The 127728-nt window shown below is 40.8% G+C and overlaps 7 protein-coding genes and 1 pseudogene across 12 annotated transcripts; all 8 read right to left on the bottom strand.

The window, feature by feature from the left end:
* Nucleotides 1–37124: 37124 nt before the first annotated feature.
* LOC109897795 (troponin I, fast skeletal muscle-like) lies at nt 37125–42968 on the bottom strand. Its single transcript, XM_020492368.2, has 7 exons — nt 42844–42968; nt 40903–40935; nt 40713–40749; nt 40386–40511; nt 38366–38455; nt 37709–37882; nt 37125–37563 (listed from the first exon to the last, which is right to left on the bottom strand). Exons 2-7 carry the CDS (start codon nt 40908–40910, stop codon nt 37480–37482), a joined length of 519 nt encoding a protein of 172 aa, XP_020347957.1. The 5' UTR covers nt 40911–40935; nt 42844–42968; the 3' UTR covers nt 37125–37479.
* A 1243-nt stretch (nt 42969–44211) lies between these two features.
* Nucleotides 44212–50478, bottom strand: LOC109897793 (troponin I, fast skeletal muscle-like). Of its 2 annotated transcripts, XM_020492366.2 has the most exons (7): nt 48741–50478; nt 45827–45863; nt 45476–45601; nt 45302–45362; nt 45083–45174; nt 44823–44996; nt 44212–44654 (listed from the first exon to the last, which is right to left on the bottom strand). In XM_020492366.2, the coding sequence occupies exons 4-7, from the start codon at nt 45306–45308 to the stop codon at nt 44526–44528; spliced, it is 402 nt and encodes a 133-aa protein (XP_020347955.1). In that variant the 5' UTR covers nt 45309–45362; nt 45476–45601; nt 45827–45863; nt 48741–50478; the 3' UTR covers nt 44212–44525. The 2 variants fall into 2 exon arrangements, with proteins under 2 accessions (XP_020347955.1, XP_020347953.1); XM_020492364.2 differs by lacking the exons at nt 45302–45362; nt 48741–50478 and having other exon boundaries at nt 45827–47214.
* Nucleotides 50479–52592: 2114 nt separating this feature from the next.
* LOC109897794 (troponin I, fast skeletal muscle) lies at nt 52593–57807 on the bottom strand. Its single transcript, XM_020492367.1, has 7 exons — nt 57689–57807; nt 55996–56026; nt 55860–55896; nt 53678–53806; nt 53296–53385; nt 53036–53209; nt 52593–52867 (listed from the first exon to the last, which is right to left on the bottom strand). Exons 2-7 carry the CDS (start codon nt 56001–56003, stop codon nt 52787–52789), a joined length of 519 nt encoding a protein of 172 aa, XP_020347956.1. The 5' UTR covers nt 56004–56026; nt 57689–57807; the 3' UTR covers nt 52593–52786.
* A 2273-nt stretch (nt 57808–60080) lies between these two features.
* Nucleotides 60081–71234, bottom strand: LOC109897792 (troponin I, fast skeletal muscle-like; annotated as a pseudogene).
* A 5491-nt stretch (nt 71235–76725) lies between these two features.
* On the bottom strand, nt 76726–83383 carry LOC109897790 (troponin I, fast skeletal muscle). 2 transcript variants are annotated; one of them, XM_020492361.2, is made up of 7 exons: nt 83281–83383; nt 79252–79284; nt 79119–79161; nt 78835–78963; nt 78573–78662; nt 77221–77397; nt 76726–77110 (listed from the first exon to the last, which is right to left on the bottom strand). In XM_020492361.2, exons 2-7 carry the CDS (start codon nt 79257–79259, stop codon nt 77015–77017), a joined length of 543 nt encoding a protein of 180 aa, XP_020347950.1. In that variant the 5' UTR covers nt 79260–79284; nt 83281–83383; the 3' UTR covers nt 76726–77014. The 2 variants fall into 2 exon arrangements, with proteins under 2 accessions (XP_020347950.1, XP_020347951.1); XM_020492362.2 differs by having other exon boundaries at nt 76728–77110; nt 83262–83351.
* Nucleotides 83384–86766: 3383 nt separating this feature from the next.
* LOC109897791 (troponin I, fast skeletal muscle-like) lies at nt 86767–93603 on the bottom strand. 2 transcript variants are annotated; one of them, XM_020492363.2, is made up of 7 exons: nt 93513–93603; nt 89223–89253; nt 89077–89113; nt 88772–88944; nt 88059–88148; nt 87768–87944; nt 86767–87033 (listed from the first exon to the last, which is right to left on the bottom strand). In XM_020492363.2, the coding sequence occupies exons 1-7, from the start codon at nt 93599–93601 to the stop codon at nt 86938–86940; spliced, it is 693 nt and encodes a 230-aa protein (XP_020347952.2). In that variant the 5' UTR covers nt 93602–93603; the 3' UTR covers nt 86767–86937. The 2 variants fall into 2 exon arrangements, with proteins under 2 accessions (XP_020347952.2, XP_031689031.1); XM_031833171.1 differs by having other exon boundaries at nt 88772–88900; nt 93513–93590.
* A 1996-nt stretch (nt 93604–95599) lies between these two features.
* Nucleotides 95600–104760, bottom strand: LOC109897459 (uncharacterized). Of its 2 annotated transcripts, XM_020491949.2 has the most exons (5): nt 104575–104760; nt 103827–103924; nt 103609–103695; nt 102652–102836; nt 95600–99483 (listed from the first exon to the last, which is right to left on the bottom strand). In XM_020491949.2, the coding sequence occupies exons 2-5, from the start codon at nt 103912–103914 to the stop codon at nt 98578–98580; spliced, it is 1266 nt and encodes a 421-aa protein (XP_020347538.1). In that variant the 5' UTR covers nt 103915–103924; nt 104575–104760; the 3' UTR covers nt 95600–98577. The 2 variants fall into 2 exon arrangements, with proteins under 2 accessions (XP_020347538.1, XP_031689030.1); XM_031833170.1 differs by having other exon boundaries at nt 103827–104758.
* A 4636-nt stretch (nt 104761–109396) lies between these two features.
* Nucleotides 109397–116734, bottom strand: LOC109897458 (synaptotagmin-1). Of its 2 annotated transcripts, none has more exons than XM_031833169.1 (9): nt 116047–116406; nt 114525–114647; nt 113861–114030; nt 113535–113621; nt 113095–113262; nt 112774–112941; nt 112498–112615; nt 112036–112169; nt 109397–111828 (listed from the first exon to the last, which is right to left on the bottom strand). In XM_031833169.1, exons 2-9 carry the CDS (start codon nt 114631–114633, stop codon nt 111589–111591), a joined length of 1194 nt encoding a protein of 397 aa, XP_031689029.1. In that variant the 5' UTR covers nt 114634–114647; nt 116047–116406; the 3' UTR covers nt 109397–111588. The 2 variants fall into 2 exon arrangements, with proteins under 2 accessions (XP_031689029.1, XP_020347536.1); XM_020491947.2 differs by lacking the exon at nt 116047–116406 and adding an exon at nt 116550–116734 and having other exon boundaries at nt 111339–111828.
* Nucleotides 116735–127728: the final 10994 nt, after the last annotated feature.

Genomic DNA, 127728 nt, shown 5'->3' with positions numbered 1-127728 from the left:
TCAGCAGACAAGTGGTAGCATAGCGTCAGCAGACAAGTGGTAGCATAGCGTCAGCAGACAAGTGGTAGCATAGCGTCAGCAGACAAGTGGTAGCATAGCGTCAGCAGACAAGTGGTAGCATAGCGTCAGCAGACAAGTGGTAGCATAGCGTCAGCAGACAAGTGGTAGCATAGCGTCAGCAGACAAGTGGTAGCATAGCGTCAGCAGACAAGTGGTAGCATAGCGTCAGCAGACAAGTGGTAGCATAGCGTCAGCAGACAAGTGGTAGCATAGCGTCAGTCTTACACTATTCAAACTTTATAATATGATTTATAGTTCCTATATGGACTTTCTGTTTTATGAGAACGTGGACTATTTTCAGGCCCCAATGGAAGAACCATCACAACCCACTCAACACACACAGACAAACACACTTTCCTTTTCTGTTCAGCCTCTCATGTACCCCCCCCCCCCCCCCCCCCCCACCCGCCAAAGTACACTGTCACCAGGGCGACGGCATAGTCACTGCCGTTACCATGGCGAAGCTGCCCACCACTCACGCCTCCTGTGCTGCTGAGACTCTCTCTGTGACACGTCGGACAAAGGGAGTACTCAGCCTGTCAGAGCCCGACTTAGATTGGCCCTCCCACCGTCCCACCCCCCTCATCAGGAGAAGCTGCTCACAGCAGCAGGGGAACAGCGGTGGACATGTAGAAACAACCCAAACCAAATAAAATACTTTATGGCACCCTCACTGACCTGAACACTGGTTGTATCTAAACCTGGGTTTAAATACTATTTGAAATAATAATAATTGTAAGTAATTTATCTCTGCTTGATTAAGTTTCCCTGGCTTAATCAACCAATAGAATAGTCCCAAAATGTGAAACACAGCCCATCTGGCATTGTGGGCCCGCTATAGCAAATGTTCAAAGTATCTGAAAGATTTCTGATAATGTTTGAATACAGCTCTGGGCGTATCCCACTGTTCTTATCCCGCTGGCCGTATCCCGCTGGTCGTATCTCACTGGTCGTATACTGGTCATATCCCACTGGTCTTATCCCACTGATCGTATCCCACTGGTCTTATCCCACTGGTCGTATCCCACTGGTCGTATCCCACTGGTCGTATCCGACTGGTCTTATCCCACTGGTCGTATCCCACTGGTCGTATTCCACTAGTCGTATCCCACTGGTCGTATCCCACTGGTCGTATCCCACTGGTCGTATCCCACTGGTCTTATCCCACTGGTCGTATCCCGCTGGTCGTATCCCACTGGTCTTATCCCACTGGTCTTATCCCACTGGTCTTATCCCACTGGTCGTATCCCACTGGTCGTATTCCACTGGTCTTATCCCACTGGTCGTATCCCACTGGTCGTATCCCACTGGTCGTATCCCACTGGTCTTATCCCACTGGTCATATCCCACTGGTCGTATCCCACTGGTCGTATCCCACTGGTCTTATCCCACTGGTCTTATCCCACTGGTCGTATCCCACTGGTCTTATCCCACTGGTCGTATCCCACTGGTCGTATCCCACTGGTCTTATCCCACTGGTCGTATCCCACTGGTCGTATCCCACTGGTCTTATCCCACTGGTCATATCCCACTGGTCGTATCCCACTGGTCTTATCCCACTGGTCGTATCCCACTGGTCGTATCCCACTGGTCTTATCCCACTGGTCATATCCCACTGGTCGTATCCCACTGGTCGTATCCCACTGGTCTTATCCCACTGGTCTTATCCCACTGGTCGTATCCCACTGGTCTTATCCCACTGGTCGTATCCCACTGGTCGTATCCCACTGGTCGTATCCCACTGGTCGAATCCCACAGGTCGTATCCCACTGGTCGTATCCCACTGGTCTTATCCCACTGGTCGTATCCCACTGGCCGTATCCCACTGGTCTTATCCCACTGGTCGTATCCCACTGATCGTATCCCACTGGTCTTATCCCACTGGTCATATCCCACTGGTCTTATCTCACTGGTCGTATCCCACTGGTCTTATCCCACTGGTCTTATCCACTGGCCGTATCCCACTGGTCGTATCCCACTGGTCGTATCCCACTGGTCTTATCCCACTGGTCGTATCCCACTGGCTGTATCCCACTGGTCTTATCCCACTGGTCGTATCCCACTGGTCGTATCCCACTGGTCTTATCCCACTCGTCGTATCCCACTGGTCGTATCCCACTGGTCGTATCCCACTGGTGTTATCCCACTGGTCGTATCCCACTGGTCGTATCCCACTGGTCTTATCCCACTGGTCGTATCCCACTGGTCGTATTCCACTAGTCGTATCCCACTGGTCTTATCCCACTGGTCGTATCCCACTGGTCGTATCCCACTGGTCGTATCCCACTGGTCGTATCCCGCTGGTCGTATCCCACTGGTCGTATCCCACTGGTCTTATCCCACTGGTCGTATCCCACTGGTCGTATCCCACTGGTCGTATCCCACTGGTCGTATCCCACTGGTCGTATCCCACTGGTCTTATCCCACTGGTCTTATCCCACTGGTCTTATCCCACTGGTCGTATCCCACTGGTCGTATCCCACTGGTCTTATCCCACTGGTCGTATCCCACTGGTCATATCCCACTGGTCTTATCCCACTGGTCGTATCCCACTGGTCGTATCCCACTGGTCTTATCCCACTGGTCGTATCCCACTGGTCGTATTCCACTAGTCGTATCCCACTGGTCTTATCCCACTGGTCGTATCCCACTGGTCGTATCCCACTGGTCGTATCCCACTGGTCTTATCCCGCTGGTCGTATCCCGCTGGTCGTATCCCACTGGTCGTATCCCACTGGTCGTATCCCACTGGTCTTATCCCACTGGTTGTATTCCACTGGTCGTATCCCACTGGTCTTATCCCACTGGTCGTATCCCACTGGTCGTATCCCACTGGTCTTATCCCACTGGTCGTATCCCACTGGTCTTATCCCACTGGTCATATTCCACTGGTCATATACCACTGGTCTTATCCCACTGGTCATATACCACTGGTCTTATCCCACTGGTCGTATCCCACTGGTCTTATCCCACTGGTCGTATCCCAGACACACAGAATAAACAGTCCCATAAGTGTAAGACACTACCTGGCCATGACACTGGGACATCTAGATCTGACCAGCTTTCCCCCCTCATTTTTAAAAAGGCTTTTGTGTTATTAGTTTCCGTTACAACACCATAATTGAAGAATAATTATACAGTAGTGTAACTAAGTCACTACTCCGTCTCTACTGTTAACTTTCTACACGGTCAAGTACTGGCGCCCGAAGTGAGTAGTGACTGAGAAAAGATGACATTACATTCTACTGTAGTGTTCCTTTATAATGGAATAATATTATCCATTGTTCTTTTCAAAAGGTTATATTTAACACATTCTCAAGTCTCAGCAAGTTGTGTACCGTATTTGACCCACCGTACAGTGGATCACTTATCAGAGAGAAGGCCAAATGCCAGCCAACTCCACAGTATGATACCACCGGTGTGGTTGATCTACAGCTGCAGGGCCAGGGATTGACACACACACACACACACACACACACACACACACACACACACACACACACACACACACACACACACACACACACACACACACACACACACACACACACACACACACACACACACACAGGATCTGATCCACACACAGAACAGAACCCTGTCATTGTGCATTCCTCCCCTGACATTTAATCCAGGCCATGGCAGCCACCCCATCTGAGGCCATTATGAAGACATGAAGGAGGAGGTGGATCATCATCAGACACTGCTTTGTGCCTGTGTGTCTGTGTCTGCATGTCTACGTGTTTACGTGTCTTTGTGTCTTTGTGTCTACGTGTCTTTGTGTCTTTGTCTACGTGTCTTTGTGTCTACGTGTCTTTGTGTCTATGTGTCTTTGTGTCTACGTGTTTACGTGTCTTTGTGTCTTTGTGTCTACGTGTCTTTGTGTCTTTGTCTACGTGTCTTTGTGTCTACGTGTCTTTGTGTCTACGTGTCTTTGTGTCTAAGTGTGTTTGTGTCTACGTGTCTACGTGTCTACGTGTCTACGTGTCTTTGTGTCTACGTGTGTTTGTGTCTACGTGTCTACGTGTCTGTGTCTACGTGTCTTTGTGTCTACGTGTCTTTGTGTCTAAGTGTCTTTGTGTCTACGTGTCTTTGTGTCTACGTGTCTTTGTGTCTTTGTCTACGTGTCTTTGTAACTTTGTGTCTTTGTGTCTACGTGTCTTTGTGTCTACGTGTCTTTGTGTCTACGTGTCTTGTGTCTTTGTGTCTACGTGTCTTTGTGTCTTTGTGTCTACGTGTCTTTGTGTCTACGTGTCTTTGTGTCTACGTGTCTTTGTGTCTACGTGTCTTTGTGTCTACGTGTCTTTGTGTCTTTGTGTCTACGTGTTTTTGTGTCTACGTGTCTTTGTGTCTACGTGTCTTTGTGTCTACGTGTCTTTGTGTCTACGTGTCTACGTGTCTTTGTGTCTACGTGTCTTTGTGTCTACGTGTCTTTGTGTCTACGTGTCTTTGTGTCTACGTGTCTTTGTGTCTTTGTGTCTACGTGTTTTTGTGTCTACGTGTCTTTGTGTCTACGTGTCTTTGTGTCTACGTGTCTTTGTGTCTACGTGTCTACGTGTCTTTGTGTCTACGTGTCTTTGTGTCTACGTGTCTTTGTGTCTACGTGTCTTTGTGTCTTTGTGTCTTTGTGTCTACGTGTCTTTGTGTCTACGTGTCTTTGTGTCTACGTGTCTACGTGTCTACGTGTCTTTGTGTCTTTGTGTCTTGTGTCTACGTGTCTACGTGTCTTTGTGTCTACGTGTCTTTGTGTCTACGTGTCTTTGTGTCTACGTGTCTTTGTGTCTTTGTGTCTACGTGTCTTTGTGTCTTTGTGTCTTTGTGTCTACGTGTCTTTGTGTCTACGTGTCTTTGTGTCTACGTGTCTACGTGTCTACGTGTCTTTGTGTCTTTGTGTCTACGTGTCTACGTGTCTACGTGTCTTTGTGTCTTTGTGTCTTTGTGTCTTTGTGTCTACGTGTCTACGTGTCTACGTGTCTTTGTGTCTACGTGTCCTTTGTGTCTACGTGTCTTTGTGTCTACGTGTCCTTTGTGTCTACGTGTGTTTGTGTCTACGTGTCTTTGTGTCTTTGTGTCTTTGTGTCTACGTGTCTTTGTGTCTACGTGTCTTTGTGTCTACGTGTCTACGTGTCTTTGTGTCTTTGTGTCTTTGTGTCTTTGTGTCTTTGTGTCTACGTGTCTTTGTGTCTACGTGTCTACGTGTCTTGTGTCTACGTGTCTTTGTGTCTACGTGTCTTTGTGTCTTTCTGTCTTTGTGTCTTTGTGTCTACGTGTCTTTGTGTCTTTGTGTCTACGTGTCTTTGTGTCTACGTGTCTTTGTGTCTTTGTGTCTACGTGTCTTTGTGTCTACATGTCTACGTGTCTTTGTGTCTTTGTGTCTACGTGTCTACGTGTCTACGTGTCTTTGTGTCTACGTGTCTTTGTCTACGTGTCTACGTGCCTTTGTGTCTTTGTGTCTTTGTGTCTTTGTGTCTTTGTGTCTACGTGTCTTTGTGTCTTTGTGTCTTTGTGTCTTTGTGTCTACGTGTCTACGTGTCTTTGTGTCTACGTGTCTTTGTGTCTACGTGTTTTTGTGTCTACGTGTCTACGTGTCTTTGTGTCTACGTGTCTACGTGTCTTTGTGTCTACGTGTGTTTGTGTCTACGTGTCTTTGTGTCTACGTGTCTTTGTGTCTACGTGTCTTTGTGTCTTTGTGTCTACGTGTCTTTGTCTACGTGTCTTTGTGTCTACGTGTCTTTGTCTACGTGTCTACGTGTCTTTGTGTCTTTGTGTCTTTGTGTCTTTGTGTCTACGTGTCTACGTGTCTACGTGTCTTTGTCTACGTGTCTTTGTGTCTACGTGTCTTTGTGTCTACGAGTCTTTGTGTCTACGTGTCTACGTGTCTTTGTGTCTACGTGTCTTTGTGTCTACGTGTCTACGTGTCTTTGTGTCTACGTGTCTTTGTGTCTACGTGTCTTTGTGTCTTTGTGTCTTTGTGTCTTTGTGTCTACGTGTCTTTGTGTCTACGTGTCTTTGTGTCTACGTGTCTACGTGTCTTTGTGTCTACGTGTCTTTGTGTCTACGTGTCTTTGTGTCTACGTGTCTTTGTGTCTACGTGTCTACGTGTCTACTTGTCTACATGTCTACGTGTCTTTGTGTCTACATGTCTTTGTGTCTTTGTGTCTACGTGTCTACTTGTCTACGTGTCTAAGTGTCTTTGTGTCTATGTGTCTTTGTGTCTTTGTGTCTACGTGTCTACTTGTCTACGTGTCTACGTGTCTTTGTGTCTACGTGTTTACTTGTCTGCATGTCTTTGTGTCTACGTGTCTAAGTGTCTTTGTGTCTATGTGTCTATGTGTCTTTGTGTCTTTGTGTCTACGTGTCTACTTGTCTACGTGTCTACGCGTCTTTGTGTCTACGTGTTTACTTGTCTGCATGTCTTTGTGTCTACGTGTCTGCATATCTGTGTGTCTGTGTGCGTTTGCTTGTGTGTATGAACTGATTGACCATACTGTGCAGAGGGAAACAAACAGATCTATAATATGGAGAAAATTTTATTGCTAATAACAGATAACTAATCTAATTCCTGGACAGCATGATATGTTGCTCACCTGCATATACTAAACAGGAGATTTACGATAACTTCTATTCAATCCTGAGACATACAATACAAACTTAGCTGAAATCTCTATTTATTGGGCAATAGGAGGGGGAGACAAAATAGGTGGCCAGAGCCAAAACACATCAATGGACAATGATCCATGTCTTACTGCAGCTTGAGGTTGTCTGCAGCTGCTGTGTGCCACAGTGACCTGCCAGCAGTGGTGTAAAGTACTTAAGTAAAAATACTTTAAAGTACTACTTAAGTTTTTTTTTTTTGTATCTGTCCTTTACTATTATATTTCTGACTACTTTTACTTTACTACATTCCTAAAGAAAATATTATACTTTTTACTCCATACATTTTCCCTGGCAACCAAAAGTACTCATTACATTTTGAATGCTTAACAGGGCAGGAAAATGGTCAAATTCACAAACTTATCAAGAGAACACGTGGTCATCCCTACTGCCTCTGGCCTGGTGGACTCACTAAACACAAACACATATATTGTATATAATGTCTTTATTTAGTGTTGAAATGTGCCCCTGTCTATCCATACATCTTAAAACCAAGAAAATGGTGCCATCTGCTTTGCTTAATATGAGGAATTTTAAATTATTTATACTTTTTTTGGACACTTAAATATATTTTAGCAATTACATTTACTTTTGATACTTAATTATATTTGAACCTATTGAACCGACATCTGCAGCTGTTTACCTTGAATGCAATCTCTTTAAAATCCCTTTAAAAGCCGCATTGTCATCAACCCAGGATCAGATTGAAGCCCGGTATAAATCACTCTCTCTACTCTGATAGGGCTCAGACCGTGATTTATCACAGGTCTGTCATACTGAAAACAGTGCCTTCACAAAATAGTTACAGCCATGAACTTTTTCCATATTTTGTTGTGTTGCAGCCTGAATTTCAAATGGATAAAAAAAAAATTAATTGTCACTGACCTACACACAGTACCCCATAATGTCAACGTGGAATATTTTTTTTAGACATTTTTACAATTTAATTCAAAGGAAAAGCTGAAATGTCTGAAGTCAATAAGTATTCAACCCCTTTTTTATGGCAAGCCTACATAAATTCAGAAGCAAAAATTAAAGTAAAATAATAAGTTGCATGAACTCACTCTGTGTGCAATAATGGCGTTTAAAATTATTTTTTGAATGACTACCTAATCTCTCTACCCCACACATACAATTATCTGCAAGGTCCCCGAGTCGAGCAGGGAATTTCAAACACAGATTCAACCACAAAGACCAGGGAGGTTTTCCAATGCCTCGCAAAGAACCCTTCCCATAACCCTTACCTAACCCTTACCATAACCCTTACCATAACCCTTACCTAACCCTTACCTAACCCTTACCATAACCCTTACCTAACCCTTACCATAACCCTTACCTAACCCTTACCATAACCCTTACCATAACCCTTACCTAACCCTTACCTAACCCTTACCATAACCCTTACCTAACCCTTACCATAACCCTTACCATAACCCTTACCTAACCCTTACCTAACCCTTACCATAACCCTTACCATAACCCTTACCTAACCCTTACCTAACCCTTACCATAACCCTTACCTAACCCTTACCATAACCCTTACCATAACCCTTACCTAACCCTTACCATAACCCTTACCTAACCCTTACCATAACCCTATCAAATATCAACTTCAATGGGGTTACGTCAGAGTCAGTCCCAAAGATGCTGAATTCCAAGGACCTAATAGAAACTAAGGCTGTGCACATGTCATGAAGGAGTTTAACTTTTCCATATCAATCATGAAATATTTTTCTGAAAGTGAAAGATCCATGGAAGAAAAGTATAACCCCGTGTGTGTGACGGGATAAGGCCCACACACACACACACACAGCCCTTGGTAACGACTCTTCTGAAGAACTGGATTCTCCCCAGACACTCACAAAACTAAGTGAGGAATACTTTTCATACAAATGGGGAAATGCCATAAGTATCACGCCTTGGTCGTAGTATATTATGTTTGTCTTCATTTATTTGGTCAGGCCAGGGTGTGACATGGGTTTTTGTGGTGCGTTTTTGTCTTAGGGTTTTGTGGGGTGTCTAGCATAGTCTATGGCTGCCTGAGGCGGTTCTCAATCAGAGTCAGGTGATTCTCGTTGTCTCTGATTGGGAACCATATTTAGGTAGCCTGGGTTTCACTGTGTGTTTGTGGGTGATTGTTCCTGTCTCTGTGTTAGTTGTCACAAGATAGCCTGTATGTTACGGCTTTCTTCCGTTGAAGGAGAGTCGGACCAAAATATCAGCGTGGTTAGTTCGATACATGTTTAATGAAAGAAAAATACGAACAAATACAAAAACAACAAACGGAAATGTGAAAACCTATTACAGCCTGTCTGGTGAATACAAACACACTGAGACAGGAACAATCACCCACAAACACGTTGTTGCCTGTGATGTCTGGTGAGGACCTGCCTTACAACAGGCCTACAAGCCCTCAGTCCATCCTCTCTCGGCCTATTGCAGACAGTCTGAGCACTGATGGAGGGATTGTGCGTTCCTGGTGTAACTTGGGCAGTTGGTGTTGCCATCATGTACCTGTCCTGCAGGTGTGATGTTCGGATGTACCGATCCTGGTGTTGTTACACGTGTTGTGCCATTGCGAGGACGATCAGCTGTCCGTCCTGTCTCCCTGTAGCGCTGTCTTAGGCGTCTCACAGTACGGACATTGCAATTTATTGCCCTGGCCACATCTGCAGTCCTCATGCCTCCTTGCAGCATGCATAAGTCACGTTCACGCAGATGAGCAGGGACCCTGGGCATCTTTCTTTTGGCGTTTTTCAGAGTCAGTAGAAAGGCCTCTTTAGTGTCCTGCTCATAACTGTGACCTTAATTGCCTACCGTCTGTAAGCTGTTAGTGTCTTAACGACCGTTCCACAGGTGCATGTTCCTTATTTGTTTATGGTTCATTGAACAAGCATGGGAAACAGTGTTTAAACCCTTTACAATGAAGATCTGTGAAGTTACTTCGATTTTTATGAATAATCTTTGAAAGACAGGGTCCTGAAAAAGGGCTGTTTATTTTTTTGCTGAGTTTATCAGTACTGTCCACCGCCACATAAAGCTAAATAACAATATAGCATGTAAAATGACCAACGTTTGCCCCCCTTGGCATATGTATGATGAATTGCATTACCTGTGTTTTGAATATTCTCTTCATCAGCATATTGGAGTACAAAACAACATACTAACCTCACATTCTTTATTGAGCTGTTCTGCACTTTGCAGACTTTCTAACATGGATTATTGTTCTTGTTTGAAACTGATGTTGCTCTGTCAATGGAAATAAATAAATATGTTGCTTTCGTAAATCATGTTATTATACAGGAATAAAGCAGTTAGGATGCAGCTACCATGCTCAAAGTTCACTTTCAGAATAATGCATGAAATGGATGTAAAAGTTCACTAAGGCCTATCCGGACGGGATTAGATTTACCGGGGGATTTCGGGTAATGTAATTATGTGCACATCCATAATTCTAGTCCCGTGCGAATCTGCCATGGCAGTAATTTTCACATGGCAGGAGAGTAACAATTGCAGCCAGAATAACCCACCTGTGCGTATTGACATCCCTGTGTTTTCCCTGACAGTACAGAGTTTGACAGTATTGCTCACAGTTTAAATAAGAAAACATAGAACTGGTTTGATCAATTGATGCTTAAAACAATGTGCTGCCCACACTGTCAAGGGGTGCGTAACTGGTGGCATGGAAGTCAAACGCAGTAGAGCAGAACTTGGTAAATGGCCGGAGCCATTTTAATGCACATAACTCACGGCTTACAAAATATATACAAAAAAACCCACGGCTTACAAAAAATAACAAAAAAACACATGGGCACATGTCTCGCACCAGTCACAAAAGGCACACGTACTTACAATGAACAATTCCCGACAAGGACATGGGGGAAACAGAGGGAACATATACAACATGTAATTAGGGAATTGAAACCAGGTGAGTGTGACAATCAGACAAAACAAATGGAACATGAAAAATGGATTGGCGATGGCTAGAAGACCGGTGACGTCGACCGCCGAACTCCGCCCGAACAAGGAGAGGAATCGACTTCGCCAGAAGTCATGACAGTATATTTCACATGAAAGACCCTCATACATTTTTACAGATGCACCATTGAGAGCATCCTGTCGGGCTGTATCACAACCTGGTATGGCAACAGCACCATCTGCAACCACAGAGCTCTACAGAGGGTGCTGCGCAATGCATCACCGGGGGCAAACTACAGAACCCGGTGTTACAGGAAGGCCAAAAAAAAAGATCATTAAGGACCTCAACCGCCCGAGCCACTGCCTGTTCACCCCGCAACCATCCAGAGGGTGAGGTCAGTACAGATGCATCAAAGCTGGGACCGAGAGACTGAAAAACAGCTTCTATCTCAAGGCCATCAGACTGTTAAAAAGTCACCACTAGCTGACCTCCGCCCAGTACCCTACCCTGAACTTTAGTCACTGTCACTAGCCGGCTACCAACCGTTAGACATGGAACACTGATCACTTAAATAATGTAACACTGGTCACTTTAATAATGTTTACATACTGTTCTACCCATTTCAGATGCATATACTGTATTCTAGTCAAGGCTCTTTGGGATCAGTGTCCCTTCCACAGGACGATTGAGCTAACATAGGCTAATGCGATTAGCATTAGGTTGTAAGTAACATTTCCCAGGACATAGACATATCTGATATAGGCAGAAAGCTTAAATTCTTGTTAATATAACTGCATTGTCCAATTTACAGTAGCTATTACAGTGAAATAATACCAGGAGAGTGCACAATTTTGTCCAGAAATGCAGTGGTTCATTGGATCAGTCTAAAACTTTGCACATACATTGCTGCCATCTAGTGGCCAAAATCTTAATTGCACCTGGGCTGGAATAATACATTATGGCCTTTCTCTTGCGTTTCAAAAATGATGGTACAAAAAAATACAAAAGAACGGTTGTTTTTTTCTTTGTATTATCTTTTACCAGATCTATTATGTTATATTCTCCTACATTCCTGTCACATTTCCACAAACGTCAAAGTGTTTCCTTTCAAATGGTACCAAGAATATGCATATCCTTGCTTCCAGGGCTTGAGCTACAGGCAGTTAGTTTTGGGTATGTCATTTTAGGCGAAAATTGGAAAACAGGGGAAGATCCTTAAACTATTGCTGTATATATACTGTACTATTCTTTCCAATGTATTCTTCTGATATACTACATATTCTATCCATATACTATCCACAATTCTTGGGCTACAATACCTCTTTTGCCAATTGGCTTGGACCCTTTACTGCCGACACGGAGCCCCGCCGATCCATCACTACTGGTCTGCCGACATAACCGACCGAGGTGGTCTCAACAGGCTCTTCTGTTGCAACGTCACCGGAGGCCCATCTGCTAGCCCTGGCCCTCTAGCTGTCTGAATCGCTATGTGTCCAGCTCGCCAGGCATAGCAGCGACTACGGACTGACTCATCTAGTGCTACTCATTGGACCCTATGATCACTCGGCTACACATGTCTCTCCCTAATGTCAATATGTCTATTGCTGTTTTGGTTAATGATTATTGTCTTATTTCACTGTAGAGCCCCTAGCCCTGCCCAATATGCCTTATATAGCCCTTTTGTTACACTCCCCACACATGCCGTGACCTCACCTGGCTTAACTGGTGCCTCTAGAGACAAAACCTCTCTCCTCATCACTCAATGCCTAGGTTTTACTTCACTGTACTCACATCCTACCATACCCTTGTCTGTACATTATGCCTTGAATCTATTCTTCCACGCCCAGAAATCTGCACCTTTTACACTCTGTTCTGAAATACACTAGACAACCTGTTCTTATAGTCTTTAGCCGTACCCTTATCCTACTCCTCCTCTTTTCCTCTGGTGATGTAGAGGTTAACCCAGGCCCTGTACCCCCAGCACCACTCTCATTCCCTAGTTTTTTTTTACTTCTGTAACCGTAAAAGCCTTGGTTTCATGCATGTTAACATTAGAAGCCTCCTCCCTAAGTTTGTTTTATTCACTGATTTAGCACACTCTGCCAAGCCTGATGTCCTAGCCATGTCTGAATCATTGCTTAGGAAGGCCACCAAAAATCCTGAAATTTCCATCCCTAACTATAACATCTTCCGATAAGATAGAACTGCCAAAGGGGGCGGAGATAGCCTGCAGAGTTCTGTATTACTATCAAAGTCTGTACCCAAACAATTAGAGCTTCTACTTCTAAAAATTCACCTTTCCAGAAACAAGTCTCTCACTGTTGCCGCTTGACCTCCCTCTGCCCCCAGCCGTGCCCTCGATACCATATGTGAATTGATTGACCCCCATCTATCTTCAGAGTTCGTACTGTTAGGTGACCTAAACTGGGATATGCTTAATACCCCGGCCGTCCTACAATCTAAGCTAGAAGCCCTCAATCTCACACAAATTATTAAGGAACCTACCAGGTCAAATCAAATCCAATCAAATCAAATTTTATTTGTCACATACACATGGTTAGCAGATGTTAATGCGAGTGTAGCGAAATACTTGTGCTTCTAGTTCCGACAATGCAGTAATAACCAACGAGTAATCTAACCTAATGATTACACAACAACTACCTTTTACACACAAGTGTAAAGGGATGAAGAATATGTACATAAAGATATAAGAATGAGTGATGGTACAGAACGGCATAGGCAAGATGCAGTAGATGGTATCGAGTACAGTATATACATATGAGATGAGTAATGTAGGGTATGTAAACATTATATTAAGTGGCATTGTTTAAAGTGGCTATTGATACATTTTTTACATCAATTTTTCCATTATTAAAGTGGCTGGAGTTGAGCCAGTATGTTGGCAGCAGCCACTTAATGTTAGTGGTGGCTGTTTAACAGTCTGATGGCCTTGAGCTGTTTTTCAGTCTCTCGGTCCCTGCTTTGATGCACCTGTACTGACCTCGCCTTCTGGATGATAGCGGGGTAAACAGGCAGTGGCTCGGGTGGTTGTTGTCCTTGATGATCTTTATGGCCTTCCTGTGACATCGGGTGGTGTAGGTGTCCTGGAGGGCAGGTAGTTTGCCCCCGGTGATGCGTTGTGCAGACCTCACTACCCTCTGGAGAGCCTTACGGTTGTGGGCGGAGCAGTTGCCGTACCAGGCGGTGATACAGCCTGACAGGATGCTCTCGATTGTGCATCTGTAAAAGTTTGAGTGCTTTCGGTGACAAGCCGAATTTCTTCAGCCTCCTGAGGTTGAAGAGGTGCAGATGCACCTTCTTCACCACGCTGTCTGTGTGGGTGGACCAATTCAGTTTGTCCGTGATGTGTACGCCGAGGAACTTAAAACTTACTACCCTCTCCACTACTGTCCCATCGATGTGGATAGGGGGGTGCACCCTCTGCTGTTTCTTGAAGTCCACAATCTTCTCCTTTGTTTTGTTGACGTTGAGTGTGAGGTTATTTTCCTGACACCACACTCCGAGGGCCCTCACCTCCTCCCTGTAGGAAGTCTTGTCTTTGTTGGTAATCAAGCCTACCACTGTAGTATGGTCTGCAAACTTGATGATTGAGTTGGAGGCGTGCATGGCCATGCAGTCGTGGGTGAAAAGGGAGTACAGGAGAGGGCTCAGAACGCACCCTTGTGGGGCCCCAGTGTTGAGGATCAGCGGGGTGGAGATGTTGTTACCTACCCTCATCACCTGGGGGCGGCCCGTCAGGAAGTCCAGTACCCAGTTGCACTGGGCAGGGTCGAGACCCAGGGTCTCGAGCTTGATGACGAGTTTGGAGGGTACTATGGTGTTAAATGCTGAGCTGTAGTCGATGAACAGCATTCTCATATAGGTATTCCTCTTGTCCAGATGGGTTAGGGCAGTGTGCAGTGTGGTTGTGATCGCGTCATCTGTGGACCTGTTGGGGCGGTAAGCAAATTGGAGTGGGTCTAGGGTGTAAGGTAGGGTGGAGGTGATAAGGTCCTTGACTAGTCTCTCAAAGCACTTCATGATGACGGAAGTGAGTGCTACGAGGCAGTAGTCGTTTAGCTCAGTTACCATGGGCAACCTCTTAGATATCATCCTGACCAACTTGCCCTCTTAATACACTTCTGATGTCTTCAACCAAGATCTCAGAGATCACTGCCTGGTTGCCTGCGTGCGTGAAGGGTCCACGGTCAAACAACCACCCCTCATCACTGTCAAACGCTCCCTAAAACAATTCAGTGAGCGGGCCTTTCTAATCGACCTGGCCCTGGTATCCTGGAAGGATATTGACCTCATCCCTTCAGTAGAGGATGCCTGGTTGCTCTTTAAAAGGGCTTTCCTTGCCATTGTAAATAAGCATGCCCCGTTCAAAAAATGCAGAACTAAGAACAGATATAGCCCTTGGTTCACCCCAGACTTGACTGCCCATGACCAGCACAAACACACCCTGTGGCGTTCTGCATTAGCATCAAATATCCCCCGCGATATTCAACTTTTCAGGGAAGTCAGGAACCAATATACTCAGTCGGTTAGGAAAGTTAAGGCTAGCTTTTTCAAGCAGAAATTTGCATCCTGTAGCACTAACTCCAAAACGTTTTGGGACACTGTAAAGTCCATGGAGAATGAGAGCACCTCCTCCCAGCTGCCCACTGCACTGAGGCTAGGAAACACTGTCACCACCGATAAATCAACGATAATCGATCATTTCAAAAAGCATTTTTCTATGGCTGGCTATACTTTCCACCTGTCTACCCCTACCCTGGCCAACAGCTCAGCACCCCCTGCAGCAACTTGCCCAAGCCCCCCCACTTCTCCTTCACCAAATCCAGACAGCTGATGTTCTGAAAGAGTTGCAAAATCTGGATCCCTACAAATCATCTGGGCTAGACAATCTGGACCCTCTCTTTCTAAATGATCCGCCAAAATTGTTGCAACCCCTTTCACTGGCATGTTCAACCTCTCTTTCGTATCGTCTTAGATCCCAAAAGTTTGGAAAGCTGCCGCGGTCATCCCCCTCTTCAAAGGGGTAGACACTCTAGACCCAAACTGTAATATACCTATATCCATCCTGCCCTTCCTTCCTAAAACTTTCGAAAGCCAAGTTAATTAACAAACAGATCACCGACCATTTTGAATACCATCAAACATTTTTAATTTTTTTATTTTACCTTTATTTAACTAGGCAAGTCAGTTAAGAACAAATTCTTATTTTCAATGTCGTCCTAGGAACAGTGGGTTAACTGCCTGTTCAGGGGCAGATCGACAGATTTGTACCTTGTCAGCTCGGGGATTTGAACTTGCAACCTTCCAGTTACTAGCCCAATACTCTAACCACTAGGCTACCCTGCAATCTGATTTCCGAGCTGGTCGTAGGTGCACCTCAGCAATGCTCAAGGTCCTAAACGATATCATAACCGCCACAAATAAAAGATAAAAGATAGTACTGTGCAGCAGTCTTCATCGACCTGGCCAAGGCTTTCGACTCTGTCAATCACCATATTCTTATCGGAGGACTCAATAGCCTTGGTTTCTCAAATGACTGCCTCGCCTGGTTCACCAACTATTTCTCAGATAAAGTTCAGTGTGTCAAATCGGAGGACCTGTTGGCCTGACCTCTGGCAGTCTCTTTGGGGGAGCCACAGGGTTCAATTCTCGGGCCGACTCTCTTCTCTGTATATATCAAGGATGTCCCTCTTGCTGCTGGTGATTCTCTGATCCACCTCTACTCAGACAACACCATTCTTTATACATCTGGCCCTTCTGTGGACACTGTGTTCACAAACCTCATAACGAGCTTTAATGGCATACAACACTCCTTCCGTGGCCTCCAAATCCTTTTAAATGCTAGTTAAACTAAATGCATGCTCCTCAACTGATTGTTGCCCGCACCTGACCAGCATCCCTACTCTGGACGGTTCTGACTTAGAATATGTGGACAACTACAAATACCTAGGTGTCTGTTTAGACTGTAAACTCTCCTTCCAGACTCACATTAAGCATCTCCAATCCAAAATTAAGTATAGAATCAGATTCCTATTTTGCAACAAAGCATCCTTCACTCATGCTGCCAAACATACCCTCGTAAAATGTACTATCCTACTGACCCTTGACTTCGGTGATGTCATTTACAAAATAGCCTCCAACACTCTACTCAGCAAATTGGATGCAGTCTATCACAGTGCCATCCGTTTTGTCACCAAAGCCCCATATTGTACCCACCACTGCGACCTGTATGCTCTTGTTAGCTGGCCCGCACTACATCTTCGTCGCCAGACCCAGTGGCTCCAGGTCATCAATAAGCCTTTGCTAGGTAAAGACCTGCCGTATCCCAGCTCACTGGTCACCATAGCAGCACCCACCAGTAGCACGCTATCCAGCAGGTATATTTCACTGGTTATCCCCAAAGCCAACACCTCCTTTGGCCGCCTTTCCTTCCAGTTCTCTGCTGCCAATGAGTGGAACGAATTCCAAAATCTCTTACAGTATCTCCCTTTCAAACTTTAAGCATCAGCTGTCAGAGCAGCTCACCGATCACTGTACCTGTACACAGCCAATCTGTAAATAGCACAGCCAACTACCTCATCCCCATATTGTTATTTATCCTCTTGCTCTTTTGCACCCCAGTATCTCTACTTGCACATCTATCACTCCAGTGTTACTGCTAAATTGTAATTTTTCGCCTCTATGGCCAATTTATTGCCTTACCTCCCTACTCTTCTACATTTGCAAATACTGTACACAGATTTTTCGATTCTGATATTGACTGTACGTTTGTTTATGTGTAACTCTGTGTTGTTGTTTTTGTCGCACTGCGTTGCTTTATCTTGGCCAGGTCACAGTTGTAAATGAGAACTTGTTCTCAACCAGCCTACCTGGTTAAATAAAAGTGAAATAAATAAAAAATAATGTCCATACATCCCATCATATATATATATATATATATATATATATATATATATATATATACAGTTGAATTCGGAAGTTTACATACATCTTAGCCAAATACATTTAAACTCAGTTTTTCACAATTCCTGACCTTTAATCGTAGTAAAATATCCCTGTTTTAGGTCAGTGAGGATCACCACTTGATTTTAAGAATGAGAAATGTCAGGATAATAGTAGAGATCATTATTTATTTCAGCTTTAATTTCTTTCATCACATTCCCAGTAGGTCAAAAGTTTAGATACACTCAATTAGTATTTGGTAGCATTGCCTTGAAATTGTTTAACTTGGGTCAGGTAGCCTTCCACAAGCTTCCCACAATAAGTTGGGTGAATTTCGGCCCATTCCTCCTGACAGAGCTGGTATAACTGAGTCAAGTTTGTAGGCCTTCTTGCTCGCACATGCTTTTTCAGTTCTGCCCACAAATTTTCTATAGGATTGAGGTAAAGGCTTTGTGATGGCCACTCCAATACCTTGATTTTGTTGTCTTTGAGCCATTTTGCCACAACTTTGGAAGTATGCTTGGGGTCATTGTCCATTTGGAAGACCCATTTGCAACCAAGCTTTAACTTCCTGACTGATGTCTTGAGATGTTGCTTCAGTATATCCACATAATTGTCCTACCTCATGATGCCATCTATTTTGTGAAGTGCACCAGTCCCTCCTGCAGCAAAATACCCCCACAATATGATGCTGCCACACCTGTGCTTCACGGTTGGGATGGTGTTCTTCAGCTTGCAAGCCTCCCCCTTTTTCCTCCAAAAATAATGATGGTCATTATGGCCAAAAAGTTATATTTTTGTTTCATGAGACCAGAGGACATTTCTCCAAAAAGTACGATCTTTCTCCCCATGTGTAGTTGTGAACAGTAGTCTGGCTTTTTTATGTTGGTTTTGGAGAAGTGTCTTCTTCCTTGCCGAGCGGCCTTTCAGGTTAGGACTCATTTTACTGTGGATATAGATACTTATCTAACTGTTTCCTCCAGCATTTTCACAAGGTCCTTTGCTGTTGTTCTGGGATTGATTTGCACTTTTCACACCAAAGTATGTTCATCTCTAGGAGACAGAACGTGTCTCCTTCCTGAGCAGTATGACGGCTGCCCGGTCCCACGGTGTTTATACTTGCATACTGCCATGACGCTGGCCTGGGGGTAGGTTTATGACAGTCATAAATACCTTGCCCCCCTTTTTTCCTCTCTCTACCCTACTGATGTGACTATTGAAAATCACTTGGTTAACATAGAGATTCTGGGAACATCAGAAGGTGGGGGAAAATTAACCATATTTTGGTAATCCAACCAGTTGAACATATGTGTTGGTACTTAATGAATATGATGTCAGTTCGGTTGTCATCTGAAACATTCTCATCAATGATAGGATGACATAAACTGTACAGTGGAAAGTCTACACATTTAAATGTTTGAATCTGAAATTATTTGTGAGGGGATGAAATGTGATTTTAGCTTCTAAAATGTGAGAATTGGGTTTTCATGAGTGAATTTGGCCCGACTCAGTGGCCCGCCCACGTGAAGAGACATTGGTTATAAACTATGAAACACTCCCTCCTCTCCCTTCCTATATAAAGCCTTGACGACAATATAACTTCCTGTTCCGGGGACATTAAGGCGACAGCCTTGACGTTAGAAGGGCAGGTGACACCTACAGAGCAAAGACAATCTCAGCTACCTAACAAAATTAGCATTGAATTCCCACGTGAAGAGGACGATCGACACGATGAATATGATGAATTTCGACAATACCATCCAGAATATAGCATGAGCATATAAGCATGGCAACGGGGTATGAACTTTGAACATGGATTTACTCCAGCCGCCAAGCTTGGACTGGGAAAAGACAGACAACGTATACCGTCTACCACACAATGACGTTACTAAAACAGGTACAGTTTACCACCAGAGACGCTCTTCAAAGGATGGAAGAACTCTTGGGCAACTCGGCCTTCCATCTACCACCAACCTATTGAAGCGCAGCACAGAGTAAATATTCATTGCATTTTCCTTTTCCAATGGGCTGTAATTTAGAATGCACAAGATCCTGTATTTACCATTGAGACATCGCTTCTCCCTTTGTTCTTCAGTCTTCCCGCTCTTTCACTCAAACCCAACCCCCTTTTCTTTGGGTAACCAGCTGTCATATCTGTTCCGTCCACTAGGGACGTTTTCCTTTATGACATAATTTGTAATCAATGTATATGGTTCATTCTGTGTGTATGTAATTCTGTGTGTTTAGTTAGGTATTTAGTAAATAAATAATTAAACCCAATTTTGTATTGCTGATTCAACTTGTTAGCCAGGGTTCGTGAAGATAACCAAGAATTTACAACTTTCAGATGAGACTGAATTAAGGTGCCGATTAATATTGACTGCTATTGATGTAAAATATTACTAGGTCTTTAAGAGTTTATTCGGAAGATAACTGCTCTATAAATATTATTTCGTGGTGCCCTGACTTTCTAGTTAATTACATTCACATGATTAGCTCAATCAGGTAATATTGATTACAGAGAAAGGATTTTATAGAATAGCATGTCATATCACTTAATCTGGCATAGCCAAAGACACAACATTACTATTGTTTGTACAGATGAATGTGGTACCTTCAGGCATTTGGAAATTGCTCCCAAGGATGAGCCAGACTTGTGGTGGTCTACAATTGTTTTTCTGAGGTCTTGGCTGATTTATTTTGATTTTCCGATGATGTCAAGCAAAGAGGCGCTGAGTTGGAAGGTAGGCCTTGAAATACATCCACAGATACATCTCCAATTGACTCAAGTGATGTCAATTAGCCTATAAGAAGCTTCTGAAGCCATTACATCACTTTCAAGCTGTTTAAAGGCACAGTCAACTTAGTGTATGTAAACTTCTGACCCACTGTTATTGTGATACAGTAAATTATAAGGGAAATAATCTGTCTGTAAACAATTGTTGGAAAAATGACTGGTGTGATGCACAAAATAGATGTCCTAAATGACTTGTCAAAACTATAGTTTGTTAACAAGAAATTTGTGGATTGGTTGAAATATGAGTTTTAATGACTCCAACCTAAACTTCCAACTTCAACTTTATATATATTAATTCGGAAAGTACTTAGACCTCTTGACTTTTCCACATTTTGTTATGTTACAGCCTTATTCTAAAATGGATTGAATTATTTTTTAACCATCATGATGTATACGTAAATAAAAACTGAAATATCACCTTTACATTAGTATTCAGACCCTTCTCTCAGTACTTTGTTTAAACACCTTTGGCAGCGATTACAGCCTTGAGTCTTCTTTGGTAGTGTCAAGTTCTGCCCTTAGTTCCTTTATTTTGTCTTTGTGTTAGTTTGGTCAGGGCGTGAGTTGGGGTGGGTAGTCTATGTTCTTTTTTCTATGTTGTATTTCTGTGTTTGGCCTGGTATGGTTCTCAATCAGAGGCAGCTGTCGGTAGCCTGTTTTCCCCATTTTAGTTGTGGGTGATTATTTTCTGTTTAGTGTGTTTCGTCACCTTATAGGACAGTTCGTTTGTCGTTTTGTTGTTTTGTTCAGTGTTCAGTTGTTTTATTAAAATAATGGACACTTACCACGCTGCGCATTGGTCCTCCTCTCTTTCTCCAGACCACGACCGTTACAGGTAGGACGCTACAAGCTTGGCACACCTGTATTTGGGGATTTTCTCCCATTTTTCTCTGCAGATCCTCTCAAGCTCTGTCAGGTTGGATGGGGAGCATAGCTGCACAGCTATTTTCAGGTCTCTTCAGAGATGTTAAATTCCGGGCTCTGGCTGGGCCTCTCAAGGACATTCAGAGACATGTCCCAAGCCACTCCTGTGTTGTCTTGGCAGTGTGCTTCGGGTCGTTGTCCTGTTGGAAGGTGAACCTTCGCCCCAGTCTGAACGGTCTGGAGCATGTTGTCATCAAGGATCTCTCTGTACTTTGCTCCGTTCATCTTTCCCTCTATACTGACATCCCCACAGCATGATGCTGCCACCACCATGCTTCACTGTACACTGATGGTGCAAGGTTTCCTCCAGACGTGACACTTGGCATTCAGCCGAAATAATATAATCTTGGTTTCATCCGACCAGAGAGTCTTGTTTCTCATGGTCTGAGAGTCCTTTGGTGCCTTTTGGCAAACACTAAGCAAAATGTAATGTGCCTTTTACTGAGGAGTGGCTTCTGTCTTGCCACTCTACAATAAAGGCCTGATTGGTGGAGTGCTGCAAAGATAGTTGTCCTTCTTGAAGATTTTCCCATCTCCACAGAAGAACTCTGGTACTCTGTAAGAGTGACCATCGGGTTCTTGGTCACCTCCCTGATCAAGGCCCTTCTCCCCCAATTGCTCAGTTTGGCCGGAAGAGTCTTGGTGGTTCCAAACTTCTTCCATTTAAGAATGATAGAGGCCACTGTGTTCTTGGGGACCTTCAATGATGCAGGAATTTTTTGGGACCCTTCCCCAGATCTGTGCCTGGACACAATACTGTCTCTGAGATCTACGGCAATCCCTATGACGTCGTATCTTTTTTGCTCTGAAATGCACTGTCAACTGTGGGACCTTATATAAACAGGTGTGTGTCTTTCCAAATCATGTTCAATCAATTGAATTTACCACAGGTTGACTCCAATCAAGTTTTAGAAACATCTCGAGGATCATCAATGGAAACAGGATGCACTTGAGCTCAATTTCAAGTTTCATAGCGAAGGGTCTGAATACTTACGTATATAAGGTATTTGTATATATTTAAAAAAAATATGCTAACATTTCTGAAGACGTTACAGCCTTATTCTAGAATGGATCAAAATGAAACAGCTTTCGCTTTGTCATTATGGGGTATTGTGTGTAGATTGATTAAATTTAAAAAAAAATCCATTTTAGAATAAGTCTCTGAACTAAAGTACAAATTCAACATGCAACAATTTAAAAGATTTTATTGAGTTAAAGTTTATATAAGGAAATGTGTCCGATGAAATAAATAAATTAGGCCCAAGTCTATGGATTTCACATGACTGGGAATACAGATATGCATCTGTTGGTCACAGATACCTTTAAATTAAAGGGAGCGGCGTAGATACAAAATAAATAAAACATATTTATTATTTTTAATACATTTCTATACATTTATAAAAACCCGTTTTCGCTTTGTCGTTATGGGGTATTGTGTGTAGATTGCCAAGGATTTTTTTTCATCCATTTTAGATTAAGGCTGTAACGTAACAAAATATGGAAAAAGTCAAGGGGTCTGAATACTTTCCGAAGGCACTGTATACTAATCAATGTAACCATTGTAACCTAGGTTTGCCAATTCATTCAAACAGTCCAACGCTGTGTCAGGATATTTTATTTTATACTTAAGTAAATAGCTACAGACCTGATCAAAAAAGACTGCTTATGTTCAGTCGTTTTATTTGTTTGTCATTGCATTTATTTCCTCTTGAATATGTCTTTGTAATGAACACGAGGGAGACAGTGAGCTGGTTTCAAGCGCGGAGTGCAGCAGGTGTTTAACGAAAGGGACCATAGGAGGAGGCAGGTAGCTGGGTCCAGGGGCAGGCAGAAGGTCATACACGGTAGGACCTTAAAGGGCAATAGTACAGGCAGGGAATAGGCAAAAGGCGTTGTGAGTGAGACAGGCAAAAACTATCATACACGGGAGGAGAGAAGGACAGGAAAAAACAGAGCTCCGAAAAGTGTCTCAAAACGAACAATATCTCACAGAGATAGGGTGCAAGGAACTGAACTAGATAGTGTGGAATAATGACATGCAGGTGTGTGAACAGGTGATTAGAATTCCGGTGATTGGGATCTGGAGCGTGAGCTGGAAAGTGGGCTGCTTTTCCCGGGGATCTAAGTGTTTGGGAGTGTGAGTTGGACGCAGACGTCTTTAATTACATCATAATATCTCTCCTTGCTATATGAACACAATATCTCATACCTGTTTTCTTTTTTGTGGAAAGAATAAAAATATATTCATAAAAGTGTCAGAACAGCCATAATAATAGTGCTATAACAGTAAGTAACTCCAACCATCTGCTCTGTAATTAATGGCCTCCAGTAGACCCATAGAGATACATCACATTACTATTTCATTATGTGGATCAAACATGTGTGATGGCACATCTGGAAGTTGGAACCTTCAAGACTCCTTCATCGGGGTCTGGGCCCAGAGACAAATCAAACCAACAGTAACACATGATCTGTAAGCTCATGTCCCCACTGATTTAATCATTACAATGATCTGTGATCAAAATGTCTCTCTCCAGTGAAAAGCAAGCTTGTCTTACAGCACTTTTCTTCTTCCTAAGGACTGCATATAGGTAGTTAGAGAATCAGCTAGAGAATGAAGGTACATAAACAGTGTAGAGACCTGAGGGTACTGTACTAATACTGCCCACATGGTCCTAAGCCCCCTCATGTTTTATGAGGTGCTGGGGGAGTAGTTTTTACAGCAGTGTAGGGTTTTATTACCCCCTCCTAGAGGTTTACAACATTGTAGGCAATGTGCGTACTGACAGAGTAATGCCTCACTAATTCCACCTCAGCTGCAAAAATGCACATTCTACAGAGGAGGGTCATTAACCTCACCTTAGTCAAATATTTGTATAACTAAGATAGACCATAGCCTGTCATTGCCAATGGGAACAAATGAGTCATAGTGGGCAGAACAAGCAACGAGGTGGGTAGAGCCAAACTTGAGCTAGCAAGATCCTATTGGTGGGTTCTAGCATGAATTTGCATATTTCCGTTAGGGAACGCCTACTCTGTGAAATGTGCGTGTGCAATAATGCAATATAATGAAACTTTGGCAAAGGGTAAAGTCTACAAAACTTTGCCTACTCTGTTTGTAAAATATTCTAGTTTTGGGAACAGAAATCTCTATTGAGATCAAATGTTTCATTGTGTTTCAGAGGAACAGGAAGAGAGTGTTCCTGGGTGCATTCCAATTGAGTTGGATAACAGGAGAAGAGGTGACACTGATTGCTGATAGGATAAACACCTGTCATGTCACCTGACCTCCCACCTCCACATTGGTGGGATATGAAGTAATGATTTGTTATGTCACAGTAGGTTTAGATTAAGCTACTGTTTGTTAATTAATGTGTTACGTCAGGCTTGAGAAACTGTAGGAAAGGGAGAGAGGCTACATCGCAGAGTATCAATGAGGCCTGATTGAGACATCCATGGGGGTTTTGAGATTAAAATCTTGCTCAATGATATAAGTACTAAATCCTCAATTTAGCTCAAAACTTTGACATCAACAGAAGATCAGACATGAAAAGAGGAAGAATATGTATAGAAAGTGGAGCCTGAGTAAGAATGAACTTCCAGAATACGAGTGTGTATCAAATCATGTGCCGAATACAACAGTGAAGCCTTAACCAACAATGCAGTTTTAAGAAAAATAAGAGCTAAGGATAATATTTACTTAATAAACTAAAGTAAAAAATAAAATAACAATAAAATAACAATAGCGAGGCTACATACAGGGGGTACCGGTACCGAGTCAATGTACAGGGGTACAGGTTAGTCGAGGTAATTGAGGTAATATGTACATGTACAGTAGGTAGGGGTAAAATGACTATGCATAGACAGACAGTGTGACTCAGCGTGTAGACAGACAGTGTGACTCAGATCATGATTACAGGTTCTGTAGTAGAGTTGAATAATAGGGCGTACCTATATATCCCAGCACTTTTACCCAATAGCAAGGCTCTATTATTCATCTAAACTCTACTACTGCAGACTGTAACCCTGGAAGGTGCGTCATCTAAAATTGATCATGAAAAACAAAACAGAGTACAAAAGTCACTAGGGTCCAGCAATATTAAGGCAGTTCATAGAATTGTAAAAGCATTACAATACAGTCACAGATTTCACAACACACGGTGTGCCCTCAGGCCCCTACTCCATCACTACCACAAATCTACAGTAGAATATCCATGTGTACGTGTGTGTATAGTGTGTATGTTATCATGTGTGTGTATGCATGTGTCTAAGCCTATGTTTGTGTTGCTTCACAGTCCGTGCTGTTCTGTAAGTTGTATTTCTATCTGGTTTGTAAATCTAATTTTACTTCTTGCATCAGTTACTTGATGTGGAACAGAGTTCCATTTAGTCATGGCTCTATGTAGTACTGTGCGCCTTCCATGGACTGTTCTGGACTTGGGGACTGTGAAGAGACCTCTTGTGGCATGTCTTGTGGGGTATGCATGGGTGTCCAAACTGTGCGCCTGTAGTTCAAACAGACAGCTGGGTGCATTCAGCCTCTCATAAATACAAGTAGTGATGAAGTCAATCTCTCCTCCACTTTGAGCCAGGAGAGATTGACATGTATATTATTAATATTAGCTCTCTGTGTACATCCAAGGGCCAGCCGTGCTGCCCTGTTCTGAACCAATTGCAATTTTCCTAAGTCCCTGTTTGTGGCTTCACTCAAAGCCAGTGGCATATCATTAGTGAAGATAAGGGACCTAGACAGCTGCCCTGGGGAATTCCTTATTCTACCTGGATTATGTTGGAGAGGCTTCCATTAAAGAACACCCTCTGTTTTCTATTAGACGGGTAACTATGTATCCACAATATAGCAGGGGTCTAAAGCCATAACACACACGTTTTTCCAGCAGCAGACTATGATAATGTTAAAAGCCGCACTGAAGTCTAACAAACCAGCCCCTTTCAATCTTTTTATCATCAATTTCTCTCAGCCAATCATCTGTCATTTATGTAAGTGCTGTGCTTGGTGAATGTCCTTCCCTATAAGCATGTTGAAAGTTTGTTGTCAATTTGTTTACTGTAAAATAGCATTGAATCTGGTAAAATACTATATTTTCCAAACGTTGGTAACAGGCTGATTAGTCAGTTATTTGAGCTAAGAAAGGTTTTTTTAACTACTCTTATGTAGTGGAATGATTTTCGCTTCGCTTCAAGTCTGGGGACACACACTTTCTAGTAGGCTTAAATTGAAAATATGGCAAATAGGAGTGGCAATATCGTCTGCTATTATCCTCAGTAAATTTCCATTTAAGTTGTCAGACCCCGGTGACTTGTCATTGTTGATGGACAACAATACATTTGTTCATAATTTGTTCAGATATACTCGGATGTGTAGTGTCAGCATTTGTTGCTGGCATGTCATGCCTAAATTTGCTAATCTTGCCAATAAAAAAATTATTGAAGTAGTTGGAAAAATCAGTTGATTTTGATTCAATGAATGATGGAGCTGAGTTTGCCTTTTTTCCAAAGCTTTTTACTATCATTCTCTATGTCATTTATCTTTGTTTCATATTGTAGTTTCTTCTTCTTTTTATTTAGCTTTGTCACATGTTTTCTCAATTTGCAATACTTTGCCAATCGGTTGTGCAGCCAGACTTATTTGCCTTTCGTTTTGCCTTATCCCTCTCAAACATACAATTGATCAATTCTGTTTTTACAGTAATTTTCTTAATGGGTGCATGCTTATTAGTAACTGGAATAAGCTATTTCAAGTGCAGCATCTGTTTGTTCCTCATTACACACCATGGACCAAGAAATATTCTTTACATCTACAACTTAGGAATCAATACAAAACGTATTGTATGACCTCTTATACGCTATATTAGGCCCAGCCATTGGAACATTAGTTTTCCTTGATATGGCTACTACATTGTGATCAATACATCCGAAGAATCTGGATACTGCTTTCAAGCTAATTTCTGCAGCATTAGTAAAAATGTGATCAATACATGTTGATGATGTCATTCCTGTACAGTTTGTAACTATCCTGGTAGGTTGACTGACAACCTGAACCAGGTTGCAGGCACTGGTGTCAGTTTTTTCTTAAGTGGGGAGCTTGATGAAAGACAGTCAATATTTAAATCACCCAGAAAAGATACCTTTCTGTTGATTTCACATTCATTACATACATTCACCATTGTGACTGAGAGGCAAAGAATGAATAAAAGTGTGGTGTTCAAAAGAGATCTTGCAAAAGTGAGATGAGAGTTCTGTACTCTACAATATGGCACAGGCAGATAAATTATGGTTTTCCTTTCTCGAGTATGGACTGTGTGTCCACGTAGCAGTGGCAGCAGTCCACTTTACATACAGTACCAGTCAAAAGTTTGGACACACCTACTCATTAAAGGGTTTTTCTTAATTTTATACTATTTTCCATATTGTAGAATAATTGTGAAGTCATCAAAACTATGAAATAACACATGGAATCATATACTGTAATAACCAAAAAAAGTGTTAAACAAATCTAAATATATTTTATATTTGATATTCTCAAAGTACCCAACCTTTGCCTTGATGACAGCTTTGCACACACTTGGCATTCTCTCAACCAGCTTCATGAGGTAGTCACCTGGAATGCATATCAATTAACAGGTGTGCCTTGTTAAAAGTTCATTTGTGGAATTTCTTTCCTTCTTAATGCGTTATAGCCAATCAGTTGTGTTGTGACAAGGTAGGGGTGGTATACAGAAGATTGTCCTTTTTGGTAACAAGTCAAGTCCATACTATGGCAAGAACAGCGCAAATAAGCAAAGAGAAACAATAGTCCATCATTACTTTAGGACATGATCAGGAACATTTCCTTATGAGAGCAAATCAGGAACATTTCAAGAACTTTGAAAGTGGCTCTCATAAGGTCCGCCACAGGAAAGAAAGACCCAAAGTTACCTCTGCTGCAGAGGATAAGTTCATTAGAGTTACCAGCCTCAGAAATCTGCAATTAACTGCACCTCAGATTGTACCTTGCAGAGTTCAAGTAACAGACACATCTCAACATCAACTGTTCAGAGGAGACTGCATGAATCAGGCGTTCATGGTCAATTTGCTGCAAAGAAACTACTACTAAAGGACACCAATAATAAGAAGAGACTTGCTTTTGCCAAGAAACACAAGCAATGGACATTAGACTGGTGGAAATCTGTCCTTTGGTCTGATGAGTCCAAAGTTGCGATTTTTGGTTCAAACAGCCATGTCTTTGTGAGACGCAGAGTAGGTGAACGGATTAACTCTGCATGTGAGGTTCTCACCGTGAAGCATGGAGGAGGAGGTGTGATGGTATTGGAATTTAAATGTACTTTCTGAATGGAATTGACACCAACACCGCAGCACTCCCCCAGAACAACATCACTGTCATAATCTATCACCAGGTGGCATTCTTGCTGAAAAAAATAACTCGTAAAAAATGTGCATTGTAGTTTCGCCTTCTTTATCACAGATATGTCCTCCTCTAAGTCCATGAATTTAGATGAATTTATTGCAAGGGTATATTTTGCGCAAGATTTTAAACGTAATTTATTTTACTTTATTTGATATACAAAATTTGTGAGGAAACAACCAAACTTTCTTCTGTTCAATTTCAGTAATATATGCATTCCAGAATAATTTCCCTCTAAGAGAGATATTTTTCTTGGAGTTAAAAAGTTATCTAAAGGGGCCTCCTGAGTGGCGCAGCGGTCAGCATAATAAAATAATACAATAATCACATCATTTTACTTTATTTGATATACAACATTTGTGAGGGAGCAGTTCTTGAGGGAGCAGTTCTTGAAATGTTCCTTATTGGCTGACCTTCATGTCCGAATGTAATAATGGACTATTGTTTCTCTTTGCTTATTTGCGCTGTTCTTGCCATAATATGGACTTGGCTTGTTACCAAATAGGGCAATCTTCTGTATACCACCACTCCACTCACTTTTTTCCAGAATAGATTTACTGTCCTTCCCCCTTATTATTTGTGAATAAACTGGGAAAAAGTGTGTGGAAGGGACAGTATAGACAATAAAATGTCTCATTATTCCATTATCAGGTATCCTCATCTCTCCATTGCAGCAGTGGCCTGGCTAACTAAGACCTGCTTATTGATTCTTTGAGTTCCCACAACTCTATTATTGACCCCTGGAGATGATGATGAATGCATTCCTCTCCAAACCTCCAATGCCTCGGCCTCCTGCAATCCACTCAAACATTTATTTGCCTTTTGTGGCCCCCTGAATAATCGCGGCCAACATATTTATAGACTTGAATATTTGTTTTGTGGCGCCAGATGTTTCTTTTCTTTTTTAATCTCCATTTATTGAAATTTTTTGTTTGAGACATTTGACATCCAGATACCTGACTGTACTTACTCAAACAGGGGTAGAGTAGAGGGCCAGAGGACAGGACCGTTTTGAAACAGAGATAACTTAAATCTCTCCCCTACTGAATGACAAAAAAACACACTAAGTAACATTTTAGCGGACACTCTTATCCAGAGCATTTAGGATTAAGTGCCTTGTTCAAGGGCACATCGACAAATGTTTTACCTAGTCAGGTCAAAGATTCAAACCAGCAACCTTTCAGTTACTTGCCTAACACACTTAACCGCTAAACTACCAGGTGTGTTGTTCACTTCTCTGGCCATGGAAACACAGATTACAGTATATCAGATGCAGGATGGAATTGAATGAGAAATAAATCTTCATCAATCCAGGTCTGACGTGTGTCTGTGCGTGCGTACGTACAGAGTTACACTGATATTCAAGCAGCTATTATCCTGCCAAGTCAAGGGAAGCAGAAGCTATACCTTGCATGTACAGTAGGTTACAGTCTGCACAAAATGAAAACATATGGGGACTTGGACGCAACACAAATATAGAAAAAACGTAATGAGATTTTGAGCAGGCATTAAATCTAAAAGCACACTGAACCTTTACGATGACCTGAGCGGGGTGGACACATAATGACCTTAAAATACTTTACAACCTGGGTCACTTATGCGGCTCAGCTTGTGTTACGTTTATGAGACTAATGGGGAGCAATATTTAAGGACGTTGTGCCATTAATGTAAAAAAGGTTGGCTGGTATTCCCTCACCCGTCTGAGCGGTCGGCTGTGAATGCCCTCACCTGTCTGAGCGGTCGGCTGTGAATGCCCTCACCTGTCTGAGCGGTAGGCTGTGAATGCCCTCACCTGTCTGAGCGGTCAGCTGTGAATGCCCTCACCTGTCTGAGCGGTCAGCTGTGAATGCCCTCACCTGTCTGAGCGGTCAGCTGTGAATGCCCTCACCTGTCTGAGCGGTCAGCTGTGAATGCCCTCACCTGTCTGAGCGGTCAGCTGTGAATGCCCTCACCTGTCTAAGCGGTCGGCTGTGAATGCCCTCACCTGTCTGAGCGGTCAGCTGTGAATGCCCTCACCTGTCTGAGCGGTAGGCTGTGAATGCCCTCACCCACTAGTAACTTATGCTGATTCAATAAAATCAATTCAGTGTCGTCCTGTCAGAACGTAATGTTGAGGCCCATTTACTAGACAATTGTCTGTTACCACCATACACACGGACACATCTGCTTCTATTAGAAAGTGATTTTTGTGTGATACATAGGAATGGACGCACAATTTTCCTAGTAAACACAATGACAACTTGATCGGCAGCTGAATTTGCGTCTTCATCTGCCAACAATGATAGCTAGTCTCTGACCTGGAGTGGGAGGGGTCAGAGTCTAAATGTGCATTCGGCCATGGGATTGATGGAAACCAGGAGCATGTGATGGATAGTTGAGTAGGGGCAAAATATTTTGTTTATTTTAATGTAAACATTTTGAACTGATTATTGTATTATTTTATTATGCTGACCGCTGCGCCACTCAGGAGGCCCCTTTAGATAACTTTTTAAGAACAAGAACAAGATCTCTCTTAGAGGGAAATTATTCTGGAATGCATATATTACTGAAAATTAATGGAATAAAGTTTGGTTGCTCCCTCACAAATTTGGTATATTAAATAAAGTAAAATAAATTCAGTTTAAAATCTTGCACAAAATATACCCTTGCAATAAATTCATGGACTTAGAGGACATATCTGTGATAAAGAAGGTGAAACTATAATGCACATTTTTTAGGAGTTATTTTGGACCAAGTTAAGTATTTACATTTTTTATTTAATAAATAAGACCTATGTACTTTCAATGAAATATGTCAAATGTTATTATTCAAATGAAAACAAAACTACTGAATTTGTCTTTAATTTCAGAATTCTCTCTGGTAAATGTATATACACAAAAACAAATATTTGAAATCTGTCCCCAAATGCAATATATTTTTACTTGAAATCCAATATTTAATAAAATCTCTAGCAGTAGTTAATAACAAAAAAACACTGTATTCTTATAACCCTATCATAGGGTTGTACAACTGTAACCCCTGACCTTATTATATTTATTTTTTTCGAGGTACTTTTGAAACTCAATTAATGTGTAATGATTTTTATTTCTTTAACTTAAATGTTATTTTATGTTTCTTCAGAGAAAATATACATGTAGTGATGTCCTATGTTTTTTTTGATATTATACTGTAATTTGAAATGTAATAATACATTTTTTTAAAAGAACGGAACTGTGGGGAAAGTCACGTGCACAGGCATGGCCTTTTTTACAATGAGACTAACCAGGGAGGGTAAGGATGGCATGGCTGATTATTCTACCGACCATAGGGAAAGACAAAGAAAATACCAGAAAACACCAGCAGTTCATCCAAAGTCAAATGTATTTCTTCACTATTGACTGAATACTTTTGATTAACCTCTTTCAAAAGGTGGATTGCTCTTTGATCCGTGAGATATTTTGTGCCTTGTTTATTTATATAAGTAATGTGGGTTCATGTACCTCAGAATTAAAGCCTATGGTCAAACGGCAATTTTTTGCATGATCAGCTGTTTAATAACAGCACAGCTTCAGTCAATAGTACTAGCTAACATAGCAGCTAGATACCCAAACAAGTTGAAGTTAAACAGAGCAAACATGCCCTCTACTGACCATTCTTGGGACTGGTGAAGTGAGGTAAATTACTGTACTAAAACTATAGGCAAAACTCGGAAACGTATGGAGTGATTGGGGCAAATTAAGCACAGCAAACCAAATGACTGTAATTGACACATCTCTTGTTTTTAAATTCATGTTAATAATGTGTGTCTGAAGGCCTGTATTTGGGGCCTAGTTTGGTAATACAAGTACATATTCCTTATCGTATCCAGTTGTGCTGTTACATGTATGGTCATTCGTCATCAGGGGAAAGAACTGTGATCAACCAGATATTCACAAAGTGCATGGGGCTTTGAGACCACATTCCCATTCTAATTCCTAATGCCACCAGGGTCAGTATGTCTCACATTCAATCCTCCATGGGGCGCACATTCTTCCTAGTCTGCAGCAGGCAGAGGCCCTGGCTTTTCTATGGGAACAGAGGCTTCTATAACCCTAGAGACCTGGGCTATGTCCGAAATGGCTCCTTATTCCCGATATATTGCACCACTTTTGACAGGATGCCATTTATGATAGCCATAGCCCAATGTTCTCAGGACCTGGAACATTCCACAGGCCGAAGCGAAATGCTCAACATCCAACAGGAAGAGTCTTGACTGGGTTACTATGGGTCATTAGAGCAGGCTGGCAGCAGTATGACCTCATAACCCTGCTATGAGCCGCCTGTGTCCTGGGGGCATTTGGCACCGGTCCATGGCAGCAAGGCAATCCAGAAAATGCCTCAATTGCTGATACAGTCGTAGTTAACATGCATCATTGGTGGCTCTGGTAATGGTGACCCTGTTATGGTTAACCTGGATTTGGGGTACAGTGTAACCCTTCCTATTCTCTCACTGTAATGTGAGCTTGGTACAGCAGTGAAGGTGATAAAACAGTGACTGAGGGTATCATTGGGTGATCACAAATAGGAGGAAAGGCCCTGTTGGCTCTGTCAACTGTTGGTATTATAGAGACATTTCAGTTCTTTCTGGATAAATAGACAGGAAACGGACACAAGGTCAACTCAAATCTCTGCCAACTTTTCTGTGCAAGCTGCCAGTGGTGTCTGTTTTTTGGTCTTTGCTTCAGTCAGAAACAGGTTCAGGTCGGTGAAATAAGGGCCATGATGATCATGAGGAAAACAGAAGGGGACTTAGCTGAAGTAGATTTTTTCCATATGTTGACTTGATTCCGTATCTCTAGCCAGCTGATAAATGCTACCTTGTGAATGCTGGTTCTGTTTCTAGGGCTGACGGTCCACCAGCAGTGTGTTCTCTCACATGCTCATGGGTTTGAAATAAGACAGAACCCACTGCAAGTCATGATATTACTGACAGAATATAAACACATGCTTGGCTGCAGACTGGGTATGCCAGTAGAGGCGATGTGACTACCAAATGTGAGCATTTTTCATCTATCAATGTCATGTCTTATTTCCGCACGGCATCTGTCCTACAACCAAGTCGTAACATTGAAAGGGTCCTAACTATCTGAATAACAACCAGGCCGTAACATTGAAAAGGTCCTAACTATCTGAATAACAACCAGGTCGTAACATTGAAAAGGTCCTAACTATCTGAATAACAACCAGGTCGTAACATTGACAGAGTAATAACTATCTGAATAACAACCAGGTCGTAACATTGACAGAGTAATAACTATCTGAATAACAACCAGGTCGTAACATTGAAAAGGTCCTAACTATCTGAATAACAACCAGGTCGTAACATTGACAGAGTAATAACTATCTGAAAAACAACCAGGCCGTAACATTGAAAAGGTCCTAACTATCTGAATAACAACCAGGCCGTAACATTGAAAAGGTCCTAACTATCTGAATAACAACCAGGCCGTAACATTGACAGAGTAATAACTATCTGAATAACAACCAGGTCGTAACATTGACAGAGTCCTAACTGTCTGAACAACAACGAAATTGTAAAACTGTCTCAACAACAATGTAAATAAGAATTTGTTCTTAACTGACTCACCTGATTAAATACAAGTTTAAAAAACAGTTCTTCACTAAATTTCTCATTTTGCCCCTCTCAAGTAATAAGAAAAACATCCTCCATTGGGAAGTGGAGACAGAGGATCAGCAGCCAAATGATGATCAACGCATCCCCGCTAGAGTTGAACCAAGGCCACATTAAACCAGGTCCAGCAGACTGCATCTCTTCCCCAGGAAATCACTGACAGTAAATCTCCTCCAAGGAGTCACCTGAACAGTGGTGGAAAAAGAACCCGACCTATCATAATTGAGTAAGTGTCGAAAAGTATTTGGTTTTAAACATACTTAATCATCAAAAGTAAATATAATTGCTAAAATATATTTAAGTATCAAAAATAAAAGTATAAATAATTTCTAATTCCTTATATTAAGTAAACCAGACAGCACCATTTTCTTGTTTTTTTAAATTTCCAGAGAGCCAGGGGCACGTTCCAACACTGCCATTTACAAACAAAGCATGTGTTCAGTGAGTCCGTCAGATCAGAGGCAGTAGGGATGACCAGGGGTGTTATCTTGATAAATGTGTGAATTGTACCATTTTCCTGCCCTGCCAAGCATTCAAAATGTAACAACTAGTTTTGGGTGTCTGGGAAAATGTATGGAGTAAAATGTACAGAATTTTGAAGTAAAAGTAAAAGTTGTCAAAAATATAAATAGTAAAGAAAAGTACATATACCCAAAACATTTACTTAAGTAATACTTTCAAGTAATTTTACTTACTTACTTTACACCCCTGCTCCTGAATATCGTGTCTGATATTAAGATTCTAACAGCGACAGTGAGTTATGTAGACTTATTTAAGAAGAATCACTTTAAAAATGGCAGAGTATTTAAAAAAGTACATTTGTTTTGACTCATTATGATGCTGTCGGCTCTCCTAATATTAAAGTTGGTGAAGTCAGATGATCCAAATATAGCACTGTGGCATCTCCTTGCATTCGGAAGCAGGGTCAGGGATATACTAAGCCAGTCCTCCAGTCTCAGCCCTGCATTTGAGCTCCTTGGAGGTAACCTAAGATGCCCAGCCCAGGTCTTACTGCTGGAGGGCTGTTAAATACAGGCAGGCCTTCATGACCATAGAGGGAATGCTTTGGTATCACTATGCCAGTGGGAGGAGCTGGCTGCCTGGAGGTTTGATATCGATACTCTGAACAGTCTAAGGCTAAGCATTTAACATACCTCCACACATCAGATATTGAGCATGAATGGTTGGTTTGGTTCTAGGATGGGCACATCTGAGTAAATCTGTGTTTAACTGATAATGTTCATGGGTAAATAGCTTACTGCATATGTTTATCCACTAATGTCTTCTTAATACATGTATCTATCTATTTTGACATACTCTGGTCATATTTACGAGAAACCATACTTGGATAGCTAACTCTTGAAATCCTTCCGTCAATACAGATGTAGTTAAAGCATCTTTTAGTTTTAATCGTACCTCACTTATGGAACCATCTTCAGAATACCCTTCAGTTGGATACATTGGTGCCTTTCGGCAGTTCAGATTGTTGGTATAGGACCTCTTCACAGAGGATTGTTTTTCTATCATTTTATTTTTGTATTTTTTTGCATCTCTAACTTTCAATGTGGAATTGCTGCTGGTCTTGTCAAAACCAAAGCGCAGCGATATAAGTGTTCATGCTTTCTTTATTAAAACGGAACACTATAACAAAATAACAAAGGCAATAACCAAAACAGTCCTGAAAGGTGTAAAACACAGAAATTAACTACCCACAAAAACCCTGTGGGAAAAAGCTACCTAAGTATGGTTCCCAATCAGAGACAACAATAGACAGCTGTCCCTGATTGAGAACCATACCCCCGCCAAAACAAAGAAATACAAAAACATAGAAAAAGGAACATAGAATGCCCACCCAAATCACACCCTGACCAAACCAAAATAGAGACATAAAAAGCTCTAAGGTCAGGGCGTGACACTCGGTCTCAATAAACTCCCTGCTAAAATAAAGGTAAAAAGACAATGGCAGCCCAAACATCCTAATAGTTCAACATATGGAGGCTTCCTCTGGTGGAGCATCTGGAAAATTACTATATATATGAAATCCGTTATTATCATTATCATCATCATTATTAATATTATTATTATTATTATTGAAGGGCATTCATGTGTTAACAAATATGGTACACTAATATCACATGACCATTTCCCAATGCCTTTCCATTAGCTAAAACAGATGTTAAGAAGATGTATACCGTAGTTTGTAAAAAAAAACATCTGATAACAATTTGTTAATCTGGATTAAATAGGAGGTTGGCTACTTAGCATTGGTTGTTCAATCCAGGGTTGTGTGTTTGTTGTGTTTCAATTTTACATTCTAAATATCAATAACAAAAATAGATATATTAAGTATTTAATCATTTTCCCCTGATCTAGATCCATGGAATCCTGTAAATGTTAGTTATATGTATTGGGTTGGATCTATTCATTGCACAGGTCCAATTTCCAGATCTAAATGCAAGCTTGGCATAACACAAACAACATCTTACAGCAACGCTGCTGGATCAATTACAGACTCAAAGATATTGTGATCTAAGGGCTCACCTGGGCAAATATGCACGCATTCTTTGAGTGTAATGTTTTCGCTGGTAGAAGCACACCCAGTGACAATTTGGGCCTAACTGGCAATGATCTTGTAGGAAAACACTACAAAAACAATCACAAGCTTTTTAAAATTGTTTTTATTTTTATTTTTCTGTTAGTGAATATACTCCTTTTAGTGAATGTTTACAGACGCAGATGGAAAGCTGTGTGATGTTAAGAGTGGGTGAAGCTACAAATATTTACCATTTCCACCTCACTATACAATAGCCAAAAACATTTGCAAATTACACTGAAAGTTAAATAGAAAGAAAGAGAGACAGCGAGAGAAAAAGAGAGAGAGAGAGAGAGTAGGGGAGAGGGGAGAGAGAGATATCCAAAACCATAGTGTTGAATACATATTTGAACCTACAGTATCAAAAAATAATAGCATTTTAAAATCAAAGATCCTCTTCCTGCAGGGATACATAACAACAAGGTCATAGAAATCCGTCTCTGTACCACAATACCACAAAACACAAAAGTCGGCTATGACTGAAAAATGAATGTGTTTAACCCTGAAACTTCTTCTTCCTGCCGTCCATGCCAGCCTGTTCATCAACGTTCTTACGCCAGTCACCAACTGCATCCACTCCCTGCGTTACAGAAAGTTTATGATGTCACAAATAGAGGATCAAATATGAAATAACTGATCCTTTCCACAAAGCTCAGAACACATTTGGGACACAATACTCGGGTACTGTGATTCTCTGCTTTGTAGGTTTCCACACAAATACCCACCTCCTCTTTGACCTCCTTCTTCACTTCTTTCAAGTTGGCTCTGAAATCCATGGAAGCCTTGTGCTTGGTGCCCAGCAGAGCCTGGAGCATAGCATCAGCAGACATACGCACTTTCTTCAGAGCTGGCTTCTTCATTCCCTGGATCTCAACCACTTTCATTCTCAAGTCCTCAATCTGTGACATGAGCAAGTCAGGAGGAAGATAAGATTTGCCGTGTCAAAAATCGAATTTGATTTGTCACATGCGCCAAATACAACAGGTGTAGACCTTAAAGTGAGTGCTTACTTACAAGCCCTTAACCAACAATGCAGTTTTAAGAATAAAAGTGTTAAGAAATTATTTACTCAAATAAACTGTAGTAAAAACATGTTTTTATAATAATAACAATAATTAAAGAGTAACAATAAAATAACAGTAGCGAGGCTATATACAGGGACAGAGTCAGTGTGTGGGGGCACCGGTTAGTCAAGGAAATTTAGGTAAGATGTTTTTTTACACATCTACATCTGATAACAATTTGTTAATCTGGATTAAATAGGAGGTTGGTTACTTAGCATTGGTTGTTCTATCCAGGGTTGTGTGTTTGTTGTGTTTCAATTTTACATTCTATGGATATGTGTTTGTTTCATGATGAGGACAAGATGGAATAGAAAATACCTCCTTGTCTGCCTTCGTCACCTTGGACTCTGCATCATATCTTTCCTCATCAACCTTGTCGATGGATTGGGCTAACTTTTTGAGCATTTCCTGTTGGTACACAAACACATCAAATCAGTCAGCTAATTTGTATTTATTTACCTTTATTTAACTAGGCAAGTCAGTTAATTCTTATTTACAATGACAGCCTAGGAACAGTGGGTTAATTGCCTGTTCAGGGGCAGAACAACAGATTTGTACCTTGTCAGCTCGAGGGTTTGAACTTGCAACCTTCAGGTCACTAGTCCAACGCTCTAACCACTAGGCTACCCTGCCACCCCTATGAGAAACTCTTCTCTCCTGAAGGAATCAGTCTCTTTGGGCAACAGTTATTTAGAGTCTGTGTACTTTGTAGGCAAATCCACATGGCTTATTACAAGAACCACCAATGTGAGGCCTAAATACATTGGAGTAGATGTTTTTTTCATATTTTTATTTCACCTTTATTTAACCAGGTAGGCTGGTTGAGAACACCTTTATTTAACCAGGTAGGCTGGTTGAGAACACCTTTATTTAACCAGGTAGGCTGGTTGAGAACACCTTTATTTAACCAGGTAGGCTGGTTGAGAACACCTTTATTTAACCAGGTAGGCTAGTTGAGAACACCTTTATTTAACCAGGTAGGCTGGTTGAGAACACCTTTATTTAACCAGGTAGGCTGGTTGAGAACACCTTTATTTAACCAGGTAGGCTAGTTGAGAACACCTTTATTTAACCAGGTAGGCTAGTTGAGAACACCTTTATTTAACCAGGTAGGCTAGTTGAGAACACCTTTATTTAACCAGGTAGGCTGGTTGAGAACACCTTTATTTAACCAGGTAGGCTAGTTGAGAACACCTTTATTTAACCAGGTAGGCTAGTTGAGAACACCTTTATTTAACCAGGTAGGCTGGTTGAGAACACCTTTATTTAACCAGGTAGGCTAGTTGAGAACACCTTTATTTAACCAGGTAGGCTGGTTGAGAACACCTTTATTTAACCAGGTAGGCTGGTTGAGAACACCTTTATTTAACCAGGTAGGCTAGTTGAGAACACCTTTATTTAACCAGGTAGGCTAGTTGAGAACACCTTTATTTAACCAGGTAGGCTGGTTGAGAACACCTTTATTTAACCAGGTAGGCTAGTTGAGAACACCTTTATTTAACCAGGTAGGCTGGTTGAGAACACCTTTATTTAACCAGGTAGGCTAGTTGAGAACACCTTTATTTAACCAGGTAGGCTGGTTGAGAACACCTTTATTTAACCAGGTAGGCTAGTTGAGAACACCTTTATTTAACCAGGTAGGCTGGTTGAGAACACCTTTATTTAACCAGGTAGGCTGGTTGAGAACACCTTTATTTAACCAGGTAGGCTAGTTGAGAACACCTTTATTTAACCAGGTAGGCTGGTTGAGAACACCTTTATTTAACCAGGTAGGCTGGTTGAGAACACCTTTATTTAACCAGGTAGGCTAGTTGAGAACACCTTTATTTAACCAGGTAGGCTGGTTGAGAACACCTTTATTTAACCAGGTAGGCTGGTTGAGAACAAGTTCTCATTTACAACTGCGACCTGGCCAAGATAAAGCAAAGCAGTGCGACACAAACAACAACACAGAGTTACACATGGAATAAACAAGCGTACAGTCAATAACACAATAGAAAAAAAAGAAAGTCTATATACAGTGTGTGCAAATGGCGTGAGGTGGTAAGGCAATAAATAGGCCATAGTAGCGAGGTAATTACAATTTAGCAGATTAACACTGGAGTGATAGATGAGCAGATGATGATCAGATGATGGTGTGTAAGTGGTGATACTGGTGTGCAAAAGAGCAGCAAATGAGGTAGGTAGATTGGGTGGGATATTTACAGATGGACTATGTACAGCTGCAGCGATCAGTTAGCTGCTCAGATAGCTGATGTTTAAAGTTAGTGAGGGAAATGTACGTCTCCAGATGTGTGAAGCTTGTGTAAATGAATGAATTATTAGCGTCGTATCGTACCACCAGCGCCGTTTGATCTCCAGACAAATCCAGGGCGGGGAGCTCAGCCATGAAATTGGCTTTCTCCTGCACAGCCTCCTTTTTCTCCACTTCAATAAGCTCAAATGCAATCTGGAGCACTAAGCTCTGTAGGACAAAGAAACATAGTAAAGACAAGCCCAGTTTACTATGTGGTATTGGGGCACAAAAGATTACCTAAAGGATTAAAGAGGTTGAAAAGTTATAAAACCAGTCTAATTTATGCCCAAACTAATTCAGTCAAGTACTGGACATTGGTGTGAAATACTTGTTTCATCCAATGGACCATAATTCATTGTCTTGGTTCACCTTCAGATGATGCCTGCGGCTCGATGTCATCTTTTTACTGTGAAAAACACATGGATTTGACATGTTGTTAGGGATATAACAGTTATGTGCATTGCTGAGAGAACATAAGGGTGGATTGGACATGTTTTGAGTCAGGCTAGAAGTCTGGAATTACACTTTTAGTGAATGTTAGACAAATTTCAAGACTTACTCTGACATCTTGGCTGTTGTTGTGTTTCACACCCTGAATAGAAGCACAACAGAGAGAACTTGCTTTTATTATTTTTACATTTTTTATTTGTTTCACCTTTATTTAACCAGGTAGGCTAGTTGAGAACACCTTTATTTAACCAGGTAGGCTAGTTGAGAACACCTTTATTTAACCAGGTAGGCTAGTTGAGAACAAGTTCTCATTTGCAACTGTGACCTGGCCAAGATAAAGCATAGCAGTGTGAACAGACAACACAGAGTTACACATGGAGTAAACAATTAACAAGTCAATAACACAGTAGAAAAAAATAGTCTATATACAATGTGTGCAAAAGGCATGAGGAGGTAGGCGAATGCAGATTAACACTGGAGTGATGAATGATCAGATGGTCATGTACAGGTAGAGATACTGGTGTGCAAAAGAGCAGAGAAGTAAATAAATAAAAACAGTATGGGGATGAGGTAGGTAAAATTGGGTGGGCTATTTACCGATAGACTATGTACAGGTGCAGCGATCGGTTAGCTGCTCAGATAGCAGATGTTTGAAGTTGGTGAGGGAGATAAAAGTCTCCAACTTCAGCGATTTTTGCAATTCGTTCCAGTGTCAGGCAGCAGAGAACTGGAACGAAAGGCGGCCAAATGAGGTGTTGGCTTTAGGGATGATCAGTGAGATACACCTGCTGGAGCGCGTGCTTGATACTTATGATTAAAAAATAAACATTTATAATATCAGTAGGGTGCAATAGGTGCAATAGGTGCAAAAGCGAGAGACATGTCTGGTCTAAAGATCATATTGTGATATTGAGCTGAAGATTGGGGAACACTTGGCCAAACTAGGTTCTTAGGGGAAATATGATACATTTTCAGAGCTAGAGTCTGAGGCAATTCCGAGAAAGCTATATCTGGACTGCTAGAGTCAGTTGTCTGACTTGTTTAATGGTTGTTAGAATGTGAAACCCTAATAAACTTTAACTGCTGCTGCCTTCAGAGACGCAAGTCTCGATTTATTAACCTGCTGCGGTGCTGTATATCAGAAAATCCTTCCTAAATACATAAATCAACAGCATCTTCTTCATTCTGTAGACAGATGTGATTGTGTTGAATCAAGGTACTCACACTCATCAATGGATATAATGGTTTGCTATTTTCTTCCCCAACAATTGACTGTAAGTCTCAGTTAAAAGTTATTGATAATTGAAAACATCAAAAAAGCGTTACTTTCCCAGTCATTCATAATCGAATCTAATTAATTATTTAATTTCAAATCATCATGTCAACTACACAATTTAGCAAGCTAAGATCTATCGCAAAACTCCACTTTTTATTTTTGTTGACCTATACATGACAATTAACATGGCATTTAGCATGCTGTCTATTACACAGTATTACAAAGCTGTTACTCCATCCACCACCTCAAATAAACATGCACCACATTTTTTGGATGGAAAACTTTCCCAGCTATCATATTCTCCATCACAGTGTATAACACTATGAACTTACCATTTTATATTGACTTAACAATCATCTAAATATAATCAATGAATCTCACACAGAACATTCTGTGCCTGAGATCTTTATCTGAAACTCAATAACTCAAAGGTCTGTATTTATGTTGTGTCTTTACCAGCTTTGACTGCTAGAGTATCACCCCTAACCAGAACCCTAGTCAAAGTTTTACAAAAAGAAAGAAAGTCTGACTGATTTACCTCAATGTCTTCACCTGTTTTGCCAGGTGAATATATCTGTTCCATATGCTCCATTTGGTAATGATCCATAAAGTGGTAAACAGAAATACACCCATGTGCAGTGAGTGTGTTGGATTGTTAAGATTGCCATTGGTTGGGAGGCCCTTTAGTCTATTCCTATTCCTTGTGCTTTTAATCCCAGTGATGCAACACAATCAGAGAGTTTGATAGAGAGACAGGAAAAGAGAGATTCTCACCTATGAGAGGAAGAGGAGGAGGAGGAGGGCAGAACACACCAGGAGGAAGAATGGAAGACTAGCACACTGACAAGCGACATGCGGTGAAACATGAAAACGGTATATATGGTGTCGGATGATGCATCAGCAGAAACACTGGGTCCTCTTTATGGAAGTAGTTTCCATGTCAGACCAATGGAACATCGAGCTCCTGAAATACACTATGCCCAGCCCTGTTCACCTCATAAATGTTCTTTCCTTCAAGATGTCTTTCAAGACATATGTTGCTCTGAGCAGTGAGTATAGAATTACAGTTCAGTATGGGAGGGATAGGGAAAGTATTTATAGATAAGAGTGAATATAAAAAATATGATACTGTATTTCTAAAATCTAAATTAATTGAAGTGGGAGTCTACTTCAACAAGTGAATCATAGTAATATAACTCAACAAGTGAATCATATTATCAATTCTAGAAAAACAAGTTCTTGAAAATCCTAATACAGTTTTAAAAGTGGTTATTTTATCGAATCAGTAAAGCACTCAGAAATTTAAATTGTATTGAAATCAGAAATTGATTTATTGTCTTAAAGACAAAACACAATAAACCTCAATTCCATCATGTTTCCTTCAAACCTAAAAGCACAGCAACTGTGAATTATATGTTAGGCCATATTGATAATATGTTGAGTGCTTAATCAGGCCAACACTTGACAAATGGAGTTAAACAGACTAGTAAATAACATGTAGTAAGTGAAATGCTACTCTACTCATGATTCTGCTTGGCTACATTTGGTGAACAGTGCAGATTGCCATTGTTTGTTCAAAACTCACCAACTTCCCCCATTTTTCCATTGCCATACTTTCAGAGAAAGGGGATTGTATTAAATTGAGAGTTAGGCAGAGTGAATGAGAGAGAGAGGAAGGATCAGCAGAAATTAAAGGTACTCTACTATACTGACATCTTGTGGTTTAATAGATAACCTAATAGATGTATTTAATAAATAACCTCCACCCCAGATGTTCTAGGTGTTTCCAGAATTTGTGTTGCAAAATTACAGTAACTTTCCCAAAATTACCAGGTTTTCCAGAAATCCCGGTTGGAAGATTCCCAGAATAAGAAGCAAATAAGATGATTTTTCAGAAAGCCAACTTTTTTCCAACCATACTCCAGAATACCTTACATCCAAAAGCATGGAGGGACCAAATCTGAAAGGAGTAAAATAATTTACCACAACACAGAATCATAAAATTGATACCATTTCCATGTTTCATGTTTCCACTATGTTCATGTTCATGTTTCCACTATGTTCATGTTCATGTTTCCACTATGTTCATGTTCATGTTTCCACTATGTTCATGTTTCCACTATGTTCATGTTCATGTTTCCACTATGTTCATGTTTCCACCATGTTCATGTTCATGTTTCCACTATGTTCATGTTTCCACTATGTTCATGTTTCCACTATGTTCATGTTTCCACCATGTTGCCAACATTTATTGAATTACTGCAGTTTGGCAGTTGTATATATTTTCAGTAAGCCTATATATTTGGAAAATAATTTACAATTCAATTACAGTTTACAGTTTATAAGGGCTTATCTTATGCTGTAAGATAAACATGTCTTTGCCTCAAATCTCAACCTTAGGTCTTCCATATCCAACTCTGTAACAGTACAACAAAATAACAAAAAAGATAGATCAATCACTCTGTATCCTCCGTAGTTTTGAACACCAAAACTAATTTGGTAATTTTTGCAGACTGAAACTTCTTCTTCCTGCCGTCCATGCCAGACTGTTCATCAACGTTCTTATGCCAGTCACTGACTTCCTCCTGCATGACATAAAGTTTACGATATGACATTCTCAGTGTTTGAGGATATAATATGAAATAAATGTAATTGATCCTTTCATCAAAGCCCTGAATACATGTGGGGAAAAGGTTGCCAACTCCCAAAGTACTGTGATTCTCTGCTTCGTAATTCTCCCCACAAATACCCACCTCCTCTTTGACTTCCTTTTTGACTTCTTTCAAGTTGGCTCTGAAATCCATGAAAGCCTTGTGCTTGGTGCCCAGCAGAGCCTGGAGCATAGCATCAGCAGACATACGCACTTTCTTCAGAGCTGGCTTCTTTATGCCCTGGATCTCAACCACTTTCATCTTCAGGTCCTCGATCTGTGAAGAGGGTGAGTCAACACATAGTCAAGACCAGCGCTATATGTTTCCAGGATGAGGACAATATGGAATGCAAAGTACTGTACCTCTTTGTCTGTCTTCTTCACTTTTGCCTCGGCGTCATATCTTTCCTCATCAACCTTGTCAATGGTCTGGGCCAACTTTTTTTTATCATTTCCTGTGTGCACATCAACACATTACAGATCATTTGTATGAGAGGCATCAGTATGGCACCAGTATCTAAAGAGGGTGGAATTAACCACTTTCTACAGGCAACAGCTATCTAGAGAGGGAGAGGTGGTAACCTTTCATTTGACATACTGATGAAGGCTTTGCCAAGATGTCTGTGTGAAATTATATCCCCCGCTGTGGAATTAAAATAAGACATTAGCAACCACAAAAGGAAGACAATGGAGTGTGTATACATCTACGAATCCCACCTCATTACGACAAACTCAAATCAATAAACAGTATGGTACCACCAGCACCGCTTGATTTCCAGACAAATCCATGATGGGGATCTGAGCCATGAAATCTTCTTTCTCTTGCATGGACTCCTTTTACTCTGCTGCCAGAAAAGTAGCCGCAATCGAGAGACACAAGCTCTGGAGGAAAAGGAAACACAGTGAGGCCAAACCTAGTCCAGTACCTGGCTTGGTGTACATTCAGGACACGCTGGTGTGCTTAGTGGAGGTCAAAAAGATAGAAATGCACATTGGAATACACAGAGTCATATACTGCTCAAAAAGGAAACCCATTGACAAAATGCAGTTTGCACCTAATTTAGAAGAATACATAGAATGTTGTCACAGTGAACTGTGTTGATTTACCTTTAGATGATGCTTGCGGCTCGAGGTCATCCTTTTCCTGTGAAGAAAGGTGAGTTTGACATACTGGATTGTTATATACATGACTGGTCAATATGCTGAAGAGACATGACTGATCAATATGCTGAAGGGACATGACTGATCAATATGCTGAAGGGACATGACTGATCAATATGCTGAAGGGACATGACTGATCAATATGCTGAAGGGACATGACTGATCAATTTGCTGAAGAGACATGACTGATCAATATGCTGAAGGGACATGACCGATCAATATGCTGAAGGGACATGACTGATCAATATGCTGAAGAGACATGACTGATCAATATGCTGAAGTGACATGACTGATCAATATGCTGAAGGGGCATGACTGATCAATTTGCTGAAGGGACATGACTGATCAATATGCTGAAGGGACATGACTGATCAATATGCTGAAGAGACATGACTGATCAATATGCTGAAGGGACATGACTGATCAATATGCTGAAGGGACATGACTGATCAATTTGCTGAAGGGACATGACTGATCTATATGCTGAAGGGACATGACTGATCAATATGCTGAAGGGACATGACTGATCAATTTGCTGAAGGGACATGACTGCTCAATATGCTGAAGAGACATGACTGCTCAATATGCTGAAGGGACATGACTGATCAATAATGCTGAAGAGACATGACTGATCAATAATGCTGAAGAGACATGACTGCTCAATATGCTGAAGGGACATGACTGATCAATATGCTGAAGGGACATGACTGATCAATATGCTGAAGAGACATGACTGATCAATATGCTGAAGAGACATGACTGATCAATATGCTGAAGAGACATGACTGATCAATAATGCTGAAGAGACATGACTGATCAATATGCTGAAGAGACATGACTGGTCAATATGTTGACCAAGGCTTGTATCAGGGATATTCTATAGCTGAATAGATTTGGGAAGGTCAAAAAATATCTAATTTACTTTTCTCACGTTGTTGTGAAAGACTCAAACAAAATAGTTTTTATGATGGCCATGACATTGCAAAATGTATACTGAATAGAAATATAAATGCAACATGCAACAATTTAAACGATTATACTGAGTTCCAGTTCATATAAATGAATTAGGCCCTAATCTATGAATTTCACATGACTAGGAATACAGAAATGAGTGCACCATACTTGAGAGAAAAAAAGGTTTTGAGTGTATGAAACATTTCAGGGATCATTTCAGCTCATGAAACATGGGAAAAACACTATAAATGTTGCATTTATATTTGTGCTCAGTGTAAGCATCCTGCTCAATTTCTATGTAATTTATTTCATACATTATTTACATATTATTGCCTTTGTAAAGTATTCAGACCCCTTTACTTTTTTCCCATTTTCGTATGTTACAGCTTTATTCTAAAATGTATTCAATTGTTTTTTTCCCCTCATCAATCTACACACAATAACCCATAGTGACAAAGCAAAAACAGGTTTTTAGAAAATTTTACAAATGTATTACAAATAAAGAAATGGAAATATAACATTTATAGTATTTAGACCCTTTAAACACCTTTGGCAGCGATTACAGTATCGAGTCTTCTTGGGTATGATGCTACAAGCATGGCAGACCTGTTTCTGCCAGATTTCCTCCAGACGTGACGCTTGGCATTCAGGCCAAAGCGTTCAGAGAATCTTGTTTCTGATGGTATGAGAGTCTTTAGGTGCCTTTTGGCAAATCAAAGCCGGGTGGTCATGTCCCTTTTACTGAGGAGTGGCTTCCGTCTTGGCACACTCTCCAGTAAAGGCCTGATTGGTGGAGGGCTGCAGAGGCAGTCGTCCTTCTGGAAGGTTCTCCCATCTCCACAGAGGAACTCTAGAGCTCTGTCAGAGTGACCATCAGGTTCTAGGTCACCTCCCTGACCAAGGCCCTTCTCCCCCGATTGCTCAGTTTGGCTGGGCAGCCAGCTCAACGAAGAGTCTTGGTGGATCCAAACTTCTTCCATTTCAGAATGATGGAGGCCACTGTGTTCTTGGGGACTTTCAATGCTGCAGAAATGTTTTGGTACCCTTCCCCAGATCTGTGCCTCGACACAATCCTGTCTTGGAGCTCTATGGACAATTCCTTCAACCTCATGGCTTGGTTTTTGCTCTGACATGCATTGTCAACTGTGGGACCTTATATAGACCTTTCCACATCATGTCCAATTAATTGAATTTACCACAGGTGGACTCCAATCAAGTTGTAGCAGCATCTCAAGGATGATCAATGGAAACGGGATGCACCTGAGCATAGGGAAGGGTCTAAATACTTATGTAAATAAGTTATCTATATATATATATATATATATATATATTTTTTTTAATATATTTGCAAAAAATTCTAAAAACCTGGTTTTGCTTTGTCATTACGTGGTATTGTGTGTAGATTGCTGATGATTTTTTATTGTTTAAATTCATTTTAGAATAAGGCTTTAATGTAAAAAAATGTGGAAAAAGTCAAGGGTCTGAATACTTTCTGAAGGTACTGTATGTGTGTATATTTGCCCATGTTAGGGTATGGTTTAGGCATACTAGCAATTGTTTGATGTTAGGGTTAGGGTTGGCTGTTTGTTTTTGTTTGTATGTTTCTTTGTCTGTTTGTTTATTTATTCTGATTTGGTATAAAAAAAAATCCCTACTTTCTAACACTATGTTTGTCTAAGACTAGGGATGCAAAAATCTGTAACTTTACGAAGATTCCCAGGTTTTTCCGAAATTCTGATTGGAGGATTCCAGATTCCTGCTTATTCACTCCTGATTACGGGAGTCTTCCAACCAGGATTTCTGGAAAACTGGAGAATTTTTGGAAAGCTACCGCATATTTGCAACGCTATCTAAAATCCTGTGAAAAGAATAAAATGTGGCAAACAACAAGGTAATGGATACTTACTCAGACATGATGGAGGAATGTGTGCTTCAGACCCTGTAACAAAAAGACAATGAGGAAGATAAATGTTTTTAGCATTAGGGTGCTATTTGACTCATAAGCCTAAAATTAGAACAGGCTTGTGTATCCAGCTCAAGAATGATTAATGAACACTGGCTGCTAATTGAGCAATTTGGACACTTCAAGGAAGGGAGGGGAAATCTGATCCATTTGACTATTAAAACTTGTTGGAACAATTTTGATCAGGCTAAATTTGGACAGCTGGAGACAAGAGTCACCCCTGACATTCATGGGCTGTTACTTTATTGATGTCATTAGCACACAAATCCTTTGCAGGCATCATCGTCTTGCTCCACCCTGAGAACATCTTGGTATCACTCAAATCACTACAACCTGCGTTCTCAGTGAACCCCGTCATTACATCTCTTTCCCTTTTCCTACTGCATTTTGGGGAGCATACTTTCTGTCATGAAAAGCCCCTCAACCGAATCATTGATTATTATTTTAAGCAATACAGTATGGCTCAAATGTTGCAAGACACTGTTGTTAAACCACACCGCATCAATGAATAGCAATGTTAAGAATAGGAATGATGTTTTTAACAACTTCTCTGTTTTCTCTAGTTTAACGTCAATGACACATGCAGTTCAAATACGTTCAAATTCATTAATATTCAAATGATCAAATAAATGCTACTATTTTGAGTATACTTCAGCAAACAGAGAAATTGACAATAAAAACTCTTGCCAACACATCCTTTTCCAATCTGTTCAACTAGGAACATACATGATAATCAAAATGTGTATTAAACTGTTACTTTCAAATGGCTGATAGAGCATGGTGCTTGTAACGCTCAACTGACCAGTGGATCCGAAACTATTCTGTAGGTTACCAAATGGCTGATAGAGCATGGTGCTTGTAACGCTCAACTGACCAGTGGATCTGAAACTATTCTGTAGGTTACCAAATGCCTGATAGAGCATGGTGCTTGCAACGCTCAACTGTTATGCCATGTCTATCAACTGACCAGTGGATCTGAAACTATTCTGTAGGTTACCAAATGCCTGATAGAGCATGGTGCTTGTAACGCTCAGCGGTTATGCCATGTCTATCAACTGACCAGTGGATCTGAAACTATTCTGTAGGTTACCAAATGGCTGATAGAGCATGGTGCTTGCAACGCTCAACTGTTATGCCATGTCTATCAACTGACCAGTGGATCTGAAACTATTCTGTAGGTTACCAAATGTTAGCTGTAGCCCAAGAGGAACGGACCACCAACCAAGGGCCTAGAAGCCCCATTCAGTAAACACTGTCTGCTGTAACCTAGTTATCACATTCGAGTTACAGTGTAATCAAAATTCTAGATCTCCATCACAAATCCCATATCGCTATCCATGACAGTTATACACATTGAATATTTGAGCAACATACATCACAAAAAAAAGTAAAGCCTTAAATACCACAAAAAACAACTTGTTTTTGTTATGGGTATAGCTAAGTTAATGTCTTCAACCGCCTTCCATGCTAGAGTATAGCCCTTGAGCAGGAGTCCCCCCCTCCACACAGGGTCACACTGTCTAACACAGAGGCCCGTCGGTCATTCTGTCTAGACAGGCTCAATAGTCTTTCATAGTATCCACCCTGACATATTTATCTCAATGTATTCACCTGTATTCAAATGTAGTGAACTTGTGACAGGTGTCACCTGTTAGTGGGTCTTTTTTTTTCTTTTTTTTCTACTGTGTTATTGACTTGTTAATTGTTTACTCCATGTGTAACTCTGTGTTGCTGTCTGTTCACACTGCTATGCTTTATCTTGGCCAGGTCGCAGTTGTAAATGAGAACTTGTTCTCAACTAGCCTACCTGGTTAAATAAAGGTTAAATAAATAAAAATTAAATACAAATATCTGTGTAAATGTAGCCATGAAATCACCTTTACATCAACATCTATAAATGTGCGCTGTGTAAGACTTAATTAACAGGTTAAACTACCTCCCCACGGTGAGACTGTATTCCTTAATTTATCAATAAGTCACATCCAACCTTATTTATCAGTAAGACAGATCCTGTGTGATCGAAAGATAAGAGAGGTTCTCACCTATGAGATGAGCACAGAACACACTTGGTGAAGAAGGGGAGAAACTGGTAAGTCACAGGCAAAGAACAAATCCAACAGGGTATATATATGTAGACTAGTGATGAATCAGCAGAAACCCAGGGACCTCCTTGTGGTGGTGGAGACTCCGTAGGCCAACAGAACTGTGGGCTCCTGAAATACCACCAACCCTTTCCTCCAACTCACATCATAAATTTCCCTTTCTGCAAGGTGTCTCCCAAAACCTGAGCTGCCACTTGGCTACCATACCAACGACGTTGGAAAGGTTTGACAAAGCCATCCCAGTTAAGCACGGACGACATGGATAGATAAACCCGGGTAAGCAAGGGTCAACGTTGATATATTCTTGCACCACTTTTGGGTGATTGATGATAATTCCATTTTCAATAATAAGAAGGCTATTGTTAAAGGGTCAGTCTGCAGTTCAAACAATAAAAAGTGACTTCCCAGCCACTGTTTTGACAAAAAGTTCTTCAACAATCAATGTGTATATAGCAATCATTTAAAATAAAAAAAATGGAAGTACCAATGCAGATTGCACCTTTAAAATAAAGAAGGGAAAGGGGTCGTGAACTTTAACAAGGGAACCATGCTATCCATTGCACCGTTGAACAATTTCTGTATCTGTCATTATTGTCAGAACAATTTTTGACCTCTGGAATACATTTTGTTAAGGATTATTAAAAAGTAGAAAAAAGTGTTACTCACCATTTGCAGGACTAGAGTTCCCCAATCGAACTTCAATTGCATGGCAATACACTGTAAATTGAATATCTACAAAAAATGTCAAATTCCTGAGAAAAAAGTGGGCAAGCAAATAGCCCTCTTTTGCTCAAAGGTGAGATGGGGAGAAGGAGCGAGAGATTGAAAGAGAGCGAGAGAGAGCGATAGAGAGTGATGGAGAGAGGACATTTATTTATTTATATATTATATTACTAATTATATCATAACTATATTCTTGTAAATTGTTTATTATATTCTTTATTCAAATATGAAAGGTTTAATTAAATATAAAAAAACATTTTAATGATTAATACACATCTAAAATGTGTAACTAAATCAAGCCAATCGTTATTGAGTTTTAATTCAATTGTGTTTTCATCAAGTTATTTCGCATGACATTGACATTTATGATGAAATGTTTGTAGGAAATATAATCCTATATTCTTACAACAAATATGTTAGATTAATTCACTGTGGGGTTGCAAAAAGCAAATGTTACCGGTTTTCAGGGATACAGTGTTTTCAACCTAACTTCAGTTTCTCCTGGGAACCGGAAGTGTGGACTCTGCTTAGACGTCTTTTTACACCAGTATTATCTTATGCTAGGTTGTGATTTTCAATGTTCCTGATAAGTCGATATTTCATTGGGGGCGGGAATAGAGAACCTTGAAATAGCTGTCTGGTAGGTGCACATAAGTGACATAAGTGCAGCCCATTAATATTTGGAAAAGCCCTAGTTATGGATGCCCTACTATTTCAGTGCCAAATTAGTAATAAAGAAATAAACATGCATAACAATGTTCAAGCACATGAGGTTGGAAAGGACGGACTCGTAGTAATGACTGGAGCGGAGTGGGTGGAATGGTATCAAATACATCACACATATGGTTTCCATGTGTTTGATGCACTTCCATTTGCTCTGTTCCAACTATTATTATGAGCCGTCCTCCCCTCAGCAGCCTCCACTGTATTCAAGAAATATACATGTCAAAAGTAACAAAAAAAGACTGTCTTCTTCAAAGCATTTATTTAATTACTGAGCTTTGGCATGAATGTTGGACATAGGTAAAATAAGTTTTCTTCAAAAGCGTTTTACTATTGACATAAGACATACGTTTAAGTTAAATAGATTGACAAAATGACTCTAACTCTGTGACAGTATAACAAAACAACCTAAAAGATGTATTAAAAAACAAATTCAGTCATTTATGCGGTCTCAAACTTCTTCTTCCTGCCGTCCATGCCAGCCTGTTCATCAACGTTCTTACGCCAGTCACCGACTTCCTCCTGCATGACATAAAATGTACGATGTGACATTCTTAGTGTTTGAGGATGTAATATGAAATTCATGTAACTGATCATTTCCTCAAAGTTCTGAGCACATTCGGGACAACTGCCGCCAACTCCTAAAGTACTGTGATTCTCTGCTTCGTAATTCTCCCCACAAATACCCACCTCCTCTTTGACCTCCTTCTTCACTTCTTTCAAGTTGGCTCTGAAATCCATGGAAGCCTTGTGCTTGGTGCCCAGCAGAGCTGCAAGCATAGCATCAGCAGACATACGCACTTTCTTCAGAGCTGGCTTCTTTATGCCCTGGATCTCAACCACTTTCATTCTCAAGTCCTCAATCTGTGAAGAGGGTGAGTCAACACATAGTCAAGACCAGCGCTATATGTTTCCAGGATGAGGACAATATGGAATGCAACGTACTGTACCTCTTTGTCTGTCTTCTTCACTTTTGCCTCGGAGTCATATCTATCCTCATCAACCTTGTCAATGGTCTGGGCCAACTTTTTAAGCATTTCCTGTTGACACAAAAAACATATCACAGATAATTTGTATGAGAAACACAGTGTATCTTAATGGTGTCTTCAGCTTTTGGCACAGATCAATCTCATTCAATTCATTTTCGTTTCTATGCAAATCGAATAAATCCAAATGCAGCCTTAACACATATCTCAAAATCAAATATGTAACATGAAAGATAAATAGGTTAGGATTTTTGTGGTACCAATTGTATGGTTGTATGAATTATTGTATATGTCAGGTATTCAAAGCAGACTAAATGAGAATGAACTGGTTAGAATGGTAAAATACCTGCAGCTCAGGAAGACCCCCAGACAATACCGGAGCAGGGCAGTTTTCTGCAATAAAAGCTGCCTTTTCCGTTATCAAGTCTGCTGCTTCTTTCTCCAGGAGGTCTTTGGCAATCGCAAGCATCAAGCTCTGGATGCCAGGGGGAGAAAAGGTGTCAGAGCAGCTAACACGACTACACCAAAACATGTAGAACTCACCAATGCAAAGTTAGGCCTAGCATCAATTTCAGGCACTCTCAAATGTACTGTATTTCCTTATACATTCAAGAAAGTAACCTTGTGGTATTACCATGTGTCTGAATAAATAATTGAGAGCCTAAGCACGTTAACTTCAGGCAACTGCCAGCTAATGTGTTTCTGCCATTTGTGTTTGTCTTGATACATTTTACACAATCACTTGTACACATAGTTCATTTGTGGTTATTTAATTAAATAGGGAAAGGTATTTGTATTTCATATCGTTACTGTGCCCGCAGTTTTGACATCTTTGCAAATAAGAATGGGTTATTATTTGACTTAGCTGTATAGACACAATATGAGTCAAAGGTTTGGACACATCTATTCATTCAAGGGTTTTTCTTTATTTTTACTATTTTATACATTGTACAATAGTAGTGAAAGCATTAAAACTATGAAATAACACATATGGAATCATGTAGTAACCAAAAAAGCATTAAACACACCAAAATATATTTTATATTTGAGATGCTTCAAAGTAGCCACCCTTTGCCTTGATGACAGCTTTGAACACTCTTGGCATTCTGTCAACCAACTTCATGAGGTGGAAGGTGACCTGGAAGGCATTTAAATTAACAGGTGTGCCTAGTTAAAAGGTCATTTGTAGAATTTATTTCCTTCTTAATGCGTTTCAGCCAGTCAGTTGTGTTGTAACAAGGTAGGGGTGATATACATTGGATAAAGACAGCCCTGTTTGATAAAATACCTTGTCCATATTATGGAAAGAACAGCTCAAATAATCAAAGAGAAATGACAGTCCATCATTACTTTAAGACATGATGGTCAGTCAATGCAGAAAATGTAAAGAAATTTGAAAGTTTCTTCAAGTGCAGTCGCAAAAACCATCAAGCGCTATGATGAAACAGGCTCTCGTGAGGACCGCCACTGGAAAGTAGGAACCAGAGTTACCTCTGCTGCAGAGGATAAGTTCATTAGAGTTACCATCCTCAGAAATTGCTTTCCAAATAAATGCTTAACAAAGTAACAGACACATCTCAACATCAACTGTTCAGAGAAGACTGCGTAAATCAGGCCTTCATGGTTGAATTGCTGCAAAGAGACCACTACTAAAGGACACCAATAAGAAGAAGAGACTTGCTTGGGCCAAGAAACATGAGCAATGGACATTAGACCGGTGAAAATCTGTCCTTTGGTCTGATGAGTCCAAATTTGAGATTTTCGGTTCCAACCGCTATGTCTTTGTGAGACGCAGAGTAGGTGAACGGATGATCATGTGTGGTTCCCAACGTAAAGCATGGAGGAGGTGGTGTGATGGTGTGAGGGTGCTTTGCTGGTAACACTGTCTGTGATTTATTTAGAATTCAAGGCACACTTAACCAGCATTGCTACCATAGCATTCTGCAGTGATACGCCATCCCATCTGGTTTGCACTTAGTGGGACTATCATTTGTTTTCAACAGGACAATGACCCAACACACCTCCAGGCTGTGTAAGGGCTATTTGACCAAGAAAGAGAGTGAGGGAGTGCTGCATCAGATGACCTGGCCTCCACAATCACCAGACCTCAACCCAATTGAGATGGTTTGGGATGAGTTGGACTGCAGAGTGAAAGAAAAGCAGCCCAAAAGTGCTCAGGATATGTGGGAACTCCTTCAAGACTGTTGGAAAATCATTCCTCATGAAGCTGGTTGAGAGAATGCTAAGGCAAAGGGTGGCTACGTTGAAGAATCGAAAATATAAAATATATTTTGATTTGTTTAACACTTTTTTTGGTTACTACATGTTTCCATATGTGTTATTTCATAGTTTTGAAATCTTCACTATTATTCTACAATGTAGAAAATAGTAAAAATAAAGAAAAGCCCTTGAATGAGTAGGTGTGTCCAAACTTTTGACTGGTACTGTAAATGTTCAATCAAAGGAGAGTAAGAACAAAACAGTTTTTCATATTGGAAGCTGAAATTGGGTTAAATCAGTATATTTACCTTCAGATGACCCCTGCGGCTCGAATTCATCTTTTTCCTTGGAGAGGAAGAGGTAGATACATGAGATGTTCTCGATGCACTCAGACAATCAGTCACCTCTAAGATGTTATTGAGACTAATGTAATATTATACTTACTCTGACATCTTGCTTGTTTATTTTTTCACACCTTGTATAAGACAGAAATTAAAAGATTCAAAACTTTGACAGAACAAGTGTTGTTATAAATGTATATGTTGTACTGTGATAGACTCAGAAGAGCAGTCATAATGCCAAAATGAATCCACCAAATAACAGTAGCACACAACAAGATATAGAGATCACTTTAATTACTCAGCAAGTAGGAGTCTACCCTGGCTCACTTTACTGGGTATGTACTTATTTTTATCTTTATGCTGATGCAGGACATTTGGACAACCTTTTAGCATATTATTATGGCAGCTAGACACTGGCAATAGAACACCTTTCAACTAGTTTCACATTGCAGATATAAGCATGCAGATATGAAGTATTCACAAACATGTATCATATTGCTGCTTGCCACTTGGAACAATTTTATGCTTAAACAGATAGGGTTTCAACTTATTCAGATGCCAAAACATATATACATTCTGAATGATAGTTTCTTATTTCCCTGAGGACGACAAATCTAAACTGGTATTTGGCATGCTAAACTTTGATCTACTTAATTATTGAGCTGCTGACCTACATTTGAATATAACTACAACTACAATTTTACTAATTTGTTAAAACAATGAGTCACTCTTTATAATGTTGATCCTTTAAAGGGATAGTTAAACAATTTCTTTTAAATTGTAGCTTTTCTTCCAATTTTTTTAAGTTGTTGTTGTTTTCTCCAAACCATTTCAAAATAACTAGCTAGCTAACCAAGATCAATAGTAGCTAACCAATTTAAATACAGTTCGTAGGAAACCAATAACTAGCTAACCAATTGAAATACAGTTTGAAGGAAACCAATAACTAGCTAACCAATTAAAATACAGTTTGGAGGAAACACCCTAAAGAAGTCGAAAATACGCTAATATTTCCAAAAAGTGAACTATCCCTTTAAACAGTGATATATTCACTTTTTTTTACTCATGAATGTTCAAATCTTGCAAATAAATCATGTAAAATGTTTTAGTCATTCATGATACACAAAAGGTTTCATATTCTGATGGTTATTTATATTTAATTTCTGTAGATTCCAGACATCTAGAACACCACCTGTTCAGGAACAAATGGCATAAGATTGCGGAACAGAGCAGAACAAAAACATCCAGATAACAAGGTCCCCTTGAGCATCATGTTGGGCTGATACATGCAATCAGCCTACGAAGTATAATATTTCTAGTGACCAAGAAGGCTCAAACTGTTGAGCTAGCTCTACTTCCTGAATAGCTAGATTCACATCTGGTGACACAAAACAATTCAGCAATTCAATTAATTCAATTAAAACATTCAAATTCCTTAATATCTGTCAATCATGTGCACATAATGAATCATTGAAAATAACATATATCGCTTAAAAAAAGAAAGGTGAGAATACAGACCTGTATTTGTTTCCCCCTTATATCCCAAAACAATTTAGCCAGCACACATGCATACATTTACCATGTGGGTGGCCATAGGGATAGAATCCACAACCCTGGTGTTACAAGCACTGTCCTCAACCAATTGAGCCATACAGGACCATGCTACTATGGTGATCGTATGATCTGCCAATGTGCAGAAACCAACAGCTGCAACACTACATACAGTTCAAAGCAGTCAAGAGACAGGAGCACATTATGCATGCTGGAGCACTATAAGATCCCACTATTATCCTCACCTGTGAGAAAAATAATGATGAAAAATGAAGAGCAGCTGTGAGAGATGGAGAGGGAGAGGATGGCAAGCCAATAGCAGATTAAATGAGGGAGTACACAGTATTAAATACTGATGGGTGGACACCAGTGGTTTATCCCTCCCTCAACATGGTAATGTTTACTCCAGTAGGTCAGTCTTTATGGTAGTGGTCAGTGATGCTGCCGGCCCCCTGTCAGCCTGATATACTGCCCTGTAACATATACATGCCCTGTAACATGCCCCGTTATCTAAATATAGGCTCCATATTTCCAAACCAGATAACTACAGTATCAATAATACTTAATAATAACTTAAATAATAACAAGCAACGTGCAACTGCTTGTCACAATGTCATCCCCTCTATAGTTTCTTGTTGTGATCAAGTCTTAATCGATGAATGATAAGTGAATGTGGTCAAAGTAGCCCTACACTACAGGGCCAGATATAATAAGCATTGGAAATAAAGCATCTTATGGTAGGAACTTACCCGGTAAAATAAAAAACAAAAATAGGGGTCTGATCCCATACTTTGACCTAGGGCCGGCTCCAGCCTTTTGGGGGCCCTAAGCAAGATTTGGTAGGGGGGCCCCCACATCACGGCAAAACATTTGAGAGGCACCGCTCTTGACGGTGGAGAAAAAAATGCTTGTTTTAAAGGCCCGGTGTATTTTCCTTTGTTTTATACATATTTCCATACTATGAGTTTGGAATACACTGACTATTTTAATTGAAAACAATCAAAATCAAATCAAATTTCATTTGTCACTTGCACCGAATACAACAGGTGAAATGCTTACTTAAGAGCCCTTTTCTCAACAATGCAGAGTTTAAAAGTAAGAGCAATTTTCCAAATAAAAAAAGGAAATAGTAGGGCCTGCTGGGTGGCGCAGTGGTCTAAGGCACTGCATCGCAGGAGTCACTAGGAGTCGCTGCAATTCTACACATTTTGCCATGGGGCATAGAAAATGTTGCAGTTTTAAAGCAAGTTTACTGCAATCCTATGAATTGTGATCATTTTTTCTTTTTTTAAGTTTTACAACAAAATTCCCACAATCTATCTATTTTGCCATGAATGGAGATACTTTTTTTTTGCAGTTTTAAAGCAAATTTTCTGCAATTATACACATTTTGTAAGGACTTATGCCATGTTAATATGATATGAGTGAGAATGACTAACAAAATCAATGGAGGCCCCCCTGGAGGTCAGGTACTCTGGGCACGAGCCCTGCGTGCACGGTCGGTATTCAGCCATGCTTACTACAAGTTTAGATAGCTGACTAGACTAACTACCAATAAAAAAAAGTGTTAGCCGACTTGGCTAATTGAGTGACTGTCATTGACTGACATAACAAGAGAAAAACTGCTGACACACAATCACATTTCGAAATTGCACCTGGTGTATTCAAATATTCTCACTCTGAAATAGTAAGTTGAGATCCGACTGAATTCCCCCCAAAAATGTCATAAATAAATAATAAACATTTGTTGGGGGCCCTGCAGCAGCTGGGGGCCCTAAGCGACCGCTTATGTTGCTTATGCCTGGAGCCGGCCCTGCTTTGACTATCCTCCATCCTGACTTTGTATTTAGGTCATTTGGCGCCAGAATTAGCCTAGTTCTATATCCACCAGCCATCTGCTAAAATGTAATGGCCCCTCCTAGGAATCTTTTGGGGGAATTTGTGGTGGCAAATATTTCTGTGGCTCTGTATTACAGTTTAGTCATTTAGCAGACGCTCTTATCCAGAGTGACTTAGTAGTGAGTACCTACATTTTAATATTTTTTCGCACAGGTCCAACGTGGGAAACGAACCCAAGATCCTGGCATTGCAAGCACCAAGCAGTACCAAATGAACCACAGAGGACATAGTGTAAGCATCATCTAATTTGTCCTTTAAAGACAGAGATTGTTAAGTATGATACCCAGTGAAAAGTGTCACCTTGAAAGTAAGGGAAACGGTTTTGCAAATGTGCAAGAAGAAGATACAGACATGGGAATCATGCATCCTCTGGTTGATCAGTTATAGAAGATATTGTCATGCATTGTTCACACAGAGTTATTTCTCCAATAGGCTTTAACAATACAATCACAACCACAACCATTTCTTTTACATCTCATAAAGCACCATGATCCAAAAACAATCCTTACATCACTCACCTAATATCCTTTTTCCATTCAATATATATATATATCTATCCAGATTTCAAAATTTTTCATCTACCCAGATTGAATTCTACACTGTAATTGACAATAAAACCAAAGCACTTGTCAATAAATCACATCAAAGCTGTAGTAGGCAAAAATACAAAGAAGATCTATTACACAGATGATCCATATCTGAATTGATTACCATGGTCAGCCAACAGGTTTCTTATTTCTCCCATACCTGCAGTTGTGTGTGCTACGGTGAGGCAGTAGAGGGCGACATATCCATGCTAGTCCACCGCTGTCTTGCTCTCGCTACAGCGGAGATGTCACAAGATACAACACCAACCTATGGTGTCATAAGACACAAGAAAACATAGGTTTTTCATCATGAATACAAGAAAACATCATGAATACTCAACTACCCTGGTCAACAGACTATGCATGCTGATTTTTGTGTGAGAAATACTAACAATCCAATATTCGGTAATTCACGAATTAGCCATTATAGGCCAAAGTGAAAATACATGTTTCTAATGCTTATGAAATGTAATAGTTTCTATGCTTATAAAAACGTATACATGTTTATAAATGTTTACAAATAATGAAATACTTATTTACTAATAGATTATAAATAGTTTATTCATGCTTAGTCATGAAAGTTATAACATGTTACACTATATTCATTCTCCATGTTTCATATAAAATTACTGTTTAAATTTTTGTATTAGTATTGAACAATTGATTAAATCCTAGCCTAAATATGTTTGTATCAGTTTCCATGCTCAAGATGGCCAAACAATAAAGAGATGCTACCAATTCTAGGAGTCATAATTACAGCAGGATTCGGCAGAGAGAAAAAGAGAGAGGGAGAGAGAACATGCACAGAGCTTACACCTTTTGGTTTGTGTGACATGTTCTAAGAAATTATGTTCTAAGATTAAAGTCCTTCAGTCGTTACATTTTTTTATTTTTACAACTAGCTTCTAATTGCCATCTGCTATTGAACATTGAATCGTGTGCTACTCATACCCAAATCAAGTAGGCAACTGCATAAGTCGTGTTCTCTTTTTATTCATCACAAAACCCTAAAAGACATGCACGCAAAATAAAAATGCTATTCCAGTTGTAAAGGTTCAAATATTTATTTAATATTCAGTCATATATACTTAAGTACATTTCTTCATACAGCAAGTGTTCAAGTTGCTGTGAAAAGGGAAATGATCTCAGTCGACAACATGGTCATACAAATCCATATCTGACTTAACCACAAAACGACTTTATATATCTAACATCTAAATACAAAATACAGCCATGGCTGACAACAACTGACTTATTATTAGGACATAGAGAAAGGCAAGTGAAATGGGACTGAGTCGTGCGACAGATATTATGCGGCCTCAAACATCTTCTTTCTGCCGTCCATGCCTGCCTTGTCATCAATGTTCTTACGCCAGTCACCAACTGCATCTTTGTCCTGTAAGGGTAGAGTGGGTGTTACAGCAGAGAGATCAGGTCAAGAGAGAATCTAAGCTATTTGTTTAGGTTATTTAAAATTTGAGCTTTAAGGGTTTTGTAAAAAGGAAAGAAAGTACATTGATAGTGATTAAATCCTAGCCTTTGTGTGAGAAATACTAACAATCCAATATTCGGTAATTCACGAATTAGCCATTATAGGCCAAAGTGAAAATACATGTTTCTAATGCTTATGAAATGTAATAGTTTCTATGCTTGAATCATTGTTCATCCTCTGTCAACCATGGTTACCTGCAAGGAAACAAGTGCCGTCATCATTACATTGCACAAAAAGTGCTTCACAGGCAAGGATATTGCTGCCAGTATGATTGCACCTAAATCAACCATTTATCGGATCATCAAGAACTTCAAGGAGAGCGGTTCAATTGTTGCGAAGAAGGCTTCAGGGTGCCCAAGAAAGTACAGAAAGCGCCAGGACCGTCTCCTAAAGTTGATTCAGCTGCGGGATCGGGCCACCACCAGTACAGAGCTTGCTCAGGAATGGCAGCAGGCAGGTGTGAGTGCATCTGCACGCAGTGAGGCAAAGACTTTTGGAGGATGGCCTGGTGTCTAGAAGGGCAGCAAAGAAGCCCCTTCTCTCCAGGAAAAACATCAGGGACATACTGATATTCTGCAAAAGGTACAGGGATTGGACTGCTGAGGACTGGGGTAAAGTCATTTTCTCTGATGAATCCCCTTTCCGATTGTTTGAGGCATCCAAAAAAAAGCTTGTCCGGAGAAGACAAGGTGAGCACTACCATCAGTTCTGTGTCATGCCAACAGTAAAGCATCCTGAGACCATTCGTGTGTGGGGTTGCTTCTCAGCCAAGGGAGTGGGCTCACTAAACAATTTTGCCTAAGAACACAGCCATGAATAAAGAACGGTAGCAACACATCCTCCGAGAGCAACTTCTCACAACCATCCAGGAACAGTTTGGTGACGAACAATGCCTTTTCCAGCATGATGGAGCACCTTGCCGTAAGGCAAAAGTGATAACTAAGTGGCTCGGGGAACAAAACCTCGATATTTAGGGTCCATGGCCAGGAAACTCCCCAGACCTTAATCCCATTGAGAACTTGTGGTCAATCCTCGAAGTAGGTGGACAAACAAAAACCCACAAATTCTGACAAACTCCAAGCATTGATTATGCAAGAATGGGCTGCCATCAGTCAGGATGTGGCCAGAAGTTAATTGACAGCATGCCAGGGCGGATTGCAGAGGTCTTGAAAAAGAAGGGTCAACACTGTAAATATTGACTCTTTGCATCAACTTCATGTAATTGTCAATAAAAGCCTTTAACACTTATGAAATGCTTGTAATTATACTTCAGTATTCCATAGTAACATCGGGCAAAAAATATCTAAAGACACTGAGGCAGCAAACGTTGTGGAAATTAATATTGGTGTCATTCTCAAAACTTTTGGCCACGACTGTATGTAGGCACTGATACATAGCCTCGTGAAGTATCAAATCAAATGTATTTATAAAGCCCTTCTTACATCAGCTGATATCTCAAAGTGCTGTACAGAAACCCAGCCTAAAACCCCTAAAAAATACTTTAAAGAACTACCTAAGTCGTTTTTGGGGGTTTCTGTACATTACTCCTCTATCTATATTTTTGACAACTTTTACTTCACTACATTCCTGAAGAAAAGAATGTACTTTTTACTCCATACATTTTCGCTGACACCCAAAAGTACTCGTTACATTTGGAATGCTTAGCAGGACAGAAAATTGTTCATTTCACACACTTATTAAGAGAACATCCCTGGTTATCCCTACTGCCTCAGATCTGTCGGACTCACTAAACACAAATGCTTCATTTGTAAAATATGTCTGAGTGTTGGAGTGTGCCCCAGGATATCCGTACATTTTTAAAAAACAAGAACACTTTGCCGTTTATTTTGTAAATATATGAGGAACTTTTAATTATTCATACTTAGATTTTTACTTTTGATACTTAAGTATATTTTAAACCAAATACTTTTAGACTTTTACTCAAGTAGAATTTTACTGGGTGACTTTCACTTTTACTTGAGTCATTTTCTATTAAGGCATCTTTACTTTTACTCAAGTTTGACAATTGGGTACTTTTTCCACTACTGATATTTGATCAACTCCCAATATTGAGCGAACAGCATTGTTTTACAAAGTATCTTTGAGGGATAGGTTATTGGCACGAGTGCATCTGTCATCACCGCTGAGCACACATACAGTGCCTTTGGAAAGTATTCAGACCCTTTGACTTCTTCCACATTTTGTTACATTACAGCCTTATTCTAAAATAGATTAAACAAAATAAAATCCTCAGCAATCTACACACAATACCCCATAATGACAAAGCGAAAACAGATTTTAAAAATCTTTTTAAATGTATTCAAAATAAACAAACAGAAATACCTTATTTACATAAGTATTCAGACCCTTTGCGATGAGTCTCAAAATTGGGCTCAGGTGCATCCTGTTTCCATTGATCATCCTTGAGATGTTGCAACAACTTGATTGGAGTCCACCTGTGGTAAACTCAATTGATTGGACATGATTTGGAAAGGCACACCTGTCTATAAAAGGTCCATCAGTTGACAGTGAATGTCAGAGCAAAAACCAAGCCATGAGGTCGAAGGAATTGTCCATAGAGCTCCGAGACAGGATTGTGTCCAGGCACAGATCTGGGAAAGGGTACCAAAAAATGTCTGCAGCATTGAAGGTCCCCAAGAACACAGTGGCCTCCATCATTCTTAAATGGAAGAAATTCGTAACCACTGAGCTGGCTGCCCGGCCAAACTGAGCAATCAGGGGAGAAGGGCCTTGGTCAGGAAGGTGACCAAAAACCAGATGGTCTCTCTGACAGAGCTCTAGAGTTCCTCTGTGGAGATGGGAGAACCTTCCAGAAGGACAACCATTTTTTTTTTTTACCTTTATTTAACAAGGCAAGTCAGTTAAGAACAAATTCTTATTTTCAATGACGGCCTAGGAACAGTGGGTTAACTGCCTGTTCAGGGGCAGAACGACAGATTTGTCAGCTCGGGGATTTGAGCTTGCAACCTTCTGGTTACTAGTCCAACGCTCTAACCACAAGGCTACCCTGCCGCCCCATCTCTTCAGCACTCCACCAATCAGGCCTTTATTGTAGAGTGGCCAGACAGAAGCCACTCTTCAGTAAAAGGCACTTTTCACACCACTTGAAGTTTGCCAAAAGGCACCTAAAGACTCTCGAAACATGAGAAACAAGATTCTCTGGTCAGAAGAAACCAAGATTGAACTCTTTGGCCTGAATTCCAAGTGTCACGTTTGGAGTAAATCTGGCACCAACTCTACAGTGAAGCATGGTGGTGGCAGAATCCTGCTGTGGGGATATTTTTAAGCGGCAGGGACTGAGAGACTTTTTATAGTCCCGTACCCCTTTAAACATTCAACCTCCAGCTGCGTACCCCCTCTAGCACCAGGGTTTACGCACTCTCAAATTTTTTGGTATCGTTGTAAGCCTGCCACACACACTATACAATATTTCTGATACATTTGTCACAACCCGTCTCATGGGAAGTGACAAAGAGCTCTTATAGGACCAGGGAACAAATAACAATATGATAATAATCAATAATTTTGCTCTTTATTTAGCCATCTTACATATAAAACCTTATTTGTTCATCAAAAAATGGCGAATAACTCACTACAGGTTAATGAGTAGGGTATGCTTGAAAGGATGCACTTAACTCTGCAATGTTGTGTTGTATTGGAGAGAGTCTCAGTCTTTTTACCACACACAGTCTGTGCCTGTATTTAGTTGTCATGCTAGTGAGGGCCGAGAATCCACTCTCACATAGGTACGTGGTTGCAAAGGGCATCAGTGTCTTAACAGAGTGATTTGCCAAGGCAGGATACTCTGAGCGCAGCCCAATCCAAAATCTGTCAGTGGCTTCTGATTAAATTACATTTAATCAACTGCTTGTTGCAATTTCGATGAGACCCTCTTGTTCAGATATCAGTTAGTGGACTGGAGGCAGGGCAAGAAAGGGACAACGAATCCAGTTGTTTGTGTCATACGTTTAGAGAAAGTACCTGAGTAATTGCGCACCCAACTCACTCAGGTGCTTCGCTATATCACATTTGACATTGTCCGTAAGCTTGAGTTAATTTGTACACAAAAAAAATCATAGAATGATGGAAAGACCTGTGTGTTGTCCTTGTTAATGCAGACAGAGATGAGCTCCAACTTCTTAATCATAGCCTCAATTTTGTCCCGTACATTGAATATAGTTGCGGAGAGTCCCAGTAATCCTAGATTCAGATCATTCAGGTGAGAAACAACATCACCCAGATAGGCCAGTCATGTGAGAAACTCATCATCATGCAAGCGGTCAGACAAATGAAAATTATGGTCAGTGAAGAAAACTTTAAGATCGTCTCTCAATTCAAGAAACGTGTCAGTACTTTGCCCCTTGATAACCAGCTCACTTTTGTATGTTGCAAAAGCGTTACATGGTCGCTGCCCATATCATTGCATAGTGCAGAAAATACCCAAGTGCAGTGTACCCAAGTGGGGTCAGGAGCAACTGCTTGCACTCACATTACCACTATGTCTCCCTGTCATGGCTCTTGCACCAATCAGTACAGATACCAACACATCTTGACCACCAAAGTCCATTTGATATCACAAAGCTGTCCAGTACTTTAAAAATATCCTCTCGTGTTGTCCTGGTTTCCAGAAGAGGATGTCTTCCTTAATGACCCCCATAAACGTAACTGATATTTATCAGGAGCTGTGCCAGGTCCGCCACGTCTGTTGACTCCTCCGGCTGTAACGCACAGAATTCATTGGCTTGTATGCGAAGCAGTAATTGTTTCAAGACATCTCCTGCCATGTCACTGATGCGTCATGAAACAGTGTTGTTTGATGAAGACATTGTCTGTATAGTTTTTTTTGGCCTTTTCCCCCAGCACTGTCCCAGCCATATCCGTGGCAGCAGGAAGAATTAAGTCCTCCACAATAGCATGGGGCTTGCCTGTTCTAGTCACTCGGTAGCTCATCATATAAGACACTTCTAGCCTGTTCTTATTAATGGAACTATTGCTTTTATACATGCCTTACTACTCGAAAGTCGTCTTAATTCTTGCTCAAAAAATTAGTAGCACACGATTCAATGTTCAATAGCAGGTGGCTTATTTTTCAAATTGGCATGTTTTGTTTCTAAGTGTCTGCACAAGAATGAAGGATTCATCAAGTTGTGAGATAGTACTTTTGCACATATAACACACTGTGGCTGAGGAAAGGCACTACTCCCAATATAAGTGAACCCCAAATAAACGTAGTTCTCATCATATTTGCTCCTCTTCGATGGTCCAACGTCCCTGTCTGTTGTTCGGTGCTTTCCCAGGTAAGGGGGCAGTAGCTCTTCGGCTGCATCAGATTCACAACTGTCAGTGTCCATGCTAGCTGGGCTAACAACAAATGTAGAATTACTGATGCTAGCATTGGATGAATAGAACAACTTGTGTCATAGACAGGTGTAGGTGTAGTACTACTGGTTGTAGCAGTACTACCAGGAGAGCTGGTATGTGTCTCTATGGACGCAGGCCTTACTTTTTTTAACCATTTATCAATTTTCGAGCAAACGGAATGAGCAGCAGCTACATTTGACTACATATGGACCGTTAGTGGAATTCCAGCAAGAGAGTAACGGTTAATGTGATTGGATGTTAATTATTTGACTAGACTACCTGTATTTGACATTGTGTTGTTATTACGCTGAACACTAGTTTCATTTAATTTTTGCCAGTGAAACTAGGCTACTCAGGCGAGAAAAAAAACTCACCCAAATGTATAGCCCCATTGGAAGATATAAATAGACTTTTTGAAAATGTGAAGGGAAAAAAAAAAATATATATATATTTAGATTTTTTGAAATGTTTAATTTGACCTACCCTCGACGACATTTCGCGTAGCCCAGTTTGGGAATACTTGGCCTTGGCTATTGGTTGCATTCAAGACTAGGTTGTTTCTATTGATCTCAGTCATTACTGTCATTACGGTTGTTTCAGGGTCAGGGTCAGAGTACCCTGTCATTACAGTTGTTTCAGGGTCAGAGTACCCTGTAGTTATGGTTATTTCAGAGTCAGAGGACCCTGTCATTATGGTTATTTGTTTGGTATTAAAAAATATTTTGAAAATGTCTCCCTTCATGTAAAATTATGTAGAATTGCATGAAATGCTTTTTGCTAAATTATAGAATGTCTTCTGCTTCTGTCTTCTGCACCACTATACGCTCACTTTTGAGAAATTCGATGATAGAGACAGGCAACGCTTTATTATAAAGGTGAACCCCCCCCAACTCAAAACATCTTACATCTTCCCATGGGTATTCACCTGATATCCTTCCATAGTATTATACCAATTTTCTGCTTTGTAGATTTCCACACAAATACCCACCTCCTCTTTGACTTCCTTCTTCACTTCTTTCAGGTTGGCTCTGAAATCCATAGACACCTTGTGCTTGGAGCCCAGCAGAGCCTGGAGCATAGCATCAGCAGACAAGCCTTGGAACTCAATCACTTTAATCCTCAAATCCTCAATCTGTGAAGAGAGGAAGTCAGGAAAAAGACTATATCTGCACTCTTAACAAGAGAGAAAATCAACAAACATAATCAACCTCAAATGGCTACAATAGGATTTCATTTGACAGATTAACTTTGGTTTCTGTACCTCTTTGTCACACTTGCCTCCTTTGCCTGCCAGGTCGTATCTCTCCTCATCCACTTTATCAATCTGGTGATGAATTGTCTTGCACAGTTCCTGCAGGAGATTATTAACAAAAGGAATCTTGAACAACTAAAGATTGAAATTAAGAACTGAATGTAATAAAAACAACCCACCTGCACTGTGGCGCAACGAAAGTGAATTTCCTAACAGTGTCGATTGAAAATGTAGTTTAAGCATTTGATACTGTACCTGCAGTTCTGCCAATGACCCAGGCATGTCCAATGCAGCGCAGTTCTCATCCATGTAAAAAAAAAATCTTCCACTGCCTCTATGGCCTCTGCATCTAGCAAGCCCTTAGCAATCTGGAGCATCAAGCTCTGGAGAAGGAGAGAGAAGCTGGAATAGTGACACACCTGGATGAAGGTTAACAGTGGAATACACATCACAACACACAAAGACTTTCATTATAATGTAACATTATAACATATTGTGCTCAAGATAAAGTTTAATTACAAAAAATTGAATTCAATTTTACTTGTGACAAATTACCTTCAGATGATGCTTGTGACTCGATGCCATTATTTTCCTAAAAGAGTTGATCAAAAGATGTGTGAATTTCCTAGAAATGTTTACATTTCGGATTTAAAAAAAATGGGACATGGGGCACTGGAGAGGTAAAGTTGAGTTTCCAACCATTAATTAAAAAAGGCAATTTATTGATACTGTATACATGGATGTCCAAGATCACGAAGTATACAGCATAGAGTGAATGTTATATTTATTTCCCCACATTGAGCATATATAAAATATCCCATCTTACCCCACTTGCCCATAATGGGAGGCTGTTCCATTGATGAACACCAATATAGTAGTGAAGTTAATATTATTCACACAGGGCAGACAAATATAGTCACTGGTATCATAAGAACATATTGGAACTTCCTCAGACATCTTGTTTGCTTCAGACCCCTTTGGAAAGAAACGACAATACAACAATGTAATAAACTCAACACTAACCCTAACCCTAACACTAACTTGCAAATATTTATGCACTCTTGACAACTTTGTTTTTCATTTGAATAGCATTTGAATACCAATAGCAATACTTTACCAAACAGAATTGACTTCGATGAGAGGTAACATTGTGCTTCCTCATGTAACAGTTAAGAATGTGCCGTAAACTCACTCCACAGCTAGCTTGAAATGTCGCCAATGGTGCTATCAAATTGGATCCTTTTCTACAGCACAACTGGTTTTGGCGGTCACGTGTGTTTGCGACCAGAGGACCAGTAGTTCAAGCCCAGAAAGGGGACAGGGACAGCACTGTTAGCAGCACACTGACGCTAGTTTCACGCAAGAGGGTTAGGATAGTTATTTCCCTGCTGTGTTCAGGGAAAGGAGCTCATTTCTAAAATTGTGTCTAAGGAAGGAGCCAGCTGTCTTCTTGGGATTCTCTTCTGATACTGTCAGTTGTCATCAGCAGGTCAATTATAACCTAACACTTTCTCATGTGCCTCCAAACCGTACTGTAGCACAGTACACCACTGAGACAGCCAAGGACGACGATTTGAAGGAGCTTCATCCCCAACATACAGAATAATCAATAGATTTACAACCACGCAGCCTTCGCCCTCTAAAAAATTATGATTGGACAAAATGATGAACCATGCTACATGTACTTTCCAATATTTGTAAGCATCTGCCAGTGACTGAGGATGTGGTCTTGAAGGACAGAGGTGATTATCTGTGATGTATGTGACGACCCAAGACATATTCGCATTCCAAATTAAAACGATTTCAAACTAATCTTTGAAGATCCAACAACAATCAAATTGGAAATGCTAGTAATTATAAACTTACACAAAAATCATTACATTTGTAAACAAAATCAAATGTACTTTGGCATGATGCACATGACATAAATACATGACAACTGACAAAATCGAATGAAATGTATGTCCACTGACGTCAAAGGAGACTGGCGAGTGTGTATAGCTTTCTAATTGAATTTCTCATGTAGGAGTATGGTTTAAAAATATCAAGTAGCTGGCAATGTTCCCAAGAATTTGCTACACCTCATTGAACAGCGATGTTCGCCAGAATTTGCTACACCTCATTGAACAGCGATGTTCGCCAGAATTTGCCACGTCTGATTCGGTTACGTCAGTTACACAATTAGATATATTTAACACTACATTCCAGACTATATTGAACTCAAACAAACGTATTAAATAAGATAAACATGTTAACCCTGCACATTCTTATTTCTTGTGAGATTAATTTTATGACAATTTTATGACTAAAAGACAAGTGAGCAAAGTTGTTAAATAAGTGATAATGCTCGAGAAGCCGGTGTTTGCGCTTTTAACCAATCAGCATTCAGGATTAGACCCAACCGTTGAAAAATGCTCTATAATATGGGTGTTTTGACAGGACTATACCCCCCCCCCCCAACATTAAAGGTTTATCACTAGTTTCTTTATCATCAAAGCTTTATCTAAACCGATTTAAACAGTGCTTTTGCACACAGAGAGACACCTGGTCTGATCTCACGTGTGCAGCTGATTGCAGGGTTTCCAAACCGAAGGAGGAGTGCTAATCCAGAACAGTAAAACCAGTGGAGTTGCTGAAATCCTGTGATGCTTAACCAAGCTGAAAACAGGGAGCAGATAGAGAGTCAGGATAGACAGGTGAGAGGTTCTCACCTGTTAGAGAAAGCTGGCGATCGAGCAGTATACACGTCTGGGACTGTGACAGGCAACTGAAATGTTATGAGGGTTTTAATGGGATACTGTAACGGATCAGAAAAACTCTGCATTTCTCTTTATGGAATTGGATTGAAGTCCCGCTCCAGACCAATGGTTCAGCAAGCTGCTGTAACTCTAGTCACAACCCAACCTCCCTGCTGCCTATATATATATAAGCAACCCTTCAAGATTGTTATTGTAGTTGTATTGCTTATTTATGTAACCGCCTGTCAATTGCAAGATGAGTTACAAACGTACAGTGAAGACCAAGACTTTACAGCAGAATTATTCAGCCTATTTGTCCTTGCGTTGATGCTGGACAATTAGTTCTGGTTTCGGAGGACTCTGCAAGTACTGTCTACCCTTCTCTGTGGTAGGAGATTATGTAGAGATGTAGGATCTTAATTTGAGGCAGTTTGCTACAGCAGGAAAATAATCTTGCAGCAAGCAACAGGAAATGTGTAGTATTGTGTGTATTATAATTAATGGACATATTTGTAGGGGTTGATACATTTTTCGTAAGGGAAAATCAAGTCTGAAATTTCAAAGTGGGAATTACAAGCTTCAGAAGCCTTTTTAAACCTCAAATACACTAGAAGTTTTACATTTCCTGCATTACAGGAAAGTTCTCCTGCAACAGGGTGAAGAGTCAGTGGGATGTCTCTCTTCTTTGTTATTATCTTGCATGTCCTTTTCTGTACCCTGTCCAGTGCAGCTTGCTGCTTCTTTGTGCAGCCCACCAGCTACATACTGACATACTCAAGGCATGGTAGGATCAGTGTGGTGTAGATTTCCACAAGGTCCTCAGTGTGAAGACTGTTTCTTGCCATCACAGTCAGGAAGGGTAGATGCTTTGAAGCCCTTTTCACTGCCTGGTCAATATGTTGGTTACCACTGAGTTGGTTGTCCAAGTGGAAGCCAAGGTATTTTGTTCCAACTGGAACAGCCTGTCTACCCAGGTTCATTGGAGCCTGCTGGGGGGGATTTCTAGAGAAACAAATTCTTAGTTGGACAGAAGTATGTTGTTGTCTGCCGCCCATTCATCCAGTTACTTCACCTCCTCTTCCATTGAGGTGTCATTTTCAATGTTTTCTAGCCTTAAAGAACAGGACAAATCAAAGATGACTCTCCGAGTGCACATGTGGAGCAGAAAGAGGTAAGGCGAGACAACCCTACCCTGTGGGACCCCAGATGTTACCTCTGTCCATGAGCTGTACATTCCATGTGCCATCCCCCTCTGTGTTCTCCCTGTTGTGTAGCTGTGAGGCCAGGTGAGTAGCCTTGGACACAGACCCAGACTGGCCAGATGCTGGAGGAGTTTAGCATGGTTGACACGATCAAAAGCTTGTGACATGTCAGCCACCAGAACCTGAACCACCGTGGTTTGCTTTAAGTCTGTCTCTGTAAGCCAGGTGTGTGTGACTCTGACCAGCTCATTTGTTGTGCTGTGTTTAGCCAAGTATGCATACTGGTTTTTGCATTCCTGAAGAGCAACTACTGTAGGTAGAAGCTCTTCACAATGAACCTTTCCTGGAATTTGCCCAGACAGGATGGAGGAGATATTGGTCTCCAGTCACTTTTCCTTCCAGGACTGGGGACCACACTTAAGGTACATAAACCAATAGGTGTTTACTAAGTGTGTGACCACCAGAGATTGCCCCCCCCCCAATCCTCCCTGATACACGTGTACATATTGGACTATAAATTGTGCCTTCATGTAATAAATATATGTATGCTCAAATGCCATTTACATTATGTTCTTATCTTTTATTATTTCTTATTGTTTTGCAATGTTGACAAGGAACCTGCAAGTAAGCATTTTGTTGGACTTTGTATACTACGTGTTCTTTACATACGACTAATGAAACTTGAAACTAAACTGAAACTAGCTAGATCCTCTGCAAATTCCTTTATTACCCGGGGGAGACATCTGGACAAAATGCTTTCTATATAATAAGAATAATTTGGTGGATGCTTATATTTGTCCTATAGTGTACAAAACATTTAGGACACTTGCTATTTCCATGACACAGACTGACCAGGTGAATCAAGGTGAAAGCTTTGATCCCTTATTGATGTCACTTGTTAAATCAACTTCAATCAGTGTAGATGAAGGGGAGGAGACAGGTTAAATAAAGATTTTTAAGCCTTGAGACAATTGAGACATGGATTGTGTATGTGTGCCATTCAGTGGGTGAATCGGCAAGACAAAATATTTAAGTGCCTTAGAAAGAGGTATGTTAGTAGGTGCCAGGCAGACCGGTTTGTGTCAAGAACTACAATGCTGCTGGGTTTTTCATTCTCATATCCCGCTGCTGTTTTTTTGCATATCCCAATACCCCCTTTCACGGCCACTGTGTCTTAAAATAACTTGTTACATTAGTCAGAATATAATATTCATGTAAACTGTGCTATTAGAAGAATAAATACAAATCCTCAATATACAGTACATTCGGAAAGTATTCAGAGCCCTTGACTTTTTCCACATTATGTTACCTTATAGCCTTATTCTAAAATTGTTAAATTGTTTTTTCCCCTCATCAATCTACACACATTACCCTATAATGACAAAGCGAAAACACGTTTTTTGAAATGTTTGCAAATGTTTGCAAAACATAATTAGAAATATCTTATTTACATTAGTATTCAGACCCTTTACTCAGTACTTTGTTGAAGCACATTTGGCAGCGATTACAGCCTTGAGTCTTCTTGGGTATGACGCTACAAGCTTGGCATCTGTATTTGGGGAGTTTTTCCCATTCTTCTCTGCAGATCTTCTCAAGCTCTGTCAGTTTGGATGGGTTGCTGACCAGCTATTTTCAGGTCTCTCCAGAGATGTTAGATCGGTTTCAAGTCCGTGCTCCGGCTGGGTCACTCAAGGACATTCAGAGACTTGTCCCGAAGCCAATCCTGCGTTATCTTGGCTGTGTGCTTAGAGTCGTTTTCTTGTTGGAAGGTGAACCTTCACCCCAGTCTGAGGTCCTGAGCGCTCTGAAGCAGGTTTTCATCAAGGATCTCTCTCTACTTTGCTCATCTTTCCCTCAATCCTGACTAGTCTCCCAGTCCATGCCGCTGAAAAACATCCCCACAGCATGATGCTGCCACCACCATGCTTCACTGTAGGGATAGTGCTAGGTTTCGTCCAGACGTGACGCTTGGCATTCAGGCCAAAGAGTTCAATCTCTGTTTCATCAGACCAGAGAATCTTGTTTCTCATGGTCTGAGAGTCCTTTAGGAGCCGTTTGGCAACCTCCAATCGGGCTGTCATGTGCCTCTTACTGAAGAGTGGCTCCCATCTGGCCACTCTACCATAAAGGCCTGATGGTGGAGTGCTGCAGAGATGATTGTCCTTCTAGAAGGTTCTCCCATCTCCACAGAGGAATTCTGGAGTCTGTCAGAGTGACCATCGGGTTCTTGGTCACCTCCCTGACCAAGGCCCTTCTCCCCCCGATTGCTTAGTTTGGCCGCACGGCCAGCTCTAGGAAGAGTCTTGGTGGATTCAAACTTCTTCCATTTAAGAATGATGGAGGCGACTGTGTTCTTCGGGACCTTCAATGGTGCAAAAAAAAATTGGTGTCCTTCCCCAGATCTGTGTCTTGACACAATACTGTCTCGAGCTCTATGGTCAATTCCTTCGACCTCATGGCTTGGTTTTTGCTCTGACATTGACTGTCAACTGTGGGACCTTATATAGACAGGAGTGTGCCTTTCCAAATCATGTCCATTCAAAGGAAACAGGATGAACCTGAGATAGATTTTGAATCTCATAACTAAGGGTTTGAATACTTATGTAAATAAGGTATTTCTGGGTTTTTTATTTGGTAGATTTGCACAAAAAAAATCTGCTTTTGTTTTATCATTATGGGGAATTGTGTGTAGATTGATGAGGGGAAAAATATATTTCATCCATTTTAGAATAAGGCTGTAACATAACAAAATATGGAAAAAGTCAAGGGGTCTGAATACTTTCCAAATGCACTGTAAAGGCACTTACCACTGAAGCATCAATAAGATTCCATCTGATGTTTTAGTGAGTATTTATCTGTTGAGAGTAGGAAAGTAATAAATTACAGTAAATGCAAATTGTAGACAGGAAACATTTAACTACAGTTTTGAAAACATAAAATTGCTTAGTCAATTTGTTTCAATTGTAAGAGTGAACAATGAAATAATATACTTGCTTTTACTTTGTAATACAAAAGGGAAAAATGCAAAATAATGAAGTAACTCACCTTAATTTCAGTGACAATGACAAAGACCTCAAAAAGACTGCAGAAAACATTGCTGAGCCCAATTGTTGACAGGTTTTTTTTCTCATATTAGCCTGAACTGTTGAATGAATAAAATCTATAAAACAAATCTCATGATTTTACTTAACATGAAGTTTTCTTTATCCAACAATAACTGAATAATGTTCCAGATAACGTGGTACATGACAGAAAGCATTGATTTCAAAACCTCTAGAAACGTGTTACTCTACATGCTGCACAAATTAGAATACAAAATCGGAGACGAGTATTAAAGAGATTGAATGGGATTTGGATTTAGGGGGCGCTATTTTAATTTTTGGATGAAAAACGTTCCCGTTTTAAACAAGATATTTTGTCACGAAAAGATGCTCGACTATGCATATAATTGACAGATTTGGAAAGAAAACACTCTGACGTTTCCAAAACTGCAAAGATATTGTCTGTGAGTGCCACAGAACTGATGTTACATGCGAAACCCAGATACAAATCCAACTAGGAAGTGCCGCATTTTTAAAAACCGCCTCATGCCAATGACTCCTTATATGAGTGAATGAGCTACAAATGAGCTTACGTTTTCCACGTTTTCCCCAAGGTGTCTACAGCATTGTGACGTCTTTTTAGGCATTTGCCTTGAAGAATTGCTGTAAGGGACCATATATGGCATGTGGTCACATGGTGTCTCCCGCAGAAAACCTTGCGTAAAATACTGAGGTAGCCATTTTTCCAATCGCTTCTTATGAGAAACCAACTGCCTCGACGGATATATTATCGAATATATTTGTTAAAAACACCTTGAGGATGGATCCTAAACAACTTTGCCGTGTTTCTGTCGATATTATGTAGCTCATTTTGAAAAAGGTTTGGCGTTATAGTTGTAGCATTTTTCGGTCGATTTCTCAGCCAAGCATGGTGAAGAAACGGGAGCTTTTTCGCCTACAAAAATAATATTTTTTGGAAAAAAGGAACATTTGCTATCTAACTGGGAGTCTCCTGAGTGAAAGCATCCGAAGTTCTTCAAAGGTAAATTATTTAATTTGGTTGCTTTTCTTATTTTTGTGAGAATGTTGCCTGCTGCCAGCAGAGCCTAGCATAGCATTATGCCATGATAAACTTACACAAATGCTTGTCTAGCGTTGGCTGTAACGCATATTTTGAAAATCTGAGATGACAGTGTTGTTAACAAAAGGCTAAGCTTGTGTTTGAATATATTTATTTCATTTTTTTTGCAATTTTCATGAATAGGAAAAGTTGCGTTATGTTAATGCACTTGAGGCTATGATTACGCTCCCGGATACGGGTTTGCTCGTCGCAACTGGTTTTAAGATGATTATTTTTACATTTGGAGGATGTAACGTATCATACAAAATGGGTGTGACGTTGCACACAATTGTGCACAATTTTCAGTAGCCCGTTTGGACTTTTGAGCACTACTTTCAAAACTACTGTCTGAAATGAATGAATGAAAACCTTTATAACGCATCTTTAACTATAGGAGTGATCTGCATATGTGACTTTTGAAAAGAAAGAGATATGGGCAACTCAGCACTCCAGTCTAGAACATTACCAGGGAACCACTCTATTGAAACTCTATTTAGTGGCTGCAAGATTTAGCATTTTAGTTCTCTTAGTGTATCAGAATGACAAAAATAGAAATAATAGAAATTTTGAATGATTTCCTTAAGACAATTTATTTGAAAAGTTTGTCACTGTACAGTAGGCTACTCTACTACAGGGAGTAAAAGCATTAAACCAACATACAGACCATTACACACATCTTCCTTAGACTTTCTTACTCTCTGTTTCTGTTTCCTTCTATTTATTTTGTGTCTTCAAAAGAAACAAAGACGTGTCATATAGTTACAATACTGGTTGTAATGGGTATCAATCAGTATGTGGTTGACAGTAAGACATTACAGGACAGTAGTCAGTCACATCATACAAACACAGCCCATTGATCTAATTATCTCCCTGAAACATCTTCTTCCTGCCATCCATACCGGCCTTGTCGTCAATGTTCTTACGCCAGTCACCAACGTCACGCAATTCCTTATCCTGTGATGGTAGAAAGGGTGAGAAGACAATGAAGTGTAGAATATCAAGGCCTAAAGTTTGTTCAACATTGACAATGTCTCCCGATGCGATATCCAACCTAATGGACCCACCTCTTTCTTCTCATCTTTCTTCACTTGTTTCAGGTTGGATCTCAGATCCATTGTCACCTTGTGCTTGGAGCCCAGCAGAGCCTGGAGCATAGCGTCAGCAGACATACGCACTTTCTTCAGAGCTGGCTTCTTGAACTTGCCCCTCAGGTCAACTATTTTGATGTTTAGGTCTAAAACCTAGTGGGTGTAATTTTGGAACAGGAAAATCAGTGATTCAGGTGGGCTCAACAGAGGAACTGTATACATATAAAATATATTTATCATATTCCATATATACCAACAATACTGTTATATTTTTATATATATATTGTACATACAGTGCCTTCAGAAAGTATTCACACCCCTTGACTTTTTCAAAATGTTATTTTGTTACAGCCTGAATTTAACATTCATAAACGTTTTTCTACGCACCATACCCCATCATTTCAAAGTGGAATTATTATTATTTATTTTTTTTCAAGTCAATTAGAAAATTAAAAGCTAAAATGTCTCGAGTCAATAAGTATTCAACCCCTTGGTTATGGCAAGCCTTAACAAGTCACATAATAAGTTGCATGGACTCACTCTGTGTGCAGTAATAGTGTTTAATATGATTTGTGAATGACTACCTCATCTCTATAACCCACACATACGATTATCTGTAAGGCCCCTCTGTCGAGCAGTGAATTTCAAACACAGATTCAGCCACAAAGTCCAGGGAGGTTTTCCAATGCAAGGACTGGGCAAATTTTCTGGATAAAAATTGAACGAGCTAAGAGCTAAGCACAGGCAATAACCTAGAGGAAAATCTGGTTCAGTGTGCTTTCCACCAGACACTGTGAGATTGATTCACCTTTCAGCAGGACAATAACCTAAAACACAAAGCCAAATCAATACTGGAGTTGCTTACCAAGAAGACAGTGAATATTACTGAGTGGTCGAGTTACAGTTTAGACTTAAATCTACATTAAAATCAATGGCAAGACCTGAAAATGGTTGTCTAGCAATGATCAACAAATTTGACAGAGAATTAAGACTTTTGAAAATAATAATAGGCAAATGTTTCACAATCCAGGTGTGGAAAGCTCTTAGAGACTTACCCAGAAACACTCACAGCTGTCATCACAGCCGAATGTGATTTTACTCAGAGATGTCTCTGTAATTCATTTTCAATAGATTTGAAAAAATGTCTAAAAACATGTTTTCGATTTGTCATTGTGAGGTATTGTGTGTAGATGGGTGAGAATCCAAATCTATTTAATCCATTTTGAATTCAAGCTGTAACACAACAAAATGTGGAATAAGTCTTTCTGAAGGCACTGTATATTTATATTGAAACATTAAAAAAATGAACAGACAAGACAGTTGCTTACCTCATTGCAAACCATGATCACTTTATATTCTAAGTTGTATCTCTCCTCATCAATCACATTAATTTTGTCGTACATCTTTTTGCAAAGCTCCTAATGAAAGAATGCAACAAAGGAAAATGTAACTGTCTTCATATAATACCTATTTTTATGCTTGAACTTACTACAGCTGAACCGGATAGAAGCACAATTCATACAACACACTGTATCAAGCAGGTATGATGTGTTTTCATAATGTCTGTCTTTGAATATCTGAATATCATACCATCAAATCATCCTTGGAGTGGGACATCTCCAGAGGAGGGCAGTTCTCTTCCATGTATCTCTCCCTCTCTTTAACTTTCTCTAATGCTTCAGCTTCAAGCCAATCCTTAGCAAGTGCCAGCATACAACTCTGGAGACAAATTATGACAGTTGACAGATAATTGACCTATATCTCCCTTTGTTTTACTACTTTTTAAAAGTGATGTTATATTGTGATTTTTATACATTATGAAATGTGTTATTATACGTAAAACATTAAAGGAATGGCTGTGTGGGATTCCTTACCTTCAGAGTGTGCTTGCGGCTAGAGGACACGTTGCCTTTCTTGCTATTGGACCAAGCAAAGAAAGTCAGGTTAAGTACAACTACCTAAACACTTGAAACACAACATGTAGACAATGTATTGGCCTATACTTACTCAGCCATCTTGGCTGTTTTGTGTCTTCACTTCCTAGAAATGCAAAACAATAGTAATCATGAATTATGTATTCATAACAGCTAACATTTTACCAACAATACTGGTATATCCTCATCTATACCAATTACAAAACTACACCAGTAAGATTACTGATACTATTATATAGGATAAGGTACATGGAGAATGCTAGACCAGTCAATACAAAAAAGTAGTCAAAGTCTGAAAAAAGTATATATTTTTTAAGCACATTGAATAAGAGTACTCTAGGCTATTTCAAATTTGTGTTATTGAATCTGTCCCTTTTTACAATTATCCCTGTTCTGCCCTACTTCCAACGGGGGCCATGGCATGCAGCTATGATTTGCAACGGTCTTCTTACTTGCTCTTGTAATTGAGACAAGTGATAAGAATACATTCCGAATTTCTTAAACTCAGTCGACTCCAAATCTTTGGTCTGGGCTCTGGGTATCGTTTCCCTGGAGATGGGGAAGTTATCTTGTGTTGAGGAGATCTAAATTGGGCCCCAGATCTTGTCTAAAATGTCTCTGTGTTATTGTAGGCTTGTCTCCGAGAGGTCACAGTAACCCAACACCGCAGCTGGTGGTGGCAGCCCTGCCACCAGCCCTGCCATTGCCTTCCAGAACATCCCTTAGATGACCAAGACATTAGGCCTTGTCTCAAAAATAACTGCTGCTGCTCCATCAGGTCAGTTCATTGTACTCAATCAACTGTCTCCATTCTCCATGATTAACTACACTGAATATACACCACCGTTTAAAAGTTTGGGGTCACTTGGAAATGTTCTTGTTTTTGAAAGAAAATCAAATTTCCATTAAAATAACATCAAATTAATCTGAAATACTGTGTAGACATTGATAATGTTGTAAATGACTATTGTAGCTGGAAACGGCAGGATTTTTTCTGGAATATCTACATGGGCGTACAGAGGCCCATTATCAGCAACCATCACTCCTGTGTTCAAATGGCACATTGTGTTAGCTAATCCAAGTTTATCATTTTAAAATGATAATTGATCATTGGAAAACCCTTTTGCAATTATGTTAGCACAGCTGAAATCTGTTGTTCTGATTAAAGAAGCAATCAAACTGGCCTTCTTTAGACTAGTTGAGTATCTGGAGCATCGGCATTTGTGGGTTCGATTACAGGCTCAAAATGGCCAGAAACAAAGCACTTTCTTCTGAAACTCGTCAGTCTATTCTTGTTCTGAGAAATGAAGGCTATTCCATGTGAGAAATTGCCAAGAAGCTGAAGATCTCGTACAACACTGTGTACTACTCCCTTCACAGAACAGCACAAACTGGCCCTAACCAGAATAGAAAGAGGAGTGGGAGGCTCCGGTGCACTTTCCATTCTGCTCAGAGCCAGTTTGCGCTGTTCTGTGAAGGGAGTAATACACATATTTTCTTTCAAAAACAAGGACATTTCTAAGTGACCCCAAACCTTAGAACAATAGTGTATGTATGTATGTATGTATGTATGTATGTATGTATTGTAGATGTAGAAAATAGTAGAAATAATTGTTACTATTTTCTACACTGTAGAACAGTAGTGAAGACATCAAACCTATGAAATAACACATATGGAATCATACAGTAACGAAAAAAGTGTTAAACAAATGAAAATATATTTTATATTTGAGATTCTTCAAAAGAAATGTGTTCAACAAATCAAAATATATTTCATATTTGAGATTCTTCAAAGAAGCCACGCTTTGCCTTGATGACAGCTTTGCATACTCTTGGCATTCTCTCAACCAGCTTCATGAGGTAGTCACTTGGCATGCATTTCAATTAACAGGTGTGCCTAGTTGAAAGTTAAATTGTGGAATGTATTTCCTTCTTAATGCATTTGAACCAAACAGTTGTGTTGTGAATTAGGTATAGGTGATATAGCCTATTTGGTAAAAGACCAAGTCCATATTATGGCAAGAACAGCTCAAATAAGCAAAGAGAAACGACAGTCCATCATTACTTTAAGACATTAAGGGTCAGTCAATACTGAACATTTCAAGAACTTTGAAAGTTTCTTCAAGTGCAGTTTCAAAAACCATCAAGCTCTATGATGAAACTAGCTCTCATGAGGACTGCCACGGGAAAGGAAGACCCAGAGTTACCTCTGCTGCAGAGGATACGTTCATGAGAGCTAACTGCACCTCAGATTGCATCCCAAATAAATGCTTCACAGAGTTCAAGTAACAGACACATCTCAACATCAACTGATCAAAGGAGACTGTGTGAATCAGGCATTCATGGTCAAATTGCTGCATAGAAACCACTACTAAAGGACACCAATAATAAGAAGAGACTTGCTTGGGCCAAGACCGGTGGAAATCTGTCTTTTGGTCTGATGAGTCCAAATTTGAGATTTTTGCCTGCAACCGCCGTCTTTGTGAGACGCAGAGTAGGTGAACGGATGATCTGTGTGGCTCCCACTGAGAAGCATGGAGGAGGAGGTGTGATGTTGTGGGTGTGCTTTGCTGGTGATACTTATTTAGAATTCAAGGCACACTTAACCAGCATGGCTACCACGGCATTCTACAGTGGTGGGACTATCATTTGTTTTCAACAGGACAATGACCCAACACACATCCAGGCTGTGTAAGGGCTATTTGGCCAAGAATGAGAGTGATGGAGTGCTGCATCAGATGACCTGGCCTCCACAGTCACCCCACCTCAACCTAATTGAGATGGTTTGGGATGAGCTGGACCGCAGAGTGAAGAATAAGCTGACAACAAGTGCTCAGCATGTGGGAACTCCTTCAAGACTGTTGGAAAAGCATTCCAGGTGAAGCTGGTTGAGCGAATGCCAAGAGTGTGCAAAGCTGTAATCAAGGCAAAGGGTGGCTACTTTGAAGAATCCACAATATAACATACATTTTGATATGTTAAACACTTTTTTGGTTACTACATGATTCCATATGTGTTATTTCATAGTTTTGATGTCTTCACTATTATTATACAATGTAAATAGTCAAAATAAATTAAAACACTTGAATTTATAGGTGTGTCCGAACTCTTCACTGGTACTGTATATATATATATATATATATATATATATATATATATTGTCCAGATTGCCAATTAGGTGATGTATCAGAGATGTCTATAACGTTGTAACAGGCTGTGTAGGTATGTTTAAAATATGGTGTTGAGAGGAAGGAAAACATTTGACGATCGCTTTCAGATTTATGTCTTGTGGTGGTGTACCCTTCTGCATGTCACATCATGAGTCCATTTAGATCTATCATTTACCACCCCACAGATGCTCACTAAACACATGCAAAACACTACTGGTACCTGAGAACATTTTCTTATGCAAATACTACTATTGAAAGTTTACAAATTAAGATAAACCGATAAAATAAATCATGAAATACTGTACAAAACAAATAAAATATCTATAAAATGTATTGAAATAAACCAAGTAATTCAGTTGTGATTTTTTTAACTTTGGTGTTAATATTTTTCAAATTATATATAATTTCAGTCATTTAAACATTAGTGACAGACATTAAATATATTTGAATAAGGATAAGATGTCATATAAAAAGAGCATTACTACATAAAGCAACAATCCAAACACATCAGTTTATGACTACAGGAAAGACATTTAACACTCTTGGACTAGAGCCAACAATACCAACCAAATACAAATGGATAATTAGCTACAGTGCAGTACAATTGCAATACACAATACAATTCACATTCATTTCACAAACTAAAATGCATTTCACATGCTGAAATCTTTATAAAACTATCTTATTTTCCTCAACCAACAGCCAAGTATTGACATTAAATAGGCATATCACTATAATTCTGCAATTTCTCATGAATAAGTTAGCGCAAAGACCACACTGCTTCTGTAAATCATAGCTAGAAAAAATGTAGTTTCTCCGAAAACTAAAACCTGAGTAAAATCTTAATAAATCTTCTCTCCTTCAGAGAGTGTCTAACTAGTTAGACGTACAGGACAGACAGAGAGGGACATACTGTAAACGTTGGTTCTCACCTCGGGACTAAAGAGAGCAGCACAGGCTTGTTAAGAGATCCCCAACTGACTGACTGATCGCAGGCAGCTCAAGTGTTAAGAAGGTATATATTGCATTTTCTGATCCCTCGCTATAATCCTCCATTTCTCTTTATGGAAGCGGATTACAGACCAAACCAATGGGCTGACAAGGTCATGAAATACAGTACGGTGTTTCCCTGTTCCCTCCCCTCCCCCAGCGGCTCTAGTATAAATAACACGTCCTTCAAGATGGTTGTTCTTATTTCATCATCTTTTATTTAGCATATGCCATCACCCATAAGGAGCATGCATGGCCAGTACTCAGAACTTTAAAGGCCACTCACACCAACAGTAATAGAGAATGCTATAATTCACACATTTTCAGAAGGCCAGACATGCAACTGGCACCCATGATGTTTATCGTAAAAGGATGGCAAACTATTGAACCGGTAGTACCTCGGAGGCATCATGTGTCTGAGATTTATGTCCGTGGCTTCTGAGGCGCCCAAAGGACCTGATGACAGTTCTGTCACTGTCAGATCTCCCACTGAAAGACAAGTAAGATGGACAAGGATGGTTCATGGATATCTTTTTCTCTACTAACTCAATTTTTCACTGTAGATGAAAGAATGAAACTGGAAACATCTTGAGTGCTACTTGAAACCATCCATCAATGCTACCTAATTACTAACATTTGTAATCAGTTCTCACATATTTAATCAATTAACAGAGCCATGGCCAGGCAGTAGGCCTGCCTTGCGGCTCGCCTCACTTACCCCACTTCCCAAGAAGAGTTCTTCTCCTCTTCACTCACACCCTCCACAGCTGCACCACCTGACAACATCTCTTTATATCCAATAAGTGGTTACCCAGGCAACAACCAATAGTGCTCTGCTTGTTTCTTAAATACTGTTAACTATCAACTGATACTGTACCTCTAGCAAACCAGAACATACAATTAGCCAAACCTCTACCCACTGGGCACACACTGGTTGAATCAACAATGTTTCAATGAAATTACGTTGAACCAACGTGGAATAGACGTTGAATTGACATCCATGCCCAGTGGGTAAGGTCAGAATGTGCTATTACTGAGGATTTAATGTGGTCAGGTCGCATTATCTGTCAGTCAGGTTGTAAATCACTGGCTGGCAATTCCTCTAGAGGACTTGTGAATATGATTCTAGAGTGATAGACATTGGTGGCACTTCACTCCATATCACGTGATACCACTGTGCCTATCATACTGCACAGTCTAGTCAGGCGTACATGTACTGTAAGTGTAACGGCCGTTGTTGGTGGAAGAAGGTGAGGACCAAGGTGCAGGGTGGTATATGTCCATATTTATTCAAATGAACACGGAAATAACAAAAATAACAAAGAGAAACAACCTAAAACAGTTCTGGCCGGTGCAGACACACAACAGAAAACAATCACCCACGAAACACAATAGAAAACAGGCTCCCTAAATATGGTTCTCAATCAGGGACAACGATTGACAGCTGCCTCTGATTGAGAACCATACCAGGCCAAACACAGAAATCGCAAATCATAGAAAAACTAACATAGACAACCCACCCAACTCACGCCCTGACCATACTAAAACAAAGACATAACATAAGAACTAAGGTCAGAACGTGACAGTACCCCCCCTGCCCAAAGGTTCGGACTCCGGCCGCAAAACCTGAACCTATAGGGGAGGGTCTGGGTGGGTGTCTGTCCGCAGTGGCGGCTCTGGCACGGGACGTGGACCACACTCCACCATAGTCCTTGTCCGCCTCTGGCAGCTCCTGGCTGACGGACGGCTCTGGCAGCTCCTGACTGACGGGCGGCTCTGGCAGCTCCTGACTGACGGGCGGCTCTGGCAGCTCCTGACTGACGGGCGACTCTGGCAGCTCCTGACTGACGGGCGACTCTGGCAGCTCCTGGCTGACGGGTGGCTCTGGCAGCTCCTGACTGACGGGCGACTCTGGCAGCTCCTGACTGATGGGTGACTCTGGCAGCTCAAGACAGACGGGCGACTCTGGCAGCTCAGGACAGACGGATGGTTCTGGCAGCTCAGGACAGACGGCAGACTCTGGCAGCGCTGGGCATGAGGAAGACTCTGGCAGCACTGGACAGGCGGGAGCACCTGTAGGGAGGAGACGGAGAGACAGCCTGGTGTGGGGGGCTGCCACCGGAGGGCTGGTGCGTGGAGGTGGCACCGGATAGACCAGACCGTGAAGGCGCACTGGAGCTCTCGAGCACCGAGCCTGCCCACCTTACCTGGCTGAATGCGCCCCGTAGCCACGCCAGTGTGGCGAGGTGGAATAGCCCGCACTGGGCTGTGCTAGCGAACCGGGGACACCATGCGTAGGGCTTGTGCCATGTACCCCGGCCCGAGGAGACGCACTGGAGACCAGATGCGCTGAGCCGGCTTCATGGCACCTGGCTCGATGCCCACTCTAGTCCGGCCGATACGAGGCGCTGCTATGTACCGCACCGGGCTATGCCTGCGCACCGGGGACACCGTGCGCCTCACGGAATAACACGGTGCCTGCCCGGTCCACCTCTCTCCACGGTAAGCACGGGGTGTTGGCTCAGGTCTCCTACCTGACTTAGCCACACTCCCCGTGTTCCCCCTCCCAATACATTTTTGGGGTTGCCTCTCGGGCTTCCTTGACCCCCGTGCCAACTCCATTCTCCGGTATCCCTCCTCACATTGTTCCAGAGAATCCCAGCCGGGCTCCGGCACTCTCCCTGAGTCGACCGACCTCCTCTCTATTTCGTCCCATGTTGTAACCTCCTCCAGATAGCGCTGCTCCTTACCACGCTGCTTGGTCCTTTGGTGGTGGGTGATTCTGTAACAATCGTTGTCTTCTTCTGATGAGGAGTAAGCGAGGTCGGACCAATTTACAGCGTGGTAAGTGTCCATTTTAATAAGACAAACTGAACACTACAAAAATACAAAATAACAAAGTGAAACAAACGAAACGGTCCCGTGTTGTAACAAACACTAACACGGAAAATAATCACCCACCACTCAAAAGTGAAACCAGGCTACCTAAATATGGTTCTCAATCAGAGGCAGCTGTTTATCGTTGTCCCTGATTGAGAACCATATTTAGGTAGCCTGGTTTCACTTTTGAGTGGTGGGTGATTATTTTCCGTGTTAGTGTTTGTTACCACACGGGACCATTTCGTTTGTTTCACTTCGTTATTTTGTATTTTTGTAGTGTTCAGTTTGTCTTATTAATGGACACTTACCACGCCGCAAATTGGTCCGACCTCTCTTACCCCTCATCAGAAAAAGACGACGATTGGTACAGTAAGGCAATTGTGTTACAATAGATGTTACATCAGGAAAAACAAAAGAAGATAAAAACTGGCAGAAAATATGTTTGTCATATATATTTGAACTAACAAACATAACACATGTTCTAGACTAGAGGTACATTTAGACAAGACAGAGACAAAACATAGATCTGATCACACAGGTACAAGAAATTGTGGCAATCTGAAAAGCATTTATTAACGCACGTTTCTGTTCCACTCGAAGCATTTAATTGTCCTTTTGTTTTACACACATACACTGGTTCAAATGAAAAGATAAATGTTCAAAAAAGTGAGAGTTTTGTGTTGCTTAGCGGGATCTATACAGGGAAATGATAGACTAAATTAACCCTCGGACTCAAACATCTTCTTCCTCCCGTCCATTCCGGACTTGTCTTCAATATTCTGACGCCAGTCTCCAACATTACGCAGTTCCTTATCCTGCAATAGCAACATAGTCAAAGGTTCAGGGTTAAAAAATTCTGTAAATTATAACCTTGAGATATTTGAGTGCTGAAGCCAAACAACAAGTCAACATGTCGGAGTGGAGCAGTTGTTTGGCAGAAGTTGTAAAACTGTAGATGACCCATGAACCCAATGCTATGAAAATATATCTGACCCTGTATCAGTGGTTTGGCCACTCTATACAACATCAAATCGAACAGCCTTATAACATGGGTGCGCTCTGCTGAACTTATCTATGTGTGAATTCATTTCAGTATGATGAACCTCTTAGAGTTAGAATAACAAGGCCTCAGGTTGGACAATAACAATGTCTGCCAATGGCTAATCTCGGACACTCAGAACAAAAATCTTGTGAAATTGATGCTCGATTAAGTCCTGGGGGGAGACGTGTTATAAAATGTACTTTGTACTAAGGAGACTCGTGAAGTCTCTACCCCTCTAAACAGAAACTCTCAGACAGTTTTGTACAAGTCTATGGGCCAAATGTCCACTCCCCTTCTGAAATTTGAAATATGCGAGCACCTGCGAAATTGTGATTTATTCAAATGATCAGTGATGAAAAATCTGAGTCTTGCAACAAAGTTGTTAGTCGTCGCATCCCACAATCTGTCACCAGATACTACCACCATTTATGTTATGTGCATCTATCCATGAGAGATTACCCAAAGTGACATCTCTACAATATTCTATTTTACTGAACAGTTACCCACCTCCTCTTTGACCTCCTTCTTTACTTGTTTCAGGTTGGATCTCAGATCCATAGACACCTTGTGCTTGGAGCCCAGCAGAGCCTGGAGCATAGCATCAGCAGACATACGCACTTTCCTCAAAGTTGGCTTCTTGAACTTGCCCTTCAAGTCAATAACTTTAATGTTCAAATCTTCAATCTGACCAATGGAAGAAGAGGAGAACAACAACATTGATCTAACTGGCACCACATAATTACTCATGGAATGCATTCCAAGTTTTAGTAGGTGTGAGGTAAAGTGAATATAGTATACCTCCTTAGTGGCTTTGTTCACTTTGCTCTCCAGGTCATATCTCTCCTCATCTATCACGTCAATCTTATGATGCAGCTCTTTCAAGAACTCCTGAGGTGATATCAACAAAAATCAAGCATTAATAATAATAATCATCATCATCATCATTATACCAATAAAACGAATATATACTACCATCACTACTACTGCTGCTACTACTATTGCAACTTCTATTGCTACTACTGCTAGTATTATTACTACTTCTACTACTACTGCTGCTACTACTGCTACTACTACTGCTACTACTGCTTCTGCTACTACTGCTGCTGCTGGTACTACTATTATTACTACTACTACCACTGCTACTACTACTACTACTACCACTGCTACTACTACTACTACTACTGCTACTACTACTACTACTACTACTACTACTACTACTACTACTACAGTACTTCTGCTACTTCTATTAGTGCTACTACTACTGCTACTGGTACTATGACTACTACAACTAGTACTACTACTACTATTCATAACAATAATCATAATAACAATAGTGAACACTTTATTCAATACATTTGAATACAGTAAATAATGATGTAATCATCTTATATATGAAGGCATATATTTTACGTTGATTTGGGGTTTGACCAAATGTTGATTGTTGAGTGAACTACCACTTTAAATTGTGGGATTATATAGTAATGCTTTGATTGATTGTTTGTTTGGTTTACCTGTAACTGTTGAGTACCCCCTGGCAGGGACAGGGGAGGGCAGTTCTCCGCCATCCATCTTATTCTCTCTTGCTCGTTCTCCTTTGCCTCGTCTTCCAGTAAGCCTTTAGCAATGGAGAGCATCAAGCTCTGGAGACAATGAGGCATGCAGGTTACACGTGTGAAAAGCCCAGCTATAACAGAATTAGGACATTTTGTGTAAAACATGAACCTTGAGATATTGTATACTTGTGTTCCGCTCTGTTCTCCTTGTATTGATAGTTGTTGACAAGTATCAAATTAAGATCAGATATTTGAGTGTTTACCTTCAGGTAATGCCTCCGACTCGAAGACATCTTTTTCCTGAAGAGATAAAATTATGAAAAGGTGAGAGAAAATATCATGTTCATTTTCATGTATTACACATCGACATCAGAAAATATGAGATGTGATCAATGTATAAGTTACTCACTCCGACATCTTGGCGTTTGTTTGATTTCACACTGTGAAAAAAGTGGTCATTATTTCATATAAATTTCAAACTAATTAAAATAAATACATTTACTGCATTGCCAATCGCCTGTCATGTCAGTTAAATATTTTCTTAAGGCTGCAACAATTTGTCAGATTTACAAATTGCAAGTGGAAAACATATTTATTTTTATGTGTACTTTCTGTTATCAACTGCATGGCTTTATTTTACAGTGGCAAAGAATAAGAATACAATTCACAACTATGTAAATTTATGTGATATATACTGTAACTACAATGGTCAAATGTCAGAACTTTTGACATGTTCTAATGTTGAGTATGTTGATTATCAAACTATCAAATTGTTGATGTATTTTCACTTTCTTTTTCAGACGAACATTGATGTAATTTAGGTGGAGATAATTAGATATTATTTTGTTCACCTAATCTAAACAGATGTACCAATTAATCTCTCCAGGAATCTCTCAAGGAGGATCAATCAGAAGTCATGCTGAGTTTAATCACCATGGAAGTTCCTTATACAGGGCAGTCATGCATAATTGTTCCACTGAGGGGGAACACTATAGCCTACCAACATACGTGAGGGCTGAGGGGAAACACTATAGCCTCCCAACACAAGTGAGGGCCATTTGGCCCTGGAAAAGCAGCAGGGTCTAAATGAGTCTAAGAATATGAAGGCCAGCTGTTGTCCTTGAGTAGCTCCATAATGGAAGGCTGGGAGATTATCAACAACCTGATACCACCTCTGTTGATGCCCAGCCTACCCTCTAGAATATCCCTGAGATGGCAGAGAAGTTACACCATCACATCTGAAATAAGGGCTCATCTGCCTGGAAAAGTCCACTTGATCCAGCACTTCAATAGAGCTTTGACTGTTTAAAGGGGCAATCGGGGATTCAAACATTAATAAAGTGGCCACCGAAACACTGTTTTGGTAAACAGCGGTGGGATGGGGCTGGAGAAATGTAATCACTTTCAAATTCAAAAACAGCTGTATATCTTTATTTAAAAGTTTAAAAAATGGATGTACCAATCACAGATTGCCCTTTTATGGTTAGAAGACCTGTCAAACACCAAAATAAAAGCCTCTGGATAAATCTTTTGAACCTATATCTCTTGTGAAAAATGTATTGTAAATTGATAATCCCAGTGCTTTCATAAAGAATGAGATGTGGCTTTGAATCTTTATCTTTGGCAGATAGTACCATGGACACTGTGTTAAATTGTGTGTGTTTAACACAGTGTTAAATTGAACACCTTCTTAGTCATTATACGTGGCCTACCAAAATAGTGTTAAACTAACACTTTTCAAAGTGTTGATAAACTAACACCTCAAGAGTTTAGGGTCCCTAACACTATGGGTATTGCAAATTCCAACTTAAATTAACACTTTATTACAGTTGATGCTTTCTCAGCGTTAGGGAATTAGCACTTATGGTGTTACAGTAACTGGTTTTTGGGTGTTGTTTTAACACTGTAGGCAGGCTGTAAAGTCTTATTTGCATATGTGTTTCCCAGGGTGCCTTTCAAGTTAATTTTAGAGGTACCACCCATGACTATGTTTGCTAGTCACATTTGTGTTAAATCTCTGATTGAAAAGCAAGTGGGAGGGGTTTTCATTATCATAATTCCTAACAAGATTTGTTCCAGATTGATTGTTAGCAATAGTTTGTTTTAATATCTGTGTCTGCATGCACATTGATTGATTTATCTTAAACTATATCAAAGATAAATGACTTACATTTTCTAAACTAATCCAATCTGTAAAGGGTTGGATTTATTGCACCTGTTACTGAGATGGTTATTCCAGTTTACATGGTATAAGTAGTGTTGTTTGTCAAGTCCTTCACCATAGCAATCTGAATGCAGGTTGTGAGTGATAAAATATTCAAATTGTTGGATTTCCTCCATCTGGCTGGATTCCGATAGGAATTACTAATCGCTTCACAAAGCAGTGTATTGTGACTTGCAGGTCTGATGTGCAAGGATTTTCATACCACAATGTTGAGGATAACTAGGCCATAACTAAAGGCCTTATGAGATGTATAATATATGGTCATAAAGGGTTTACTTTAAACGTAAACACATTCACTTATGAGGTCATTTCAGGGCTAAATGTTATTGAATGCAACTACCATGAATGTGTCACTTACAAATACAGTCATGGGTAGGTATCGCTTACATTAAATTGAAATCAGTAGTTTATGTGTCGGGGGGCTAGGGTCAGTCTGTTATATCTGGAGTACTTCTCCTGTCTTACCCGGTGTCCTGTGTGAATTTAAGTATGCTCTCTATAATTCTTTCTTTCTTTCTCTCTCGGAGGACCTGATCCCTAGGACCATGCCTCAGGACTACCTGGCATGATGACCCCTTGCTGTCCCCAGTCCACCTGGCCGTGCTGCTGCTGTTTCAACTGTTCTGCCTGCGGCTATGGAACCCTGACCTGTTCACCGGACATGCTACCTGTCCAAGACCTGCTGTTTTCAACTCTCTAGAGACAGCAGGAGCGGTAGAGATACTCTGAATGATCGGCTATGAAAAGCCAGCTGACATTTACTCCTGAGGTGCTGACCTGTTGCACCCTCGACAACTACTGTGATTATTATTATTTGACCCTGCTGGTCATCTATGAACATTTTAACATCTTGGCCATGTTATGTTATAATCTCCACCCGGCACAGCCAGAAGAGGACTGGCCACCCCTCATAGCCTGGTTCCTCTCTAGGTTCTAGGTTCTGGCCTTTCTAGGGAGATTTTCCTAGCCCCCTTGCTTCTACACCTGCATTGCCTGCTGTTTGGGGTTTTAGGCTAGGTTTCTGTACAGCACTTTGAGATATCAGCTGATGTAAGAAGGGCTTTATAAATACATTTGATTTGAAAGGCATGCTGGAAAATATGCAAACATGGCATCACACCCTACAGTGTTAAAACAACCCCCTCCCCTAAATGCTGTAACACTACATGTGTAATTCCCTAACACGGAGAAAGTATAACAGCATCAACTCTAATAAATGGTGTTAGGGAAACAAGTGTTAGTTTTACACTATTTTGGTGGGTCACATATCATTTATACGTGTTACATTTAACACTGTGGGTGTTAAATTCTGATCTAAAATGTGATGTGTAATGCCACACTTCATTAAACATTGATATAAAATGTAGGATTACAAAGAAAGACACGTTTAGAAACCCTGACAATCACTTCATCACATTACCCTTGCAGGACGAAGGTAACAACTGATATTACCTCAGTGATAGCCTGGTATAATCCTCTATGATCTACTTCATCACATTACCCTTGCAGGACGAAGGTAACAACTGATATTACCTCAGTGATAGCCTGGTATAATCCTCTATGATCTACTTCATCACATTACCCTTGCAGGACGAAGGTAACAACTGATATTACCTCAGTGATAGCCTGGTATAATCCTCTATGATCTACTTCATCACATTACCCTTGCAGGACGAAGGTAACAACTGATATTACCTCAGTGATAGCCTGGTATAATCCTCTATGATCTACTTCATCACATTACCCTTGCAGGACGAAGGTAACAACTGATATTACCTCAGTGATAGCCTGGTATAATCCTCTATGATCTACTTCATCACATTACCCTTGCAGGACGAAGGTAACAACTGATATTACCTCAGTGATAGCCTGGTATAATCCTCTATGATCTACTTTATTATCCAATTCGGCAACCTGCGTTAACTTCTTTATGCCTTCCCATCTCCACAACCAACATAACATCCTCTGGGTTTGAGATAATATTCCAGCCAAATCCTCATCTGTGTTATATAGTGAAAAAACATTTGCGTTGACACCAAGATAAACACTGGGGGTATCGCATTTCACATCCATCAGTTAAAGGTGTCTAGTAATGTCAAACAGCCCACATAAACAGCATCTAGGTCTAGAACAACCTACATTGTCCTTGTATAATGTAGAAAGTGCTGGATAATGTCTCCTTCACAAATGTTTGCATTGTACTTCCATAAAAACCTACACTAATCATCAACGGATTGACAATATCTCATTGAATCTGCATAAAACCAGGCAAAATGCTTTAATAGGCAACACCCACCACAGAAACCAACACATCCAAACAAAGAAGCAATAAGTCCCAAATCCTTCAAATAGAACCCGTACATAAACCGGCACAAAGTCATTTGAAACAAGATGGACCACTGAATAAATCCAAACAATTCACCAGTAGCACAGAGCAGTCAAGCTAGAGCCGGCTGGCAGAAGAGCAGTTCTCACCTAGGAGCTGAGCAGGAAGACGAGCGTGACAGCTTTTGGAGGAGGGATGGGTGAGACCGGCTAGTGGCTACAGCAGCAGATGGAATCATAAGATGGTATATATTGCAATTCCCAATGGCCAAGGAAATCCCATCTTTCTGTTTATGGAAGTAGATTCATCCACAGACCAATAGGCAAGCACCTGAAATACTATATCTGACTCCCACCTCCTCCGTTATAAATAACCTTACTCTGATGATATTGTGATTGTTATGTGATCATTCATTTAGACAACAGCCTTACTTAGTACAGAAGAAAGTGGTGGTCTGATGCTTCCTTTCTGATGAGTTGTGGGTAGCTTGGTTTACTGCTGTGAGTCGGATTGCCACTTTAGCTTCAGAAAGTGTGAAGAACTGAGAGACAGGGCTAGGGTTGTTAGTGCGTTTGATAGGGAGATGACCATTCAGAAAGTGTGAAGAACTGAGAGACAGGGCTAGGGTTGTTAGTGCGTTTGATAGGGAGATGACCATTCAGAAAGTGTGAAGAACTGAGAGACAGGGCTAGGGTTGTTGGTGCGTTTGATAGGGAGATGACCATTCAGAAAGTGTGAAGAACTGAGAGACAGGGCTAGGGTTGTTAGTGCGTTTGATAGGGAGATGACCATTCAGAAAGTGTGAAGAACTGAGAGACAGGGCTAGGGTTGTTAGTGCGTTTGATAGGGAGATGACCATTCAGAAAGAGTTCTACAGAGAAGTGGCAGTGTGATACCACCACCAGTTTGAGCAGGCTGAAGAAAAGAAGGAGTGAATGCTCAGTGATGAAAGTAAAGGAGGCAGCCGGTGTGAGAACGGTCCAGGGAATTTGTTTTGGCTGCACAGTGAAGACTATTCAGGAAGCTGTACATGAAATGACCAATGGACTTGTATAATTAACCAGAAGTAACAACAGCACAGCGCAAGCTACTTTAGAGAATCAGTGAGCAGTTAATGGTGACGTGTTAGAGGAGAATCAATATATACCAGCATCATGCTTTGGCATTTCTTCCAGAACATATCAGGTTGAGGTGGCGGTCACCATAGCACTGAGAAAAAGTGTTTATACTAAACAGAAGAATGTTTGTTTTAGTAATAATATGATATGTAATATCGGCCACTGAATATGAATGTTTAATTTAGTGCCATATACAGTATGGTATGATTCATTGTATGACGTTAGCTGAAGAGCTGTTTCTTCCAGACAGCCAGACTACATTAAATCTAACACTGTGTTACAATGGGCAAAGGGCTGGAATGATATCAAAGGCCCGATCGCATGAAAAAGGCTCTTTGCAGACGTCACATCACTAATGGGTTGGACAGGTGGGTAAGTGAATACAGCAGCCTGGGAATGGGGGAGATGGGAGGGGAGAGGCAAACTGTGGGGATATGTAGTACTTAAGGACCAGTGAGAGCCAGAAGAGGGGCAGGGCGATGGAATAAAGGAAGGGAAAGCTGAAGTCGTGCAGGTCATAGAAGTCATGGAGGCTGGTGACAGACAGGCCACAGCAGCAGTGTGTTTAGCCCTGTGTGTGGAATAAGGCTAATAATACTGTGATGGGGTCAGGGTCAGCAAGCCCCCCCTCACCCTCTGCAGGAATGTCTGATGTCGTCAAGATGTAATTTCTTCACGAATGTGTATGTTTAAAGCTGATTATTTTAAAACTGGAGCCTGGCTCCTTATTATGCATAGGGTATTTTGTGTGTATGTGTCTCCTCTTCAGAGAGCAGAATAATAGTTTCCTGATGCTCGAAATCAAACCTTGAAACCCCCATTTTCCTATGATTCTCTACCCTTTCCGCCCTCCCCGAGTGCACTTGTTCACATCACGACTGATATTGATGTGGGGAATCCAAGATTAGCTTTGTGTTAATTCACTAGTCATCAAACGGAAGAAAACAGACAGAAATGGGGATGGACTACCTGAACCTGAGCTGATAAGAAACTTATTTTTGTTGCAAAAAGTTTTGCAACATTTGCTATGGTATACACTAATGAATAGAACCCTGAGAACACGAAGACTCAACTTTGTTTACGTTTCTATACAGAATAATCCGGTCAAACAATATACATATGGCAATGATGTAACGTCTTTTTTTAATATGTACACCTACCAAAAACTCGACAGGAAATGCGTAGCTTCACACATTCTGGTTTCATATACAGTTCAGTCAAAACATTCTGGGCCATTATACAGTTCACCTGAGAACAAGTTTTAAAACCAAACCAAAGTTGAGAGACGACCCAAAGACACCATCACAAGGGTCAAATAAACCTTCTATAACCGTTTATTTTTTAAATATAGTATATTCACCATGAAAATGTTAAAACATCCGTCTATGGCCTAAATTGTATGGGGTGCAGAAGTGCACAAAATGTTGAATCATCACATCTAGAGTTTAAAAATTCCCAGGTTTTCCAGAAATCCCAGTTGATAGATTCCAGGAATCAGGTAGAAATACACAGAAAATCCTGAATCCTCCAAAAAGGATTTCTGGAACACCTTGGAATTTTGGGAAAGTTAGGGTCATTCTGTAACCCTGATCACATCATTGATGAATGGTCACAGCCACATTTCGCATAGTACATAAGACTGTGCACTCACTGACCACCAAAACATGTTACAGCAATAACCAATTCACATAACTGTATTCTTTCATAAGATCCTTACGTCATGTATTCCAATTAAAAACATTGACAGCATCAATAGGCAACATTTTAAAGTAGAAAAATGTTTATCAATGCCCAACAACTGCATACAAAGTGTGCAAGTGTCACTGTACAGTCGCACAAGACAAATTCAAGCAAAGGCACCATACTCATGTACTGAAGCTTCCATTCCACCCATACTGGTCACAGAACAACAAACATGTACTACAACCACTGCTGACAAAAATAAGCATTTCTAATATTAAATCTGTCAGATAAAAGTGGTTAATGATCATAATCATACTACAATAACATTGGATCAGTGGCATTTTATGAATATGATAAATTACTGTAGCAAGCCATCTTTTTTTTTTTTTTTTACAGAAATGTAACTATTTTCTAAATCATATGAGCCTCTACACAACTCCCTGGAGATGAAGTTTTGCTTTCCAATGTTATGTTAATTTGAGTTGATTTTGCAATTCAGACAGTTCTAAAGGTGGGCAACATTCAACCCTTGTGTTGAGGTAGAGAATGTTAACATTTAGCCTGTTGTGGCTGAAGCAAAATAATGAACCCCTAATCCTAGACGTAGTCACTACTGGTCTATGACTACTTCCAAGATAAGTCAAATAATTGAAATATTACTTTTGAACAAACTGTCCCTTTAAGGGAAAAGTATTGGGACCAAATTAACTGAATCGAACACTAGAGCACAAAGTCTTCAAAACAATAATTTTAAAAATACATTTCCATACCACAGAACAATGACAATAAAAAAGTTAACTGGTGTTGAAATTCATGTCAGCTTACTAATACCCATCAAACTGTGCATTTCTGGAGAACCTTTTTAGGTAGTGCAATAGAATTTCCCGCAGTACAACACTGAATCACCATTCAGTCTGATTTATAATATACTAATACTGACATTCCAGAGAGATAGATACTGACCATCCATTTTCATTGCATACACAACAGCTGAAATTACAAAGCCACAGTTTCCAAGAAGTAGCACAGCAAATGTTACCAACGGTGAGTTAAAGTGATAGGGAACGTCATGTAAGGTAGTTTTCCTCATAGAGGATGATCTATGATAAATCATTGTCTTCCACCTGGTCTTCTGAACCATAATGGAAAATGTCTTGAGGAGGCTACCACATTGTTATGTCTGTCTGTGGCAGGAGGGTCACAGACCAATTGAGGTGTGAGGGAGGGATTTACAACAACAACAAATCGGCATCCATGTGCAAAGTACCCTGCATGTCGCTGATAAAGTACAGTAATGATCTGCTCCTGTGGTTGGCCGATGTAGATCCAAGAGAGCAGTGACATCCTCCATTATTCACACAGAGCTTTCAGATTAGATCAGCAGTGTTTGCAGCTATATTGGAATGACATCATCATTAGTTCTCCTGAGAACTCCCATTCAAATTCCCCTGAAATAAAAACACAACCACAATAAAACCAAGGTAGCACAGGGCTTATTCAGCCTGAAGTCACCGTCTAGAATGAAACATTTTCCATATCTAGCAGATGTAAAGAGTAAAACATCTAATCGCTTATGGAGAAACATCAAAGTCAAATTCACGGGCTCAGAAGAGGACAAATACATCAACTTGCATTTACATTTTCACAAGCATTTTGATGCGTCACAAGTACATTGAGTTTCAAAAGTATTGGGACTGACATTTGTTGTCGTTTTGGCTCTGTACTTCAGCACTTTGGATTTGAAATGATACGATGACTGAGGTTAAAGTGCAGACAGAATTTGAGGGTATTTTCATCCATATCCGGTGAACCGTTAAGAAGGTATGTGCAAAAAGTGCTGTACTAAAAGTATTGGGACAAATTCACTTATATTTGTATTAAACTGGTCAAAAGTGTAGTATTTGGTCCCATATTCCTAGCACGCAAAGATTACATCAAGCTTGTGAGACTCTACAAACTTGTTAGAGGCATTTGCTTTGGTGGTGTTTCAAATTATTTTGTGCTCAATAGAAATTAATGGTAAATAATGTGTAGTGTGATTTTGGAGTCACTTTTATTGTAAATAAGAATAGAATATGGTTTCTAAACACTTCTACAATGGTTCACCAGATATGGATGAAAATACCCTCAAATTAAAGCTGACAGTCTGTACTTTAACCTCAGTCATCGTATCATTTCAAATCCAAAGGGCTGAAGTACAGAGCCAAAACATTAAAAAATGTGTCACTGTCCCAATACTTTTGAAGCTCACTGTTAGTGGCAACATCTCCATATCCAGTTGACTATGACAGAAAGTAAAGCTGCCTTTCAAAAATTGTCCATAGAAAAATATCCATTGAATGCCACGGGTTAGATTAGAAAAATAAAGAGGGCCAAACTACAGGGAATGGGGAGTGGAAGGGGAGGAGCCAGGTCAGGTCCAGGCCACTTTCCTTGAGATAGCCTGCTTGAAGCACTCTGGGTCCACGTTGCCTCCAGGCCGCAGAGCTCTCTCCAGGCTCACCAGCACATTCTGGTGACACTCCCTGATGTTAACGGGGTACTTGGCCCTCAGCAGCTCATAAGCCGAGATCAGCCGCATATTCTGCTTCACCATGAGGTACTGGATGATACAGGTCGGAGCCAGGGAGTACCCGTCACGGCAGTGGACCAGCACTCGTTTCCTTTTTTCTGTGGAAGCCTCGATGCACTCGTTGATGTCCTCGAAGCAGTGCTGCTTCAGGGCGGGGCTTCCCTCGCCCAGTGCGTCTGGGACATCACAGATGTCCACCTTGAGGCGGGACCAGCTGTGGCGGGCTCCTCGGGAGCAGGTGCAGGGGATAAGGCTGAGACTTGGGCCGGAGTCCCCTGGCATGCTGCTCATGTCGATGATGCTGTCAATATTGTTGCGACACAGCGTGCGCCCGTTGTACGCTGCGTTCAGGTTGCCCACGAAGATGTAGTCCGTCACCTTGGAGATGACAGGCTCAGAGTACTGGAAGTGTTCCGGGACGTTCTGTTTGGGCGTGTCTGGGGTGTCTGGTGGACCCGCCCTGCCCACTGACCCCACCCCGGCCGGACCTGTGGCAGCTCTCATGCTGTAGTTACGCAGCTTCTTGGAGCCGGAGCGGGAGGGGGGGTTGGAGTCGGACTCTGAGCTACTGTTCCAGGGAGGGGAAAATAGGGAGAAGCGGCTGGAGGACTTGCTCTTGGTGAGGTTCTCCACAGGGCTGGATAGGCCAGAGCTGGAGGCTGTGGTGGAACCAGAGGCACAAAACAATGAGGCCCTCTCCAGGGAGCCTGTGCTGCTGGCTGCTCCTGCACTGTGGGCCTGCTCCATCTGAAGTGAGACACAAACAACATCAAACACACACACAAAGCATACTGAAGTAGGGCACCATACCAAAAGATAGGACACAGATTTTTTCAAAGAAATTCATTTTGGGATGTCAGCAATACATTAAAATACTAGTAACAATGAGGGGTTGGAAACGAAAAGGTAATTTATTTTAGAGGAACAGAACCAGAACTGACAACAAATGTGATCTACATTGTTCTGGAACAGAGCCATTATTTTTTTAAAGCATGGGAACCGGTTAACATTATTTAACATTCCGGACATTTTTTTCCAGTCCCACAAAAAAAACTAAGCGCCTATGCAAAGCCCTCACTGTCAACTCAGAAACTAATTCCAGTGTCTGCCTGCCAGCTGGAAATCTTTGCCAGTGTGTGTGCATGTGTAGGGTATCTGACCCTTCCCCCGAAGCATAGTCTACTGTAGCTACTGATGTTACAGGCGTCATTCAGAAGGTAGGGAGAGATTTTACACTGAACAAAAACATAAAACGCAACCATGTCAAAGATTTTAATGAGTTACAGTACATAAGGAAATCAGTCAATTTAAATAAATGCATTAGGCCCTGATCTAAGGATTTCACATGGCTGGAATACAGGCACTCTGTCACCATGGGGCACTCTGTTCACTACGTCATCAGCCAACCGCTCGCCAACACGATGCTATATAGACGCTGCCTGCCATCTTCCCAGTATAGTTGAAACCAGAATTTATCTGTGAAGAGCACACTTCTTTAGTGTGCCAGTGGCCATCGAAGGTGAGAATTTGCCCACTGAAGTCGGTTACGACCCCCAACTGCAGTCAGGTCACAGTTTCATCAGCTGTCCGGATGGCTGGTTTCAGACGATCCTGCAGGTGAAGAAGCCTGATGTGGAGGTCCATGGCTGGCATGGTTACACGAGGGTTGTGAGGCCAGTTGGACGTACGGACAAATTCTCCAAAACAACATTATGGTAGAGAAATTAAAACTGTATTCTCTGGCAACAGCTCCGGTGGACATTCCTGCAGTCAGCATCCCAATTACACACTCCCTCAAAACGTGAGACATCTGTGGCATTGTGTTGTCTGACAAAACAGCAAATTTTAGAGTGGTCTTTTATTGTCCCCAGCACAAGGTGCACCTGCGTAATGATCATGCTGTTTAATCAGCTTCTTGATATGCCACATCTGTCAGGTGGATGGATTACCTTGGCAATGTAGAAATGCTCACTAACATGGATGTAAACATATTTGTGGACAAAATTTTAGAGAAATAAGCACTGTGTGTATGGAAATGTTCTGGTATCTTTTATTTCAGCCCATGAAACATGGGACCAATACTTTTCATGTGGGATTTATATTTTTGTTTAGTGTAGAGAACAATGCATTACCTTTTTTAATGCTAGTTAAGGACACTATAGATTTCATGTTTCACATTGGATTTATTATCTACGAAAATGTAAGACGTGTTATATTATTTCTGGTACAGTGCATTCGGGAAGTATTCAGACCCATTGACTTTTTCCACATCTTGTTACATTACAGCCTTGCTCTAAAATTGATTAAATAATAGTTTTTCCTCCTCAATCTACACACAATATACCATAAATGCAAAGCGGAAACAGGTTTGTGGAAATTTTTGTAAATGTATTACAAATATAAAACAGAAATAACTTATTTACATAAGTATTCAGACCCTTTGCCATGAGACTCAAAATTGAGCTCAGGTCCATCCTGTTTCTACTGATCATCCTTGAGATGTTTCTACAACTTGGAATCCACCTGAGGTAAATTCAATTGATTGGATATAATTTGGAAAGGCACACACCTGTCTATATAAGGTCCATCAATTGACAGTGAATGTCAGAGCGAAAACCAAGCCATGAGGTCGAAGGAATTGTCCGTAGAGATCAGAGACAGGATTGTGTCGAGGCACAGATCTGGGGAAGTGTACCAAAACATGTCTGCAGCATTGAAAGTCCCCAAGAACACAGTGGCCTCCATCATTCTGAAATGGAAATAGTTTGGAACAACCAAGACTCTTCTTAGAGCTGGCCGCCAAACTGAGCAATCGGGGGAGAAGGGCCTTGGTCAGGGAGGTGACCAACAACCCGATGGTCACTGACAGAGCTCTAGAGTTACTCTGTGGAGATGGATGTCCTTCTGAAAAGGTTCTCCCACCTCTGCAGCACTCCACCAATCAGGCCTTTATCGTAGAGTCGCCAGACAGAAGCCAGTCCTCAGCAAAAGGCAGGACAGTCCTCTTGGAGTTTGTCAAAAGGCAAAGAAATGACTCAAGATGCTCTGGTCCAAGATGGAACTCTTTGGCCTGAATGCCAAGTGTCACATCTGGAGGAAACCTTTCACTCTCCCTACAGTGAAGCATGATGGTGGCAGCATCATGCTGTGGGGTTGTTTTTCAGTGGCAGGAACTGGGAGACTAGTCATGATCGAGGGAAAGATGAACAGAGCAAAGCACAGAGAGATCCTTGATGAAAACCTGCCCCAGAGTGCTCAGGACCTCAGACTGAAGTGAAGGTTCACCTTCCAACAGGACAACGACCTAAGCACACAGCCAAGACAATGCTGGAGTGGCTTCGGGACAAGTCTCTAAATGTCTTTGAGTGGCCCAGCCAGAGCCCGGACATTAACCCGATCCAAAATCTCTAGAGAACTGAAAATAGCTGTGCAGCGACGCTCTCCATCTAACCTGACAGAGCTTAAGAGGATCTGCAGAGAAGAATGGAAGGAACTCCCCAAATACAGGTGTGCGAAGCTTGTAGCGTCATACCCAAGAAGACTCAAGGCTATAATCACTGCCAAATGTGCTTCAACAAAGTACTGACTAAAGGGTCTGAATACTTACGTAAATGTGATATTATTTTCATTGTGTATATTAATTTGCAAAAATTTATAAAAAACTATTTTGCTTTGTCATTATGGGGTATTGTGTATAGATTGATAAGGGGAAAAAACTATTCACACATTTTTAGAATAAGGCTGTAACATAACAAAATGTGGAAAAAAGTAAAGGGGTCTGAATAGTTCCTGATTGCACTATAGCTAGCTTTTTAGCTAGCTCTGGTCTAGCTCTCAAAAAACTCATAATCAAGGGCTAGCTCTGGTCCAACTGATGGGGAAGCCCATCAGTATAGGCCTAGTAGACAGACATACCTGGGCTTTGAGATTGTTCTTCCACTCTTGGGTCTCCAGAGCTTTGAAGCGGCCATTGCTATCTGAGGAGACGGAGAGGCAGAGGGGCCGGTGGGCCCTTGGGACAAGCTGGGGGGTGAGGGCAACAGGGACAGGCCGAGGCTCGTGGTGCTCATTCCTACTCATCATCAAATTTGGACAGGAGCCTGAATTACATATACAGGTAGGAAAACATCCAGAGATTAGGCCTTGCCAAGTTCTGGAACTTTGCTGTAATAATATTTCTTGAACTTGTATTTTTTTTTCACCTTTATTTAACCAGGTAGGCAAGTTGAGAACAAGTTCTCATTTACAATTTTAATTAAAACTACGAGAAAGGCCTCAACAGCATAGTACCTCATACAAGCAAAAGGATAGTCACAGTGCCACATCTGTGGTTTTATAAATAGCTCAACCACTCTGTGAATGTTGCCATTTCTGTTCTACTAGTACAGGGTTTCCCAAACTCGATCCTGGTCCCCTCTCCAGGTAAACGTTTTGGTTTTCCCCCTAGCACTGCACAGCTGATTCAAATAACCAACTCATCAACAAGCTTTGATTATTTGAAGCAGCTGTGTAGCGCTCGGGCAAAAACCAAACTGTTTACACAGGGAGTGGGCCAGGATCGAGTTTGGGAAACCCTGTACTAGAAAATTGAGCATTTCATATTAGACCAATTGTTGCTTGCTGAGGGGCTAAACATTAACACTGAGATATCCCTGACTGACAAAGGCAGTGTGAATATTTACCTGCGTTACAATGTAATTAGTTATGATAAGAATGAACCCTCTGTATATGCTGTAGCTAATGCATAGTACTAAAACAGATTATCAAAAACCCAACCCCAACATTTAGGATGCAGTGCTCAAAAAATTGTCAACATTGAAATATTACCAGGATAAAAAAGGGCACTAGGTTTCAGGACAAATATTTTCTTACCAGTGGCACATTCTGAGCGACTGATGGACTGTATCTGTAAACTATGTTGAAGTCTGAATGTGTTGTGAAGATGCTTCACAATCATGCCTGTGAATGAAAGAACATTTATATTTTCAGTTCTGTATTTTCATTTACCATTCATTCATACACAATGACTTGTTAAGCAACATTGTTTTATGTGTACATTACTAAAAGTGCAACCCATGAAGAACAAGTACCTGTCTTGCCATTTTGTTTGGGAAATACTTTTCTATCCAACAATTTAGGTGATATTAGGCATTTGTTCCATTTTTCCACGGTTTCCATTTTCTGCCTCCTGATGAACAAGACAGACAGATTAATGGATGATTCTGATGATCAACATGGGTTTCAAAGCTTTCCAAAGCTATCCGATATCTGTGTTAATAATGGCTGCTGACAATCTGTAACCATCAATCAACACAGCCTAAGTAACTAAATATATCAATTGTCATAGTAGAGATTCTCCACTGAAATGAATGATGAGGAGTAGCAGCAGAGAGAGCATTCAAAGAGTCCGACATCTAACGTTAATCTGACTCATGTTGTGGTGGTGGCCGTCGGCTCGCTGCTGTTTTTACCAGCCAGTTAATCAGCTAGCGGTAGGATTCCTGGGGACGTGTGCCAAGCCGTGCATTGACTAACCGAGCCTAATCAAATCATTTTTAGCATAGCATATTTCTGCTAAATTAATGTGTTGCATTATAATATTGCTGCCTGCTATGGTATGCACACAGCTTGCTAACGTTAGTTAGCTAGCTACTGTTAGCAAATTTAGCTAGCCAGAAAAGGTTGGTGCAGTGTCGCTGTTTAATGAATGCTTGCCAATCAGCAAAAGACACATACACAATAAATGCGCATTCGAAATAATGTAGACAAACAGTACACTATTGCATAGATGTCCATACAACAAGAATGAAATGGATAGAAATTCCAGATGGCACAAACCCCCCATCCACTCGCTCTTTGCAGCTCTCAGCTGAATGAACAGTACGGAAGCTCACGTAGACAAATCACCTCAATAACGAGATTAGGAATTCTACTGAGGTGTAATCATTATGCCGAATCTGTTGCAAAACGTTTCGTCTGTTATTTTTTTTTTGCAAAAACCTTCCATTCCAAGAGGAAAAGGCCAACGAGAGTTCCTATTGGACAAAATCAAATAGGTCCCGCCCCATTTCGTTAAATTTTCTCTGTTTGCTTCCGTTTGGTTGTTAAACGGTAAACGGTTTCCGTAATAAATACACCCCCGGTAAATGGGGTCGGTTGTGGCCCCTGTGTTGACAACTCTGTCAAGGAAAAATTGTATTGAATATACAAAAAAACTAAATTGAACAAATATTGCCTGCATTAGACGTATCAAATGTCATCAATTGATTTGATGGAATATTAAAATGTAAATCTTGACATCTTGGTCTGATAGTGATCCAGTCCCATTGGTTTGGTATAAATGGGCTGGAGAAATGCAACTCTCAAATTCGTCTGGGCAATCGATTCAAGGGACTGACAGTCCATGACAGTTTTTTAAAAGAATTCAGATAACAAAAAAAAGTAAAAAACAACCTTAAATGTTGTGTAACAATAGAGTAGGCTCATATAATTATTATATTCTTCAATAATCAAATGGTTATATCATTACATTAAATTACCATAGAACATCATATTATCCCACATTGTTCCTTAATCATTTGTAGGCTAACAATCTGGGATACTAAGATGCCTATGCCTAATTCACATTCAAAAAGGTTTAAACACTCACCTTGTGTAGCGATAGCCTATGATTTTATTGGATTTTCTCTCGTCGTCTCTCAATTCTTGTCATACCCTGGTTGCAATCTGCATGAAGCAAACCCTCATTGAGAGCAATCACTTAAACTGTATGAGGCATTGGTTTTCAAGGCGAGCTTTAATTGGGCAGCTTAGCCGCACTCCAGGTATCCTGGAAACGCTAGTCACATGATGTCACCCTGCTGCATACAGAGCAGCTGAGCACATAGTCCATAGAGATTGAATAGTTGTATCTCTGTGACATAGACCCATAGTGATAGAATACTTTTTTCTCTATGACATAGACCCATCGAGATAGAATAGTTTTATCTCTGTGACATAGACCCATAGTGATAGAATCGTTTTATCTCCATGACATAGACCCATATGGATAGAATAGTTTTATCTCTGTGACATAGACCCATAGTGATAGAATAGTTTTATCTCTGTGACATAGACCCATAGTGATAGAATAGTTTTATCTCTGTGACATAGACCCATAGTGATAGAATAGTTTTATCTCTGTGACATAGACCCATAGTGATAGAATAGTTTTATCTCTGTGACATAGACCCATAGTGATAGAATAGTTTTATCTCTGTGACATAGACCCATAGTGATAGAATAGTTTTATCTCCGTGGCATAGGCCCATATGGATAGAATAGTTTTATCTCCATGACATAGACCCATATGGATAGAATAGTTTTATCTCTGTGACATAGGCCCATATGGATAGAATAGTTTTATCTCCATGACATAGACCCATATGGATAGAATAGTTTTATCTCCGTGGCATAGACCCATAGTGATAGAATAGTTTTATCTCCGTGGCATAGACCCATAGTGATAGAATAGTTTTATCTCTGTGACATAGACCCATATGGATAGAATAGTTTTATCTCTGTGACATAGACCCATAGTGATAGAATAGTTGTATCTCCATGACATAGACCCATATGGATAGAATAGTTTTATCTCTGTGACATAGACCCATACTGATATAATAGTTTTATCTCCATGACATAGACCCATATGGATAGAATAGTTTTATCTCTGTGACATAGACCCATAGTGATAGAATAGTTTTATCTCCATGACATAGACCCATATGGATAGAATAGTTTTATCTCTGTGACATAGGCCCATAGTGATAGAATAGTTTTTTAAATCCATGACATAGGCCCATATGGATAGAATAGTTTTATCTCTGTGACATAGGCCCATAGTGATAGAATAGTTTTTAAAAATCTATGACATAGGCCCATAGTGAAGAAATAGTTTTATCTCCATGACATAGGCCCATATGTATAGAATAGTTGTATCTCTATGACATAGGCCCATAGTGATAGAATAGTTGAATCTCAATGACATAGCCCATCTGACTATGGAGGACATAGGGAACTCACTAGATAGGTTGGTGCATAGGGAGATAGTAGGCCAGATGTTGTAACTGTGTCCTTGAAAACGTTACAATAGCAATTTCTATATCAGCATTGTAAGCTGCACACGCCTCTTTCTATTTAATATGCATCATGCAATAGGTAACATCAAAAGGTTTATAATTTAAGGTGAATATCTCATAGTCATGATGACAGAGGAGTCAGTCCAGCAGTGTGTCATACTGCACATTTACTGACAAACATCATGACTGAGGTGCCATTGTGAAATGTCCAGGGCATTTGTGGTGTCGGTGTGAATGAAGTGTTGGTGTAGTGTTGGACACTTACAAATGCATGGATAAAGATCATCAAGGACAACAACCACCCGAGCCACTGCCTGTTCACCCCGCTATCATCCAGAAGGCGGGGCCAGTACAGGTGCATCAAAGCTGGGACCGAGAGACTGAAAAACAGCTTCTATCTAAAGGCCATCAGACTGTTAAACAGCCACCACTAATATTGAGTGGCTGCTGCCAACACACTGACTCAACTCCAGCCACTTTAATAATGGGAATTGATGGGAAATGATGTAAAATATATCACTAGCCACTTTAAACAATGCTACCTAATATAATGTTTACATACCCTACATTATTCATCTCATATGTATATGTATATACTGTACTCTATATAGCATCTACTGCATTTTTATGTAATACCTGCTTCACTAGCCACTTTAACTATGCCACTTTGTTTACATACTCATCTCATATGTATATACTGTACTCGATACCATCTACTGTATCTTGCCTATGCCGCTCTGTACCATCACTCATTCATATATCTTTATGTACATATTCTTTATCCCCTTACACTTGTGTGTATAAGACAGTAGTTTTGGAATTGTTAGTTAGATTACTTGTTGGTTATTACTGCATTGTCGGAACTAGAAGCACAAGCATTTCGCTACACTCACATTAACATCTGCTAACCATGTGTATGTGACAAATAAAACTTGATTTGATTTGTTTTGATTTGATATACAGACACACAACGTCCAGAGAATGGGTGGGTAGGTGTGTAGGTGGGTGGGTGTGGAGGGGGGGGAGGGGGGGGTAGATGTGTAGGTGGGTGGGCTCCATTTACATTTCAAAGAACCCCTCAAGCTTCTCAGCTCTTAATTTTCAGGTGCAAGATACGTGTCGATAAGAACCCCGCGAGACGGCAAGGGAAGGCCCTGCCTGCCTGTTGCCAAGACACCTGCCTCTCTGAGGCCTTTCGCTCTCCTCTGTACCTATTATTCAACACCTGCTTGTGACGCTTGGGTCTTTACGCAAACAATGACTCCAGAAGCACTTCAAACAATATGCTTAGAGAGAACTAACAACCACATTATGAATTAGATGGAGTCCCATTGACAGATCATCTGCTTGTTTTCTGCCCATTTGCCTCATGCTAAATGACTCTTGGTGTCATGTGTCTGGTACCATGGAGTGTGCTTACTAACTCTACCATGGAGTGTGCTTACTAACTCTACCAGGGAGTGGGCTTACTAACTCTACCAGGGAGTGGGCTTACTAACTCTACCAGGGAGTGGGCTTACTAACTCTACCATGGAGTGTGCTTACTAACTCTACCAGGGAGTGGGCTTACTAACTCTACCAGGGAGTGGGCTTACTAACTCTACCAGGGAGTGGGCTTACTAACTCTACCAGGGAGTGGGCATACTAACTCTACCAGGGAGTGGGATTACTAACTCTACCAGGGAGTGGGCTTACTAACTCTACCAGGGAGTGGGCTTAATAACTACCAGGGAGTGGGCTTACTAACTCTACCAGGGAGTGGGCTTACTAACTCTACCAGGGAGTGGGCTTACTAACTCTACCAGGGAGTGGGCTTATTAACTACCAGGGAGTGTGCTTACTAACTCTACCAGGGAGTGGGCTTACTAACTACCAGGGAGTATGCTATCCATGGTTTATTGATCAGGCCTGTAGTCAGGATCAGAACAGGCATATTCCATGGTTCCCAGGGGCTCTTTGATGTTACTGTGCACAGCGTTGGGAGGCTCACCACAGGCCAGGTCACCCAGCGGGAGAGCCTGTGTCACAGGACAGAGTGGGCGAAAAACACAGCAGCGTGAGCGATGACCTTTGGTTTGGCTCTGCTGTTGGATCATCACTCAGATCCTTATGTTCTGGAAACACGTGCAGTTCTGCTCTCACACACACTGGTCATCCATTCATCTCTTTCCAGGAAGTAACAATTCACCGGAATAATGAAGAGGATTCTGAGAAAATCTATTTGATTTCCATTGAAAAATTATAATTGGAAATGAGGGAAGGTCTATTTAATTTCCAATACAACCATAAAAACCCAATTTAATTGGAGATTGAAGACATTTTCCTTGAATCCTTCCAATTTCCTCTTATAGGCATAGCCCCTTCTTTGAATTTCACTCTATGATAACTGACCTAGCATGGTTAGAACCCAGTTCAATCAAAGTATCATGATTTAAAGTCTAAACCTTTCCAAGTTATACTCAAACTTCCATATTTGTTGCAATATTGCTAAATGTGTTGCAATACTATTGTATTAATAAGGGTATGTTTGACAACATGCACTCAAGCCATGAAAAAACTTCTTTACTTATTTCATACCATTCAATATGTTACACCTGACCACCTGTGAGAGCAGTAAGCAACATCCCGTCTTGTCGTGGCCACAGTGCTTCCAGTGCTCTGTCCCAAACATAGATCCTAATTAGGTAGCTGTAATGAGCATGTGCACAGTAGGTGCTGACAATGCTGGCTCAGACTCCAAGCTCTGCTTCAGTTGTTTTATCCCTCCCATAGGGATCCACGTTAATCTAAAGGTATTATCGGCTGACACTGCTGTGGCTCCCTGATTTCCCACTGTACCAACCCTGTGTCAACTGGGAGAGAGGAGGCTGCTGAACTCAGGTTAATTGACCCAAGGTAGGGCACATCATCTGAGATTCAATCAGACACATTCAATCAGATGCTTTGGGGAAATTAGAAGCCATACATGGATGTATTGCATATTACCATCAAGTAAGAGTTTTAGAATATTTCCATATATGGGCAGTGTTTGTTGAATAACTTGAGGTAGACACTATGACAATTGTTCTACAACTGAGACAAATTGTAATTACTTTTTTATGAACATGCCAGTCATATGTGCAGTGTTCAAGTTTACCTGTAAGGCTATTCAAACTGAGGATAAAACCAATAAACAATGGACTACATAGAAAATAGTTGAGCTTCTATAATTCTATTATTCCTAAATTATCATGTGTTTATCATGAAATGTCTATAAAAATGGCAGCATCTACAGTGCCTTCAGAAAGTATTCATACCCCTTCACTTATTCCACAGTGTGTTGTGTTATAGCCTAAATTCTAAATGGATTACATAGATTTTTTTTTGCAACCATCTACACAAAAACCTCAAAATAACAAAGTGAAAACATGTTTTTAGCAAATTTATTGAAAATGAAATGCAGAAATATTTCATTTACATAAGTATTCACACCCCTGAGTCAATACATGTTATAATCACATTTGGCTGAGATTACAAATGTGAGTCTTTCTGGGAAAATCTCTAAGAGCTTTTCACACCTGGATTGTACGATATTTGCACATTATTATTTTTAAAATGTTTCAAGCTTTGTCAAGTTTGTTGTTGATCATTGCTAGACAGCCATTACTTAGATTTTCAAGCCTGATTTAAGTCTAAACTGTAACTAGACCACTCAGGAACATTCAATGTTGGCTTGGTAAGCAACTGTGCTTTAAGTTATTGTCCTGCTGAAAGGTGAATTTGTCTCCCAGTGTCTGTTGGAAAGCAGACTGAACCAGGTTTTCGTCTAGGCTTTTGCCTGTGCTTAGCTCTATTCATTTATTTGTATCCCCCAAAAAACTCCCTAGTCCTTGCCGATGACAAGCATACCCATAACATGATGCAGCCACCACCATGCTTGAAAATATGAAGAGTGGTACTCAGTGATGTGTTATGTTGGATTTGCCCTAAAATGTAATGCTTTGTATTCAGGACATTCATTTAATTTCTTTGCCACATTTTTTGCAGTTTTACTTTAGTGCCTTATTGCCCTATGTTGTACAGGTTTGCTTCTTTTCACTCTGTCAATAAGGTTAGTATTGTGGAGTTTTTTACTCATCTACAAATAGGTGCCCTTCTTTGAGAAGCATTGGAAAACCTCCCTGGTCTTTGTGATTGAATCTGTGTTTGAAATTCACTAATCGACTGAGGGAACTTACAGATAATTGTATGTGTGGGGTACAGAGATGAGGTAGCCATTCAAAAATCATGTTAAACACAATAATTGCACACGGAGTCTATGCAACTTATTACGTGACTTGTTAAGCACATTTTTACTCCTGAACTTATTTAGGCTCGCCATAACATAGGGGTTCAATACTTATTGACTCAAAACATTTCAGCTTTTCATAAAAATATTTTTTTGTAAATATTTCTAAACACATAATTCCACTTTGAAATGATAGGGTATTGTGTGTAGGACAGTGACGTAAAAATCTCAATATAATCCATTTTAAATTCAGGCTGTAACACAACAAAATGTTGAAAAAGTCGAGGGGTGTGAATACTTTCTGAAGGCTCTGTATTTTGTTTAAAAGTGCTAGGGCGTCCAAGCTGCTATTAGCTGAGTGAAGTAGAAGGAGGAATCGGGTTATGTCGGGCCATGGAGGAGGATTTTCTCTTCCCATAGCCACTTGAGTGCCATGAGTCTGGCAAGCGAGTCTACTAATATTTCTCAAAAGTTCTTATTGATGAAGGGGATCCTAACTGTGTGTTTGAGGTCGAGGGTGGAGTCCACTTGTTCGTTGGAAAGCAGGTTGTGCCACTGAGCCACAGGCCTACGGGGATTGGACAGCATGTCTGCCCAGTGCCTCAGCTGGTTCCCTGCAGCATCACAACCCAGGAAAATCTTCCCTATGGCGTCGTTCCTGCTCAACTTGTCATGGTCCCACACGGAAATCATCAGGTGAACCCTCTAGAGGGAGCGACAGCAGAGAACAGTCACTGAAAACTGTGCTTTTACAGAGAATGTCCCATAATCTTTTTGTTTAAATGATTTTGCCAACAAAATAACATTATAATGTAAAGAGATGGCCTCTTTTCTGGAGCTCCATAGCATGCAGGCTGTTGAGCTTGTAACAGGCCTCATCTTAGCCATATTCTGAGATAAGATCATACTTACTTGAATTTGTTCAAACGACACATCAAACGTAAAGGATTCGTTGAAGTAGGGATTCAGTGTGGACTTTTTAACAGATGTCTTCTTTCTCTTCCACTTCTTCTTGTCCAGAGCAAGCTGCACTTTTACATAGGGATCTACAGTGTACATGAGTACAGTAGAGAGTATTTTGAGCATCCACTGCCTCACAAATAATGCAGTATTATTTGTGATAATCAAAACTGGCCTCAATAATAACAGAATATTATTTGTTAAATTAATAACTTAGGCTGGAATCCAGACCTGTTTTGTGGTAACATTCCACTCTTTGTTTCTCCGTGTTACATGTTTGTTGCATGACACTGACTGAGAACAAGGAGTGGAATGTCAGCACAAAACAGGTCTGGATTCCAGGCTAATCATAACTAGCCTCTTCAGCAAAACAACCACTCAGTCTTCCTCTCAGAGAGCCAGGCTTCCACCTACCTGATGAGCCCCCTTTGTCCATACTCTTTAAGTTCTTGGCTTCCAGGATGACAACAGTCAACTTGTTAGTGGTGGGGACGTAGCGCAACGAGAAGCAGATCTCCCCCAGAATTTCATCCTGTAACCACATGTGGAAATTCAGTATGTGGGCCTATAGATGTCAAGGCAAAGTAGGCCTATGGCTAGATTGAACAACTTTGTGATATTCAAATGCTGTTTGAAAAAAAACTTTTGACCTGCACTATTTGGTTCCAGAAATCAAGTAAATCTCCTGACCTCAAACTTGGAGGGTTCTCTCAGGTCTTCCCACTCTTCAATCACATGGTTCCAGTCGATGATTCCGAGCTGCAGCCTCAGCTCCCCGATGATGTCGTGTTTGGAGAATCTATCGAAGTCGAACACTTTCATGACTATGGTGGACTCATTGAGCTCAGCCTTGTCAATCTGGACACAAGATAGTCAGGCACGAGTCAAGAGTGGTGCAGAAACACAGACTCACACTGTGTATGGTATGTAAAACAGTTTAAAAACCTCTTAAATTGGTTTACTGTCTGGTAATACTGCTATAATAACATGTGTATAATACCCTTCAAATACCTTAAATGTGAAGTGTTCATTGAACACAGGGTTGAGGGTTTTCCTGTAGACCTTAGTCTCGAATGTCTTTGACTTGTTGGGAGTGATGTAGACTTTAACATAGGGGTCAGAGGTGCCACTCCGGTCCATGGCTGTCAGAGCTGCAGCCTCTTTGAGCCCCACTGTCAGCTGCAGGGTATGAGAGATGGCAGGATAGTCAAAGATACTAGGGGAAGATAAGGGTGCCAGAAAAACACGATATCACTGTATGGTAGAAAAATAAATACACACTGAATTCTACTTCAGTGATATTTTGAAAAAGAAGACATTTCTCTTTATATGTGTGATAATTAATATCTTGTTTAATCTGTGATCAAAGGGGAACTGGATCTATGGCTTGTGGTGGCTACAGTATTTTGATCAAGTTACAAGTTCAAAAGACTAATCAAGTTAATTCTAACCTCTTGTGCCTTGTATTCCAGAGAATAGAGTAGTCTCCCCCGGTTTTTAGCTGAGCCGTAGCCTGCATCATCCGAGCCATGTGGGACCTGCCCAACAAGAACACTGTCATACCTTGAACCAGCCAATCACATTCATCGGCCAGCCAACCAATCCCTCAATCAGCGGCCCGTGCTAACAGACATGAGGAGCTAAAGCTGCACCTCTACCTCACTCCTTCTTCACAATGGCGACCAGTCTAAACAAAAATAAATGGATAGAATGGAGCAGACGCTCTGCGCTATCCCACCAACATCTAGCTACGACGACTACTACTCCCAGTACTTACTAGCGATGTAGTCGAGGAACCAATCACCCCTTGTAGATTGATTTGATTGTCCGGCTTCTTTTTGGTCTTTTTCTTGCTCTTGCAGCAGCATTTCGCACAGATGCATATAATACACACCAAAAACATCAAGACAATGACAGCAAAGATGGTGTAAATGGCCCATCTTGGCACTGAGTGAGACAAAAAAAAAGACAGCAGTTTGTCTCATTGTGACACACATCTGAAGCATGAGGCAAGAGCACAGCCAGCAGGATTAAGGAGAGATTAACTTGTAACAAGTAGAAATGGAGAGCTATTGAAAAAGACATACGCCTTGTATTTATGTGAGAGTAGCAGCCCCTAGCTGCCGAGTCTTGAGAGAGTCAGTGTAGTCAACTTGTCTCACTATGACACACATCTGAAGCATGCAGCAAGAGCACAGTCAGCAAGATTCAGGAGATATAAACTTGTATAATAAGTGAAAATTGAGAGCTAAGAAATGTGTGTTGGGAGTGGAATTAGATATGACACATGAAGACAGGTGTCCAGGCAGGCAGCTCTCCCCTGCCATGTCTGTTGAAAGTGGGACAGAAGGGGGGCAGCATAGGGGTGCCCACTCAGGAGGGGTGGGGGGCAGAGGAGGGGGGGTAGAGTGAGAGGCGGGGGGATTTAGGGGGTTACTCACAGGGAATCTTGTTCAGTAGTTGGTCTATAAACCCGGGAGCGGCGGTGGTATGGCTGGCTGTAGTGTTAGGGGTTACGGTGCCCTTAGCTAATGGGATTGTAGGAAACATGGTGTAGCGGTGGCCTAGAAACGAGCGCAAACAGAAAACACAGACAATGAGGAAAAGCAATTTGGTTAGTTCATAGCTCAGGTTGCTACTGTGTTTATTTACCCCAACTTCTACTTTAACACAGTTACTGTACTGTTGATCCTCATCAGTCTCCTCTGGTAAGATAAAACACTAATCATTTTCTTTGCCTTAAACATTTTTTGTTAGGTTAACAGATAACTTTTTGGAGATCATAGCTTTGATGTTGAAACTTAAACCAGTGGTGGAAAAAGTAACAAATTGTCATACATGAGTAAAAGTAAAGATACCTTAATAGAAAATTACTCAAGTAAAAGTGAAAGTCACCCAGTAAAATACTACTTGAGTAAAAGTCTAAAAGTATTTGGTTTAAATATACTTAAGTATATTAAAAGTATAAATCATTTCACATTCTTTATATTAAGCAAACCAGATTAAATGATTTTCTTGTTTTTTTTAATTTACGGATAGCCAGGGGCACACTCCAACACTCAGACATAATTTACAAATTAAGCAATTGTATTTAGTGAGTCCGCCAGATCAGAGGCAGCAGGGATGACCAGGGATGTTCTCTTGATAAGTGTGTGAATTGGACCATTTTCTGTCCTGCTAAGCATTAAACATGTAACGAGTACTTTTGGATGTCAGAGAAAATGTATGGAGTAAAATGTACATTATGTACTTCAGGAATGTAGTGGAGGAAAAGTAAAACTTTTGTATAGTAAAGTACAGATACCTAAAGAACAACTTAAGTAGTACTTGAAAGTATTTTTACTTAAGTACTTTACACCACTGGTTTAAACTCAAGTTGTAGCCAACACCCATTCTTTCTTACACACAAAATATTGTGCCTCTGCTTCCAAAAACTTGGTTGCAATGACAGAGGAGAGTGGATACTTAGCCACCACCATTGTTAAACAACTGCATGGTTGAGTGCTGACAGCTCCACACAGGCAACTTAAAACAGGGTGTGCTGCACTCTCTGATAACATCCCTTTCTAAATGACCACAGCTGGGCGGATTACTTTTCTTTGCTTTACATGACGTAAATACATTCATACAGGTGCTTTCCAATTGGAATGTGTCAAAGATAAGGAACAGTCAATACAAAGAAATTCACACCCAATGGACATTGTCCCTAAAACCCAATACAAGGTGTTTTATACATTAGCTGCTAGTTCGAAGACACAGAATTTGAGCGTTAGAACAAAGGTAATTAAAAAACAGAGTACCACAAGAGCTTGTATAACAAGAGCTTGAGTCTTTGTTCACATGAACACAACCAACAACCATACAACAGCAAAAACATGTTTTATTAATAGATACCTATATTCTGAATCAGGTTTTACTTACAATATAGGGAAACGTATAAGTAAAAACTAAAGTAGTACTCACTGTTTCAGTACCAGCGTAGTTTGTATCCTTATTACTGTAGCCTACTTGAAGACTGTATTACTTTATCATTCACCCATGCAGTTCTCCAGCAAAAGGGAGGGATTATAACAAATGAGGGGAAGGAAGTCACTTGGCCCTGAAAGCCTGAAAGTGGCTGGATCGGCCCATAAACATTCTGTATAAAGTGTTTGATCAAGAAGTGGTCTCATGTGGAAGATAAATAGCTATTCTTCTGCTTAGACCAATACATGCATTTCACATAGTTCATTGCTAAGCAAAGAAAGGTCATCTCAGTTAGGGCGTAGCCTTCAATATTGTCCTGCAGTATCACACTTTCATTTAAAATCAAATGTTTCAGTAAATTATGTTACCGATGTTTTTTACTAGTATTAAACAGCTCAATAAACTGTGTATTATGGTTTACAATTTTTTTTTCTGTAATGGTGATTGAGTGGGTTACTTCTAAATGTGTAAATATCACACTGGTAAATTGATTTACTCACCTTTTCTCCAATGATAATTGACACGTTTGTTTCCAGAAATGTGAAATCCAATGATGTGTCCAGTCTATTTCTTGATCCCAATCATCCCTTCCCTCCATGTTGTTACAATTTGTAGATGATAGGGAGCTTTAATGTATTTCCTCAAGACACTATCACGCCTCATGTACACACGGTGACACCACACTGTGTGTGTGTGTGTGTGTGTGTGTGTGTGTGTGTGTGTGTGTGTGTGTGTGTGTGTGTGTGTGTGTGTGTGTGTGTGTGTGTGTGTGTGTGTGTGTGTGTGTGTGTCAGGGAACACGTACAGCATTGGAATGTTTGGCTCCACCTCAGGATTAGAGAAGAGAACAGTAGAACAGTAGAACAGTAGAACAGTAGAACAGTAGAACAGTAGAACAGTAGAACAGTAGAACAGTAGAACAGTAGAACAGCAGTCTGGATATGTTGTGTAAACATGGGATGAACCAATACTACAGTAAGGTATCATATTCCATCTTGAAAGGAAACCAAGGTTAAAAACACAAACATTTGCATTAACATAGAAGATGCCTAGACTGAACCGGTTCAGTTACAACAAAGTAACATCGGTCCCTCCATGAATCAATAGTCTGTTTATTGAGCAAATAACTATTGACATTTATCTCCAATCATATTCAATCTACATGTGCTCTATAGATGGAGCTTTCTGACTTTTATTCATGTTGAAAGTTGTCATGAATTTATAAAAATACATATTTAAATAGTTGCTAATAATAATCATAGCTTCGCTATATGGTTTCCATAACAAATCCAATCAAATATTAAGAATCTTATCAATAAGGTTTAGCTGTAGTTTTTCTTAATATTCATTTTGGAGTACAAATATGACCTTGATTATAATAATATTCGTTTTTAGGGGATAACGTGTGTAGTTTTGCGTGTCCTACTACTCCTGTGCAGCAGATAGCAGTATTGGTTCAGTATATTTTTCTCTCAGTACGGAAAAACACTGTAGCAAGGCAAACAAGGTATGGCAATCTGTTGTGGGATATATAGTATATAAAGGCGATCCAAGACCTGTTCAAAATTATTCCTTATTCTGCACTATTTGTTCCTCACATGTTGAAGTTTGTCATTATAGCCTATTCAAAAAGACCATTGTGCACAAATGCCTATTCGCGAGTCTATTGACATTTTACTTTTGTTTTCATAAAAAAACTTGGAGTATGAGATTGTTTGGGTTATTTTTTCATTTTTTTCACTCTCTTCCGCTTTATCAAGATGGATGGTTTCAACAGTGGTTATATGTGAAATCTGGATTCTTGTTGACCAGATGCTTTTCAACATCATCTGGAGAAATCGTACACATAATATTAGGAAATATGTCGTTATGAACACATGGAAATAGTGGTCTAAATTTATTTATTTTTTTTCTACATTGAATAAGACTTTTAAGATAAATTGGGCTAAACATTTCTTAAAGAATCCAACTTAAAGTTGGAATTTCATCCCTCACTATATCTTCTTCTGTTTTGGTGGCTTCAAATGTATGTTATTTTGTAGCTATAACATTGATAAGATTCCTACAAAATGATCTGCTTTTCATAGACAAGTATTCTTAGCGTGGTCATTAATATATGAACATAATTTTTCCTCACATAGGTATTTCAAATCAAATCAAATGTATTTATATAGCCCTTCGTACATCAGCTGATATCTCAAAGTGCTGTACAGAAACCCAGCCTAAAACCCCAAACAGCAAGCAATGCAGGTGTAGAAGCACGGTGGCTAGGAAAAACTCCCTAGAAAGGCCAAAACCTAGGAAGAAACCTAGAGAGGAACCAGGCTATGTGGGGTGGCCAGTCCTCTTCTGGCTGTGCCGGGTGGAGATTCTAACAGAACATGGCCAAGATGTTCAAATGTTCATAAATGACCAGCATGGTCGTATAATAATAAGGCAGAACAGTTGAAACTGGAGCAGCAGCACGGCCAGGTGGACTGGGGACAGCAAGGAGTCATCATGTCAGGTAGTCCTGGGGCATGGTCCTAGGGCTCAGGTCCTCCGAGAGAGAGAAAAAAAGAGAGAATGAGAGAGAGCATATGTGGGGTGGCCAGTCCTCTTCTGGCTATGCCGGGTGGAGATTATAACAGAACATGGCCAAGATGTTCAAATGTTCATAGATGACCAGCATGGTCGTATAATAATAAGGCAGAACAGTTGAAACTGGAGCAGCAGCACGGCCAGGTGGACTGGGGACAGAAAGGAGTCATCATATCAGGTAATCCTGGGGCATGGTCCTAGGGCTCAGGTCCTCCGAGAGAGAGAAAGAAAGAGTGAAGGAGAGAATTAGAGAACGCACACTTAGATTCACACAGGACACCGAATAGGACAGGAGAAGTACTCCAGATATAACAAACTGACCCTAGCCCCCCGACACATAAACTACTGCAGCATAAATACTGAAGGCTGAGACAGGAGGGGTCAGGAGACACTGTGGACCCATCCGAGGACACCCCCGGACAGGGCCAAACAGGAAGAACATAACCCCACCCACTTTGCCAAAGCACAGCCCCCACACCACTAGAGGGATATCTTCAACCACCAACTTACCATCCCGAGACAGGGCCGAGTATAGCCCACAAAGATCTCCGCCATGGCACAACCCAAGGGGGGGCGCCAACCCAGACAGGATGACCACATCAGTGAATCAACCCACTCAGGTGACGCACCCCTTCCAGAGACGGCATGAGAGAGCCCCAGTAAGCCAGTGACTCAGCCCCTGTAATAGGGTTAGAGGCAGAGAATCCCAGTGGAAAGAGGGGAACCGGCCAGGCAGAGACAGCAAGGGCGGTTCGTTGCTACAGAGCCTTTCCGTTCACCTTCCCACTCCTGGGCCAGACTACACTCAATCATATGACCCACTGAAGAGATGAGTCTTCAGTAAAGACTTAAAGGTTGAGACCGAGTTTGCGTCTCTGACATGGGTAGGCAGACCGTTCCATAAAAATGGAGCTCTATAGGAGAAAGCCCTGCCTCCAGCTGTTTGCTTAGAAATTCTAGGGACAATTAGGAGGCCTGCGTCTTGTGACCGTAGCGTACGTGTAGGTATGTACGGCAGGACCAAATCAGAGAGATAGGTAGGAGCAAGCCCATGTAATGCTTTGTAGGTTAGCAGTAAAACCTTGAAATCAGCCCTTGCTTTGACAGGAAGCCAGTGTAGAGAGGCTAGCACTGGAGTAATATGATCAAATTTTTTGGTTCTAGTCAGGATTCTAGCAGCCGTATTTAGCACCAACTGAAGTTTATTTAGTGCTTTATCCGGGTAGCCGGAAAGTAGAGCATTGCAGTAATCTAATCTAGAAGTGACAAAAGCATGGATTCATTTTTCTGCATCATTTTTGGACAGAAAGTTTCTGATTTTTGCAATGTTACGTAGATGGAAAAAAGCTGTCCTTGAAATGGTCTTGATATGTTCTTCAAAAGAGAGATCAGGGTCCAGAGTAATTCCGAGGTCCTTCACAGTTTTATTTGAGACGACTGTACAACCATTAAGATTAATTGTCAGATTCAACAGAAGATCTCTTTGTTTCTTGGGACCTAGAACAAGCATCTCTGTTTTGTCTGAAACACATGCTTCTAGCAAGGGCAATTTTGGGGCTTCACCATGTTTCATTGAAATGTACAGCTGTGTGTCATCCGCATAGCAGTGAAAGTTAACATTATGTTTTCGAATAACATCCCCAAGAGGTAAAATATATAGTGAAAACAATAGTGGTCCTAAAACAGAACCTTGAGGAACACCGAAATTTACAGTTGATTTGTCAGAGGACAAACCATTCACAGAGACAAACTGATATCTTTCCGACAGATAAGATCTAAACCAGGCCAGAACTTGTCCGTGTAGACCAATTTGGGTTTCCAATCTCTCCAAAAGAATGTGGTGATCGATGGTATCAAAAGCAGCACTAAGGTCTAGGAGCACGAGGACAGATGCAGAGCCTCGGTCCGATGCCATTAAAATGTAATTTACCACCTTCACAAGTGTCGTCTCAGTGCTATGATGGGGTCTAAAACCAGACTGAAGCATTTCGTATACATTGTTTGTCTTCAGGAAGGCAGTGAGTTGCTGCGCAACAGCCTTTTCAAAAATTTTTGAGAGGAATGGAAGATTCGATATAGGCCGATAGTTTTTTATATTTTCTGGATCAAGGTTTGGCTTTTTCAAGAGAGGCTTTATTACTGCCACTTTTAGTGAGTTTGGTACACATCCGGGGATAGAGAGCCGTTTATTATGTTCAACATAGGAGGGCCAAGCACATTTCATTTACTGTTCATTTGGAACAGTAAAGATATTTTGTATAGAAACAAGTCTTTCTTTTTTAAGAACTGGTTCAATAATCATATCCTGCTTGTGAGTCAACTTTTTAATGCAGAAGGATTGCTACTCAATTATGAGGAATTTTGTATCTCGTTACCGAATCCCTGTTATACCTACTGTTGAGAGTTCGCCATAGTCTTTGATGCTATTCCATCTGGAACTCTCATGTTGTTTAGAGTTGTAACCAGACCTCACCTTCTTGAGCTACCCTCGCTTAATCCAGTTGACTCTCCAATTGGAAACGTGTGTTTCTCCTTGCTCCCTCAGAACAACATATCCATAGTGCTTTATTTCAAAGGGATATTGTATATATTCCTTATGTCACAACTTACTGGAATACATTTGTCTATAATGCTAAACTACAGGACTATTTTGCTAGCACAGACTGGAATATGTTCCGGGATTCATCCAATGGCATTGAGGAGTATACCACGTCAGTCATCGGCTTCATTAATAAGTGCATCGATGACGTCGTCCCCACTGTGACTGTACGTACATATCCCAACCAGAAGCCATGGATTACAGGCAACATCCGCATCAAGCTAAAGGCTAGAGCTGCCACTTTCAAGGTGCAGGTCGCTAATCCGGACACTTATATGAAATCCCGATATGCCCTCAGACGAACCATCAAACAAACAAAGTGTCAATACAGGATGAAGATTGAATCCTACACCTGTTCTGACGCTCGTCGGAGGTGACAAGGCTTGAAAACTATTACAGACTGCAAAGGGAAACCCAGCCATGAGCTGCCTAGTGACATGAGCCTACCAGACAAGCTTAATGCCTTTTATGATCGCGTCAAGGCAAGCAACACTGAAGCATACATGTGAGCACCAGCTGCTCTGGGTGACTGTGTGATAACGCTCTCGGTAGCCGATGTGAACAAAACCTTTAAACAGGTCAACATTCACAAAGCCGCTGGGCCAGACGGATTACCAGGATGGGTACTCAAAGAATGTGTGGACCAACTGTCAAGTGTCTTCACTGACATTTTCAACCTCTCCCTGACCGAGTCTGTAATACCTACATGTTTCAAGCAGACCACCATTGTCCCTGTGCCCAAGGAAGCGAAGGTAACCTGCCTAAATGATTACCGCCCTGTGGCACTCATGTCGGTAGCCATGAAGTGCTTTGAAAGGCTGGTCATGGATCACATCAACAGCATCCTCCTAGACACCCTAGACCCCCTCCAATTCGCATACCACCCCAACAGATCCACACTTGACGCAATCTCAATCGCACTCCACACTGCCCTTTCTCGCCTATTCAAAAGGAACACCTATGTGAGAATGCTGTTAATTGACTACAGCTCAGTGTTCAACACCATAGTGCCTATGAAGCTCATCAGTAAGCTAAGGACTCTGGGACTAAACACCTCCCTCCGCAACTGAATCCTGAATTTCCTGAGGGGCCAACCCCAGGTGGTAAGAGTCGCAACAACACGTCTGCCACGCTGATCCTTAACACTGGGGCCCCTCCAGGGTGTGTACTTGGTCCCCTCCTGTATTCCCTGTTCACCCACGACTGCGTGGCCAAACACGACTCCGACACCATCATTAAGTTTGCTGGCGACACAACAGTAGTAGGCCTGATCACCGTCAATGATGAGTCGGCCTATTGGGAGGAGGTCAGAGAACTGGCAGTGTGGTGCCAGGACAACAACCTCTCCCTCAATGTGAGCAAGACAAATGAGCTGATTGTGGACTACAGGAAAAGGTGGGCCAAACAGGCCCCCATTAACATCGACGGGACTGTAGTGGAGCGGGTCGAGAGATTCAAGCTCCTTGGTGTCCGCATCACCAACGAACTATGATTGTCCAAACATACCAAGACAGTCGTGAAGAGGGCACGCCAAACCTTTTCCCCCTCAGGAGACTGAAAAGATTTGGCATGGGTCCCCAGATTTTCAAAAGGTTCTACAGCTGCACCAGAGAGAGCATCCTGACCGGTTGCATCACCACCTGGTACGGTAACTGCTCGCTATCTGACCGTAAGGCGCTACAGAGGGTAGGGGGAACGGCCCAGTACATCACTGCGGCCAAGCTTCCTGCCATCCAGGACCTATATAACAGGCGGTGTCAGAGGAAAGCCCAGAAAATTGTCGGAGACTGCACACTGACTCAGTACCGGTGCCCCCTGTATATAGCCTCATTATTGTTATTCTTATTGTTTTACTTTTTATTATTACTTTTTATTTTTGCCTACTTGGTAAATATTTCTTCTTCTTGAACTGTACTGTTGGTTGTTAAGGGTACAGGTTCCCCAGGTTCCCCCTCAACTGAAACAGTGGCGCACAGAATGCAAAAATATTCTTAGAAATATTTAACCTCCACACATTAACAAGTCCAATAGCTCAAATGAAAGATAAACACCTTGTTCATCTACCCAACAAGTCAGATTTCTAAAATGTTTTGCGGCGAAAACATAGCACATATTTATGTCAAACCACCACCAAAGACACAGCTCATTTGAATAGCCATTTTGAACAAAAGATGCAATCAACAAACGCAGGATTAAAAGAAAAATAATTCACTAACCTTTTGAAAATCTTCATCAGATGACAGTAATAGGACATGTTACACAGTACATTTATGTTTTTTTCAATAATATGCAATTTATATCCATAAATCTCTGTTTACAATGACGCCATGTTCAAAAAATGCTACTCAAATGTCCGGAGAAATTATGATAGCTCCACCAGATAACGTCAGATAACAAGCAATACACATCATAAACTTTGACTAAATATACATGTTCTACATATAGTTAGAAAGATACACTGCTTCTTAATGCAACTGCTGTGTTACATTTATTTTTAACGTTACAGAATTCGTTCACTAGGCAATAATATGAGACGGGGCTCAGACATTAGCAATATTTCTCCGCTGTGTTGGAGTCCACAAAAACACAAAATTATCACATAAATATTCCCTTACCTTTGATGTTCTTTGATCAGAAGTCGTGGAAGGAGTCATACTTACCGAAAACAGCGTTTGGCTTTCAAGTCTGTGTCTTTGGGTTATCAAACGCGACAAATTCCGGCTGAAATGCAGCCAAAATTCTAGGGGTTGCGCATCAAAACTTCAAAATGACATATTATATGTCGACTAAACTGGTCAAACTATGTGCAAAATCAAGCTTTAGGATGTTCTAAACGTGCAAAACAATTCTCAACTCGAACAGACAAAGTGACATCGTTTGGTGAATCCTGGAACAAAGAGATCTCCAGACGCGACGTGCGCATGGAAGTGCATGTATTTTCGCGTGACCCGAAGGTTTTAGCCCGCCAAAGGGTGAGAGTGCACGATTTTCACAATGAAACGCCCCATTGAAAGGAGACATCGCGCTGAAGAGATAGAAACTGTTCCCAGATCCGTAGCTGGTTGGGAAGGGTGGGGGCGATGACGTCAAAGTTGGCCCAACTTTCCTGATGACAAGAGAGAGTTTGGGAGAATGGCTGCCCTGAGAGTTCTGCTTTACATACAGACATAATTTGAACGGTTTTAGAAGCTTTAGAGTGTTTTCTATTCAATAATAATTATTATATGCATATATTAGCAATTTTGGACAGATTTTTTTTCTGTTTACTATGGGCACGCAATTCCTCCAAAGGGGGCAGTATTCAGACCTAGCCCTAACAGGTTCGCATGTGGCAAATAAAGTTTGATTTGATTTTGATTTGATAATATCTGTTGGAAAAATGTATGGTTATTACCAAACAAATACCTGCTTGGTTAAAGAGGTCTCTTTCAGAATGATCCATAAGTATTACCCTGCAAATCATTACCTGAAGAAATTCAAAATATACATTAACATTAACAGTACTTTTTGTGTTGAGCATCCAGAAACGGTTTTGCATTTATTTTGGCATTGCCTACATGTAAAGAAATTATGGCAAGATAATTGTAGTTTTATCATTGTAAATATTGTTGATGACTTTTGCTTATTATGAGAGAACGTGCTGGTCGGTTTCCTTAACTATAATAAGGATAAAGGAAAACAATTTTACCTCATAAATCTAATTGTGGTAAATTCAGTAATTGAGCAGTACATTAAGACCATTCTACATTATTTTAATAAGAAAGCTGTTAAAACAGTCAATATGTGTGTATCTTTTGTCTGTGTAAGGGTCGACGCTGGTAGAGACAGGTAGCAGGTACATGGAGGGAACATTTAATGGCGACGGACATGGGACAGGACAGGACAGCGCCTGGACGTAAACACATAACAACATTATTGCAGACACAGGGAACAAACGTGGGAGCAGACAGTTATACACGAGGCAATCAACAAAGGGAAGTAGTCCAGGTGAGTCCAATGAGCTTTCCTGCGCGTAATGATGGTGACAGGTGTGCATGATGAAGGGCAGCCCTTCAGCGCCAGAGAGGGAGAGCGGGAGCAGGCGTGACAGTCTGTTTTAAAAAAATAGTTATTGTATGTATGTGTACTGGTGTTTCTCCAATAATAAAAAATAATAAAATAATAATTCTCTCTGCTGCCTGTATGGTCAATCATCCAAAATAGATTATCCCGTTTAAGATGCATATAGGCATATACTGCATATAGATGTCCAAGCCCACCACTTTCAGGAAATACATTCAATGCCGATGTAGCCTTATATTTAGCTAATGAATGATGGGCTATGCATAATACGCTTCTAACTTATAGCCTCTGTATCTTGCGCAATACGCACACCACCTGTGCTCCGCTGGCCTCTCTCCTACAAAAAAGTCCCATGCAAGAAAAGATGAGTCCCATGCAAGAAAAGACTATAATAGCTTGCTGGTCATTTTTTGTGTGCATGTATTATACCAATAGACTATTCAAAGAGGGATGCAAGCTCATGTTTGCTGAATGTTAAATAAAGCAGCCAATAGAACTCACGGGTAGTTTGAAAGAAGTGGGAACGCGAGATGGCCCGTAGACTATAGCATTTATTTATTCAGACCCCATAACAATTCAATCAAATCAAATCAAATTTATTTATATAGCCCTTCGTACATCAGCTGATATCTCAAAGTGCTGTACAGAAACCCAGCCTAAAACCCCAAACAGCAAGCAATGCAGGTGTAGAAGCACGGTGGCTAGGAAAAACTCCCTAGAAAGGCCAATACCTAGGAAGAAACCTAGAGAGGAACCAGGCTATGTGGGGTGGCCAGTCCTCTTCTGGCTGTGCCGGGTGGAGATTATAACAGAACATGGCCAAGATGTTCAAATGTTCATAAATGACCAGCATGATCGAATAATAATAAGGCAGAACAGTTGAAACTGGAGCAGCAGCACAGTCAGGTGGAAGTTGAAACTGGAGCAGCAGCATGGCCAGGTGGACTGGGGACAGCAAGGAGTCATCATGTCAGGTAGTCCTGGGGCATGGTCCTAGGGCTCAGGTCCTCCGAGAGAGAGAAAGAAAGAGAGAAGGAGAGAATTAGAGAACGCACACTTAGATTCACACAGGACACCGAATAGGACAGGAGAAGTACTCCAGATATAACAAACTGACCCCAGCCCCCCGACACATAAACTACTGCAGCATAAATACTGGAGGCTGAGACAGGAGGGGTCAGGAGACACTGTGGCCCCATCCGAGGACACCCCCGGACAGGGCCAAACAGGAAGGATATAACCCCACCCACTTTGCCAAAGCACAGCCCCCACACCACTAGAGGGATATCTTCAACCACCAACTTACCATCCTGAGACAAGGCTGAGTATAGCCCACAAAGATCTCCGCCACGGCACAACCCAAGGGGGGGGCGCCAACCCAGACAGGATGACCACAACAGTGAATCAACCCACTCAGGTGACGCACCCCCTCCAGGGATGGCATGAGAGAGCCCCAGCAAGCCAGTGACTCAGCCCCTGTAATAGGGTTAGAGGCAGAGAATCCCGGTGGAAAGAGGGGAACAGGCCAGGCAGAGACAGCAAGGGCGGTTCGTTGCTCCAGAGCCTTTCCGTTCACCTTCCCACTCCTGAGCCAGACTACACTCAATCATATGACCCACTGAAGAGATGAGTCTTCAGTAAAGACTTAAAGGTTGAGACCGAGTTTGCGTCTCTGACATGGGTAGGCAGACCGTTCCATAAAAATGGAGCTCTATAGGAGAAAGCCCTGCCTCCAGCTGTTTGCTTAGAAATTCTAGGGACAATTAGGAGGCCTGCGTCTTGTGACCGTAGCGTACGTGTAGGTATGTACGGCAGGACCAAATCAAAGAGATAGGTAGGAGCAAGCCCATGTAATGCTTTGTAGGTTAGCAGTAAAACCTTGAAATCAGCCCTTGCTTTGACAGGAAGCCAGTGTAGAGAGGCTAGCACTAGAGTAATATGATCAAATTTTTTGGTTCTAGTCAGGATTCTAGCAGCCGTATTTAGCACTAACTGAAGTTTATTTAGTGCTTTATCCGGGTAGCCGGAAAATAGAGCATTGCAGTAGTCTAACCTAGAAGTGACAAAAGCATGGATTAATTTTTCTGCATCATTTTTGGACAGAAAGTTTCTGATTTTTGCAATGTTACGTAGATGGAAAAAAGCTGTCCTCGAAATGGTCTTGATATGTTCTTCAAAAGAGAGATCAGGGTCCAGAGTAACGCCGAGGTCCTTCACAGTTTTATTTGAGACGACTGTACAACCATTAAGATTAATTGTCAGATTCAACAGAAGATCTCTTTGTTTCTTGGGACCTAGAACAAGCATCTCTGTTTTGTCCGAGTTTAATAGTAGAAAGTTTGCAGCCATCCACTTCCTTATGTCTGAAACACATGCTTCTAGCGAGGGCAATTTTGGGGCTTCACCATGTTTCATTGAAATGTACAGCTGTGTGTCAT

The sequence above is a fragment of the Oncorhynchus kisutch genome, linkage group LG10, assembly GCF_002021735.2.
Source record: "Oncorhynchus kisutch isolate 150728-3 linkage group LG10, Okis_V2, whole genome shotgun sequence".
Taxonomy (NCBI): domain Eukaryota; kingdom Metazoa; phylum Chordata; class Actinopteri; order Salmoniformes; family Salmonidae; genus Oncorhynchus; species Oncorhynchus kisutch.
This window is presented reverse-complemented; position numbering and strand designations above follow the sequence as displayed.

Bases quoted from the DNA above. Each gene is read 5' to 3' on its own strand.
- LOC109897458 (XM_020491947.2), bottom strand. From the start codon at position 114,633: ATGTTTCCTACAATCCCATTAGCTAAGGGCACCGTAACCCCTAACACT. The intron at 113,263-113,534 runs GTTAGAATTAAC...CATACCCTGCAG, and splicing joins TGGAATACAAGGCACAAGAG to CTGACAGTGGGGCTCAAAGA. The intron at 112,616-112,773 runs GTCAGGAGATTT...ATGTGGTTACAG, and splicing joins GAGAACCCTCCAAGTTTGAG to GATGAAATTCTGGGGGAGAT.
- LOC109897790 (XM_020492361.2), bottom strand. The intron at 78,964-79,118 runs GTAAGGAATCCC...ATTTGTCTCCAG, and splicing joins GCCGCAAGCACACTCTGAAG to AGTTGTATGCTGGCACTTGC. The intron at 77,398-78,572 runs GTAAGCAACTGT...TACACCCACTAG, and splicing joins TGATCATGGTTTGCAATGAG to GTTTTAGACCTAAACATCAA.
- LOC109897793 (XM_020492364.2), bottom strand. From the start codon at position 45,959: ATGTCCCTTCAGCATATTGATCAGTCATGTCTCTTCAGCATATTGACC. The intron at 45,602-45,826 runs GTAAATCAACAC...CTTTTCCTCCAG, and splicing joins GCCGCAAGCATCATCTAAAG to AGCTTGTGTCTCTCGATTGC. The intron at 45,175-45,475 runs GTACCATACTGT...ATGTGCACACAG, and splicing joins GAAATCAAGCGGTGCTGGTG to GAAATGATAAAAAAAAGTTG.
- LOC109897795 (XM_020492368.2), bottom strand. The intron at 40,512-40,712 runs GTGAACCAAGAC...TTTGTCCTACAG, and splicing joins GCCGCAGGCATCATCTGAAG to AGCTTAGTGCTCCAGATTGC. The intron at 37,883-38,365 runs GTATTTTCTATT...CTCATGTCACAG, and splicing joins TGACGAAGGCAGACAAGGAG to ATTGAGGACTTGAGAATGAA.
- LOC109897791 (XM_020492363.2), bottom strand. From the start codon at position 93,601: ATGATTCCATCTGCTGCTGTAGCCACTAGCCGGTCTCACCCATCCCTC. The intron at 89,114-89,222 runs GTGAGTAACTTA...TTATCTCTTCAG, and splicing joins ACAAACGCCAAGATGTCGGA to GAAAAAGATGTCTTCGAGTC. The intron at 88,149-88,771 runs GTAAACCAAACA...ATATCACCTCAG, and splicing joins GGGGTACTCAACAGTTACAG to GAGTTCTTGAAAGAGCTGCA.
- LOC109897794 (XM_020492367.1), bottom strand. The intron at 53,386-53,677 runs GTATTTTACCAT...TTGTGTCAACAG, and splicing joins GGGGTCTTCCTGAGCTGCAG to GAAATGCTTAAAAAGTTGGC. The intron at 52,868-53,035 runs GTGGGTATTTGT...TATGTCATGCAG, and splicing joins AGAAGGAGGTCAAAGAGGAG to GAGGAAGTCGGTGACTGGCG.
- LOC109897459 (XM_020491949.2), bottom strand. From the start codon at position 103,914: ATGGAAACCGTGGAAAAATGGAACAAATGCCTAATATCACCTAAATTG. The intron at 103,696-103,826 runs GTACTTGTTCTT...TTTCATTCACAG, and splicing joins CAAACAAAATGGCAAGACAG to GCATGATTGTGAAGCATCTT. The intron at 99,484-102,651 runs GTATGTCTGTCT...GTCTCACTTCAG, and splicing joins AGAACAATCTCAAAGCCCAG to ATGGAGCAGGCCCACAGTGC.